The 121,896-nt window shown below is 49.3% G+C and overlaps 3 protein-coding genes across 4 annotated transcripts; 1 reads left to right on the forward strand and 2 right to left on the reverse strand.

Moving 5' to 3' along the window:
* Window positions 1-2,660: 2,660 nt before the first annotated feature.
* On the forward strand, window positions 2,661-30,466 carry LOC133349764 (CD63 antigen-like). Of its 2 annotated transcripts, none has more exons than XM_061563483.1 (8): window positions 2,661-2,816; window positions 6,640-6,752; window positions 25,409-25,597; window positions 25,822-25,896; window positions 26,282-26,377; window positions 27,657-27,818; window positions 27,932-28,015; window positions 28,419-30,466. In XM_061563483.1, the coding sequence occupies exons 2-8, from the start codon at window positions 6,687-6,689 to the stop codon at window positions 28,482-28,484; spliced, it is 738 nt and encodes a 245-aa protein (XP_061419467.1). In that variant the 5' UTR covers window positions 2,661-2,816; window positions 6,640-6,686; the 3' UTR covers window positions 28,485-30,466. The 2 variants fall into 2 exon arrangements, with proteins under 2 accessions (XP_061419467.1, XP_061419468.1); XM_061563484.1 differs by lacking the exon at window positions 2,661-2,816 and adding an exon at window positions 2,888-3,038.
* Window positions 30,467-31,365: 899 nt separating this feature from the next.
* LOC133349763 (uncharacterized) lies at window positions 31,366-45,418 on the reverse strand. Its single transcript, XM_061563481.1, has 12 exons — window positions 44,471-45,418; window positions 43,912-43,967; window positions 42,759-42,834; window positions 41,853-41,925; window positions 40,694-40,858; window positions 38,285-38,442; window positions 37,199-37,494; window positions 36,529-36,930; window positions 35,954-36,021; window positions 34,584-34,811; window positions 33,162-33,294; window positions 31,366-32,578 (listed from the first exon to the last, which is right to left on the reverse strand). The coding sequence occupies exons 1-12, from the start codon at window positions 44,507-44,509 to the stop codon at window positions 31,642-31,644; spliced, it is 2,631 nt and encodes an 876-aa protein (XP_061419465.1). The 5' UTR covers window positions 44,510-45,418; the 3' UTR covers window positions 31,366-31,641.
* Window positions 45,419-49,329: 3,911 nt separating this feature from the next.
* On the reverse strand, window positions 49,330-120,555 carry LOC133349765 (dynein axonemal heavy chain 7-like). Its single transcript, XM_061563485.1, is given in 71 exon segments — window positions 49,330-50,358; window positions 50,895-50,998; window positions 51,423-51,600; window positions 51,763-51,915; window positions 52,016-52,246; window positions 53,958-54,095; window positions 54,902-55,087; window positions 55,567-55,728; window positions 56,221-56,421; window positions 57,677-57,838; window positions 59,081-59,257; window positions 60,089-60,181; window positions 62,399-62,593; window positions 63,334-63,460; window positions 64,001-64,336; window positions 64,980-65,113; window positions 65,714-65,904; window positions 67,355-67,509; window positions 67,666-67,829; window positions 69,278-69,463; window positions 70,172-70,242; window positions 70,245-70,351; window positions 71,424-71,596; window positions 71,598-71,771; window positions 72,817-73,147; window positions 73,437-73,666; window positions 74,416-75,288; window positions 76,002-76,178; window positions 76,180-76,222; window positions 77,438-77,564; window positions 77,828-77,996; window positions 78,682-78,837; window positions 78,941-79,138; window positions 79,719-79,940; window positions 80,291-80,422; window positions 80,967-81,008; window positions 81,010-81,144; window positions 82,545-82,727; window positions 83,933-84,082; window positions 85,977-86,225; window positions 87,734-87,790; window positions 87,792-87,833; window positions 89,117-89,329; window positions 90,385-90,486; window positions 90,488-90,513; window positions 91,217-91,319; window positions 92,771-92,939; window positions 94,089-94,198; window positions 95,849-96,061; window positions 97,167-97,307; window positions 97,867-98,065; window positions 99,606-99,799; window positions 100,394-100,580; window positions 101,434-102,119; window positions 102,508-102,654; window positions 103,526-103,750; window positions 103,947-104,025; window positions 104,740-104,867; window positions 105,692-105,964; window positions 107,279-107,452; window positions 107,723-107,906; window positions 110,601-110,720; window positions 111,761-111,819; window positions 111,821-111,887; window positions 112,835-112,907; window positions 114,261-114,450; window positions 115,053-115,137; window positions 115,938-116,118; window positions 117,396-117,474; window positions 118,606-118,662; window positions 120,367-120,555. Coding segments are annotated over 71 exon segments (11,991 nt in total). The 5' UTR covers window positions 120,373-120,555; the 3' UTR covers window positions 49,330-50,151.
* Between the last annotated feature and the right edge of the window lie 1,341 nt (window positions 120,556-121,896).

A 121,896-nucleotide genomic window follows, 5' to 3' on the forward strand; every position in this document is an offset into this window, starting at 1 on the left:
TATGTGCGTCTTTGTGTGTGTCTTTGTGTGTCTTTGTGTGTGTTTGTGCCCGTCTGTGTGTGTCTTTGTGTGTGTCTTTGTGTGTGCTTTGTGCCCCGTGTGTGTGTGTGTGTCTTTGTGTGTCTTTGTCTTTGTGCCCCGTGTGTGTCTCTGTGTGTATCTTTGTCTTTGTGCCCGGTGTGTGTGTGTGTCTTTGTGTGTGTCGTTGTGTGTGTGTGTTTATGTGCGTCTTTGTGTGTCTTTGTGTGTGTTTGTGCCCGTGTGTGTGTCTTTGTGTGTGTCTTTGTGGGTGCCTTTGTGCCCCGTGTGTGTGTGTCTTTGTTCGTGTCGTTGTGTGTATTTATGTGTGTCTTTGTGTGTGTGTGTTTATGTGCGTATTTGTGTGTGTCTTTGTGCCCGTGTGTGTGTGTCTTTGTCTTTGTGCCCCGTGTGTGTGTGTGTCTTTGTGTGTTTTTGTGCCCGTGTGTGTGTCGTTGTCTTTGTGCCCCGTGTGTGTGTGTATTTGTGTGTCTTTGTGTGTGTTTTTGTGCCCGTGTGTGTGTGTCGTTGTCTTTGTGCCCCGTGTGTGTGTGTATTTGTGTGTCTTTGTGTGTGTTTTTGTGCCCGTGTGTGTGTGTCGTTGTCTTTGTGCCCCGTGTGTGTGTGTGTCTTTGTCTTTGTGCCCCGTGTGTGTGTGTCTTTGTGTGTGTGTTGGTGCCCGTGTGTGTGTGTCTTTGTCTTTGTGCCCCGTGTCTGTGTGTGTATGTGTGTGTGTCTGTGTGTGTGTCTTTGTGCCCCGTGTGTGTGTGTGTATTTGTGTGTGTCTTTGTGCCCCGTGTGTGTGTCTTTGTGTGTGTGTCTTTGTGCCCCGTGTGTGTGTGTCTTTGTGTGTCTTTGTGCCCGTGTGTGTGTGTCTTTGTGTGTGTCTTTGTGTGTGTGTCTGTGTGTGTCTTTGTGCCCCGTGCGTGTGTGCAATTGTGTTGACTCATTGCCTCACTTCCGACTGTAAGCTCACACCATGACTCAAGGTTCGTGAAAATAAAAGTTTTATTTTCCATGAGTTTATTTTATGTTTTATTTACAATGCAGTATTTTTTACAGTGTTACATGGAAATGTACAACATTTCTTCTTGATTATGAGTTCAACAATACTTTCATTGTCGTTGAACCGGAACACATTTCATAACACTGACCTATGGACATTTCAATACGGTGCATTACTGTGTTTCGACTTACGAACAAATTGTATTCGTAATCCGAGGACTGCCCGAATACGGAGTAACCAGGTCCCCATATAAAGTTAGTCATTTATTGCCCAATGATTTTTTTTGCCCGTGCCGTAATAAAAACAAAAAAAAAATAAATGTGCTATGGCTGAGGAAGGGTCATTGGCCGAAACGTCACCTTTATATACTTTAAAGACAAAGCAAAGATCCCCCGTATAGCCTGTCGGGGGCAAGTGATGTTAGCGAGCATCGTTGAAGGCCGCCTTTGTCTCCCCAGTGGCGATGCTTCTCATTTATGGCTAAGTCGACCTCGCGCAGGGAACAAGTCCGGTTCAGATATTCGCCACCGATGTTGACCGTGAGCTGCGAATCGAACTCGGGTCTTCACCACGCGGCGCGTGTGCCAGGCTAGGTGCACACGCGCACACACACAGTTCCCGAGAGCAATCGATTAGTGGGCGTGTTCAATAATCGATAGTAATCGGTTAGGCGACGTTTCAGGCAATAGCCATTTTTAACTGCACACGTGTGAGCCTCTACGTGGGCCTGTCATCGCATTCGTCAATAACAACACCTTGTGTGGCCTTAGAAGAAATATAACAGACGACGTTTCGGCCAATGGCCTTTCCTCATAGAAATCGATTAGGCGATTCTTAGCCCCACCTCCGTTCGCCCCTCCCCTTAGCCCCTTTCCCCTCCTCCCTCGCCCTTTAGCTCCCCCCCCCCTCCTCTTCGTCCCCCCTCCCCTCAACCCTCCTCTCCTTTAACACCCCTCCCCTTAACCCCCCTTAACTCCCCCTTCCCTTAAACCCCCACCTTCCGTTAACCCCCCTTAACTCTCCATCCCCTTACCCCCCTCCCCTTAACCCCCCTCCCCTTAACCCCCTCCCCTTAACCCCCCCTCCCCTTAACTCCCCTCCCCTTACCCCCCTCCCCTTAACCCCCCTCCCTTAACCCCTCCCCTTAACCCCCCTCCCCTTAACTCCCCTCCCCTTAACGCCCCTCCCCTTAACCCCCCTCCCCTTAACCCCCTCCCCTTAACCCCCCTCCCCTTAACCCCCTCCCCTTAACCCCCCTCCCCTTAACGCCCCTCCCCTTAACCCCCCTCCCCTTAACGCCCCTCCCCTTAACCCCCCTCCCCTAAACCCCCTCCCCTTACCCCCCTCCCTTTACCCCCCTCCCCTTAACCCCCTCCCCTTAACCCCCTCCCCTTAACCCCCCTCCCCTTAACCCCCCTCCCCTTACCCCTCCTCCCCTTAACGCCCCTCCCCTTGTCCCCCCTCCCCTTACCTCCCCTCCCCTTACCCCCCCTCCCTTTAACCCCCCCTCCCCTTACCTCCCCTCCCCTTGCCCCCCCCCTCTCCTTACCCCCCTCCTCCCCTTACACCCCCTCCCCTTGCCCCCCCTCCCCTTAACCCCCCTCCCCTTAACGCCCCTCCCCTTAACGCCCCTCCCCTTACCCCCCCCCCCACCCCCCGCGAGGGTGGGGCTGCTCACGTGACCGGCACGAGTCATTCGAAGCTTCAAGTCGAGAATTCGGAGCGAGGTTCCAGCGGCTGGGCAGCAAGGCGACTTGCAGATCACCACCATCACCTCCACCTCGACCTCGAGGTATTAAACTCTTACACCTTCTAAAGTACCACCAGCCACTCCACACACACACCACTTACTGCTTCTGCCTCGCAGAGACTCCTTCTCCTCACACACACACCGATAGCTTATAAACTAATAACTTAACTAATAACTTAACGTTCATCTACTTCACAAATTACTGCGCGCGCGACGTCGCCACCTTTCCTGAGTTCCTGACAGCAGCAGCGGGGAACGCGATAGGTACGGTGGTGGTGGTGATGTGGTGGTGGTGATGTGGTGGTGGTGTGGTGGTGGTGATGTGGTGGTGGTGTGGTGGTGGTGTGGTGGTGGTGATGTGGTGGTGGTGTGGTGGTGGTGATGTGGTGGTGGTGATGTGGTGGTGATGTGGTGGTGGTGATGTGGTGGTGGTTGTGGTGGTGGTGATTGTGGTGGTGGTGTGGTGGTGATGTGGTGGTGGTGATGTGGTGGTGGTGTGGTGGTGGTGATGTGGTGGTGGTGTGGTGGTGGTGATGTGGTGGTGGTGTGGTGGTGGTGGTGGTGGTGGTGGTGTGGTGGTGGTGATGTGGTGGTGGTGGTGTGGTGGTGGTGGTGTGATGGTGTGGTGGTGGTGATGTGGTGGTGGTGATGTGGTGGTGGTGGTGTGATGGTGTGGTGGTGGTGATGTGGTGGTGGTGGTGTGGTGGTGGTGGTGGTGGTGGTGTGATGGTGTGGTGGTGGTGATGTGGTGGTGGTGGTGTGATGGTGTGGTGGTGGTGATGTGGTGTGGTGGTGGTGATGTGGTGGTGGTGGTGGTGTGGTGGTGGTGATGTGGTGGTGGTGGTGTGGTGGTTGTGGTGGTGGTTATGATTATGATGGTGGTGATTACTATGATGATGATTATGATGATGGTGGTGATTATGATGATGGTGATGATTACTATGATGATGATGGCTGATGATGGTGGTGATTACGATGATGATGATGGTGATTACTATGATGATGGTGATGATTATGATGGTGGTGGTGATGATGATGGTGATTGTAGGGTGAGCGGCAGTGTAGCGCGGTGCGCTACGAACCCGGAGTCCCAAGTTCGATTCCCTCTTCACGGGCCAACTAATGTCAGTGACGAATATCTGAACTGAACTGGTCCTCCCGTAGGTCGACTCAGCCTCAATTGAGTGCCTGTTGCAGTGTGTAAATAGTGCCAATAGGGAGACAAAGGCAGCCGGGGATGATGCTGACCACCCACCCCCACGTGTACCGCCCCAGGCCTCCGTAGGTGCTCGCTACTTGTTGAATACTGAGAGAGATTCTCTATTGAGTCTCTAATTGAGTCTCTAATTGACGCTGAGTGGGAGTTGAGATGATGAGTGGGGAGAGGAGGGTGCGGGACACGGGCAGGGAGAGAGACACGGGTGGGTCATGGACAGGGGGGACACGGAAACAGAAGGGTTATATGCTTTGGGTCTTTAGTAGATGGGTTCAAAAAGAAATTTAAAAAAAACTACGTTTCGATTGCAACACAAGAGGTCGTCATCTGATTATCACCTGACAACGCCCGCTTGTGTTGCGATCGAAACGTCGTAGTTTTATTTCTGTAACCTATCTACGTGACTTTACCGAAAGACCCAAGGAATATGAGTAATTCCTGCAGCCACGAAAGCTTTAAGTCAACAGAAGGGTTCTAGATAACCAAGGTGACAGACACAGACACTGGGATTGAGCAACACAGGAAGGGGAGCCGGAGGGGAGGGAGGAGAGGTGGGGAGAGACACGGAGACGGACAAATGCAATGAGGGACAGGCAGATAGGGATACGGAGGAAGACGCACACGGAGTGGTACGCAGTGGGAGACACGAGGGGCACACAGACGTCGAGATCTGACTGATGGGAGACAAGGAGTTGCATAGAGAGACACACACACGGATAAGAGGAGGCAGACAAGAGAGTGAGGCAGGGAAACGGACTGAAACGGAGAGCCACGTGGCGTTAGATATGGACGGACACGGAAAGAAATATACAATAATGGGAGACAGACAATACGGGGATAAACAGACGCACAGAAAGAGGGGGTGAGACGAGAGGGAGACAGCCAAACCGATATGAGGCGAGGGACAGAGACACACACGGGAAACAGGCCAGAGAGACGCAAATGGAAGGAACGCATGATATATGTAAGAGAACCACAGGGACGGACACAGAGAGAGACACAGGACACACAGAGAGAGACACAGACACACAGAGAGAGACACAGGACACACAGAGAGAGACACAGACACAGAGAGAGACACAGAGAGAGAGACACAGACACAGAGAGAGACACAGACACAGAGAGAGACACAAAGACACACAGAGAGAGACACAGAGACACACAGAGAGAGACACAGACACACAGAGAGAGACACGGGACACAGAGAGACACAGACACACACAGAGAGACAGGATACACAGAGAGAGACACAGACACAGAGAGAGACACAGAGAGAGAGACACACAGAGAGACACAGACACAGAGAGAGAGACACAAAGACACAGAGAGAGACACAGACACAGAGAGAAAGACACGGGACACACAGAGAGAGACACAGACACGCAGAGAGAGACACGGGACACACAGAGAGAGACACAGAGAGAGACACAGGACACACAGATACGGGGACGTACACAGAGAGACGCGGCTAAAGTTGGGAGGAAAGTGGGGGGGGGGGGTCCGTGTGTGTGTGGCACTGCCCAGGAAAGCGTCACACCGCATGACACGGTGGAGGAGGTGGGGGGGGGTCACAGCAGAAGTCCCACCACCCCCTGCCACTGTTATGACCGCTGAGCACGAACGCATGGTTCCCATCCACACCCCGAACTTCGCACACTAACTTATCGCTACTGCCTCATTTGTTATTACTGGAGCAGTCGGCACAGAGGCTAGTGTGGCGGTGGCCAGGGAGCGCAGTGGTACCCGAGTTACATTCCCGGCCACGGCTAACGTCAGGTGAAGCCTAAAGATAAGGGGAGGCCTTCACCCCAGTAGTGGATTGAGAAGGGGCTGTGAATTACGTTGTAGTCACTCGAATTGTATCGTAGCATTCGTTGACAGTAATTATTCTACACGCGTGCTGCGTGTGTCGGATTTGGTCAAATGTGGGGAGCGATAATGTAGTGGTTAGCACTGCACTAGGAATCCGGCGACCCAAGTTTGAGTCTTGCTCATGCCCAATAACATTGGCAAATATTTGAATCGGTCCAGGGACTCCCCTGGGTCGACTCGGCCTTAAATGAGTACCTGGTGCGGTGTGTAAAACATCAGCACTGAGGAGACAAAGGCGGGCGGGTGTAGTGCTGGCCACCCACCCCCTTGTGCACCGTGCCAGCCTTCACAGGTGCTCGCTAACGGCAATTGCACCAACAGGATGTTATTGGTTATACGTGGGAGCTTCGTCTCGTTTGGTCCGGTATACTGAAGTGATATGTGTTCCTTTACATTCTTTGCCAGGGGTTGTCACGTTAAATTATTTATAACTTTTAAAACAACCGATTAAAAGTATTAATCTTTGCAAAACATTGATATTTGCCCGGTCTAGCAGTCCTCACTAGAGCCGTGTTGCTGTTTTAACGTGTAAACCGCAGGCCCGCCACTCCGGTTCTGCGGAATTAAATGAATCAGTGAGTTCTGTTTCTGCTACGTTGACAGTGGTAGTACACGAACACAGCCAACCACACCAACAGCTCCACACACTCCTTGTCATTAACTCCTCTGCCCTCAGAGGCAACCAAAATGTGTAATAGGCGATGTTTTGGGCCGTGGGCCTTCTTCATGCTCTCACAGTCCGTGTGGGGGTCTACCCCGTTGTGACCCCCTGATCAGCTGAACCCGCTTCGACCTCTGACCGAGCCACCACCACAGACATCAAGATGGCCGTGGAAGGAGTCAGCAAATGCGTGAAATATCTCCTGTTCGTGTTCAACCTTCTCTTCTTCGTGAGTCCTCACCGCTGCTCACCCTCGCCTCACCACGATGGCGCTCATCACTCCGCATTGTACAACACTCCAGTGACACTCATCACTTCTCGCTTACCTCGCCACACCAACGACACTCACCACACACATGCTCACCACTTGGCACCATGCCTGCCTAATGTACTCCTCACTTTTCCTTACCTTTCCACACCAACACTCACCACACTGACACCACACACGCTTACCTCTCGGTGTCATACCTGGCCAACTTACTCCTCACCACCACACCGACACGCATTCCTCACCACGCAGACACGCAATGCTCTTCACTCACTGCCATCCGCCACTTCTCCACACCCAGCACTCGCGCCTCCAGGATTTTGGTAATGGTTATTGTTTCGGTTATCTTCCTGGCTGTGGTGAGTGCAAGATCATGCACCTCAGCTGTGAGGGGTTGCGTGTACCCGGGTGATCGAGTGTGGGTGAGTGTACCCTTGGTGACTGTAACCAGGTGAATAAGAGTGAAGGATTGAACATGGGTGAATGCGTACGCAGGCGAGTGTGAGGTGGTGAGTTTGTGTACGCGAGAATGGCTTCAGGCGAGCGTGATTATGCGTATGGGTGAGTTTACACACCACGTGGTGTTGGGGGGGGTGATGGGGGGAGTGAGCGCTACTCGAGGCCTCGGTGCTGGAATCTCTGGTGACTCACCGCCGCCCCCCCTTTCTCTCTCTCAATGCCCGGCATCACGCGGCGGTGAGCGCGTGACACGGCCTTCCGCCGTTTGTGTTGGTACAGCAGATGTCGTAAGAGTTACGACCCCGACTGATGCGCCCACTGCTCATTTCCCTCGAGATTAAAACAGTCAGGGGACCGCGCGGGGTTAGAGGTCAGAGACGCTGAGGTGGCGCTGCTGAGATTTCCTGGGTTTCAAACTGGGTTGCGGCCACCGCCTGTGATCACGCCGGGCTCTCAAGTGTGGCGAGCTGATGACCTGTCGACTCACTTGAAGCCATAGACACACATAGAGACCTGTAGATTCGCATACAAACACATAGACTAAAGATCTGAGACTCGCATAGGAACCTGTATACTCACATAGAGGCCCATAGGCTTACATAGCCTGGGTTTCTGATTCAACAGTGCTCTAAAGTGTCACGAGTTTATGATCTCAGCTCAGTCACCAATAATTTACTTATTGCGCCATAGACATGAAGACCTGCAGGCTCATAAAGAGACGCGCCTCTTCAATCTCTTTAGCAAGGTGAGTGGTGGGAAAGTGCTCCAATGTGTGGATCAGAGCACATCGAAGAGAAATACCGGGAGCTGTTGCCCTGTCAAGTCCGGGCCTTCAAGGACCACTCTTCCAGTCTCAACCAAACCACCCTTGTTGCACAATCCCCGTGCCCTTTAAAGATTTCTCCTATGTCAGGCTTGAGGTTTTCTCCGTGATCTCCGACCTCCGTCTTGGTAACCTTGCCCTCCTCCATCTTGCACACGTGTCCCACCCATCACCTCCTCCTGTTTTATTGTACCATGCTGTAAACTACAAGCATTCCTCCGGCCAGGTGCTTTGTTCAGAACCTCCCAACTTTGTAAGAAGCCTGTCCACCGACCAAACGGTCAACGGTTCCAATGTTTGATGTTGTGACGACACGTCTCGTGTGACGACACCCTCCTGAAGTCGTGTTAACGTTCGAAAGACACCAGTCCAGCCGGGGCGGTGAGGCTCAGCTACCAGGGTTGCAGGGTTGGAGTGGGGGTGGGCGCTGGGAGATCTGAGAGGAGGAACTTGGGAAGGGTTTATCAGCTTCAGCAGAAGCATCATCACAATCACCATCAGCAGCAGCATCGACACAATCATCAACACCAGCAGCAGCATCAACACCAGCAGCAGCATCAGCACAATCATCATCACCACTCATCGCCAAAACAGCACGGATTTCATCATTGCGAGCACTGAGTCATGAACAGGAGTGTGGGAGCAAGGTTTCCCGGGAGCAGAGCGCGCGCCTGTGTGTCGGAGTCGAGAGTTGCGCAAGTGAACCGCTAACCTTGAGAAAACAGACCAAGACTACATTTGTGAGTAGATTGATGACCCTGATTCCTGGTGACATTTACGGAAACTGGGGTGAGGGGGGCGGGCTGGGGGGAATAGTAAGCAGTCGGGCTGTGAATCATCGCTTTCCCGGTACCCGTGACGCATGTGTGGAAAGGCTGAGGAGGAGGAGGCGCATGTGGCTGGGAGTCGCCTACAAGTGGTGGTGTAGTGGTTAGGGGAGCCGGTGCAGTGATTAGCGCGCTGCGCTATGAGCCCGGCGACCCGAGTTCGATTTCCGCTCGCAGTCAGCAACATCGGCGATGAACATTTGAACTGGTCATGGTCTTCCCATCAGTCAACTCAATTTCAAATGAGTTTTGTACCTGCTTGCGATGTGTGGTCAACATCAGTTTCCGGCCACACGACCTCCTCGTGTGCCGTGCAGTGTGAGTCTATCCCCCATGCCCACCAGTGCAAGGCCCCTGCCCGCCAGCGTTGAGCGTCGCCCTGCATTGTTGTGTCAGGTGATCGCCACTTGTTGGGTCCGGTGGCTGTCTTGTGTGGACACTGCACAGGGTCCAGGTAGCCTTGTTGCTGGTTAGTCTCCGTTAGGAATCGTGTAAACAAAACTGTGCAAGCACACGACGCGTGTAGAAGAAATACAAAAATAACTCGCAGCCCTTTGTATATAAACTGCTGGGTTGAAGGCCTCACCAGGGGGTAGGAGGTGGGGGGTGGGGGGTGTTTGGCCGGGAATTTCACTCGAGTTGCTGGGTCCGTATCGCGGTTTCGGTAGCCACGCCGCTCAAACCCCGCGGTCACGCTTCGCCTGTACCCCTCGGAGTAGGGGACGTTGAAGACAAGACCGTAGCTACGAGATGCGTAATTTTGAAGGTTATAATAGTGCAGGATAAATATGGCTGGCATGCACAATAAGTCCACTGAAGTGCGCCGTGCCGGCTTGCGTAGGTGCAGCACTTGCCGCCACAGTCTGTGAGGGGGGATCTTTGTAAGTCTGCCCCCCACGCTCGCCATCGCCAGCACAAGGCTTCTTTCTGCCTGTTCAGCGTTGCCACACGCGTGTGTTCTAACGCCCACGTGTTCTCTAACGCCCGCGTGTTCTAATGCCCGCAGCGGAGTGTTACATTTAAATAGAAGTCGCTTAAAACATATATCTTGTTACTGTCACCCCCCCCAACAAACTTAAGACCACAGACCTTGGGTCCTTGGTGTTGTTGGTGCGGTGTGCGGCGAGTTCTATAGGCGTGAGCTGGGGGTGGATTTTGTCGACTTGTACCCCGCAGATCCACGTCTTGGCATTGGCTTGCGTTGGTGGGGCAACCAGACTTTGTGCGTCACATGCGCGGAGGTCACAGCCGTCACATGGCGTCGTGTGACATTGTAACGTTTGCGCAAGTGAATGCTCATATGTATCTCGTCTCCAGCTATCTCATCTCTGTGTCTTATTGATCTGTCACCTCACCAATCATTTCTGGTTGATATCTTATCTCACTCGGCCTGTTGCACCTCGTAATCTCTCCCGTGGGCCTTGTCTCTGAGCTGGCCACCCCGATGGGCCATTCTTCCCAGGCCACAGTTGGTCCCTGGGCCCCCAGTTGAAACATTGCCAGCAGTCTTGCGGTGACGACACGGACGTGCGGTTTGCGTCAACTCGGGTTCACGAAGGCACAACCGCGTTCCACAGCCTAAGCCGTTGCCAACCGATCGCCTCGCCTGGCAGTCTGTTCAGCGCAGATTAGCATCACTTTTTGCTCGTCAAAATGTTTTTCCTATTTGGCCAAACATGCCAATATAGAATAAAAATAACAACAGGCTTGACTCTGTTCCAGCAATAACATTGCTGTTAATATGTTCACACACCAAATAGACACCTCTTCCAAGGCATCCAGTACGCATTAACAACGCATGCTTTTGGTAAAAACATGCACACAAACATGTTTTGATAATATTGTATGAATTGTCTTTGAAACCGATTGGTCTACACCAGAGACGGCCTCCTTACTGACCTTGTCTCACCAGTGTTAGACCAAAAGGCGAACAGCACAAAGGCAATGCAAAACACCTTAACACCTGGCTTGAAAGGGTAAAACCTATTTTTTTTTCATTTTGATACTGGCAAAAAAGGATCATGTAGCTATGCCAGTTTAGGATCACAGAGCTTGGGCAGTTTGATGGTAGCGTCCGTCCTGGCTGCCTTCCCACGTGTCTGTGGTGTCCCCGCTGTGTGCGTTACAGATTTGACAGCGGCGTGTGTTGAATTGCGATTTGCGTGAACGACAACAACTCTATTTGTAAAAGAAAATGGAAACATTAACATTACACGTCAACAAAGGGCAAGATTGTGCCTGTCCTGTTGGGGCATCAGGGGGAAGGGAGTTTTAGGATATATGTGCCTTACTCTGGCTCTCTGTGAGCCTTGGAGTAATAGCATTGAAACGCCAAACACTATAAATCAGCCATAAAACATGCTTTGATGATAATGTATGAATTGTCTTTGAAGCTGATTGGCCTCCTTAATGAGCACGTCTCAACAGTGTTAGACCAGAAATGTCAAAAGGCGAACAGCTTCAAAGCAATGCAAATACAAAAGCATGAGCAGATCAGCCTTAGTCTGACTCCGTGAGCCCCGAAAGTTAATACTTAGGCCAGAACAACCATAAATGTGCCTTATTCTGGCTCTCTGTGCGTCACTTTACTATCCGTGTAGTTATGCAAGAAGCTACAAGTCCAGTTTCAGATCACTTTTATTCCAGTGTCTCAATCCACTGTTGAATGAAGGCCTCCCCGCATGCCATGTCGCTCCACGGTTTTTGACCATACTTGAGCATGTTGATCAATTGTGAGTTGGTGAAGGGGGAAGGGTGGGGGTGAGCGTGGGGGGGGCATAGGGAAGAACCGTGCCTGGAATAACTCCGACAATGAGCGACCGGGAATTGAACTCAATCACCAGGCTCACAAGGTAGCACGCTAACCACTGTCCACCTGCACTGTATATGATGTTTATGTACACTGGGCGGTGGCTTGTACCGTGCCTCGCACTTTACCCCGCCAGGCTAATTATTCTGACGCAAGGAGTTGGGGGGGGGGCAATGGCGAAGGAAATGGGGAAACTCCTGGCTAGCATCGCTCTGCTCGCTCGCGGCGTAGTAGTATTTGTTGTGCGGCGTGCGGACTCGGTCGCTCGCGTGAGCCACGAGGATGGGAGCCAAGGTCGGTGTGGCTCTTGGCAGTGGTGTCAGGGGCTGACACCAGGACTAGGCTCGCCACCGTTTCCACCGTAGACCAACCCCCCCGGACGTGTTCCTCAGTCGGCACTGGGTCTGTTATATTATCAGAGCTGTGCTGCAGTCCTCTGTAATAGTGTTCAACGTGACAACAACACTGGTATAAACTGAGTCTCGCTACAAATAATTTCCTGCTGCCACCCTAACACAGACGATGCCGGTTCCCGGACTGTACCGGGTCACAGCGGGGCAGCGGACAGGTGGCGACCCGAGGGGTGGTCACTGGGGTCTCAATGTGAGGGACGGATAGAGGATCGTGCTGCAGTGTCAGAGCGGCCAATACACAGTAAGAATGTGGAGGGTAGCGGTGGACGAGGAGGTTGTGTATTTAGGAAGTAGGACGAGGGGGAGAGTTGTCGAGGGACGTCGCGTCTACAGAGAGCGGGTTGTGTTTATGGGCAAAACTGAGTAGATTTGAAACGTCACGATCATGGACGGGTCCATGCTGGGCCCTTGTAATGGCTTGCCATGTTATGGCGCTAAAGCAGTTCAGGTTTCTTACTCGTGCGAGAACTCGGGAGACTTGGATGAGTTTCAACTGCTAGAGTGACCTGGAGGGCGATGATTGCTGCTGTGCGTGTAATCCCAATTTGTGGTGTAATTTTTTTAATTTGGCAAATTTAAACTTTGACGCCGGCGCACAACGGATTACACTTGTGAATGACAAGACGCGTCGTTATTTTAAGCAGGGTCGGAATTTAGTTTTTGTCAGGAACTCGTTATGCGTGTGGAGCATCGTGGGACAGACTTGCATAGAAACCCACAGACTCTGATCAAGATCCATAGACTCGCTGCGTTGTGATGAAACCAGGTTCTCAAGTGTAGAGGGCCGATGGTCTCAGCCCAGTCACCAACAACTGCATGGCAAAACTATCGTCGCATTGTATTCGTTTTATACACTTAAACTCGCGGCCTGTGCGTCCTTTGGCAGCCAGCCAAACTTTTCTTTAGAATATAGTATGATAGCATATCCCGTGCGCTTGCTTTGATACCAGAGGTCGCAACCGGGTACCCGATACCCGTACCCTACCCGATACCCATACCCGGCCGGGTACGGGTATCCATTTGCGAGCTTGGTGCGGCCGGGTACGAGTACAGGTAGACCGTGAGTCACTGGTGAGTAACCGTTTGTCACTCATTTCCCTACGTCTTGTCTCTTCTCACAATTCAAGTTCCTAGAATCCGGCCGGGTAGGGTACGGGTACGGGTCCGGGTACCCGTTTGCGACCCTGGTGCGGCCGGGTACGGGTACGGGTAAGGAATCAAACCCCGTTTGCGACCTCTGTTTGATACACGGGACGCGGGTGACGTCACCACGCAGATGTGCGCGGTGACGCTACCTGCCCGCGCATCAGGATGCCAGCTAAGGGCTGCCAGAAATCCAGCCAGCAAAACCTTATTTTTCTAATACAAGAAATGTGTGGGCTGCTGACGTGGAATGGATGTTCTTGGCAGGGCATTAACGGGTGTGGCCCCCAGCGGATAAAGAGGGCCCACCTGAAGTGACCTCAGAAGAATTTCTGTGATGTCATCTTCTGCCCGGCATGCATTGACACGTGGGGGAAGGGGGGGGCGGTGGCGGGCACTGCCTTGCCGTATTGTTCCAAATTGGGAATTTTCTTAGTCTCGTGACTCAGTGCGTGTAGCACACTTGGTGTTTAATTAGGGAACCACATACACACGTGTGGATATGTATCATACAGTCCGTTTAAGTGATCTGCTGCTCAAATGAGCGTTGAGGCATTGGCGCTAATCTCCTGTTGACAGCCCTGCAGAGCCAGTGGTGGAAATTCCACATTCATCTGGTGAGAGGCGAGTCTATCCATGACTACAACCACAGTGGAATTTCTCCACAAAGTGGTGTACCTTTTATCGACCCCAGAGGGATGATGGGCTGAGCCAAACTACCACCACCAGGATATGAAATCGCAACCTTCCGAGTGCGAGCCACTCGCTCCGCCGCTGGGCTGCGTAGAAACGATTTGCACAAAAATATATATAAAAATAACCTTTAGGTCACACCGCGGAAAGTTTCTTGCACCCAAACCCACTCCTCCCCCATCCTTCGCCCTCGCCCCTCCCCCGGCCCGGAATGAAATGTCGACAAACCTGACATGCGGTCAACACCAACGGCGGTCATCGCACCGTCTCTGCTATGCACGGAGACGGCATGGAGATGGCACGGAGACGATGCGTCAGCGCTTGATGGCGGTGGTGACAGCGCTTGAGTGGAAACAGAGGGAAGGGCGAGAGGGGAGAACAACAAAACCAAATCGCCCCCCTAGTGCTCTCAAATTCCCTTGTGCCTACAGATGAGAGGGGAGGAGGGCGGGGGGGGGATGGGTGGGTCGGTGGGAAGTTGAGTTTTAATGGAAACGGTGAAACGTGTGGACGGCCAGGTGACGTCTCCACCGTGGCCCCGGTGAACGCCAAATGGCGCACCGTCCCTGCACACTTCCTGCAGCACCAAACTCCCCAGCGTAGCCGTCGGCGACCCTCGCAAAGTTGCCTGCACTGCGACTTTTCGGCAAGGAAGGGGGAGACGTCCGGGTGGGGGGGGAGTGGGAGCCGGCGTGGGAGCCGGCGGGGCTTGTAGGCGTGGGTTTTTGCTCAGCCCAGCGATGGAGCATTGGTGCTCATTTCCCGAGTGAGTGGGAGCCGTGGTCTTGTGACCACCGGTGTGGTGGGTGGGTGTTGTTGTTGTGGTGGTGACGACCTGCGGTGTGGTGCTGGTGGTTGCACAGTGTATGGTGGACGAGACGAAGCAGGTCCAGTGTGAAAGGGAGGAGGAGTTGACCAGCGATTGGTGGCGGGGGTGGCTGCCTCTATGGTGTGGGGGTGCTCCCATACTCGGGGTCTTGTATCGCTGTGAGGGTCCCACCCGACCTGGGGGTCCCGCCCTGCTCGCCCGCCCTCGTGTTCTTTTGCGTCTCCCCGTGGTGTCACAATGAGGCTGGTGGAGACGTGATCGTCAAAGCAAGTTTTTACTCTGTTGGTATTTGATGAGCAAAGCCTGTTTGGGGGTTATTGCACATGCCCATGTACGCACACACACACACGTGTTACCTCGCGCACAAAGACAAGATCCCCCCCATAGCCTGAAACAGACTTTGGGGCAAGTGCTCTTAGAGAGCACCTATGAAGGCTGGCACGGTAACACGAAGGGGTGGGTGTGCCAAGCACCACGCCCGACCGCCTTTATCTCTCCAATGACTATGTTTACACACTCCCTGAAGTACTAATTTAACGCTGAGTCGACCTAGGGGCCAGCTCGGAGAGCTGTCACGGTCGTCGGCTGTGAGCGAGAATTGAATTTAGGTTTCCGGGTTTCGTCGCGTAGCGAATTAACCGCTACTCTACCTTTGTCCACGGACACACGTACTTATAAACGCAAACATACAAAAAAAATATACATAACCGCATACTGTACACGTGAACGCACATACACAACCCTCTGCCCCCCTGCCTCTCATGCACACACTCTCTTTGTAAGCCGTACGACTTTGTTTATTTTTCCCTTGCGGAAGCTGTGGCCGAGCTTGTTGGTTTAGGAAGTTGCACACAGCCCTGTACCTGGGCACAGTCCCCGCACAGTCCCCGCACAGTCCCCGCACAGTCCCCGCACAGTCCCTGCACAGTCCCCGCATAGTCCCCGCACAGTCCCCGCACAGGTGCGCGGGATTGGGAGGTGTTGGGTACACGAGATGAGCGACTCGCATCTCGTCCCCTCTCAGCATGTCATTGATGGATGATGGTGACGGTGGGTGCTGATTGTGTTGGTGATTATTTTTTTGAATGCGATGATCGCCATGGTGACTGAGATGATGGTGATGACTGTCATCTGATATGTTATGTATGTATTTTGAACTTCTTTCACACCATACATGGCCAACCGTGTTAATCGGAGGTGCAGGGAAGGACAATAAACTAAACGCAAAAAGCAGTTCTGAAGAAATTAGTTTTCAATCTCGGTTTAAAAGTGCATAGCTCCAGTGGCTTCCTCATATCGGAAGGAAGAGCGATCCAGGCAGCCGCAGAAGTGCATCTGAAATTGCACGATGCGGTAACCGTCTTTGTTCCATGGCTAGCCAAAAGCCGCTGCGAGGATGATCGGAGTTCACGTGATGGTTTATGCTTCTTGACAAGATCGGCAAGTTATTGTGGTTCACTTGTGGCAAGCACCTTGTGTGTCATGTATTCGTTCGGTAACCGGAAGCCAATACAGCTCGGATGAGCATTGGACGGTCATGATGATGTGCGATGATGATGATGATGGTGACTGTGATCTTACGTCACGATGATGTACGGTGATTATGATGAGGATGACTGCGATGACCCCAGTGGTGTGTGATGACGACTGCAGCGATGATTGCGATGCTGATTTTAGGGATGAGTCGGCACGGGTGTGGTGTCGACCGCGATGATCGCCGTGGCAACTGTGTGGCTGCGACCCGATATCATCACAAGGTTGGATGTGAGACCCTCCTTCCCCGGTCACGATCCTGCCAGCTGAACCGTCAGTCAGCTGACTCAGATTCGGCCTTTAGTCAGGCGGGGGACACAATCTCAATCAGCTGACTTGGCCTTAATGGGGTGACCTGCCTTACGCGCCCGCAGAGCGGGGCTACGTGCCACCCCAGCCCAGAGATTTGGTGAATGGTTACGAATCCAGATTGGGATTTTGATTCGAGAATCGGTTGTTGCCAGTCGTCTCGTTTGCATTTTTTCTAGTTTATTCTCATTTTGTGCGGTTCTGTTCGCTCCCATTAGCCCTCCCTCCCACTCGCACGTGCGCGTGCAAGCGATCATTTGCATGCAGTTTGGTTGCACAAAAGACAAAGACGAAGATGTCCCATGAAGCCTTAACAGACTTTTAGGGCAAGTACTGTTAGCGAGCACCTATGAAGGTTGGCACGGTGGGTGGCCAGCACCACGCCGAGCCGCCTTTGTCTCTCCCGTGGAAATGTATACACACCGCACCAGGTACTCATTTGAGGCTCAGTCGACCAAGGGGATGCCCAGGGCCGTTTCAAATAATCGTTACTCGTGTTGGCCATGAGTGAGAATCGAACTCGGGTTGGCGGGTTCATAGCACAGCGCGCTAACCCGCTGCACAAACACTCCCTGCTGGTATCCGGACACGCACATGTGCACACATGCATGTGCACACGCACGGGGGTGCGGGATGGTGCAGCGGGCGCAGTACGGCGGTGTATCTGGATGCGCAAAGTTCGCTACGGGGCAGAAGTGATGTGTGTCGCGCGCGAGCGACTCCATTTCACGCATCGCAAGATGTTGAACATGAAAAATCAGGGGACAGTAGTCGACAAATCCCACTGCCTCCCTCGCACGGCTCCGCTCGGGAATTTCCTCCCCCCCCCACCCCGTCGTATCAACCCCTCCGCCAAGCGCATACAGTACAATAAATAACCTCGCTCAAATCAAGAACTGCGTTAAACTTTTACCCGTTACAACTTTGATAGTGCTGGTTGCTGCTGGCCACTTACTGCCTTTTGGCAATTTAGGGGACCTGTGCTCGGCAACCGTGTTACAAAAACCAGCACATGCGGAGAAGGGGGCAGCCTAGGTCATGTTTTTTGTGAACTAACTCTAATTTAAGTAACAAGTTTGGACTGAGCTGCGCTCCGTGTTTTTATTACAACCCAAGCAGCAGCGTGTGACCGAGTGCAATGTGGTGGGCTTTAGAATGAATGGCCAAAGTCCAGGGGGTGATTGTATGCCTTGCTCAAGCGAGCCGTGACCCAACGGATCATAATCACAGGGCCTCGTTACCTGTTTTGCTTTGCACAATGCCCAGTTTTTTTCGGGGTTAGGTCGTGTAAATATAAATGTGTCGTTAAACCAGTCACCAGCCCACACAGCCGCTTAGCAAGGTTTGTCACGTAAACAGAACATGCCAATTCGTTACGAGTTCAATGCTGTCGGTTTTCTCTCTCAATACACAGGTGTTCTGTGCTAGTAACGTTGTGTTTACTTGACAAACCTCACTAATTGGCTGTGTCAGATGGTGGCGGGTTTTACGACCGAACCCCAAAACAAACCTTATGGATTTATCTTTTATTTATATTTACTCGAGAAAGGGCAATGAGTAATTATTTGTAGTATCATTCATATAGGGCCCAATTGAACAAACATCTTGAAATTCTTCTCGAAGAAGGTAAGATGGCAGTAGATCCGCATGCCGACAAAAGGCTGCGGATTGAGAACGCCACCGCTGCCGGAGGGTCACGTACGGCAGGCGCCAGCTCTCGCTGCGAAGCTCGGAGGAGGAACCCGCCAATCTGGTTGTGGCGGTGGCGCGGTGGTGGCCTGCACACGACCGCCGCAGTCTCACAAAGAGCCAGGGGCACACTTGCGTTCCCGTCCGGGGTGTGACGGCGCACCCGTCGACGCGTTCCCGCCCAGCTGCGCGCAGTGACCCCCCCCCCCCCCCACATTGTTATTCCGCTCGTTTAACCCAGAAAACCTCACCGAGTCTCAAGGCTCGTTTTCAGGAGGGTCCTACCAACTTTTTTGCAGTATGGGGGCGATGCTGCTGCTGCGTGTGATCCACATTGAAGAATTAGCGGTGTAATTTTTCAGCATTGGGATGTTTGGCCAACAGCAGTTACACTGTGTGTTTGCTTAGCTATGGCAGGAAACTGGAGAACTCGGAGAAGACCCAAGCGGAACAGAGGGAGAACATACACACTCCACCACGGCGCTTCTGCCAGGCTAGGTGCATACTGACACACACTTGCACTGCAGAACAGGGGGATAACATACAAAGTCTACACAGAAAGGTGCAAGAGTTGGCAATTGAACTCAGGTACTCTTTGCTGTGAGGCACTATTGTTATCGCTGCCACAATGCAGTCCTCGCATGGTGAGTGGGGTTGACGCATCACAAACCGACAAGGCGTGCGACGATTTCCCCTTGGGCAAAAAATATAGAAATTCATATTTCGCGATTCAATTAATTCCATCTCGTTTGTATTGTTTGCGTGTTCCGTCACGTTCCGTCTCGTTCCCTCAGCCTGAAGGCGACATCGGCGAAGCTAACAATTTGCACCCCTCGTCTGATAATTAATTGATTCTCAAGCGCGAGGCGTTGGCGCGGCCCTTGGCTGCGAGGGGGAGGGGCGCCGACGCCGTGGCCCAGCATGCGAGGGCCGCGCGGCCCGGCGATTGCCGCTGGTCATGGACCTTCGTGTCCGGGCAGCTTAAACCCTAGCGAGATGGCGAAGTGGGGAGCACACGTGGGGCATCTGCCAGTCACCTCAATTTCTCTTCGACATATTGTTACCTAAAAGTGCACTTAGCCTGGTACAAGCGCTGCGGTGACGTCACCTTCACCTAGTGGCGAATGGCGGGTGTTGTCGGAGTGGTGGTGCAGTGGGTTTCACAGTTTGCTAACCTCCGTGACCCTATTTCGATTCCCAGCCACGGATAACATCAGTGTGTAATCTGTGCGTTTGTGAGTGGGTAACGATAGTGTCACGGTTTGCACACTGCGCTCTGAATCCGGCGACCCGAGTTCGATCTCAATTGCTGACCAACACCAGTGACGATTATTTGAATCAGTCCTGGCCCTTCCCTCTACATACTTGTGGGGCAAGTTCTGTTAGCGAGCACCTGTGAAGGTCGGCACGACACAAGAGGGAGTTGGTGGCCAGCACCACACCCAGCCGTCTTTGTCTCCCTAGTGGCGATGGTTACACACAGCACCAGGTTCTCATTTGAGGCTGAATTGACACACGTTAACACACACTATCATGTGTACAGACATGTACACATACAGGAACCCACTTCCCCACCAGTTCTGTGCTGATGAATGGGTTCTGCTTTTGGCTGCACTGAACGATGTCACAATATCCCTCAATTGTGGAACCCAACTCGCTTGCGGTGGCTTGGCCAATTCAAATAGCCATTTTGAACACGCGCCCAGACACAGTGGCGCATGTCCGCAATCATCTGGGCCTCTGGAAGCGAGGGTTGGTGGATCACACGTAAGATTTGTGCGGTGCCACTGGTTTACCTGTGTGGCCAAGTGGTTTGGTTTTGTTGTTATAGCGTTCTAGTGTGCTGTAGCATATGTTATGGGTTGCCACACATTTGTGTTATAGGCTTCACAACGAAACCAGTGGTGCCACACATTCACACGCGCTTTCCTTCATGTTCCAGTTGGAATGGTGTGGGTAAAGTGGCTTCATTCCGAATGTCAAACAAAGATCAAACTTACAACCAACTTTGGCCAATAAGTTGCCTACGAGTAGGCTTTCCTGAATAAATGAATGTTATTTAAAATGTAATGTAGCCCTTGGCGATTTGGTGATGTGCTGGGACACATGTGCAGTATGGAGGTGGATGGAGGAGTGAGCAATGTGGCAGGGAAGCGTCGTTGACGTAGTCGGGGGGGAGGAGGAAGGAGAAAGTTGCAATGGCTGGGACGCGGCGCAGGTTGGAGCAGGAGGCCAGGTCACCGACGGGCATTGGAGTGGCACCCAGAGGTCATGTGACCAATGGGAAGGAAGCTCTGAAGCCACATGTCGGTGGTGGCGGTGATGAAACTGTAAGAACGGTCCTGGAAGGCCGTGTGGACAATGACAAGAGTAAGCCCTTGAGCCAGATGGTGGCGGCGGCGGCGATGATAATGTAACGAGTGAGGTCGGGAGATAACTTCCTTCACAACCGTTTTGGGAATCTGGCAGAAGGAAGGGAGTGATGGCCAACTGTCGCTCCGTGAAGTGCTTTGATACGACAATGTTCCATGCAACGACCGTTGGCTGGGTTTGAACTACGCGTGGAATTGTGGCAGTGCCGGTACATGACCAACGTCGAGAAATTTACCCCGGTCTCCCCTGCTTCTCCTCCCCCTCCCGCACACTGTGATGTCGAAGAGGGTTTTGTGCTGAGGTATGAATGGGCATAAAAAGAGCGTGCAAGAGGCATTCAGGTCACCAGAAAAACGCCAACCAACTGCTCTTGTCAAGCGAAATGACATTTCCTTCCATTGTGATTCTGCTTGCACTGAATTGTTTGTGTGTGTTGGCGGGTGTGGTGCTGGCCACCCACCCCGTCGTCGGCCGTGCCGTCCTTCATAGGTGCTCTCTAACAACACCTGCCCCTCCATTCTGTGAAGGCTACGCGGGGGGATCTTTGTGTGTGTTGGGGAACAGTAGTGTCGTGGTTAGCGCGCTGCGCTACAAACCTGCAGACCCGAGTTCAATTCCCGCTCGTGGGAAACACCAGTGACAATTATCTGAACCGGTCCTGGGCCTCCCCTAGTTGTATTCAGCCTCAAATGAGTACCTGGTACAATGCATAAATAACGCCACAAGGGAGACAAGGCGGCCAGGCGTGGTGCTGGCCACCCACACCATGTGCTGTGTTGGCCTTAATAGGTGCTCGCAAACAGCACTTCCCCCAACAGTCTCAGGCTACAAGGGATCTTTATCTTTGTGCCGTGTATGTGGCATTTTGGGCCCAGGCTTTTGAAGCCCCCGATTACACCGGCATTTCTCAACGTTTATTTTTTGCACGTTCACATACACACGGCCCTCGTTATCAAGCCGTGGCTGGATGAATGCCGGTGGCCCGCTCCCATGTGCCTCCGCCACTGCGCGGTGCGCGCACCCGGGAGTTCCACGCGTCACTGTCAGGCACGCGTGCCAGCACGCGTTGACCGCAAATGCACGCTAGCTTGTCATCGCCCAAACAATGACGGCACCCACCCCATGGGCGTTCTGCCCCTCGTTTTAGCAAATGCAGTGCTGGATCGGCGAGGGGGGGCCCCCCGCCCTCGCACCGTTGGGCGATTCGTGAGGACTGCGTCAAGCGTAGGAATCTGCGAGCACGCGGATTGACGGGGCGAGGTCTCGCTAACTGGGCCTTCGCCATTCTGCCGCCAACGGCGATTCTGCGCGTCCGGGTAGTAACCGCTGACTGCCACTGAGTTTGCGGTTCTTACTGAAGTCAGCGGTTCTCAAAGCCTTACAGACGGGCACAGGCTGCGGCATGGATCCCGTGCAGGAACATTTGCCTTACTAACACAAATAAGACACGAAACATTGAGCTACGATACATTCGTATCAAATGTTGGTAAAAATGATCAATATGCCTGGCATCTTATCCGGATGAGAACATGCTCCTAAACCTTTACCTGGTGTCAGGAAAGTTAAACAGGTCTAATCTCAAACACAAGACAAAGCTCCCCCATATAGCACCTATGAATGCCACAACAGCACACGAGGGGGTGGGTGGCCAGCACAACGCCCGGTGGCCTTTGTCTTCCGAGTGGCAATGTTTACACGCTGTATCAGGTACTCCTTTAAGGCTGAGTACACCTAGGGGAGGCTCAACCGGTTCAGATAATCATCACTGCTGTTGGCCATGAGCGGGAATTGAACTAGGGTCGCCGGGTTGGTGGCGCAGCGCACTAATAACTGCACCACCACTTTCCACACACAACCACCGCCATTCGCCACTATGTGGCGGTGACGTCACCACGACGCTTGTGCCAGGCTATGTGCACCTTGAGGCCACGTGAAGCGCACACACACACGCGAGGTTATAAACGTTTTTAGTGTTCGTCGCATGACAATCGCAGCTATATTTTGATTATCAGAGCTGGAATTTTGCCAAATTAAGTGCAGAACCAAATTGAATATAATTGGGTTTTTTTTGGAAGTCAATGGTTTAGATCATCATAAACCTGGTCTAAGTCTATGGGGGCTCAATGCGAGTCGACAGGTATCTGTGTAAGCCTGTGGCTCTCTGTGAGTCGACAGGTCCATACGTACGTCTGGTTCCATAAGTAAGTTATTGGTGACCGGGCTAAGACCATCAACTCTCTACACTTGAGAAGAAAGTTTAATCAGAAACCCAGTCTACGTAAGTACGTGGCTCTCTCTCTTGTAGTCTACAGGTCTCTATATACGTCTCTGGGGGTCTCTTTGTGAGTCTACGAGTCTATGAGTCTCTCTGTGAGTAAACTCAACAATTTTTATTGGTGACAGCTGAGACCACCATCAACTCGCTCGACCTCGGATCCCGGTTGAATTGCAGGCGTTGTCTGAATCCCGGATAGGAGCCAAAGCTCTCAGCACCGTTGCCAGCTCAGCGTTTCTCCCGTGTAGGCCACACTTTGTACGTGACCACTACTACGATTATTTTTACTCTTACTGCGGCTGTAGCGTATAGTTGCTGACTCTTGTCCGAGGTCGGGTGTTTGTTGGTCATGCGGTTGTGGCTGTTTTATTTGGTCAGCGTTGCACTTTGCAGATAATCTGCCCGACACACGGAACACCTCTTGCCGTACGTCCTCCTGCAGTCAACCACACTCTCTTACATGGCAAGCCGAGGTGGACGCCTCGTGCGGGCTGCACATCCCAATCCCCACGTGATCCAGCAATCCTCTGGTCGCTGCGTTTGTACGAGTGAACTACTAATACTCCAGAACCAATTCTTGTTCCTCCGTTTTTACGTGGACATTTTGTACTGGACCGTCTCTGCCTGAAGCCATGTTGCAGGCGTGGGTGGGTTGATTCTAGGAACTTGAATTGTGAGAAGAGACAAGACGTTGGGAAATGAGTGACAAACAGTTACTCACCAGTGACTCACGGTCTACCCGTACCCGTACCCGGCCACACCAGGGTCGCAAACGGGTACCCGTACCCGGCTGGGTACGGGTAGCCGGGTATCGGGTAGGGTACGGGTATCGGGTACCCGGTTGCGACCTCTGCTTTGTTGTGACCTGTAAACATATCTATACGCTTGCACACCCAGGAAACTCTCCCCAAGTCTCAAGACTTTTTTTGCAGGAGGGTCCTGCCAAGTTTTTGCGGTAGGGGGCGACAGTTGCCGCTGAACCGTTTTCCAGTCGAGTAACTTGCAGGGTCATGTTTCTAACATTTTAGTTTATAACATTTGTTAATAGCCTCTGCCAAATTTGGACCGTAATGCTGGCACGTGACGGCAATGCTCTTCTTCGGAAGACGCCGCCGGATCTGTGCCGCCCGCTGTAAGGGAACCCAGACCGTGCGCAGTGCTCTGTACAGGTAACACGCGCTGCGTTTATTAATCGGGTGGCCTGCCGGATTGCAACTGCAACGAGCGGTGAAGGCACTGCTGCAGGACCGTGCCACCCTCATAGAGGATGCGCGTGCAGCGTACTGGGTAGCGTAGCGAATCGCGTAGCATAGCGGGTTACGAATCGGGTTTTGAATTGGGTAGCGGTTTAATATAGGTATGTTGAACTTGTTTCGCACCGTACGTAGCCAACCGTGGGAATGATGCACGGAGGCGCCGGTCACTACCCATTGGGCTCTCACGACGTGCGTGTTGAGTTGTGAGCGTTTGTTTTACGTGATATGCAAAGTGTATGCAAGTTCTATGCTAATATTGCTTCCAGGCCAATCGAACAAACGAGCAGAAAACCTCCCAGAGAGGTGAATCGAGACGGACGATGGAAAGGAAACGGACGAAAGGAGACGGATCGGACTTGAGAAACTATACAAACAAGAGGGCGCAAACAAGACTAAATGTCATTGATTCTGGAATCACAGAATATTTGTCCATTTTCTGTGGGGGGGTTGGGGGGGGGGTTGTGCTGGGTGTGGTGGAGAGTTGCTACCCATGGTTGTCAAGTGATGAGTGGCCAATGTTTACCGTGCACAGCTGCCCGGGGGCTCACGGTGGCTCCTGCGTCAGCCACTCTACCCCCGACTCACCCCCACCCCCCACTCACCCCCTCCACACGAACATCCCCCTAGCGAAGCGCCAATCATGTCAACCTTCATAGGTCGGGCAGGGGGGGGGGTTAGGGCAAAGGTCTCCCGTATAGCCTTAACAGACTGTTGGGGAAAGTGCTGTGAGCAAGCACCTATGAAGGCTGGAATGGCACACAAAGGAGATGGGTGGCCAACACTACGCCCGACCGCCTTTGTCTCCCCAGTGGCAATGTTTATATACCGGCAACTCGGGTCACTGGGTTCAGAGAGTAACGCGCTAACCGCTGTGCCACTGCTCCCCACTGACCCCGCCAATGTTGAAGTGCTCATGTTGTTGTTGGAGGGTGTGTTGATGGGTAGCTACTGTGTGTCGGTAGGTACGTGTGTGTGTGTGGGTACGTGTGTTGGTATTTGTGGGTAGGTGCTTGCCTTTAACAGTCTGTTAAAGGCCATACGGGGGATCTTTGTCTTCGTAAGTATTGCGTACCGCGTGTATTTTATCAGTTTGTTACGTTGTCCACTGCGGTGGCCTCTCGTACGTTCCCACCCGGCCAGCCACACGTACACATCCAGCTGACAGGTGACCGTGTGTGGCGCGCAGGTGTCCGGCTTGGGCCTCGTGATCGTGGGGGCGCTGGCGCAGGCCAATGTGGGGGCCTTCGGGAAGCTGTCGGACAACGCCACCACAGGGGCCCCCGTCCTCCTCATCGTCGTCGGCTCCATCATCCTCGTCGTCGCCTTCTTCGGCTGCTTCGGCTCCATCAAGGAGAACCGCTGCATGCTGGGAACGGTGCGTCGCAGGGCATTCTGCCGTGCAGGGCAGGGTGCTCCATGCAGGGTGCTCCACGCAGGGTGCACCATGCAGGATGCTCCCTGCAGGATACTCTGTGCTTAGTGCTCTGTGCAGCGTAAGAATGGACTTGAATCGCCACTAAACCAGTAAGTCATCGCACTGCAAGTGAGGAACTGGTCTTGACATCCCCCCCCCCCCACTGCTCTCCCTGCGTGCCACAGTTCACGGCGCTGCTGGTGATCATCTTGCTCGTGGAGATCGCTGCCGGCATCGCCGCCTTTGTCTTCAAGGACAAGGTGAGGGGATGGGACGTTAGTTGAGTTCGCTTTGATTGTGTTCAACCCAGATGAGAACCCAAGCGAGACCAGGGTAGAGTCTCATCTGCCATAGTGGCCTTGGGGGCGTGCGCGTGATCCCAACCCGAGTGATTTTGTGGCATCATTTTTCGAAGTTTGAAAATTTGGACGGCGAGAGGCCGGCAGCACGCAAGGGCCCGCTCTTGCGAATAATGTCGCAAGCGAAGCGGGAGAGCGCATGGTGTTAACTCGGTTTTTCGCATGCACACGCGCTGCGGTAATGACCGTGGTCCGCCCGCCAGATTCTCGAACCGCGAACCTCTACAGTGAGCAGCAAACGCGCCGATGCCGTGTCATCACCGCTCGCCCCGTCCTCTCTCCGCAGATCAACGGCTACTTCTCCAAGGACCTCAAGGACCTGTACAACAAATACCCCAGCAGTGCCAGCGATGCCAAGGTCATCGACGACATGCAGCAGAAGGCAAGTGGGCCACGGCCACTCTCGCTACGATCGCCCCCCTCGGGGCCCACACGGCGCCGGGCTCTGTGGGTCCTTGGCAGCCTGGATTTGGACCCCCCCACCACCCCCCTCCCCTCCACCGATCACGGTCACCCCCACTCCATCCCACTTTCAGGGCCAATGTTTTACTTATTTACTTACCATGTTCTACTTTTTCATCCACGAGAGCCACATGGAGGCACGAGGTTCTTTTTCATGACCCTGCCTGCTGCATTGGGTTTTTATTTGTAAGATGTGTTCAGCCGATTAACGATGATGAGTTGCGTTTTTTATTCAAGTGGAAAGAGGAAACCCGAGCACCTGGAGGAGAAAAGCCACGCCTTGTGCGAGAGGGCAGCAACGGCTTTATCCCCGTACAGATGGAAACAGATGGAGATTAGTCCACACTTTGCTTTACCGCCTTTTCCTGGGCGAGCCAGGGTACGGCTCTTCAACGCCCACCCACGGGAAGGGAGTTTCGCAACACCTTGTGCGGTGGTTCACCGACCCTCGCTGCTGCCTCCACAGTGCTGGGTTACAGGCAGCCACGCGCAGCGTAGCCAGCACGAGTGAGTCGAGAGACGCAGCCTCCACACAGGGAGGCCTTAATCCAGCTGTCGACTTACACAGCGCTACACGTTGTCGTCGTTGCTGTGATTCTCATCGCCTTGGCGATTATCCTGGATGGCGCACGGTGAGGCGTGTTTGATGGAGATGTCCTCTATCACGCCGGGAGTGGCGTCCCAGGGACGCTCTGCATCTCCCAGTGGCAGCTGTCCCTGTGCGGTACAAGGTTACTCGGCACCGCATGTGCGAGCGGGCGTTAATTATAAGCACATTTATTTGACCAGCACCAGTTTAATGTCACGAAGCCAAAGCCTGTCGTGATGCCCGAGTGTAGAGCATTGTCAGTAGAGGCGATGATAGCTGCTGATGCTGCTGCTGCCGCTGCTGCTGCTGCATAATCCTATTTGAGTGATTCGCGGTGTACTTAATCGAATTTGGCAAAGTTGGACCGTGAGGCTGGCACACAACAGCAGACTCGTTTTGAATGATGTCACGGGATCTTTACCATCCGCTGTCAAGCATACGGTCACATGGTGTTTTAAGGTTAATACCACAACCGTGGGTAATAACCAGGGAGACCTCTCAGGTTCGAACCGCGAATCCGCGCAAAGGGCGGCGGTGGCGCTGCCGCCGCTTGGCCCAGATTTGGCGCCAATTGAGAGGCGACGGTGTGTTCCTGTGTCCGCGCGTGCAGCTCAAATGCTGCGGCGCTTCAAACTACACGGAGTGGCTGAATTACAACGTCTGGAATCAAGATCCGGTTAACCATGGCAACACTCCGGACTCCTGCTGCGTAAACGTAACAACTGGCTGTGGCAAGGGCGAGGCAGCCAAACCGGATAAAATCTACACAGACGTAAGTAGACACGGGGTGGCGTGAGGAGACACGGGGTGGAGTGAGGAAACTGGGTGCTGTTGTGGAGACACGGGGTGCGGTGACGAGACATGGAGTGCGGTTGTCTTCCCCAGGCCTGTGTGCCGAAGCTCGAGACTGAGCTGAAGAAAAGCCTCGTGTGGATCGGAGCCGTCGTTCTTGGCATCGGTCTGGCCCAGGTAAGAGGGCCACCCCACACACGCTGACCCCCCCACACGCTGACCCCCACACGCTGTCCTCTATGCGGTAGTCAGTCAGGAGGCTCTAAGGTAGAAATTAACACTTTTTTTGTTTTACTTTTAGCTAGAGGCTAAAATTCAGACTAATGGTTGCACAGAAATGCAGAAAAAACAGTGAGGCTCATGGGTAGTGGGCGGGGGAAGTGAGGTGGCAGGGGCGGGGCCATAGCACCCACCCCAAAACTCCCTGCATCACATTTCGTGACCGAAGGGTGAATTTCTACACATTACAAGAGACGAGGGGCAGTCTTGAGTCACCGTGACGACCTGGCGACTCACCGTGGCCACATCCACCCCCGCCTCACTGGCCGTGTTTGTGTGCACTGCCATTCTTGCGTTGCAGATAATCGGTGTCATCTTGGCCTGCTGCCTCATGAAGGGGATCAAGGACACGTACGAGACCTTCTAGCCCACACGCCGCCACGGCCCCCGACGCCTGTCGCCCACCCCCCTACCCTCCCCCTGTCCTCATGTCCGAAACACGATACCAAATCCCACACTATCAACCTCCTTCACTATTAGTCCCTCTGGAGTTTGCCACCCTCCTACCCTGCTTCCCCTGAGAGAGCAGTGCAAGCGTTGCACTCCGCTCTGCGTTTGAGTCGTCTGTGAACACCCCCCCCCCCCTGCAGGGCCAGCGTTACTTATCCCATGGGTCCCCCGTGGCCACAGCTCAATTCGGTTCTGCCAGAGGTGGCACATCTTGCTTGTTGCGATCGCTGCGTTGTTGTTTGCTTCTGCTGCTGTGTACGGCTTCGTGAATAGCAACTTAATACCGCTCACTGTGAATGTCCAATAATAATAGCGACGGATTGTGCGTTAACTTGCTTGTCAAACAGCGTGAGTGCATACTGTGCTTTATTGACGGTGTAGAGATGTTGGCACAGCTCAAGGGTTGCTATCTCAAGGTGCGACCGTGGCCGCGGGTTGAGGGAGCAGGGAGGAGACATCACGGGGATATCAGACGGAGGCGGGGAGGATTGTGAGAGAGCTGGCAGGGGTTTTGTGAGAGCGACCGGGCCATGGCCTCGCACTGTAAACACCAGCAGTGAGAAGCGAGCGAGATGTTCCATCGGTGTCATCGGGATTGGAGATTCGGATCAGGCTCGGCTGTGCATTTTATGGCTTGGACCAATTTGGTTCGGGTTGGGTAGGGCCCCCCCCCCCCCCGATTCGCTGATGCCATCATAGAAACGGCTCTAGAGTTCGTGTCTCATTGGCTAGTACGCTTTCTCCCTGATCCCCCTAACCCCGCCCCTAACAGATTGCACTTACCCCTCCTGTTGCCAGGTGTGGCCGTACACAATTGCTTTTCGCTGCACGCATATTCACAGCCCCTCCATAGTGATGGCCAACCATGGCCCTCTCCTGGCCACGGCAGATCTAAACCCACAAACTCTACAGCTCCCTCCCCATCTTCCTTCCAGCTGCTTCCCCACCTCTCTACCCCCTTATACGACTTAACAAAACATTCCAGCCTGTATAAGTAGACAAAATAACATAACCTCTTGGTTTAGTAATATTTTCTCGTATAATTTAAATGTAATTGTACTTTCTATGCTTGCGTAGACTCTAGTGTCATTGCTTAAAACTATAGTAAGAGCTATATCTGTAAAGTCCCACGGGAAAATCCACATCTTGATGACAGTGGTGGCACGTGGCGATCTCTACGAAGGTCGAACGTCTGCCAACGTGCGCATTGGATCTCGCATCTTCGTGTCGCGCGTGCCACTGTCCGAGACGGTGAGAGCGAGAGGAATAAATCTGCGGACCCATTGAGATCTGTTATTCAACAACTTAACCCTCAAAGATTTATACTAGCAGAGCAGTACTGCACCGACTACCCAAAGATGGTCATGCACGTGGGCCACCCATTTTTCAGTAGCCATGTGGACTCGCGGTGGCGATTGTCACCGAGCATCGCCGCGGTTTGACAGACTCCCAACAAAGTCGTGAGTTCACATCCCGTTTGCGGGGGTCGACTCAGCCACACAGACCACCCCCACCTGTGTGCATAACCCCCATCACTCCCCTAAAATAAAACCGACTTTCAGAGTCGAGATTCGATTCCGGAATTCCCTTCTGCCACTGGTTGGGCCTGCATATCGACTGAATCGTAGCTGCAGTGTTTATGCGAATCCAACCTGGTGTCATGCAGTTGTTCGGTGCGTGACGCGAGCGGAAGATTGGGACTCCGTTGAGAGGCACTCGCTCTTACGACCTTAAGAGTGCCGCTGCTGTCGAGCTAACGCAGGCACCCGCCTCCACGCGGTGCCGAAGCCCGAGGTGTGCGGAGCACGGCGGTGCAAACTCAAACCTGGCCGGCCGTCTCCAGTGTGCATCCCTCCGTTTGATAAATCAATAATAAAGGCATGGTCTATTCGGGGTTGACAGCCGTCCGAGCCTCCTTGTGTACGAGTCTGTGGAGCCTTCCCCCAGGAACTTCGGTCTCCTCCCATACAAAACAAACTGAAGGAGCTGAAATGACCTCAAGGATGCATCAAGCCTGGCATATGCGCTACAGTGACACTGACGCTTCGTGGAAAATGCCAACTGAAGGAATCCATGTCACCTAAAGGTTTTTGGTGGGCTGGGGAAAAATGCCAAACGAGGCCCACTCAGCCCTCTGCCCCACCTAAACTGCCCCCAACCCTTCTCAACCTCTGTACAGCAAAGTGTTGTGGGTTTAGTTGCACAAGCCACAGAGAGTAGTGTTTGTATGGTATGTGCCATGTGGTGATGTTTTGCAGTATAATAGCAATGCTTTACATGGCGAGTGCCGTCAAATTTGTAAAGCGTGCAGATTTTCAAAGTCAACAGTTAACCAAGCTTTGATCCTATATTTGGATGTGTGGTCCAAGTAGTTTTGTAGGTGCAGCTATGTAAATAAAGCAGGTACCCAGAAGGTGCTTTGCCTTCAACTCTCCAGAAAGAGTATCGAGGAGATTGCAGAGCTTGGTCCAGCTCTTGCTGGGAAATCTCCATGAATCTGTCACCTGCTATACAGGCGTACGTGGGTTAGATCCTGGACCCTGGTGATGCCTGTTGTATATTTGGAGCCCTACGTGTTTGCTCTCTCCCCATGGTGGTCATGTGGTTTTGTCCTCTGTTTAGAAACATCCATTTACATTGTTTGGCAGCAACTATAAATGATGCCCACATGCGATGGATCAGATGATGTCGAGTTCTGGACTGGTGGCAATATTGCTTCTAAGGCAGTCCCGATGCACAATGGTGGTGCGTGCGAGTGATTTTTGTACCATAGCCCTCGAGATTTGTCTGGGGCGTGCACTGTGTGCCCCAACGTGATTCAAGTTACCGAGTCAGATGCAGGTTAAGGAAATAGTTTTAGTATTTTTTTAGACAATAAAAACGCCAAGTCTGGTAATGATCATTTCACTTTTGATCAAGGTGCCAATATAAATTTTGATCAAACTTGGCGTTTATTTAAAAACAAACCCAACATTCATTACCAATATACAAAATGTGTACATTAATTACATCTACACACTGCATTGAGCACTCGCGCACAAACCCCGTTCCCTTTCAGGGGGACCGGTGTTCACTCACGGCCGGAGGCGCGACGTGAGTGCATGCTGGAGCCGCGCTATGCTGGCATCAAGCGAGGCCAGGCCGTGGCGGAACGCGTGGTCGTCGCGCGACGTGAATGTCGACGTCGACGCTAGCGACCCAGAGCCCACCGATGAGAAGCTCCAGTCAGGCAGAGGCCGCAGTGGCAGCAGCACTGGAGGGGGGCGGCACGCATCACTCCCCGCGTCGCTCCCCACGTCGACCTCCTCGCCCCCCGCCTCAGCCCAGCGTTTCGCCGACCCTCCCGGGGGGCCCCAGCCGCCACCGCCCGCCTTCGCTAGGGGGGACGCGATCTCCGAGCCGGGGTAGCTTCCCGCGGCCGAGGGCCACTTGGCTGCCGGGGGAGCAGGAAGCAAGGGAGGAGGGTAGGGCGGGGGCTCGCTGCCCATGGGCCGGGCGGGTGCGGGGTCGAGGTAGTCTGTGTCGTCGTGGGTGGTGGACAGCGGCGTGCTCGAGCGGTCCAGATGCGTGGCGACGACGCCCGAGGCCGCAGCGCCCGCGGCTGCGGCGGTCGTGACGGAGGTTGATGAGCTAGCGGCCGCTCTCAGAGCTTCTCCCGAGGGCTGATCGAGTGTAATCTGACCCCCGTGACCCTGGCCCCGGTCACCGTAACCCCTACTGGTCTCCACCGTGACACCTTGACCCGTGCCATCGTTACCCCCAGCACCGTGAGCTGCACTGCCCATGACGTCCCAGTGGCCCTGACCCCCCCCACCACCACCGCCGTGACTTGCGCCACCCATGCCCCTCTCCCAGTGCCGTGCAGAGCCGGGAGCCCGGTGCTGGAGCGGGCCCTGCGGTGCGGGTGTGGGGCGGGCGAGGGGCGGTGCCACGCTGGGGGGCGAGCAGGAGCCCGGCCGCACGTCACTGCTCAGCTCCGACAGCAGCCGCGTCATGCTGCCCTGCAGGGTCCTGCTCCGCAAACAAAGACAAAGATCCCCCATTGAGCTTTACCAGACTGTTGGGGCAAGTGCTGTAATGATGGTCAGCATGGCACACAAGGGGGTCGGTGTCGCCAGGACCACGCCTGACCACCTTTGTCTCCCCTGTGGCGATGTTTGTACACTGCACCAGGTACTCGTTTGACGCAGAGTTAACCTAGGGGACCGGTCAGATAATCGTCACTGATGTTAGCTGTGAGCATGAATCAATCTCAGGTCGCCTGGTTCAAAGCGCAGCATGCTAACCACTGCGCCACCACTCCCCACAGGCAGATGCACACATCGGAGTGTGTGTATCTGTATGTGGATGCGTGCCTGTCCATGTATCCACGTGCGGTCCATGTGTGTGCTGCGTCCCTGCATGTTTGTGAATGTCCCGTGTGTGGCCGTATGTCCATACACGTGTGTTCTTGTGTCCTTGTGCATGTCTTTATGGACCTATCTCTGTATCTGTGTACGTGCGTTTCCTTATTTCCCTGCGAGAACGTCACTGTGTGTGTCGCTGTGCGCATGCGAGTAGTGGACGTGTGTCCCGTGGGTCTGCATGTGCGTACGCTGAGAGTTGGCGCAACGAGTGCAGCTCCTGCTCCCTCTGCACCAGCGCCGCGCGGAGCCCCTCGGCCTCATCACGCGACGCCTGCAGCTGCTCCCGCACGGAGCGCAGGCAGCACAGCGCCTCGTCCACCTCTACCGGGAGGCAGTGGGGGGGGAAGGGAGAGAGCACACGGGGGGGTCACGGGGAGACGTGGGGGGGGACACACGGGGAGACACGGGAAGATGTGGGAAGACACGGACAGGGACACAGGGGTGATGCAAGGGAGACATGGAGAGACACGACCCAGGGCACGGGGCCTGCGTGTGCAGCTGCCACACAGGGTGGCACTCAGCTATGCTGTCGCCAAACACCCGAACGGCGGGGCCTGAGATTCGCCACTCGCGACAGTGGCCCTAACGATGACAATCACTGCTTTTGATTGAGCGCCTTTTTGTGCTGGGGCGTCTTAAGAGCAGCTGTCCGAGTACGCCACAAGGTGACTCCACACCTGGCCTGCAAACAGGTATCAGTCTGCCGATAGGGGGCAATGGTCGCTGCTGTGTGTGTGATCTCAATGGCGTCATTTACGGTCTCATTTTAGAATTTGGCAAGAAGAATTTAGCCCATGACGCCGGCAACAAAATTGCCTATTCTTGCGAATGACGTCAGGATATCTTTAACTTATGATCAACACACCTACAGTGATAAGCAGGGTGGGCCAGCCAAATTCCAACCGCGAACCTCTGCAACAAGCGTGGGACACGCCATCGCTGGGCTGCATTACCGTGTCGTTAAACGTGGCCAAAATCGCGCAGTGGATAAAATAAGGCACGTGGCCCTCCAGGCCACGGGCCCGGGAGGAGATCGATAGCAAAGCCCTCGCGTGGTCTCAATCAGCGTGACCTGAACACCAATTCAGTGCTCGCACAGCGGCGAGACACCTCTGCGCGTTCCACATGTGGATAGCGCGATTCTGCTTTCCTTAAATGACTATTTGCAGCTACGTTTACTACGCGAGGAGAGCCGATCGTGTTACGGTCGCGTCGTAAACATTCACGACAGCATGGGTGGCAGTGCAGTGGTGACACTCGTGCCTCGCCGCAAGAAGTTGCTGAGTTCCATTGCCAACTTGGGCACCATTCTGCGTGGCGTTTGTATGTTCTCCCTCTGTTCTGAATGGGTTTCCTCTGGGTACTCCGGTTTACTTCCACAGCTAAACCCACATGCAGTGTAACCGGTATCGTCCAAAACATCCCCAATGCTGCCAAAATTCCCCGCAAATCACTCAATTGGGATCACACAATCAGAAGCAACATTGGCCACTATTGCGAGAAACAGGACCCTCCTGAAGAAGAGCGAGGCTTCCCTGGACGAACAAGCGGAGTCACGACCACTAGGGACGAGCCGCTCGTGTAGTGGGATTCACGCCAACACGACGCACCCTCACGCACGCGCGCTGCCTCCTCTTCCCAGTGCGCCGTCCCCAGGCTCTCGGGTCCTCTCGCCTCCGTGCCCCCCACGCCCTCCCTGCCGTCGGGTCCCGGCCCCCCCCATATTCGGCCGAGCTGGCGGGAGAGCTGGTCGTGGCGCCCCCGCTCGGCCTGCGTCTCCGCGCGACTCCGGCTCAGCTGCTCCTGCAGCGCCGCGTTCGCAGCGCGCAGGTGCGCCACTGAAGAGACACGCGAGGGAGACGCGTGGGACGCGAGGGAGACACGCGAGACGCGAGGGAGACACGCGAGACGCGAGGGAGACACGTGAGACGCGAGGGAGACACGTGAGACGCGAGGGAGACACGTGAGACGCGAGGGAGACACGTGAGACGCGAGGGAGACACGTGAGACGCGAGGGAGACACGTGAGACGCGAGGGAGACACGTGAGACGCGAGGGAGACACGTGAGACACAAAGGAGACATGTGGGACGCGAGTAGGACACGTGGGACGCGAGGGAGACACGCGGGAGATGAGGGAGATACGAGAGAGATGAGAGACACAATATGAGGTAGCACAATGGAAGGGACATGAGAGATACAGCTTGAGATGTGAGGACGGAGGCACGACACGCATCTCACCCCACGTATTGCCAGTCGTGCGACTGGCAGCGCAATGTCATGAGATGCAGAGGCGTTCATTTAGAACTCTTGTGGTGAGCTGCGACTTGTGAGGTCACTCATTCTCAGCACTAGCGGCACACCGTCTCACACTCTCCGTAAAGAGCATTTGTTCGCAAGCCGGTGGCAGTGGTGGCTACTATGCTGTGCCATGCACTTGTAGTCCATCGTTATGGAGGCAACAGCAAGGGTTGGTGGATCACACAGACGTTGTGAAACTCCCTTGCCGCGGATGGCACCGAGCAATTTGTTGAAATGATCCAATATTAAAACGACAAGCTAAATTTAACGTGATAGTTTCTGTACAGTCATTGGTGACGGCGCGAAGACCGACAGCTCAGTAGACCCGAGAAGCTGGTGATGATCTCAGCCCGGTCACCACTGGGTGCACAAAAACAACCACTTAATTTAGCCGAATTACAGTGTTGGTTTGAGACTGTTCTGTGACAGACATTATTCCGAGTAACAGGGCAGGTAGGAAAGACCTGCTCCTAATGTGTGGATCAGAAGCCACTTGAAGCAGGGATCTCAGAGGTGGCTCTGCGATATCCGTGGGCCGTGCTCTAACAGTGAGGGGTTGCGCTGCTCTGCAAAAGACCCGTGTGGTTACACCGTCCGTGACGTCGCACCGCCGCCGAACGCACGATTGCGTCAAGCCGGGTGATTTCGCGCCGTGTTTGTAGGGCAGGGGGCACCACTTACACTCGGCGTTCGAGCCAGGGTCCGGCCGCTCCCTCTCCCTCAGTTGCTGCGACAGCGTCTGCACGCGCCTACGCACGACACACGCAGTGTACGGAGCGTGCTACGTGGTTTCAAGAGACACGGCACAAATTCTACACCAGCTGCGCACATGGAATCGCGTCGTCACGAGAACGTAGGCAGACGCGCACTTAGAACTCCGACGTCGCACGGCCTCGACCATGACACCCGGGTGTACGGCCCGCGTAGACTCGGCAATCGGGTCTCTCCCTGTACACGGGAGGGGCCACAACTCTCAGATGCCCTGCCAAGGGTGTTTGCTGCAAGCTCACCCTTTGGAGCCCGAACGTGCAGAGCGAGCAACGACCCAAACGTAACACAATGGTTGTGCAGTCATTGGAGACCGAGCTGAGAGGATCTGTGGTGAGCGGTATAGCGTGGTGGTAAGTGGTGGATAGTGTGACGCGGTGGTGAGCGATGGTGAGCTGTGGGTACTGGCGAAGTGCTGTGGTGAGCGGTGGTGAGCGGGGGTGAGCGGTGGCGAATGGTGGCGGCGAGCGGCGGTGAACGGTAGATACCGGTGGAGCACCGAGTTCTCGCTTCGCATGAGCGCCAGGGTGCGTGACGGTGACCCCGGCGACCCCGTGGGCTGCGGGAGCATTGCCTCCGCCTGCTGGTCGGGCTCCGGCAGGGCTGTCGCCAGCAGCACCACGCTGTGCTCCAGCTCTGCCAGCAGGTGCACGCACGCGCGCACGTCCTGCCGCGCAAGCAGCTCGCGCAGCTGCGCCAGGCCACGCGTCACCGCTCCCGCTCTCCTCGCCGCCTCCCCGTGCCCCCCACCAGCCTGCGTGCCCCCCGCCACCGCCTGGTCCGAGCCCACGTCATCGCGGTCGTTGTCCAGGCCATCCCGCTCGGCTCTCCCGTCGGCGCCAAGCGCCGTCACGGGGCCACGGTGGCCCCACGCCGCTTGCTCCAGGAACCTGCGTGGAGGAGACGGAGCGGAAGCGTATGGGGTCACGGGGCACTCAATGAGCATCACGGGATGGAACAACGTGTACTCACACACTCTGTAGAGCAGGGGGAGAATATACCAACTCTACATAGGAGTTGGAAGGCTAAAGCCTACGTGTTAAACTCCACACAGGAAGGGGCCCGAGTTGGGAATCAAACTTAGGCCCTTATTGCCGTTAGGCACAAGTGTCACCACTGTGCCGTCACCCGACGTGGTTGCCTTGGCAGTGGCCTCACCTGTCCTGGGGCACGTCCTCTTCCCCACTGGCGTCCGTCGTCATTCGGGCCTCCCACTCGGGCTGCAAGGCCATGAAGCGCGCATGGGCCCCGTCAGCCCGCGCCAAGTCAGCCCAGCGGCCCCCGGCCCAGGGCGCGCCACCCTCGGACGTCGGCGGGAGGAGAGAAGGGGCCATGCAGCGCGGTGCCGTGGCCGGCGTCGTCACGGCAACTGGAGAGGTCGCCGCGGTCACCGTGGCGGTCGCCGTGGAGACGGGGACGTAGGCGGAGTACGCGCGCTCGCTGCTCGCGATCGCCTGCTCGCACGGGGAGCAGAGGCGGTGCGCAAAACCGCGGCTTTTTGTTGCCATTTCTAAATCAGTGGCAGAGCACAGAACCCAAGGCCCAAAAGGCCAAGTGGCCAGCAACCAACAACACTACTGAAGGTGCAATAGAACCCCAGATCTCCTTTGCAAAATAAGCTTATCTCACGAAGCTCTGGGATCAAGGCAATATATGCGATTATTCCTGGCCTCGTATGTCATGTGGCATCTTCACCTGGCCTGGGCTTAATTTAAATCAACTCGCCCTATTATTTTTTAATCACAGTTCTTGAGCAGAGACACAATGCCCCAAACGTCCAAGTGTCCAGCAACAAACTACACTATGAACGTGTTATAGGTAAAAGTGTAATACGTTTCTTGAAATGAGCGAGGTTATTATTGCTAACAACTTGTAGAAAAGAGATAACAGATGGAGCTGTGCGAGGGAAGAGACTGTAAGTCTGGTGCTCAGGAGGTGGGGGCCGATGGTGGGCGCATGCGTGTGTGCGTATCCATTTGTGCTTGCCTGAGTACGTGCATGTCCAAGCGTGTAACCACGTATGAGTGTATCTGTCCATGTGAGGACATCAATGTGCATTAGCCTGTGTGCATGTACGTTCGTGTGTGCGTGCGCCTGTGTGCGGGGGAAAGGGGGTGCGCGGTGGGAAGTTAAATTCCCGCTCATGGCCAACATGAGTGGGGAATATTTAAATCAGTCCTGGTCTTCTCCTAAGTCGATTACGGCCTTAAATGACTAACTGGCGTAGCGTGCAAACATGCTCACTCGGGGACTGCTGTTGTACGAGTGCCCTGGCGTGGCAAGCGGCGTTGTGGGCTTGGTGGCGGGTGGCGGGGCGGGTGGCGGGGCACGTGGCGGCGAGGCGAGCGTGGGCGTGGAGGAGGCGAGACGTCCATTAAACGCCGTGCTCCCACCAGCCGCCACTGAGAAGCGAAGCGGGCACAAACCACGCGGTGGCGTTAACGGCGTATACATATTTACTTGCAGTTGGTTACATGCCTAGACCTGACATGCAGCTGCATTTACATTCTATAATTTGAATTTGTAACATGCGCAGTTTCTGTTCTATCTCGAGGAGAAAATTATTGAAAGGCGCGGGAAAGCTAACCCACTTGTTGTACTGCCATCACACCATGGGAATAAGCCAGGAGATGGAGACCTTGACGCCCACGGGTTAGGGAGGGAGCTTCACAAATTGAGTGATCCACCATCCCTCTCTGCCTCCAGTGCTCAATTACAGGCTTGCACCGCGAGCCGTGATCTATCCACTGCTAGCTCAAGGCCTACCCAAGCCGTCACAATCCCTCAGTCCTACAAGGCAACGTTCCCTCGAGTGCGCTCCCTCCCTCAGCTGCCTCTCCATCACGAATCTCGTCATTCTGCAACCACCCCTTCTAAACCAAATGTTTTCATTTTCCTTGAATTATGAAGTTTCCTTTGCACTTGGACGATGGTTGCTTCATAAATACATGAATATTTCATTGATCTGAATGTCACAGGGTTAATGAACAGTCCCAAATCTGGTACAAACAAGCAATATATGTGTGGGCATATAAAAAATATAATTTTGCACGATTTTCCAATATTATAATCATTGTCCACTTCGTAGCTGGAGAATCAATCAGGTCGAATTGGTTCTGCATACAGAAACAGCAAATCATAGTCTCCACAGGTGCAAATGATTGAATCTCACAGGTGATGGGTCAAATCAACCAATGGGCTGGAAGCAGTGATTAGCCCAAGTCTGCCCAGTTAGGAGGATGCACTGCGAGAGAGGTTGCAGCAACTGGAGCACGACAGCACGATGGACCAGGAGGACATCAGGTGGTCAGCCAGGGACAAGAACTATAAAAGATGAGGGTGTCTATGGGTAGAAGGAGAGTCGAATAGGGTTACCCCTCTGTGTTCAGGGAGTCTGGTGGGGGGAGCCAACTGAGGAGCAGAGGTGAGCGAGTACGGGAGTGGTTGGGCGTGGCCCAGAGTCCCCAAGTGCCTGCTTTGTATCTAATGTTGAACTTCTTTCACGTGTAATCTCGGAATTCTGTTCCCACCATTGCACCGCAATCATGGTAAATACCCGAAGACGTCTTGGTTTAAAATTTGATACACAAATGGGGGGCAAGGGTCCCGAGGACCCCCACATGGGCCCTGGGGTCTCGCACCCGAGCCTCCTGTGAGACTGTATCAAGCTTTTTTATTTAATAATAATTTGGGGAATTTTATCTAGCTTGGATCACAATGGGTAGGAGCCTAGAGTGTGTGGGTCTACGTGAGTATATGGCCTCTGTGTGTTTCTATGCGAGCCTCTGTATAAGTCTATGGGCATAACTGTTAGCCCCTGGGTCCGTCAGTATGTGGGTCCTCTGCAATTCTATGGGTCTGTCAGTCTATTGGTCCTCTGTAATTCTCTGGGTCTCTTTTAGTCTATGGTCCTCTGCAATTCTCTGGGTCTCATGGCAGTCCATGGGTCCTCTAATTGTGGGTCTCAATAGCAGAGTATGGTCTCCAAATGTAAATCATGGAACTTACAGCCCTTTATCAATCTACCGCTGAATGTAAGAGACATTACCCATGTAGTGTTGGTCACGGGGTGTTTGACCAATGGTTCACCATGGCTGATCCGTGCAGGATATATTGGCTTATTACAGCAGACTCCTATTATTGAAGGATATTTCCTCGCCTGTTTAAAAGTACCACCATGGCGCAGTGTTATTGCGGCCACAGCCCTTGATACCACCACCACCGCACCTCACCGCGACCAACGCGTTCTACCCCCTCCACCAGATAGCGCAGCTTCTACACAGTTGACATAGCGCCCTCGAATATCTCCCCTGACACCATGCCACCACCTGCTCTAAGACTTCCCCCTTGGTGGCTGGGACTCATGGAGACCATTATCTCGGTAACTGGCCCTCATGCGGGCTCCATACATGCCCGACCTAGCGGAACCTTTTCTGCCCAAGCATATCTACAACACTCCTACTTGTGCTGGTGTCAAACAACCCAGAACAGCCTGGGTGTGCCTATCAATGCAACCATCTTCCTTTAACATAACACAGTTACGTCATGACACGCAACACATGACGGCGAAGCGCAAGTACATATCCAATCCTTCTCTGCCCCCCCCCCTTCACGGTTCTATGAATAATTATTAGCCCATCGGCGAGCACTTACAAGTCTCTTTCTTGATGGCGGGGGCGCTCGTCCTCCGGGGCTCCGCATGGGCCTTGCCGACTCCGTCCGCTCGCGTCCTTGACAGCGACCTCTTAGCCCGGGGCCTTGAGGGGCCACCGGCAGAGGACTTGGCGGGGCGATGCTGGGACATGGCCCCCTGTGGTCCTGCATCATCACGCAGCAGGGAGGAACAATGTTATAGTTAGACACCAAGAAAAAAAAACGGCTCTAACACCACTATTTAGGTTTTCGCCATCGTGCTGTAACATTACACTCCGGTGTTTTCAGGATGTACCGCGAGTTGTTTGGAACTATTTCTGGCTTAACGCACATAGAATAGGCCGCATGTTGGGCTAGGAGTATAACTACAAACGAGAGCTAAAGTTTCCCTTGAACGCTCCCTGGTTAGGGGTTTTTGTGGAGCTGTTAATTGGCTATGGTGGTGTTATAAATGGAGGACGGTGAAACTGGAAGTCCGTGTGTGTTTGTGTCACCGTGCATGAGTGTTCCGCGCTGCGTGCCGGAAGCATCTGCCAGCAAGTGGAGCGAAGCATCAAACGTGCTCAGAGAAAGTAAATTAATGTATTGACTTTTAGGAGTACTGCAGCAGCGCTCTTATGACAGCACGGGAGTGACTGTCATATTAAATTAATATCCACTAAAGCGATGTTACTTCAGCGAGACGCCAAAGTCACTTTAAATGGGTTGGTAAGGAGGATAACGGAGCTCTGGTTCATCTTATTCAGCATCTGGCCATGTTAGATGTTACACCCACATGGCCAAAAGTTGTTTATACATTACTACCAAATCAACAGACCCTAATCTCACCTAGATGTCCGCCCGGTTAAGATGTACCTTCCTGGGCTTAGTTGCTAGGCCGCAGCGGGTACAAGGAGAGAAGGTGCAGGCAGGAGAGCGTGGCAATAGAGGAGATGGAGCGAGATGTTTGGCCTACACTAGCTGCCTTGTGTGTTTGCCGGTGATATGATGAAGATGATTAGGAGCGTGCTTTGTGATTTTGGCCTAGACGGGAATTTCTGAAGGGAAAAGGTCAGCAATGAAAGCCAGGATGCCCTGGTCAGAGTGCTCTCAGGAGTAAGCATGAAGGTTGGTGACCAGAGTGACGGGGCGCTCCGGTAACGGTTAACGCAGTACTCACGTGAGGGCTCTGTGAGCAGGAAGTCCTGGAGCAGAGCAGCGCAGCGATCCAAGCCACGGTGAATCACAGCCACCTGCCGGAGGAGACGCACAATTACAGTACAAGTTTCATTATTAAACATTTACCACATTCAATTGAGGGCGACCCAAGTAAAGGAAAAGGTTAAGCTGGTGTCATTAACAGAAAGAGGTGGAAAACTCTCATTGGGCCCTGTCGTCCATAAAGAGAAGACGGGAGGGAACAAAACACAACATTTTGCAAATTTATCAAGCATCGAGACTTGGACCACCGTTCTGAACTCCCCCGCATTACGGCTCAACTTTGGAGTTCTCCTTCCCATATTTTTTTGCCAACCTCTCATAATAAGAGTAACCTTGCTCAATTCAGGAAACCTGTTACACTTATCTGCTACAACTTTTAAAGTGATGTTTTATTGCTCGGCAACAAAAAAGACAACACAGATAGGCATAAGGGCGGCAGTGGCCACAAGGCAAGAAAATTGTGTAATTTTCATAAATGGCAAGCAGTGGATTCTCACACGCACGATTCAACAATCAATTGGAACTCTTTTTAACTCAGCGGGACCACATGTAACGCACTCTCTCGTCGTCAAAGAACGGAGCGTGTCTGAGAGGGACGTCCACTTAGGAGATTGAGTGATGAGCGTTGAATTGTTGCATTGTAGGATCGTGAAGGATGGTGGTGGCTTGGGGGCCTTCATCCAGCAGGGGATTGATGGTGGCAGGTGATGATGATGAGCACTCATGAGGGCCATTGGGACAGCCAATAAAAATAGGTGGACCAATTAAATTGAAAGATCCATTTGGGCAAATTAGGGTTCATCCACGAGTCACAGCACGCCCAGCGCTTGGGGTCGGTTGGACAACGATTATAAATCTATCGCACCTGGTCCTCGGACTCGGTGGAGTAGAGCGAGTATCCCGAGTCTGGCGACACGGCCCTCCTGCCCAGGCTGCTCGACCTGCACACACAAGGTCAGGGGATCTCAATAACAATCTCAACTTGTAGTAAAGCGCCGCCACTGCCACACATCAGAATATTTATCTATACTGGAGGAATCCGATGAGCTATAAAACATTTTTTCACAGATGACAGTGGGCACTTGCTCCAGAGCCGCGAGGAGGAACCACTAACGAGCAGGAAGGTACCAGCCACACGGTGAGGAGCTATTACCAAATGTTGGCATTGCTCTGCACTCCTATTTTATGTTAAGGTGTTTTCAGCCTATTAATGAGTCTCTATATGTGTGGGAAGAAGCCGAAACGCCCGAAAAGATGGACATTAGTCGACATTTTGCTGTACCACCACCATGTGAACAAGGGTGTGGCAACTTGACACCCACAGGAATAATCATAATTCAGACTTATACATGTACAGCACCCTTCAAGAGTGGAGTATTCGCTCCCTCTCATGGGCTCTATATGTGAGGAGGAACCGCAGACAAGCGGGCAGGAACAACCACGCGATGATCCAGCGTCAACAACTGGTCAAGCTCTCCGGTTCTTTCTATATAAAGATGCTATGGTCCACTTTAATGTTAATACACGTTGGAGGAAACCGGCGAACCCAGAGACAACCCAATTGTGCAAGGGGACAACACTCGATCCCATGTAGAGGAAACGGGTGGAGTCCACGTTTTTGCTGTACCGCATTCTCCTGGCAAGCCAAGCTATGGCTCCTCCTTGACGCCCACCCACGGGAAAGGAGCTTCACATCATCTGTGGTCCACCAACCTTCGCTGCTGCATGTGATCCAGTGCTGGATTACAGGCACCAGCCTTGTAGGACAGTCTCTGAGCTGCAGTCAACCAATGATTATGCCGATTAGATGTACTATCTGATATGGCTGATATTCACAATTGCACCCAATAAAAAACCCACGTCTACAGCTACCACCACCCCGACTTAACGCGTAGCAGGTTTTCACAGCTAAAATTTACGATTAATAATTTTTTTTGGGGGGTTAGGCCACTAAGTGATGTGGCCAAATCTGTGTAGTGGCCGAGTGACGGGTCTGCATGGCTGAGCCGCTTATCCACCTCCGCTTGCCGCCCTTGTGCTTGGGGGGTCCGCTGAGCCTGCCAGACGACACCATCTACACATGGGACGACGACAAAATATCGCATCAACAGATTGTTTGTATCGTCAACAAGTAGCGTCTAATGAAGGCCGGCAAAGGCACACGATGGGGTGGGTGGGTGGCCAGCACCACGCCCGGCCACCTTTTAACTCCACATTGGCAATGATTACACATTTCACCAGGCACCCATTCATCGCTGCTGCTGTATTTGCTACTGCTTATCACTATGCTGATTACACTACTGCTAATGTTGATGATACTACCACTACTGCTAATGGTATTACCGCTGATACTACTAACGTTGCTGCTGTTACCTCTGCAAATGCTGATGCTCCTGATGATACGACTGTTTATGATGCCGATACTACTGTTAATGCTGCTTCTTTACGACATTTCTAATGCACCTGCTGATGGTACTAATGCTGCTGATGATGCTAATGCTGCCTTTGACGATGATAATGATAAAAACCGGTGCTAGTGCTGCTAATGATAATGATGGTGGTGCAAACTCCTCTCACCTGGCCAAGTGGCCTGTGTCCCCCTGCGGCCCTCGGCATCGCGGGGCGAGATGAGGCCCGGGCAGACGAGAAAGGGGGCACGGGGGGCCACACGGGAGAGGAGGCAGAGACAGACGAGAAGGGGGGCACGGGGGGCCACACGGGAGAGGAGGCAGAGACAGACGAGAAGGGGGGCACGGGGGGCCACACGGGAGAGGAGGCAGAGACAGACGAGAAGGGGGTAGACAGAGCGAGAGAGAGCAGAGGGGAGAGGACAAGGCGTGTAGGGAATCTGAGGGTGTACAGATGACTATGGAGCAGGGTTGTATATAGACAGGACGTATTTGATAGTATTGTACAGAGTAGGGAGGGTGTACACTAGGGGTGTATTGACTAGTGGCGAGTATAGAAGCAGTTGTGTATAGAGTGATGTATAGTTGTGTGCATAGAGTATGAGTGGTGTGTATAGTTGTGTATGTGTATAGTTGTGTATGTGTATAGAGTATGAGTTGTGTGTATAGAGTATGAGTGGTGTGTATAGTTGTGTATGTGTATAGAGTATGAGTTGTGTGTATAGAGTATGAGTGGTGTGTATAGTTGCGTTAAAAAAAGTATAAACGAGTTGTATGGCGTATACTAGGAGTGCAACTTTGGTATAATAATAGACAGCAGCGTAGAGTCTGTTACGGGTTGGAGGGAGCAGGATCGGTGGTGTAGCTGCTGCTGCAGCTGCAGCAGTAGCAGCTACAGTGGCGCACGGAGCCGGACACTTTCTCCCTGCGTCTCTCTTCCTCTAACCCCCCTCCTCCTTCTCAGTCGATCGGCATCTGTCACTCGCCGCCAAGAAGACACGATCCCCATTAACGCGCCTCGCTCCGTCTCCTCCTCAGGAGCTTCAACTCGTCGACGCGGCCGCAGCGACAGCTCCACTCGAATGAACCGCCAGCTGAGCCGCACCACCGCCTACTAACAAAAACCCTACACCCCCCCATACTTATAACCTCCCATCATGACGTCACCGAAAAGTAGTTCGTCTCTGATTGTGGAGTTTTTTTTCGTGTAAAGGAACGCGCGGTTAAGTTTTTTTGTTTTTATTGAACGCGGTTTTGTTTTTGTATTTTCGAATGAGCGGCGTTTGTGTCCTACCGGGGTGGAAAGTGGTGGCAGGAGGGGGAGGAAGGAGGGGGGCGGCCGTGTTGTTTGCAGGCGCATTGATATTAATCTGCTAGGTCACGTGATTTGGGGGGGGGGCGTCTCCCGCCAAAAGCGAGCGCGGCTCGCGCCAGGGGGTGGGGTGGAGGGGAGGGGTCGCGTGGTGACGTCATCTCCCGCCAATCCCCGCCCCCCCGCGCGCGCCTCGTGGCGTCCGTTGCCGTGGCAACCCCTTGGCAAGTGCCATGTGGGTTTCACAGCTGATGATGGTTACTTGTGTTGCAATTGAAACGTCGTGAGAATTTTGTTTTATTTTTATTATTTTATTATTGTATTATTTTCCATCTACGTGACTTTACTGAAAGAACCAAGAATATGAATCCCTGCAGTCACGAAAGCTTTAAATCGAAATTTAGTGCCCTACCTGGTTAGAGACAACTTCAAACCTCATTGGTCAACCACGTGCCCCTTTTAGACCCCAACGTTTATCCTACAAAGTCCCATCACAAAAGGGTGAAAAGCAAACAAATAGACAAAAAACATTTGTTTTTTGCCCGCATTGAAATGGCTGTTACGCCGTATGGACCTGAAAACTCAATGTCCCTGTACAAGAATAAGGGGTAAACGGTATGGGTTGACAGGGATGCACTCCACTACTCTACCTGTCAACCCCTGATCAGTGCCTAACTTATTAAAGAACAAAGACAAAGCTCCCCCGTGTAGCCTACACAGGCTGTTGGAGGCAAGAGCGTTTACCGAGCACGGTGCACTGGACCACTTCACCATTACATCGTCACCATGGCCGGGAATTGAACTCATGTGGCCGTCTGCTACAGCTGCTGAACACAGACACGAACGCCAGAGCTCTGGGTTACATTGTCCGCTCGTTCGAGGGGGGGTCCCTGACTCTCTGCTCACAATCATCTGGGACATTGGTCACGGTGGTGGGCAGGCACGGGCAAAGCTGCGTGGACGGGGGCCGGAGCCCCCACCATGGGGGTGCGACACGTCCCGAGATCTGGAGGTCGCCAGGGTCAGCAGAAGGTCGAGGAACGCGACTGATGCAGCAGAGAAGGAAGAGACGGAGCTGCATCGGCTCTGAACAGGCGCGACCCCCCCCCCCCCCAGACGAGACTCCCCCCCCCAGATGCGACCCCCCCCCCCAGACGCGACCCCCCCCCCCAGACGCGACCCCCCCCCAGATGCGACCCCCCCCCCAGACGCGACCCCCCCCCAGACGCGACCCCCCCCCCCCAGATGCAACCCCCTCCCCCCCTAGACTCGACCCCCCCCCCCAGACGCGACCCCCCCCCCCTCAACCAGAGGCGACCCCCCACGTGCCGCCAAGAGGCACGGTGAGCAGCCCCCCCCCCTCTCTGCTGCTGCGGGACCCCCCCCCCCCCCCCCAGTGACTGCAACCTGCACATTATTCACATTGACACGGGATGTCATGTTCGTACCGTGATCCATTTCGTTTTAATAATAGGCGCACCTGGGGTGGTCGCGCATGGGGTACCCAAGAAGAAACTATTTGCTGTTGTTGTTGTTGTGATTTAAGCTGTGGCCCTTTCTCCTCCCTCCCCTCGCCCATCCGCTCCTTCGCTATCACTCATTCCTCAACACGTGCACAACCCCCGCCATCTAAATTATTCTTGTCACCGTTTTGTAAACTATGTCAAGCGCAACGAGTGAAGGCGCTCTATATAAAATACGATTAAAGTTAGATGTAGAGAGGGGGGGGTCTATTTAAAAAAATGTGTACATTTGGGGCCTCCTCCACCCGGCACACCACATGCCCTCCCCCTGAACACAACGATGTCTGGACATCACTGCGTGACGGCTGTGTGAAAATACGTTTCAAAGTCGATTTTGGCCAAAAAACAATGGCCCAATGTTTTTGCACCTTACTCTCAACAAAAAGTTAATTGCTGCAATGTTTTTAGTTTAGGGGTGCTACAGATTATAAAAGGAAATTGGGAAATTCCACGTAAAAATTTGGACCCAAAAAGATAAATCTACGGACAAACCTACGTCGTTTTTGGCCAAAAATTGGCCCAATGTTTTGCACATTATTTTTCAATTAAAAGTTAATTGCTGCACTATCTTTACTGTCTTTACTCTTAGGATCCTACATATGAATACAAGTTGTAAAATTGCACGTAATTTTTTTCGCTCGGAAAAAATTCGTGGTGATGAGTGATGTGCAATCCATGCCTTGTAATAAAAACAATCATGACAAGTATTTATATCATAATTATTGATTGGACACAACTGTTTCAACCATTACAATGCACTCCATATTGGGAGGATGAAGAGGTTGGAATCCGTGAAAGCAATAATTTGCTGATCAATGCCTGGGAGCGATTCTTGAGTTTCTCCGTGGTCGTTTTTGTTGTTGTTGTCGTTGCGCAGGACACGCGGATGACTTTGATTCTCGGCAATGGGAATTGGCCACATCGAGTGCACAATAAAATGTGAGTGGATTGTTTGTGATGTGCGGTAATTGGCTGAGAGCATCAACTCCGTCCAGTCGTCCTTGAGCTGCTTTCCCTTACGGCCTTACCTCACCAGTGTTAGACCAGCGAACATCAAAAGGCGAACAGCACGAAGGTAATGCAAATATCAAAGCGTGAATAGCTCGTGTTGAGCAGTTATATGTGTGTTAATTCTGTTTTATCCTAAAGCGTTATCAGTTTCAAAGCAAATGCAGATATTATAATGTATATGCTCTGATAATTATCAGAGCATGTTTGTTTGTAAGTTCATCACAAATACGTGTGGTTAATGCAGACTTGATTCCCTGAAAAGGGTATCTATTTGGTATTTGAACATCTTAACATGTCCTATTGCCAGATAAGGATACACCCTACTCTTATTTTTCATCCTCTGATGCTTTCGGCGTCTTGAGAGCAAGCATCGGAAATCGGTGCGCCCGGTGTCACGTCGTCCAAACGTCCTGCAGGTGGCGCTGTTGCCTTTTACAGGAGAGGGGGCACTTTCCCACAGACGCTCCGAGAGTCGTGAATGGAAAATTAAAGACAAGCCACCTCGGATTAGCACGGCTGGCCACATACGGTGCGAAAAAAGTTCAACTTACACACATGGGAGTGCGATTGTGGCCATGTAACCAAAACTATGGGCCATTCAGTAAGCCACTGCATTCCGCGCTCCTCAAAAGCAAAGCCACACAAGCTCTCGTAGCCAGCAGACCTCAACATTGCCATTTGTCTTATAAACACATTGCCATACACAAGGATAGAATAGAGATTAGGTCACGGTCGCTGACATCAGTAATTATGTAATATTAGCGATGGCGAACTACTCTCTGGGGCCTCGGAGGTCAGAATGTTGAGTCAGCAGCGCTGAAATCCTGGGGTTGAATCCAAGCAGTCCCCTCCAGCCACGACGAAAGGGCTTCAGGAGAAAGTTCGTGTTGTTTTTCTATTCCTTCGTTCAAGGAGCACAGACTATAGTGGATTACAATATTGTCCGTACTTTGGAGCTCCCTGTGATTACAGTGCAGTGAGTTGATGGTCCGAGCCGGGATGGTAATAATTTCACAAAAAAGGATCACAGGAAATGTGGTTTTACATTCATTTGCCTAAATAAAAATTTCTGACGATTCAAAGTACCCCCTTGCCATGCCACAAAGTCTTCGTGGGGCGCATGAGAGATTTAAGTTGTCATTGTGGTGTATTTTGCTGTGGAATGAAACACGGATCTGGTTTGGTCAAAATATTTAATTAATATTTGTTCGCACACATTAACAAAAATCAGAAATACGGCATTACAATGGGAAATTAAAGAACATGTCAACAAGGGTACTATTGTGTATGTGTATTTGGTGAACAATGCTGACAGCTGTAAGATCTAGACTCCAGGGCATGGCACTTTGACGTGGACGCTGCGGACATGTGCACACAAACTCTCCTCTGCCTCGGGTACATTTCAAACCCTGTGTGGGACAATGAAGTTCTGCTGGAACTAATTGTGTTATTGTGTGTGTAAGAGCTTAGGATGTGTACACGTGTGCAGTGTTCGTGTTGAATGCGTATGCGTGTGTAATTCTGGTTGGAGATATGTACCCGAAGCCTCCTGTGGGTTCTGCCATTTGGGTGATGCCATGAAATCCTCTCTGCACAATGTAGGAGTGTTTCTAGTTTGTATCCCTTCATGCAAAGCTGTACATGGTGTGTGCCATAACACCACAAGTACCAGCAATGTTATCATCACAATCACCTCGTCTGGCTGCATAGTGGGATGTGGGTGTTTCCGCGTGCACGCATGTAAACGTGTTGGCATACGATTAAGAATGTCACATGCACAGTGTGCGTGTGTTACATGCACAGTGTGTGTGTGTGTCACATGCAGTGCGAGTGTGTCACATGCATAGTGTGTGTGTATCACATGCACAGTGTGCGTGTGTTACATGCACAGTGTGTGTGTATCACATGCAGTGCGAGTGTGTCACATGCACAGTGTGCGTGTGTCACATGCACAGTGTGCGTGTGTCACATGCGCAGTGTGTATGTGCGCGTAGGGGTGAGGCCCTAATTACTGAGCTGGCACAGGAGCGCTACTCCGCGGCTGATCCAGTGGGACTCCGGCAGGTCACTGGACAAGGCCATTGCAATGACAAAGTTTGTGGAGTGCCCGGTGGTGGACAGGGTGCCTCTCCGCTCGCTCGTTTTATAAACTGGAGCCAGGTAAGACGGCTTATCGGGAATGTCCACCTTTTTGCAAGGTCTCAGCCACATCTGTGGAAAAGAAAAACAGGCAAGCCAAATGAATAATGCATGTTAAATTGCTCAAATACTTGAATTGTTTAAGTACCATGTATGCCTATTCAGGAGATATAGACGCGAAACATCAAGAAAGTAACGCCATGGAATGGATCACCAAACTCAACGGACAGCTGTAATAGTGTGTCTGTTTCTTTTTGATTGCTGTACGACAGTACCATATGTAACTGAGCATATGATGTATTGCAACTGCTCTTAAAATGCTAAATTCTGTTCAATTTAATCCTTTGTGACTGTATTTACTATACTGCAACGGTTAATAGGAAGAGATATTTTAGCACACATTCTAAACACAATGATTACATAGCACTCATATAGGAGATGGATTTTAAGTGTTTATATGGTGTGTCGAGTTGGAGAACCATTTGTAGTAACGTGATCAATGTACGCAGTGAAGAGACGTTTTACAGATACCGTCTTCATTATGGCGTCAGTTTGAGCATGGGCGAGTATTGGGTTGCTGTAAGAATAATTCAGTCGCCATGACTTACCACTGGCATGGAGTCATAGAGAACCTTTGGGAATGATTCTGCAAGCTTCTTTGTTCTACGGTCCCATCTGGCTCCATCTAGGAAGAGGCCTCGGATGTACACACCTGCAATTAAAGCAGTGCATGTATTGTATTTGTATATAACAGTACAAGGCAATTAAATCAAGATGTAACTCAAGTCAAAGTGAATTAATGTGCAAATACCCATCTCCTGTTAACAGCCCTGAGCCAATAGTGGAAATTCCATATTCCTATGATGGGGGGAGGTCTACCCATAGGACAACGGACTGTTAATTTGCCCACAAAGTGGTTATTGTTTTATCGACCCCAGAGGGATGATCTTTTTTTTTTACAATGGAAGGCATCTGGATAACTCAGGGGGACACCCATGCAGAACGGGGGGAGTGAGAACAAACAAACTTTATTTAGAAAGGTGCCCGAGTCAGGAATTGAACCCCAGCTCTACTTCGTGTGAGGCACAAGCATTGCCACTGCGCCAGCCTGCAAGGGGTGTGTGCTGGAGACGCACCGTCGTCAGGGGCTTGTTTGTACGTCTTGTCATCCATAACCTCAAATTCGAAGCCGAGAAGATCGATGGGGATGGTGTATTTGCGGGAAAAGTTCTGCTGAGCTCCTGTCAAGAACGCTTGTGTGAAGAAAAAACCGGACACCCAGAAGATGTGGGGTGTGCCATTGTCGTACCAGTCCTGGAGCAGAGAGACAAACCCTTGTGTCAACACTCTGCAGCACAACTTACTTGTAAGCCACAGTCCAAAAGCAAATATAATAGGCTGGTCAAATTAATTTAAAATGCTTTAGTTGTAATACATTTTATTGTGTTGAAATTGTAACAGAATAAACTGAGGTACCTGAAGGAATTTCAATCTTGCCAGGAAGTCATTGATGTAACTGCCAAGTGGCTTAAGACTCGGGTAGGATTTCTTCATCCACAGGCTAGGAATCTTCCCTTTGAGAATGCTGCTCACAACCTCCTCCAACTCTGAAGACATTACCACCAGGCCCTAATCCAATACACAGGGACACTTGCGTGAGTAACACATGGGACCCATGCCGCATTATTCATGACACTACTCGGACTGGTGGTGTTTTCTGTTGGAGTACCTTGAGTGCCTTCTGGATATTGACGCAGGACGTGGCAATGGTGCCCAGCAGAGCGTTGAAGCGGCCCATCTCCTGCACCAGCACAGTGTTCATGCTCTGGCTGTAGGTGGTGGGGAATTTACGCATCGATGCCTCGATGTCAAAGCTGCTGGGCAATTTGCCGAGAATGTCGTCGGTGACTTCGTACACCGCCGTATCCGAAGACTTGCCAACCCCACTGGACGTCCGTGACTGGGAAAGGCCAGAAATGAAATCATCACCGTCACCTTTCGGTGCGTCACGTACACGTTCAGTTCATGAAGTTGCCCAAACAATCCAAAACAGGACCACAAAGATTATGGAATTGATAGCGCCGGTTCCGGCTGCCTTCCTGCTCGTCTAGTTTCCTGTGCCTCGACAGCGGTTTGAGATGCAGAATATTAATTACAAAACACACTATTTGCTAAGGGGCCGTTCATAAATGATGTCACACGATGTTGGACGATTTTTGACCCCTTCGTCACACGGCCCCCCCTCAAATATGACGTCACAAAGCTCTGCCCCCCCCCCAAAAAATATATAAAACATACTTCAAATCGCTTTAAACTATTGTCATTGTAGTGCGTATGTAATGTGGCACTGCACTCTGATGTTGTAGGAGAAAACATTTATTAAAAAGTATATTTAATTAAGTAGAACGTGTTGTCTATATTTATTCAAAGTTGCACATTTTGATGTGACGTCACATTTTTAAACCCCCCCCCCCCCCTCGTCACACATCGTCACAAATGTCTGACCCCCCCCCCCCCCCAGGTGCATGACGTCATTTATGGACAGCCCCTAAGCTGGATTATATGAAAAATGCTACCATACCAATTTCATGTTTTGACAGTCGTAACATTGTTTGTATATTGGTTTCACACAAATGTCTTCGGTGACTTTATACGCGAGGGCAAATATGCTTCTGAATTATGGTGAAAATTAGAAGTGGAATTGTTATCAATAAGAGCCATGAGAAATCAGGGAATGGTTCTGTTTAGCTTTGGACCCGCATGTTCACTTGCATGATGCTTAGTTTAGTTCACAAATATAGTGCATTTGCAAGTAATGTACATCTTTAAATGCTAAAAAAAATGGCACCTAACTGTATCTGGATTCTATCCGAAATGTTTGCTTCGACGGTGTGTCCATAAACCACAGTTTGTCAAGTAAATCTGAAAAATTGGGCTGTGATACAAAATTGTGGATAATCCAAATTCAGTGGATATTCGGGATCTGTAACTATGATGTCAAAGGACGCAACATTGTTTCCGCCTCACTTCTCTGATTATCCTGCCAAAAATGTTGTCACATGACATTGGATGACATCATCACTTTCGTTCGCAGAGTAACTGCTTTTATCTGCTTAGTTTGTTGTCCTTCCCCCCCCCACCTCCGATTAGCACGGTTGGCTATGTACGGTGCAAACGAAGTTAAATATACATACAACAAATGTAATTATTACGTGAATATTATCCAACATTCAAAAATGAGATGTGAAATTCAATCTTGATTTGAAGCTTTCGTGACTGCAGGTGGGAAAGCATGGTCTGCTGCTGAGGCAGACTGTTTAAACAGTCTGCCTCAGCAGCAGAAACCATGCTTTCCCACCTGATGACGGACACTTGTGTTGCGCCCGAAATGTCGTGATTTATTTTATTTAATACCTACGTGACTTTATCGAAAGAACCAAAGAGTAGAGATATGAAATTGTCCTTAAAACTCTGAAAACCGAAATGTTACAATCCAAAACTCGTAATTTAAGCATTAGGATGACACTTGATATTTATTTTCACTTGTCCTAAAATGCACTCTGATGATTGCATTGTATTGAGTGTTCGAAGATTTGGGAGTTCATGACATTGTAGCAGGTTTTGTGGTGAAATCCAGCGATTGTGAAATGGCCGTTGGGCACTGACCATACCTGGGTGAGGAGGATGCAGTCAAACAGCTGCTGTGTCTCCGCCTGGTCCTTGGTTATATCGGCATTGGCGTTCATGCTAAACACCTCTGGGTCAGAGTTGATCGGGAGGGATTTGGCGTACTCCAGGTAGCTGTCGTACTGGAAAACACAGTCAGCATTTATATACTTTTTACTCGTTTATTTGTAAACACAACATTGGAACTCTTGCCAAATTAAGTGCAGAACCAAGTTTAATGTGATGGTGTTTGTGTGCAGTCGTTGGTGACGGGGTTGACACCATGTGCTCGCTACACTCGAGCAACAGGAATAATCACGGACAGCTCGTGCATGTGGACCACAGCGGTTACCCAACTCCAATCAGAGGTCTCTCCTGAGACAGCAATGGGCCTGGAGGAAATACTGCTGGTGGCACCCTTGAGGGCCCTGGCAGATACTTTTGTTTACACAGTTTCTGAGCACAGTAGGCCCAAAGGCCCAACACAGCAAGCGGCCAGCAACAAAGAGCGCTGTCATAGTTGTGATAAGTAAGAGTTATTAACACGTTTACAGAATTGATCAATGGTTGGATGTGTGTATGTTGAACTTCTTTCGCAACGCACGTAGAAAATCGTGCTAATCAGAAGTGATAAACGAAACGATGGTAGGAATTGTAAAGTCGAGCAGCACGAGGGAAGAAGCGTAAAGATAAGTGTTGCGTGCTGCAGCAAGGTGGTTTAGTGAGTGGATGAGTGGGTGTGTGAGTGAATGGGTGAGTGACGGAATGAGTGAGTCAGTGAGTGTGTTGTTACGTGCTGCAGCATGTTTGTTGAACACAGCATGCAGGAATGAGACGCGACAGTCGATGCCTGGTGGACCGAGTCCTCAACACGCATGGAGGAATCAAGGAGTGAAGTTCACGGGAACAGCAGTCATGCGAGTAGAGATAGAAGGTTAGCGGTTCTCACGTCGCCATCCGGGGGAGCGTAGTAGTGGCCACTGCTGTCAAACTTGTACTGCTCATTCGCAACGATGTCCTCGCAGTAGAACTTGCTGAGGATGGTGCGCAGTGTGCGGCGGTCCCACTCATCCGTCACACGGCCTCCGTAGTTGCACTCGCCCGTCATGTACCGCAGAGCTTCAAACGGCGTATCCTGCACGTGACAACAGACATTTTCATTGTTGTCGTTGTTGTTCTTCGTGGCTCTAGCAGGATGCTAAATGCAATGAGCAAGAGTTCGACTGCATTTCCTCAATGGTTCTTTCTCAACAAGTAAACTAGGTTTACCGTTTTCCTGTGGCGTTACTTTACGAGCCATAATCGGTGAGGCTGCTCAGAGGCTCCTGGAGGCCCAGGACAGAATGTCACGTAGGGCCTCCTTATTCATTCGTGACAAAAAACGGGCCTGGAAGTGGGACCCTCTTTTTGTTGGGTGAAACCTGGGACAATTGCCCCTTTTCCCCGCCCCTCTGGGTGGCCCTGATAATCGGCACTACAATCATAGAGTCGAGGTCAAGGTCAGCATATCCTTCCTCAAATGAGCTTAGAGTGGTTCTCATCACAATTCGTATGCCTAGTCCCCAGGCACTCACATGGTAATATATGTCAAGTCATGTTGCAGTTGTGTGTCACCTCGTATTGGCACAGGAAGATGTGGAGTTGCTGCACACTGATGCGCAAGTCTGTTTCGTTAAATTCGTAAGGATTGTTCCAGCCCAGAGGTCCAAATTTTCTCCTTTCTTGCGCCAATGCGTGGAAGAATGTAAGGCCAAACAGCAGTTTCTTGAATTCTCCCTGCACACAGACACCAGATATCACTTTGCAGACATCGTCACCAGACGCCATGCAGAGCAAACAACATCATGCATGCTCTTTGGTTCTTTCGGTAAAGTCACGTTGGGTGAGACCTGGGTAAAGTCACGTAGATAGAACAAATAAATAGTTATAACTAGTTAATAACTAGTTATTTTTTCTCTCTACGTGACTTTAACTAACTAGTTAATAACTAGTTATTTTTTCTATCTAGGTGACTTTACCGAAATAACCAGAGTATGAATTCTTGCAGTCACGAAAGCTTCAAATCAAGATTGAACATCATGCATGGTTTGAGAGGCCATGCTAGCGTGAATGTGCTGTTAAACATTTTTTTATTACATATATATAAAGACCAGCAGAAAACATATTTGTGATGTTTTCAGGCTTGGTTATTTAACAATCTTTGTAAATATTAAATGTGGCAAGGCTATGATCTGGGCGTGTGGAACAAGCAGTGCTGGTCATCGTTACTGGTTTGGTGCAGCTGTTGAAGAAGTCTGGGTCAGAGATGGGGTCCATGAGGTAGGAGCGGGTGATGTTCGAGCGGAGTCCCTTTGGTGCCTCATTTGTCATCTTGACTCCGTTTTGTAGTACGGCCACAGGGAAGGTAGCTGATGGGTAGCTTGTCAGCCACAAGCGGAAGTCTGGATGCGTCGTTTCTGGATTCAGCTCCTAAAAACAAAATCGCAGCTCACATCGCAGAGCACTCTTGTCTCTTCACTATGAAATGTTTTTCCTGCAAGATGATAAGAGTTTTGTACATTTGGTATTTGTGCCATTCTTATAGCACAAGGCTATCACGAAGGTACTGTGTTGCACGTACTGTTGTCTGCAGTAGATATACAGCAGGGGTGACATTCATAGTCTTGGTTCTTTCAGGAAATAGAAAATAAAAATAAATTAAAAATAAAAGCAAAAAAGCCACGACGTTTCGATCGCAACACAAGCGGTCTTCATCAGGCGGAGAGAAAGAGGACCGCTTGCGTTGCGATCGAAACGTCGTGGGCTTTTTGCTTTCATTTTTTATTTATTTTTCATTTTTATTTAATTTAATTTTTATTTTCTATCTATGTGACTTTACCGAAAGAACCAAAAATATGAATTCCTGCAGTCACGAAAGTTTTAAGTCAGGGGTGACATTGTTATGTAGTTTCCATCTTCTTGGTTCTTTCAGTAAAGTCACGTAGAAGGGAAGTAATAAAATAATAAAAATAAAACATAATAAAATAATTCTCAGTGAGAAATAAAACATAATAAAATAATTCTCAGTGAGAATTATTTTATTATGTTTTATTTTTTATTATTTTATTACTTCCCTTCTACGTGACTTTACCGAAAAAACCAAGAAGATGAATCCCTGCAGTCACGAAAGCTTTAAATCGAAATGTAGTTTCCAATTAACTAATTTGTGGTATCATATTTCAAATTCGGCAATTTTAGACCATGACGCCGACACACCGTATGAGACCAGGCTCTAAGGAAAGCTGTCTCTGGTGTGGACGAATCAGTTTCCAGGACAATGCATATATTATCAGAGTGTGTTTTTTGTTTGCATTCTGACCGCAGGTATTGTGGTTAATGTAAACATGAGTCCTTGTAAAAAGGTTTCAGTTTTGTTGCTGGAAAAAAGGGGAAAACCTATTATTATATTTTGGTACTGGCAAAGGAGGCCTCATGATGTAGAAAGTCTATGTGTTAAACCCATTGGCATTTTTTACAGTGAGGGTGAAGTTTAAGGTGAGGATTTCCTGAACAGTAACACAAAAGCTACTCCCACGAAACCACCACATCATCGTGACTAGATGTCCACCTGGACAGCGCATTATTGTACAACGGTGTCAGCCACAATCCAGCAGCAGGTGACACAGGAGCGGGTGGGCGGGCGCTTAGCTACGCAGCGTGAGTGAGCAGTGTTGATTGTCGATACCTCGCAGATGCTGTCCAGTGTGGTCATCCAGGAGGTGGCCAGATGACAGTTCTGCAGCACCACCCAGGAGCCGTCCCTTACCGCTTGCTCCAGCATGCGTTTGGCAATCGGGCCCTGGCCTTGACCCAGGGACAGGGAGCTCATCTTGGAACCACCAAACCCCTGTGGGCACAGAGTAGCAGCTACACGTCACCACCATCACTCGCATGTTCCACACAGAACCGATTTTCGTGCTCCCTCAGGGCTTTGTGCCAAGACGTATTTGTATTTGTCATGGGTTATAACTAGTGTCTGCATGCCAGTGGATAAGAGTAACTGATTTTGACAGCAACAGCATATAACATTACAGTAGCCGTGCATAATTTAACGAGCAGCCTACAGGTCCTTCGGATATTACTATCCGCCCACCCGCAAAACCTTTGTGGAATAAATATACAATTTGTGAGGATGACGGTGCAGGATCTACGCCCAGGGTGGAGATTGGGTGGGTAAGAGGTGTGACGTCAGCGAAATGCACGTATCGACGCTGTGGGATGTAGGTGATGCCATCGCGCATATGTGCACTTGCGTGCCAGCCAGGCACACAGGAATCCAGGCAGGAAGCCAGCAACATTTTTCTAATATATAGTAAGTCCTCGTTTAACGCGGTAGATGAGTTCCTGAAAACTGCTGCGTTCAGCAAAAAAAAATTCCCCATAAATAATGAAATAATAAAGTTTGCCGCGCGGTAAGATGGCAGGACAAATAACTGATGCTATTCCGCCGCTTGACTATATCATTCCGCGTACTACATCACACACTGCTCAGCCTTGCAGCTCAAGAAGGTAGTTCATTGTCGACAGCTCAGAAATCGCGTTATAATGGGCAACTTCCGCGTTATAATGGCGTGTTCAGCGTTGTGCGCAAAGTGTTCCGTAGCGGAAGAACCGCGTCATAGTGTGAACACGTGTTAAGCGAGGACTTACCATGGTATGATATGATTTAATATCGATTTGTGTTTATGCACTGCTTTCGATTTCTCGTGTAAAGTGGTTGTCATGGTTCGTTCCAGCAGACCACCCTGGTCAATACTGCAGGTTGGACTAACCACCAATATACACGCCATCTGCTCACAGTGGACGTTAAAGATCCCGGGACATCATTCGAAAGCGTAGGCCACTGTGTCGCAGAGTTACGGGCCATATTTGCCAAACCCAAAAAGTGTATCCATAAATTACTCAACCGGGAAAAACCACAAAGCAACTTCTCCCCCTCCTGCGAAGCTACTGCAGACTACATGTCTGCGAAACAAATGGCGCCATCCTTCGCGACAGCCTTGCCGCACATGGGAATGGCGCCGATGCCATTTGCGCCCGTGATCGGATTTTATTTCCCGACGACACGGTTCGTTCCCACGCTGGGCACCTGGTCGTCGGCGAACTTGAGCAGAGCCGCCATGGGATCGGCGCCGGGCGACAGCACAAAGAGGAGCGGTGCGCAGCAGTGGCTGTCGGCGAATGCCTTGGCCAGGTCGAATGGAGGAGGCTCAATAAACTCGCGGCCCAAGTTCGACGTCACGAACTCCTGGACCATGGGGATCACCTTGTGGAGGCAGGGGAGCAAGGGGTACGATTATGGACGATCGGTGTATTAGAAAAAAACAGGGGTGGGGGGGGGGTGAGATTTGCGTTACCGGTAATAGCGTGAAAAAAAAGAGTGGTCACTCGTTCGTTTAGAAATATGTGTACCGACGAACTTAAAATGTTCGCCACTGTGGCGTAAGGATTCGCGCACTGGATCTGCAACCTGGAGGTCGCCACTTCGACTGAAATCTCCCGGCGTGGCAGCTGAAACAAGGGGGGGGGGTTGCTTAAAATCCCCCCTCCCCCATGCCCCCCTTGCCTCTGTCCATGCAGGAGTGTAGATGGCTACATCACAGCTGATCAAGCAGGTCACGTGTGGTGGGGTAGACTGTGGGTACGCCCACCTCTTCCAACACGTCCCGGTCAGTGTGGCAGAGTAGACCAAAATATTCTCGACAGCTCCCTCTCATGGAGGTCCTTCCACCAGCAGTGGACACGTGCGAGCAATTGCAGAGCTGCACCTTTACTTTGTAACTGAGAATCGAGGGCAATGACCCACGTGGTGACTTGGGCCTGGGGCTGGTGCGTAAAGACGGACTGCCACTGACCAATTGTCCGCACATAACGTGCGGTTTCAAGGGTGACGCCACTGGGATCGATCACCCGCTCCCAAGTTTTGGAATTGGTAGCCGACTCTGCAAACGATTACTGGCTTGCCCACTGTCACTGAACAAGCCCGATTCACTGTGGTAAGAGCCACAAGTGCTGCTCTCTGTGAAAACGAGATGACGCCCACGACGGACACAACTGCGACAACACGTCACGGGAACCCATGCGCCCCGACGGTCACCTTGTCTGGCCGCAGACAGCGGATGACCAGCATGCGCTGGAAGTGGCCCAGCTTGCCCTGCCAGTCCCCAGGGAACATGGCGTGGTGAGGCTCCTGCACACTCGCCACAACATATTTTCATCCCCGATACACGTACACAGACTCTGTGTGAGACTTAATGAGCCCGGGCGGCGCTGGCACGCTGTACGTGGCTGCCTGCGATCCAGCGCTGTGTGGAGGCAGCAGCAAGGGTTGGTGGATCACCGCACAGATATTGTGAAAATCCCTTCCTGTGGGCGTCGAGGAGGTGCCAGACCCTAGCTCGCCAGGAGAAGGCAGTATTGCAAGTGGACTAATCACCATCTGTTTCTATCTGTACGGGGATAGTTTTTTGTCATCTTGCATGCGTGGGTTTTCTCCAAGTGCTCTGGTTTCCTCATTGATTGGAGAGTCCCAATACAGGACTCTTCTGAAATAGTCATGTGACTCACTATGGTTTTCCTGGATAAATACATCGTTGGATTAAAGTAGATTGATTTTGCTGTAATAAATCATAAAATATGAAATTAAGGTAAGGCCCACCGAGCTAAACAGCTCTTTTTGAAGGGTGACCTACCCATAACAACCGCAATGGTGGTGCTTAACAAGGGATGACGAGGGATCATTAAACAGTTGCTAAGCGCATGTCCAAAGGCCAAAAGGGTCAAGCGGCGAGCAACAAACAGCACGTTCAAGGCTGCATTAGGCAAGAGTTTACACGTTTCTTGAAATTAGCAAGGTTATTGTGAGAGCTTGGGGGGGGGGGGGGGAAGAAAAGAGAAGGGAATGCCAAAACGGAGCCGTGTGAGTGAAGTGGAATGAGGAGCACTGTGACCTGCAATCTCCCCTTTAAATCTCACACTTCACCCCTCCTCCTTCAACTTCACTGGCTGTCCGTTCACTACACCGCTGGCTCTTCATATAGTTGACGCTCATCTTTGAATCTCTTCATGGTCTTGCCCCACCTCATCACCTCGCCTCTCTTATCTCATTCCACGTCCCCTCCTCTCGACCACTTCGTTCCCAATCTTCTCTCTCCCTCTCTGTCTCTCCCTGTCCCTCCTTCTCCCCTGTGTCCAATCCCGTTTTCGGTCCTTCTCCCTCCCTGCATCCCTCCACTGGAATCAACTTGCCCTGTGCATTAGCCAATGCTTCCTCCTTAACCTCCTTCTGTCCCTCTCTTAAAGCTCCACCTCTTCCCTATTGCCCATTCTCTGCCTCTTCCCTCCCCTCGCCCCTCCACTCCTTGCCGTCCCTTCCCTACCCTTTCGTGATCCCATGTGCCCTCTATCGGTGTCATTCATTCACCAATGCTCGTACGCCCATGTCAACTACATCATCCCTTTCTGTCATCGTTTGCAAGCTATGTAATCAAGCACCTTGAGTGAAACCGCTCTATAAATCTAATTTAGATTCGATTAAATTAAGAGTGAACACAGCGTGAATCAGAGACGAAACAGTCAATCTGGTATGGACCAGTCCTCAACATGGAGGGGAAGACTCAACAAGTGAAGTTCACACCTTTCACACCTCCCAATTAGTACAGTTGGCTAAACACGGTGTGAAAGAAGGTCAACATACCCACACACAATGGTAACTATGGCAGTAGCAGTAGAAGAGTGATAAGGAGGTGACTGCCCACACTGGTGAGCAAGTGACTGGAGTGAATTAGTGAGCGATCCACCATCGTTATTGCTGTTCAGCCATATAAGCTAAAACGAGGTTTAACCAAGTCTCTCTATTAGTTGTGAAAATTCTACAAATTTATAACATGTAAACACATTGCCTTGAGGCATCCAGAAATATTAAGACAGTCCAATCAATATATTTACAAGAGTTTGCGTCAATAATATGCATCAATATTAGTTCAAACTACTTAAGTTATGATATGATAGATGCAAACCAAGTATTATTTTTCTTGAGTGCAATATAAATTGCATTATTGCGATCTATGCAACCTAAATAGTAAACATATAAAGATCTTCGGGGAAAAAACCCCCATCAAACGTGCGATGAGCAGCATGCACCAGTGACGGTGCACGTTCGTAGACACCGTTTTGTGTGACAGTGAGCTCACGAATGAAACCAGATGTTCCATCTCAAGGGATGATCTCGGTGAAATACTTCAATGAAGACTATCCATGACAAAACAAATGGTGAATTACTCACGAGTAGATCAATTTTAAAGGTTACTTATACTTCGACAATGACTTACAGCCTTAATCATACGTTTGCATGTACACCCCACATCTCCAGTGTGTAGAGACAGGGGGGGTCTGTGTGTTCACCCACAGGTTTGTCGTACACGTCCTTCCAGCCGTCCTTGAGGCGCATGAATTCCTTGCGGATGCCCTGGAAGGAGGGCAGAGCGTCGAGTCGGCAGATCTCGTCCCACGCTTTGGTAGGCAGCCAGGCGCACGGACTGGAGAATGGGTTGTCCAGGCCAATTCCTCCAGTGAGAAGGAACCTCCACTCCTCTTCATCAATCTGTAGAGCGCACCCACAATCAGCATACGTGGGCTCCTCGTCATCCAGGTATTATAGAATTAAATACATAGGAGGTGACATTCCAGGCGATGGCCCTTCTTCAGAGCACACAGAGGGGCCACAGATGGAGTGAATGAATGTTGGAGACTGCACTGTTACGCCGTATACTCTGAGGGGCCGTGATAGAAAGTAACTTTTCAGAATGTTTCTAGATGAACAGTCTTGAATTGGTATATGAACAGTTACCCTTGAGTAGTGATTAATTAAGAGATGAACCCTTCAAAAATTTAAGACGTATCACGCATAAACTTATGTGAATTAAAAGTTAAATAGTTAAAGTTCCCGGCACATTGAATGCTGAATTGGAATTCTCGGGGAATATCTGTTCCGCCCCCCCTCTCCAAAGTTTATCGGCGAATTGTACCGGGCTCGCATTTCGTCGCAACAGAAACATAAAAATAAATAATTATATGGCATGTGAATATCGTTTAAGTCTTCGCTGTCCCTTTTTACTGAACAATCAAATGTGCGATGGCAGTATTATCAGCAAACTCAGTATCAGTAAATAATGTATTTAATTCATTTGTAAGGGTAAACGTCATCAGCAAATGCACTTATACAATTCACTGACACAATGCACCAGCTAGACGTGAACGAGGAGCAAGGAGCTGCAGATCATGGACAACACGGCGGTGGTAACAGCGTCGTCCTCTTTACAATCACCTCGCGGCAGCACTCACCAGATGTTCGTGTCTCAGCAGGTTGATGGTGAGGCTCAGAGAAAACAGCAACTTATCCTTTTCAAACAAAGAGCGGCAAACGTTTGTGTACAAGGAGTAGGTGAAGTGGTCCTTCAGTGTCTGGAGCCTGTACAGGAGAAATATTGCACGTACATGAATATTGCAGTATGTACTAACTCATTCAAATTAGGCCACATTGGTAGCACATACGTGTATGTGTAAACCTATACACACACACATATGTGTGTGTGTATAGGTTGAGACTGGAGGCAAATTTGAGTGCATCCCAGAGTTCAAGTTTCTTCTGTTTAACTAGCAGAGGACTCAATAGACCAGGGCAGTTTCATTTGCAAGAGTGACCCGGGGCATTAGTCTGCATGTAGGCGGCAATGATTGCCATGATTGGAGTAATTTGCGGGAACATTTTCGAATTTGGCAGATTTGGATCATAACGTCGCCACACAATGGCCTACTCTTGCGAATTACGTCATGGGATCTTTAACGTCCACTGTGCAGCAGACAGCGCCTCGTACTATTACAGTTATCACACCCACTACCAATGTGACTGCTGGATCCGAACTGTGAACCTCAGCGCACTACCGCTTGGTCGCATCACCACCCATGCAGGGAGACCGTCCCACAATGCAGCAGCAGCAGCATTACTGACCGTGTGTCAAGATTGTCAGACTTCTCCGAGTTGTGGATGGACATGGTGAAGAGGGTGATGAACCACCCGAGCGAGTACTGGTACATAGGCTCGATGCTGGCCAGGTCGGCGATGGAGAAGAAGAGGATGGAGGAATGCAGCGCGACGGGGCGGTAGCCAAGTCGTGCGGCATCGATCTGTCGCTCCGTCTCCTCAGCTTTGGACTGCTTCTCGGAAGTCTCGTTGGCTAAAACCTTGGAGGAAGACAGCACCTTGATGGCTGTTTCATCCTCCAAGATGTTCCCCTCTGATGTCGACAGAACCTCCAGAATCTTGTCTTCTATTTCCTTCAGTTGCCTAACAACGAATGGCATTTGTCAGGGCAGTGCTTTACACTTTACATCATACTCTACAACACGGGCTGAATACATTCAATATTCCTGTTGCAGTGTGGCCTGAGAGTCAATGGTGTTTCTTAACAGGCCCTGCTAGAGATATCCTTCACGTGGTGATGAAACACATTCCTTTAGTTTCTCAATGCTGTAAATTCACTGAAGTGACAACTAACTTCTAAATAATTTACTTTACTTCGTGCACTTGTTGGGGAGCAGCCAGAGGCCATCAACTCTTTTCCACTTGAAACGTCAGTGATTTCACAGTTATATAGATATAACTCCTCACTAAACTATGTCACTGAAAGAAGAGAAGATGGTCTCATGAAGAGTGACAATAACTTATTTTTTTCATTGGTGAGAATATTTAGGACCTGGCCTGGGTTATCCAAAAATAGCTTTGAGGGAAACTTCTCCTTAGATTGAAATATAAATAAATGTAAATTAGAGGACATTTTAACTTAACTTGATGAACGCCACTCGGTCGACCATTTCACATGAAATTCTTGAATAAGTAGTGAAAATTAAAAAGGAAGTGAAGACATTTTAAAGTTATTTTCAATTATAGATTTTAGTTTTCAAGTGATATCTTACACATTATCACAGACCTCTTATTTTCTGCACTTTGAAGAATAAGAGATTGCTTTTCCTCTTCCAAATCCGGGCGTTCCTTCGCGACGACGATGCCCAGGAGTTGGTCTTGCATGCCCTCGGGGGTGATCATGAAGTTCAGCAGAGTCACCTGTGGGAGGGAACATCAGAGTCCGTGATTGGCACGTGACAACAGAAAACCCAGGTAGGCCATCTGACACATAATGGCCTTCGCTGATTATCAACCAACCCACCTCGTCTGAGCACATTGTTTGAAACGTGGACCCAATTACAGAATCACTTGTGCCAGCTTGAAATATTCACGACAACCTGCCTACAATCCATTCAGGGTACAACCAGACTAGACTGTATGAACAACTACAGACCATTGAAAGATCTGGACGTAGTGCCATTAGTGAGCTCCTCCCGCAAGTGAGGTTGCTTTGGTTATGTCATAAAACCCTCCTGCCCAAGCTGGTTATATTTGGCCAGACTGGTGTGATACAAAAGGACCTACAGGTTAATGTATTTGTCAAAGGCTGGTATCAGCGGTGTAAATAATTGGTCTCCAAGGAAAAAGCATATTTAGCAAACTCCTGTGCAATTATACAATTAATATTTGCTAGTTCATAGTTTTTAGGCATTCATTTTCAATGACGTGTTATATGGCACGAAAACGAAAAGCAGATTTGCACTCCATTTTTCTGCTTTTCCGGTACATGTTGAGTCACGTGAGTAGCCGACGCAGCACCTTGACAGAGGTCTCCGGCGTGTAGTGGGGGTTGCGTAGCTTCGTCGTGATGTAGAAGCGGAAGTCTTGCGAGTACTCGATGGTGGAGTCTCCAAGACGCATGCACAGCGTTCCGCCCTGCCGGAAGGTTTGCCTCAAGAGCAACGGCTCCAGTATCGGATCCAGCTCCTCACCCACGCCCTCCAACAGCACTGCACAAAGACGAAGATCCCCCATACAGCCTCAAGAAATTGTTTGGGCTAGTGCTGTTCGCGAGTAGCACCTGTGAAAGCCGGCACGGCACACGGGGGTGGGTGGCCAGCACCACCTCCGACCACCTTTGTCTCCCTAGTGATGACATTTACACATTGCACTGGGTACCCATTTGAGGCTGAATCGACCTAGGGGAGGCTCAGGACCAATTCAGATAATCGCCACTTATGTTGGCCGTACTGCACACACTCACACACGCATTCACGCCTTCACACAAAAGACAGAGATCCCCCGTATATCCTTAACAGACTATCAGGGCATATGCTGTTAGCGAGCACCTATAAAGGCAGGCACCGCACACGAGGAGATGGGTGGTGAACACCACGCCCGGCCGCCTTTGTCTCTCCAGTGGCGATGTTTACACACCACACCAGGCACTCATTTGAGGCTGAGTCGACCTCGGGGAGGCCCAAGACCGGTTCAGATAATCGTCACTGGTATTGGCCGTGAGCGGGAATCGAACCCGGGTCGCCAGGTTCGTAGCGCAGCCCGCTAACCACTACACTACCACATTCACACACACATACTTGGCGCTCGAGCTGTCTCAAGTGTATTAGGAGCAGCATGACTTCCCTGCCCACTGTTTCCATTGAGAGTGCGACTCTTGCGATTTTCCCAGTGGCCTTATTCACGAGTCTCCTCCACAGAGGTTGGTGCTGACACCGCAGAGAGCCAACTCTGCTCTGAGTTCATGGGGATCTGTTACACCGTAAAGCGAAGGCGTTAACTGTGCCAGAGAATGCTTACACCTTAGAGCCACACACACCGGGCTGCTGCTAAGCAGCTGAAATAACAATAATGTTTTATTTGTATACAGTATTCTTCATGCTCATCGCATGTCTATGCGCTGTATAATTCGTAGCACCCCCAGATTTCGCACGGAGGCACGGGGAAACACAGACAAGTTGGAAGGCAGACAAAACTGGTGCCAACAATTGCCCCAGATCAGTGAGCCCATATTGGGATGTTTGGCCAACTCCATTCATGAATGTTTATTTATGAAATGATGCCTTCAATATGCCAGACCAACATAAACAATGGAAAATTGTCCCCAAAGTGTGTCAGGTGGAAATAATAGATTTATGTATTTACCCAGAAAAGCCACATTGAGTCCAAAGACACACATTCAGAAGGGTCCTGCATACATTGCGATGTTTGGCCAACGCTAATAACTTTGTGTGCTTCTAGCTCCGAGAGGAGGAAATTAGAGAACTCGGAGGACACCCATGCAGAACAGGGGGAGAGAAAACAAACTCTGCACAGGAAACCCCTGAGAGTCAGGAATCGAATCCTGGTGCTTCTTGCTGTGGAGGGGCTGTGAGCGTGAACTCTGCATGACCACTGTGCTGCCCTGCCACCTCCTACCAGCAGTGAACGCGCAGGTCTTACCGGGAGTTCCAAACTGAATGCAGTTTTCCAGCGTGCGTACGAAGTCCGCGTCACTCAGCTTGATCACGTGCAAGCTGTTCGCCTTCTCCATGTTCTTCACCCACTTGTTGGCCTGACCCTGAGGGTCGATCATTAGAGGCCATCGACGTGCGTTGCTGCGCACATCAAACGCACACGCACGACCCTCCATCAGTGCGCACGCCGCAATCGGCTTCGAACCAAACCGTGCGCCGTGAAAGCTCGAGAGAACAAACGCTCAACGTGCGGCCCAATCCAGAACGTCACACTCGGGAGTTTCAAATGTCCCTCACCTGATGATGATGCCATTGTCGAGAGAGAAGCTGTCAGAGGGAAGGCCGGCAATGGTCCACGCTCGGGTCTTCACCGGGTCCCCCAGCGTCTTCGACAGCGTGAAGTCAACCGAGTACGGGATCTTTTTCAGCCGGCACAGGTCCACCCACTCCGCCACCTGGCTCTACGCGCGTCACGACGCCACCTCGCTCAGCACTCCGCGCCTCGAGCCACCGATCCTGCAAACCGCCCAGGCGGCTGCTCGGCGGTTGAGCTTGCTTGCTCGCAATTGGAAAGTTACGACTTCAAATCACGGTTTGGAATTAACTCAGCCCATCGTACCTCCGGGGTCTCAATAAAACTGAGTATCAATTTGTGGGGAAGTCAGCAGCGGTTGTCCTATTTATAAACACGCCCAAGCCACATAGCATATAAGTGTAGAGGTGTAATTGCGCATGGCTACGGATGTTGGGGTGTGATTATGCATGGCCACGGATGGCCAACAAACACAAGGGGCGGGGTTACGGCCGTACACAAGGGTGGCGCTCGCACCGACGTCCGCATGTGCATCCCCCACGGGCCCCCCCTCGGGGGCGAGTCCTATAAAAGGCGATGAGCTCGAGGGCTCGAGGTCGGGGCTCAGCTTTAACCAGAGAAGAAGGAAGACCTGCTAGAATAGGCCCCAGAGCTCCCCTGGCTCGCTGTCCTTATAAGGGCCGACCAGGGCAAGCCGGTGGCGTGGCCCCGAGAGCCCAGACTAAGCTGGTCTGGTGACTCAGGGTGCCGGGATCCCAGCTTAACCAGGCTGGGACAGATAGCCTCCCCTAGCCCCGTAGTGGAGGAATTGGCATAGGTTAGAGGGGTTAGCTGTCGTGCAATCCCTGTAGCCAAGTGACCTGTAATTACTGTGTTGGTGTAATAAACAAGTGTGCCTCCGATCCTGTCGTCAAGCCTCCCATATACTTACTACATAAGTATAACCACACCTCAACACTATATATAAAGAGTAGGCATGCGTATGTTATAGACAACAAGATGCAGATAGAGAAAAAAATTTAGTTCTTGAACAGGGGCAGGCAGGTTGTCAACAGCATGGATGGCTGGGGGGAAGGCAGTTCCAGACCATAGGGACAGCAGAGAATAATGAGCATAAAGGTTGACTGGGAGCTTCAACTGGAAGCCTTGGTTGCTGGAGCAGAGATTGCGTGAAGGAGGGTAGAGTGAGCAAATATGGGAGAGGTAGGCAGGGTGGGGTCCATGGAGGATCGATTATGGTTGACAAAGGAATTTGAAACTTGAATCAGATTTTGTAGAGACACAGCACGAGCAACCAGAAAAGACAAACCCCAACTGGTAGGAACCTCACACGCGTGAGTGATCTACAGGCACTGTGGTTTCCTACCACTCATATAAACACTCACTTATGAGTTGGCCAAAAGTGCCAAAATAGGACACAGAACTTGGGCAATTGTTGGTAGTGCCAATTCTGGCTGCATTCCCATTCATCTGTGGTTCCATGCAAAAATTGTGCGCGGCGTTACAAATTAAAAAAATTTCATAAACGACGCTCTGGATACAAAGCATGATGATTATTGGCTAAAAATCATTTCCTAAGCTACTGTTATCACAGACCTGTCGGAAGCTGGAGATGAAGGCTCCGAGGTAGGCCACAATACCAGATGAGACGAGCGTGTCCCCGGTGAGGTCGTTGTACCGGATTCCCAGAAGTCGAGCAGCCTCCATCCAGCGAGACCTCTCCCCGCCAAGGCCGCCAATCAGCTGCTCCGCACGATCCAGCTTCTTGGTGCACATGTCAACCTGCACGTGCATAACCCAGAAAGGCACCCAGTATGACGCGGAGATCTCGGTCAACACCGCACGTGTTGACCGTTGTCTATCAAATATGCAAGCCTACTGTTCTTTATAGAGTGCTGAGATGTGGTTATATTTATATGCTATGTGGCAGGGGCGAGTCTATAAATAGCACCAGAGGTGTGGACTCGAGTCATGTGACTTGGACTCGAGTCAGACTCGAGTCATGAATTTGATGACTTCAGACTCGACTTGGACTTGCATAACAATGACTTTGTCCCACCTCTGAGGTGTGGACTCGAGTCATGTGACTTGGACTCGAGTCAGACTCGAGTCATGAATTTGATGACTTCAGACTCGACTTGGACTTGCATAACAATGACTTTGTCCCACCTCTGAATAGCACACGTCCAGTTGTTTTAAAACCACTGAGATGCATTTCCTATGATCCGTCACAGACCCGAGTCAGTGGGGGAAATCCCATTCTCGTGGCGGGGGTGAGCAAGTCTGTAGAACAACTAGTGTTGACTTTCCCACAAAGCGGTACTCGTGTCATCGACCCCCTAATTCGCAACCTTGAAACTGTGAGCTGCTCGCTCTTCCACTGAGCCACTCGCTCGTCTACTTGTTATTACTCCGACTAGAACACACACGGCTACGGTGGGTGAGGTTGTTTTGTAAATTCAGCGCTGCGCCTGTTGTGGCCCAAGGCACCTGATTCTCCAAGTCGGCCTTCTTCTGTTTGTTGGCCTCGAGTGTCTGCTGCAGTGCAGCCAGCTTGTCTGCACCTCGCGCAGGGCCTCCTGCTTCTTGCGCAGGCTGCCCATGGCCACCGCCAGCTCTGCCTCCGCGTGGTTCAACTTCACTTTTTTTGGCGCTACTACTTTCGCTACCCTGTTCATGTGCACGTTGAAGAAAAGAACAAAAAATATTCAAATGTTTCCCCCTCATTATATTGCGAACGTACTATCATCGTAACGTCACGAGACAACGGTATTTCCTATTCAGAATGCTCGCAACAAGCAGTGCATCAGCCTGTGTCGAAGTACGGTCCCACGTTTTATACGTCAGGCAGAAAAACATGTTCCTCGCATTCCTATCATCTAAACATATTTTTATTCTCAGAGCCGGAATTCTGGAATCTGAATTGAGTGGATAAGCACCACATATGCAATGCGATGGGGGTTTTATCAGTCTTTAATCATTTCGCTGGCTGGGCTGAGACAACTCAGCTCACTACCCTTAAGAACCCAGTTTAATAATGAGCGACTGAAACCCAGATTTGAACACAGGATCTCAGCAGCGCTGGCTCTGTGCTCTAACATTTCAATATCCCCAAGAGCACCCAGCCACCTCCCATATAACAATAATGACCGTTAATGGAGTTTCAGTGTCCAGCCACACAGACATGAATGTCCATTTTCATTGCTGCTGACGACGTAGGCTCAACCGTTCGCATTGCAATGAGTGCACTCCAAGGTACACCAACTGCAATGAGAGCGCTCACTGTAACGAGCGTACCTTTAGAATTCACAATCAACACAAATCTAAACACGAGCAGAACTCTCACGCTGTGTACCAGATCTGCACATTGTACGTACTTTGGGATTATGTTCTCACAGAAGTGGCACAACAAATAATTGCCTATCTCATGAGATCAATCGTTAGCTTCATTGTGACAATAAATAAACAGACAATATGCATCTTTCACATATCCTGTCCTTCCACATGATAAATAAAAGTGTTTTTTACACATCCCATGAGCCAGACAGCCTTCTGGAAATCCATAATTTGAGCATCGTTGGTTCAGCACAAGCACACTCTGGATCAGTTTCGACATTCAGTGTCTCACCAGAAATCGGCCGTGGTTGAACCAATGCTGGTGAACTGTCAGACCAGAGCCCTCTCTTTTCGATATATCTAACCAGGCGCGCGTATAAGAACCGTGGTACCAGGAGACACGCACTTGTCGTAGGATTCCATGGCGATGACCCATTTGCAGAGCCCCTCGGCAGCGGTGGATGCATTGCGGATCTTGTCCGGGTCAAACTCCAGGTTGGTGATGTACTTGGCGCGGATGGTCTTCATGATGGCGACAGGGATGTTGTCCTTGTCGAAATCGTGCAGTGACTGCAGAAAACTTCATGTCCCCCAGCAGCCTCTTGGCCGGCCCCCATAAGTCCTCCACCATCCTGCCAGAGCCGGAGGGGTCGGGCACGCGGTCCGGCTTGACGCCCTTCAGGATGCTGATGGCCTCCATGACCAGCTTCACGCCGGCCGGGGGGCTCTTCATGGTCTTCACCACCGTGATGTCCTGAGCAGGCGAGACAGCAGGGCTCAATGAGCCACGGAGCAGCAAGGTGTGAACGGCGACGCGCGCGCACGTGTTCCGTACTGGGACATAATCAAAATAATTAATGTACGTTTGTCAGGCACAATTCATCCTTAGATCACAATGTAAGCATGGTGTTCCTGTCCAGATATATGCGGCTTTTGCTCTGTAGCACGGTTATAAGTAAACTCGTTTGAATGATTGTGGACGGAAGCCACTTATTTTAATGACCAAGATCACAAAGGAAGCCGTGAGGGCGGGACATACTCAAGCAGATAAACCGTGGAGAAGAGCAATTTATTTGATAACGTTTGAATGTCATCATTCATTTAATTGAGTTTGAATGCAATGTATCAAAAAAGCCAAAGTGATTTCGTGATGAAATTAGCATTGAGGAGGCGTTCATCTACTGCTCCTAAGTCAGTTGTGGAAATTACACATTCCTATGGCAGGGGCGAGTCTGTATAGGACAACTGTTGAATTACCTACCTTGTGGTACCTAATTTATCGACCTCGGAGGGATGATGGGCTGAATGAATGAACCCAGCTCGCTCTACTGCTGAGCCACCCAGACAGGATTTTGATTCAACCGTAACATAGATTAAACATTTTTTTTGTTTACTCCTCTAATCTAATTTAGATTGATAGAGCACCTTTACTCATGGCACTTGATGATATAGCTTACAAAATGATGACAGCATGCAATAGTTGACAGCGGCGTACAAATAAATGAGTGACAGTGATAGAGTGGTACTTAGGGATCACGAAAGGGAAGGGGAGGGGACTGGAGGGGCGAGGGGAGAGAAGACGAAGGGAATGGGCAAGAGATAATAGGTGAGCTCTAGGAGAGGGGCAGTGTTGAGTCTATGGGCAGGGTTAGTCTATGGGCAGTGTTGAGTCTATGGGCAATGTTGAGTCCTATAGGCAGTGCTGCTAATGTACTGGGGAAGTTTTTTTCCGGTGGAAAAGGGCAGGACACGGGATTGGGCACAGAGAGAATGGCCACTCGGCGCATCTACAAGCGTACCTGCTGCGTGAGCGTGTCCAGGGCCGCGAGAGCTGACCGCAGGATGGGCAAGGCCTCGGCCAGGTCGGCGTCGCACTCATCCTTGATGACCTTGGACGCCATGGCCTGTTCGTTGGCGACGGCCTCGTCGGCCTTGACGATGCGCTCGGTGCGCGACACCTCCTCGGACTCGCGCTCGATCACCGCCATCGTGTTCTCCACCTGGATGCCCGCTTCGAGCAGCTGCGGCTGCAGCGCGGCGAGCTCGGCCTGCATCCCGGCGACCTGCGACGTGGCCGATTCCAGCTTCTCCAGCCCCACCTCGTAGCGGCGCTTCATGCGCATCACCTCCCTGCGGACGCGAGGCGAGCGGGCGGTGAACGTTCGGCGGCGGGGCCCGGCACGCGGAGCTTAAGAGAAGCGTCCCGACGGCCACTCGGGCAACACAAGGGTGACGCTCTCTTATCCCAGAATCATAACGAATCAAACTACCGTCCATCCCGAGAGTGAGAGACGAAAAGCGTGCTCTCTATTCATTCCAAAAGTCAAGTCAAATTTATTTCCTGCTGAAATGAACATTGAGGCAGTGCTCATTTGCTGCTTCCAGCCCTGAGGCAGTGGTGGAAAATACAGTAACTCACAATCGCTTTTTCTCCAGGAGGTCTTTGAAGGTGGAGATGAGCTCCAGGTACGACGTCGGGGTAACGTAATTGTAGCGCTGCTGCTCGGCCTGGAACTTCTGCGACAGGGCGATGGTTGACGTGTGAAAAAGTTTGCACATGTCGATGCAGCTGGCCAGCGTCTCCGCGCTCACCTCCACATCCTCCAGGTAGCGTGTCGCCACTGCCTGCAGCGCGTCTTCTGGCCAGCTCTACGCACGTCAATCAATCACGAGTGACACAGAGGCGCTTTAACACGGAATGATCTCCAGACACACCAGCCTCAACTTGTATAAATGATTAATGAAAACACGCTCGCACAATAACTCGCGACTGTTACGGCTAGAGTTTAGGTAGTTTGCACCTCCTGTTTAGGGCCCTAAGCCAGTGGTGTAAATGTTATATTATTCATTTGACATGAGTATCTCTATTCACCAGACAACTCTGTTGACTTCCCCACAAAGTGGTGCTCATTATATTGACCCTGGAGGGAGGGATGATGGGCTGAGTCAACCCCCAACTAGGATTTAAACTCACAACCTTCCGTTTGATAAATTGTTCGAACTTTGGAAAGACAATTGTTGTTGCCTAACCACCTAAACATCAATTTACAGATGATGCAAAGTGCCCATCAGACATCATCTTTAAGCATGATCATATCCACTGCTGGATGAAGGCCTCCCCAATACTGCCGCCACTTCTCACGTAGCGCCTGTGCGCGAACCGAGTTCATCGCTCCATCTCCCTGGTGGAGGTCCTCTTGGACGCTATGCATTCCTCAGCTACCATGCCAACGGAGTGGCACCCAAACAATGGAATGTGTTCAAGAGAACATCAAGACACGCAGTGGGTTTTTGTTCAACTGGTAAAATTAGAAATAGGTCTGCGGACAATACCGGGATCACTCATTGCGTTATTGCGGCATGGCTCTCAAGGATGTGAACGTGTGGCTGAAGTTCACCTGGAACCAGTCGATGGTGCAGCAGTTGACGAGCGAAGGAAACTTCCTCAGGCGGTTGCGGAAGGCGTCGCCGATTGGACTCATGGCCAGCACCACGTGCAGCTGGTCTCGGCAGCGGTCCACAAACATGTTGAGCAGAGCCAGGGGGCTCCCGTCCGTCTGCTTGTCTTTATCCCGCTGCCGGTCGATCTGGCGCATCTTCTCGCAGATCTCCTGCTTTTCATCCAGCGCAAACAGGTTTGGAATCTCTCCGGAATTCAGCAGGTTGTTAATATCCTCCAGGAACGACTCCTGCTTGATCTGCGTGTCCGTGAACAGGAAGACGCCGTTCTGCTCTCCGTCTGTGGATCGGCGCAGAATGCGCTTGAGGTCCTCGCGCCACTCGTTAGTGGCGTAGCCCTTGCTGATCTCCACCTGGAAGAGCTCGCAGTCCGCCATGTGCGCCGCGAGGCGCGTCAGCGACTGCCGCCCGCTGCCCCCGACGCCCACCAGGAGGGCGTGGCTCCGGGGCTGCTTCAATATGCGCGATATCCGGCACACGTGCTCGATAGCGAAGCGGAAGAGCACCAGGTTCATCGGCTTCTTGCTGAGGTTGTTAAACTCCTCCAGGTGCCCTTCCACCACCAGGCGAAGCCGCTCCACGTCGGACACTTCGACGTACCTCTTGGCGTCGTCTTTGCTGTCGCTGAAGTCGCAGAACATTAGGCTGCGCAGGTCGTCGTCTTCGACCTGCCCATCGCCGTTTGAGTCCAGGTGCTGGAACAGCTGGGTGAAGTCCTCCTTCATGTACGTATGGATGGTTTTCCGAATGAAGGCCACTAGCCACGCCCTGTCTGCATCGTCCACCAGGCGGTCGTAAAACACACGCAGCACCTACTCCGCCAAACACGAGTGGAGACACATACGAGAAGGTGAGGAGGAGGCATCTTCTGACCATCTGTTATTTTTCTCCACAGTGATGCAAATTATAATTTTGTGTTGTGTACTATATCAGCTCTTAAGTGCCACCAGTCTGAACTTAACTCTTAAATCGAAGCACACTTGCACAACATTGTCAACTGTTAGAGCTAGAGAACATTCTATATGAAGCGGTGGTGTAAGCCATGTAATTAATTGTATAATTCTGTATGTGTTTAACTGGATGTGATATTCATTGTATAAATGCATACTATATACGTCTCTGATTTAACATGTTGTCTTGACGCCTTTCAAAGTCATCTCCTGTTTACAGCCCTGGACCAGTGGTGGAAATACAACATTCCTATGGCGGGGGGTGAGTCTACCCAAAGGACAACCACTGTTGACTTCGCCACAAGTGGCTCTCCCATAGGGAATTAGAATTGGGCCAAATCATGGCCTACGCAATTTATAGAATAGCTTGAGCCTTCGGTACTCGGGCCCCAGAATATGAACTCGAATCCTTCCAGTGACTCACTCTACCGCTGAGCCACCTGGCCAGACACGCATCCTGGGAAACCTCACAAATGAGATGTTCCAGGTATTTGCCAGGTGAAATAATTAACAACAAAATTAGACCAAATTAAACTTCAGTGCCCGAGAGAAGAAGTTCTCGTTGCTGTGGGCACCTCATGCACCCAGAGGCGCTTGATGGACGCTGCCACCGGACAGGTCTCGGGCAGCGAGAGGCACACGCCCTGAATGACGCGCGAGAAGTCTCGCAGGTTGAACAGGTAGTGTGACTTGGCTGGAGTGGGCAGCAGATTTTGCGTCGCGGCCTTGTACACCTCCATGGTGCTCTGAACCGAGCTGCTCCGTCAGAACTGAAAAGTCCGAGGGAAATGCAAACCTGAAACGGTCGACACAGATGATGTGAGACAACGCACACAATAATCACTCGTGTCGCTATGGAGAATTTAAGTAGCAAAATAAATCGGCAGTCAATATGCATCCTTCCCATATTACGTCTCTCCACATAAAAAATATTAAGCATTTAATTGAATGCTTGCCATCAGCCACATGGCCTTCTGGGATTGATTTTTTTTCAGCAGCATTGTTTAAATACATGGGAAATCTGAACCAGGGCACTGAGTACAGAAAATACATGTAATGCCTGTCAGGCAGCGATTCGCGTAGACTCCAAAAGTGAGTAGTTCAAAACACAGACTATCGGTGGGCTTCCTAGTGAGATCACAAAGATGGATGTACGTCAGTGGTTGCTAGGGATTACGTCAACACTCCCACTGCACCAGCCAATCGGCTGCCAGGAAGACAACCCTGAAGCAAGATAGCCACGACAACGGCAATGCTCCATTCGTTCAGCCAGGACGTAGCTGAGGTCAGCTGCATATTAATGTGATTAATATTTCTTAAAGTTATGTGTGTGATTTTCCATGCATATATTTGTGTGCGTGTGTGAGAGTACATGTTTGTAACTGTTCCGAGCATGAGAATGTCTTTATATACTTGTGTGGGTGAGACAGTAAGTTTTTTGTGTGCATTTATTGTGTACTGTGCCGGCCTTAATAGGTGCTTTGCTAACAGTCTGTTAAAAAGGTTATATGGGGAATCGTTGTCTATTTGTGACAGCGCGTGTCTGTGGGAGGAGTAATTGTATGTGATTGTGCATGCTTGTGTTTGGTTGTGTGTGTGTGTGTCTCATGTCAGCGATGCTAAGGTTGAACACAATCAATCGTATATCCATATCCATATTTTACAAGACAACAAATGCTATGCAATTTGCCAGAAAATCAGCCGCAAAAGAACATATGCTGTAAATGCCATATATTGTAAATGAGCCGATAATACACGGAACACATGCTCAAGCAAGGTGAGCCATAGCTTCACATTGGCAATGCCTAGTGGAAGCTGCAGTTGGAAGTGTTTACCCAGCAGTGGACACCACATGTTTATTGCTGATATACTGTATCTGCAGAGACTCTTCTGCACAAAAAAAGAGAAAGACATTGATAAATAAAGCCTAAAAACTCGACAATGATCGTGACAATGTGAAATTCTGAATCTTTTACTTCTGGGTAGAAGGGAAATTCTGTAAAACACACACCTGGCTGTAAAATGCCAACACATTATGCGGGAGAAAATAGTAAACATGGATTTATCATCGAACTCGTTGATGGTCACGGTGTTGAAGTGTCGGAGGAAGCGCGCCGTCACTGCGTTGCGTCCTCCTCCTGCAAAACAAAGCATCCCGGCGTCACGGAGCGAAGGAATCGCGTCCAAGTTGCATGAGTCGCGATACATAGTAGCAAAGTAAATGTTGCTTGTGGTGGGGTAAAGTGTCGGTATCAACACGTCTGGTCAACGTGGAGTAGACAAAATGCCCTCGAGCGTTCGCTCTGGTGGAAACCCTGCCGCCAGCAGTGGCGTAAGCGAGCGATGGCGCAGGGCCCCAGCTTAACCTCTACGGGTCGCTGGAAACACTACGAAGACGAACCTGGTGGTCCCATTGCCCCGAGGATTTGGACGTTTTCCAGTTTGATCATGGAGCAGTCCTTGAGGTCGTACCAGTTGGAGTGGTCCAACCACTGGCGCAGGAGCTCAACAGGTGGCTGTGCTCCATATTCCTCTCTTGCTGGCATGTTCACATCATCCACAAACAACACCTGCACGCAGGTGACATCACTGTGCTCACAATCAAGGCCTCACGTTCTGCAGATCAGTGGTTATACCAGTGGTTAATTTTCACAAAATGCCACAGTTTTAACTGCTGATGGTGACCATAGAATGGAACTTGGTTTGGTCTTGAGATCAGAAGGAGATGCCACAGCTGGGCAATCAGCAGAAATAGCATGGCTACATCACTTCGGTGCCTCAAAAGAGAGACTCTAAGGAGAGAAATCACCGAAGCCAGCGGTTCCCATGGTTTCTGGATCCGCGGGCCACTCTGACACCTCGCTGACACATTCGTGGACAGCCATAAAAACCACTAACTTTTTATAGACTCAAATTAATGAGATGGCTGATGCTACGAGTTGTAGAATGGGCAATAAACATTTGTGGTGTTTTGGGAATGAGACCGTAACATCTGCAAGTTCTGCAACCACTTCCCACGGCCTTGCGGAGCATCAAAGCTGAAGGACCTGTGGTCGAATTCAAACTCTGTAATCTGCGTCATACACAAAATTACGCACTCAAACTGATTCTGCAGACAGCAAGATGTAGCAGTATATGACATAGAAAGGACATGCGTTACAAGGAGACTGCAGTCAGTGTGTGAGGCATGAGTCATCTGAAAGAGGGCGATCCTGTTTCTGGCTCACAGAGTGAAGATGCCATGGGCACCCTCACCATTCGCTTGCCCTGTGCCGGGCCATAGACTCCTTTGCGGCGCCGGTCCAGTTTTCCCATGATTATGTTCTGCGTCTGGGCGGCGGTTGTCTGAGCTGAGAAGTTGATAGTCAAGGGCTTGTACGTGTCCTTGTCCAAATGCTTGAGCAGGAAATTCTAAATGGATAGAATGCACATGCGTGGGTTTAAGCTTTGAATAATTACAACCAGTAACTTTGACTGACAGTAACTGGTGGCATTTGACGTGCGCTGCACGTACGGTTATGTAGACACTTTTCCCGGTACCGGTCGGACCGACGAAGAGGACCGGCTTCTGGTGTGTCACCAGCATCTCCATGAGCGCAGTGAAGCGGATGGTGTCGAGGGTGGGCACGATGATGTCGTTGAAGTTCATGTCTCGTGGGATCGGTGGAGCTAAGCTCATGGCTTCTGTCCACAATTCCCACCGTCCCTTGCCCTGGAGATGCACCATCGACAACACAGCAGCGTCATCATCCTCTCACACTGCTGCCACAGTGTGAATCTCTCACAAAACCCAGATAATGGAGTCGAATCAGGTTAAACAATTCATGTTTTTTTGCTTGCCATGATTTAAATTTTATTGATGGTTGTACTTTATTTTATGTTTATGCTTTCATCATTTTGTGAGCCAGGTCACTGTTGTAAATGAGACTATCCTGTTCACTTGCGTTCTCACCTGGTACGACAAAATAAATGTAATGAAGCAAGTGCCATAAACTTGTGTGTACGCAGATATTAGGCATGAACACTCACTGCTAGATGAAATTACAAAGTAAAAATACCGATGTTTGTAAGCCATCTACTAGAAAATTGCACATCAACGTCTACCATCCTGGAGAAGGCTCACATCTCACGGCCTCGGTGTATGAGACTATGTAATGCCGCATTTTTAATAAGAGGTTTAAAATCGTTAAGTTACAAGCATTCCAAAGCCAAAAAAACTAACTTTACAATCTTTAAAAAGCAAGCCACATGCATTTTACAATGGTACAGAACGGCCTGAGGTGCTCGCGCACCTCCTTGATGAAGCGGTACTCGTAGACAGAGCCAGCTGCGGGGAACGGGACGCTGAAGGGCTCTGCCGGTGGCTCCACATTCTCTAAGAGGTGGAAGCGCTTGCTGGTGTCAGCGCTCAGCGGTCCCGACATAAGCTCGCGCAGAAGCTGGTCAAACAGCACCTGTCCGTGCGTGGAGCAGCTCGCCCCCACGGACCACACGAGGGAGAACAGGAAGATGCCCTGCAGTGTGGAGATGAGGGGAATACACACACGGGGGATTATAGGCGACGTTCAGAAGTTTAGAAGTTTAATTCCTCGTGTAAAGCCCATTGAGCTAAGAAGCTCTTTTTCGATGTCGGCCGGCAATGGTAACAACAGGTCAGACAAATAAGAGCAGATCTACGCACGTTTTCACAAACGCACAGGATGCCAAGGGCGCAGGAGATCACACAGCCGCGTACACAAGATACCAGATGAGAGATGATGACAGATGAGAGAAAGAGAGGCGCTCAGACGTGCTGCGTCAGCGGGCCGTTTGTGGCAGAGAAAATTACGCCATGATGTGCAGGGTCCACGTTCTCACGGTATACCTCAATCCAAGCAGAGACATCTCGGTCATCCATGGCCTTTATCTTGGTCTCATCATGAAAGTCATCCATCTGACAGTCCATGAGATTCATAAGCGAACAAACCAGGTTTGTATCTGACGTTGGGGAGAGCTCCTGCAGAAAACAGAGTTCAGAACAAACAATTCCATGAAACTTACCTGGTGCATTTACAGAATCCACAGAACTAGTTCATGATTTAAGCAGTTTAAAGTACATTTACTGAAATATAAAATAAAGTAAAGGCGATTTCTTGCTCAAAAGATCGAGGCAGTGCTCATCTCTTGTTTACAGCCTTGATCTAGTGGTCAAAATCCCACATTCCTACGGCAGGGGTGAGTTTATCTGTAAAACAACTACTGTTGATTTCCCCACAGAGAGTTACTGATTTTAGAAACTCCGAAGGGAGGGATGATGAGCTGAGTCTATCCCCCACTGGTATTTGAAATCGCAACCTTACAATTGTGAGCCATTTGCTCTAGCCCTGAGCCTCCTGGCCAGATAAGTTGTGTAATCACGAACTATGTGCTACCTTTTACCTCTTCAATCATGTTCTACAAACGAAGTTTCAAAGATATACCTTACCAATTGTATATCAAACGTAGCAACGTAATCATCGTGTTACCATACGTACAAGTGCGGTTGATGGGAACGCACGAACCTTTGTGGATTTCCGCACAAACTGTAAGCAGCAGGGGACCAAGGCGCTCGAAGAGGGCGCAGATGAGGGCCTTGTGTGGGGCGCTCAGCGGTGGCGGCCTGGCATTCAGCCAGGAGGTGAGCAGAGGCCTCCAGCCCAGGATGTGGGGCTCCATGTAAATCATGCCACAGCGGGACACCTGCCACCCAACAGACACGGCGTCAGCCTCGAGCGGCGGGGTGGCGCGGCGGCAAACACTCGTTCCTCAGTATATTTCGATTTAAAGCTTTCGTGACTGCAGGGATTCATCTTCTTGGTTCTTTCGGTAAAGTCACGTAGAATTGAAATAATAATAAAAATAAAACATAATAAAATAATTCTCACGACGTTTCGGCCACAACGCAAGTAGCCGTCTTCAGGTGGAGAACAGGTCTGTCGAGGAGAGTTTATCCATAGAACAGACTCTGTCTCCTCGACAGACCTGTTCTCCACCTGAGGATGGCTACTTGCGTTGTGGCCGAAACGTCGTGAGAATAATTTTATTATGTTTTATTTTTATTATTTTATTATTTCAATTCTACATGACTTTACCGAAAGAACCAAGAAGATGACTCGTTCCTCAGAGCGAGAAGACCTTGATTTCAATTCCCGACTCGAGTGACTTTCTGTGTGGAGTTTGTATATTATCCCCGTGTTCTGCGTGGGTTTCCTTAGGGTTCTACAGTCTCTCTCCATAACTATCAACATACAGTACAATGTCCTTGATGTTGGCCAAACATCCTCATGTAGCAGGATGCTTCTGTAAATTAGTCTTTGGGTTCAGTGTGCATTTCCTGGTTAAATAAGTAATAAATAACATTATTATTATTATTTATTTGAAGCTTTCGTGACTGCAGGAATCCATACTCTTTGGTTCTTTCGGTAAAGTCACGTAGGTATAAAATAAAATAAATCACGACGTTTCGGGCGCAACATAAGCATCCGTCATCAGGTGGGAAAGCATGGTCTGCTGCTGAGGCAGACTGTTTTGAAAGGTTTGAAATGGGTGTAGCCCAAGGGTCATAAAGAAGTGGCCGGGGCTCGTGATGTTAACGTGAGAAATTATCATGTAAGATAGGAGGAGAGCGGCCTCCTGAACCTTTTAAAACAGTCTGCCTCAGCAGCAGGCCATGCTTTCCCACCTGATGACGGACGCTTGTGTTGCGCCCGAAACGTCGTGATTTATTTTATTTTATACCTACGTGACTTTACCGAAAGAACCAAGGAGTATTATTATTATGTCTGCTTTGCACACGTGCGGGACCGTTCCTTTATTGCTTATATTGACCTGGCATACAAAGGGATAATTGCAGCTGCTCAACAGCGTTGTATAGAAGCAGCCTGACGTGTGGCATGACAGCGTAGGCACTCGCAGGCACATTCCATGTCTTCTCTTTGTTATTACTTTTAGTGCATAAGAGGTTTTCTTTTGGGTTAGATCGCTTAAATGCATGTGTCGTTAAAACCCGCCACTGCCAGAGAATCAGCAGATAATCCGAGGCATTCGCAGTGACTCTTCAACGCATGAACAGTGAGCGCCGGGCCCAATCGTGTACTCACGGTCGCGGGCGACGCTACTTCGAGGTCCATCGGTTCAAATATGAGGTTGGTGGTTGATGCCAGCTGGATGATCTCTCCGCTCATGAGACACAGCTTCTTGTTGTCATCCAGCACCGTGTTCATGTTCTCAATCCACACGGCGTCGACGGGTCCATCGAACACCAGCCACTTTCTATCTGGGCTCTTAGCACATGGCCGACATCAAAACAGAGTTATGATTTACTTGATTGAACTTTAAATGAGATTGACTCCCCCCCCCCTCTTTCCCCCTTCCTTCCCCAAAGAAAAGGGATCTGTCGCACGTACCACATAACGCTACGGTCCTACACGTCCGTGTTGGTTGTCTGTCCGAGCCACCTATCCCGCTATGCACCACTCACCTGTTGCGGAAGTTGTACACCCCCCCTCCACCGTTGTTGGATCAGTAAAAGTAATTTATTTTAAAAAACAGAGTTATGATTATGCACGTCGATGATAATATTCTGCACAAGTACGGCTATAAGGTTAATATTAGTTGAATAACTTTTTTTTGTGAAAATGTATCAAAAGGATGGTGCACGTGTGCCCGGCAATATTGTTATTTCGCTCGTCAAGGTGCCCAACCATGGTTGACGGCCCATGCAATCCTGGCGCAGCGAATTGTTCCTCAAGCTCTGTAAGGCACTTTGTCTTTACCGTTGTTGTTGTTGTTGTTTACCCAGGAGGGTCCTGCTGATGTTTTTCACAGTAGGCGGGAGATGTTGCCTTGCGGTTCATGTGATCAATATTTGTTTTGCGATTAGGCCACGTCGTGGTGGTAGCTTGATGCCAACATTCACGTCATTAACCATCCACCACCCGACCAGGCGGTCACGTTTACAAAGATATTATTTAGATGTTCTAAAGTATTGATCAAACTGTGACCAATAAAGTTCCTCACAAGTGGCTTAAGACTTTTCACGACTAAATTTAATGTTGCTATGTGTTTCCTAATTAAGTAATTTGTGAGTATTTGGTAAAAATGTGGCAGTGACGCTGGCACACAATAGCCTACTCTTCTTCAGACGACATCAGGGAATCTTTAACGTCCACTGGGAAGCAGACGGTGCCGAGTAGTTTACGTTTAATACACCCGCAGTATTGACCAGGGCGGCCTGCCTGATTCAAACCGTGAACCTCTGCCACGAGCAGCGAACGTGCTACAACTGGCCCATGTCACCATGTTGACCAAGGTATACTGGGACACATCATTATGTGGACCCTGATATATTGGGCCACATCACTATGTGGACCCTGGTACACTGGGCCATGTCACCATGTCACCACATTGACGTTGGTATACTGCGGAGTGCGCCTGCACGATTGCCGAAAGTCTGTATTTGCGTGAGTGCGTTGATTCCAAGCCATACGGTCGATGTGGCGAAGGCTCGGTAGCTGACGGCCAAGACACCATCGGACCACTCGTGGGAGATGGGGTCAAACTGCCCGTACAGCTGCCCCATGGTGATCGCCTTTGGGTTGAGAACTGTGATCTGCACTTTGTTCTCTGTCATCAATGCCTGTAAACGACACCACATTTAGGAAACACATTCCACCAACACAGTTAAAATGTATCTCTCCATCATGGGACCTCCTTTGCCAGTACCAAAATATAAGAATAGGTTTTCCCCTTTTTTCTGGCAACAAAACAGGTGTTAAGATGATAAAACACCAAACTGAAACCTTTTACAAGGAATCAAGTCTGCATTAACCACAATACTTGTGGTCAGAATGCAACAACAACAAAAAGTACTCTGATAATATATGCATTGCCTTTGAAACTGATTGGTCCACACCAGAGACAGCTTTCTTTTGAGCCTAAAAGGCTCGTCCTCTGGTCTAACACCGTTTGAGACTAGGCTCAAAAGAAAGCTGTCTCTGGTGTGGACCAATCAGTTTCAAAGGCAATGCATTTTTTATCAGAGTAAGTTTTTTGCATTCTGACCACAAGTATTGTGGTTAATGCAGACATGATTCCTTGTAAAAGGTTTCAGTTTGGTGTTTTAACATCTTAACACCTGCTTTGTTGCCAGAAAAAAGGGGAAAACCTATTCTCATGTATCTCTCCACTCTTGCATTTATTATCATGCTGTAACATTTGTGCTGCATATGCAGTCACTTCACAAAATATATTCCTTATGTATATATTCCACCTGGATAATCCCTTGAGATCAAAGTTTCGCTTGCAAGGTTGCCAATTGACACACACACACTTCACAGGTGCTTAATGATGTGTACATAAACATTAAAAATGTCTAGTTTATGCAGTTTGTGCCTTTATACAATATCATGCTCAGTCAAATACAGATATACATATGGGAAATATTAATTTACGAACAGCGCCAGTTCATGTAGAATGTAGTCTGCCTTTCGATTTAAAGCTTTCGTGACTGCAGGGATTCATCTTCTTGGTTCTTTCGGTAAAGTCACGTAGAAGGGAAATAATAAAATAATAAAAATAAAACATTATAAAATCAAATAATTCTCACGACATTTCGACCACAACACAAGCAGCCGTCCTCAGGTGAAGAACAGGTCTGTCGGAAAGACACAGGTCTGTCGGAAAGACAGACCTGTTCTTCACCTGAGGACGGCTGCTTGCGTTGTGGCCGAAACGTCGTGAGAATTATTTTATTTTATAATGTTTTATTTTTATTATTTTATTATTTCCCTTCTACGTGACTTTACCGAAAGAACCAAGAATATGTAGTCTGGCTGTTGTGAGAGTGAAATGGAATGAGGATTGAAGTAATAAACAGCGATTTACAATGTGGCAACGTTTTGCTGTGCCATAAAACTGAAGAAGTGAATTCCTCAAGATCAGAAGAAGTTGCAGAAATGTATTTCCCGAGTAAGGCCCTTTGAGTTAAGAAGATCTTTTTCTCAAGGGCGATTTGACCGGCAGACAAGATCAAAGAACTCACCTTTTCAAAGATATATCCCAAGGATCTCACCTTTAACCGGTAGGAACCTCCTGGCTACACCAGCCCACAGGGGATTATTGTGTCTGTCGTGCAGGGAGGGGCTGGGTGAGGAGGGAGGGGCTGGGAGGGGAGGGTGGGGAGGGGCTGGGTGGGGCTGGGTGGGGAGGGGAGGGTGGGGCGGGGCTGGGTGGGGAGGGGAGGGGAGGGTGGAGAGGGGCTGGGTGGGGAGGAGCTGGGTGGGGAGGGTGGGGCTGGGTGGGGGGTGGGAGGGAGGGGTGGGGCTGGGTTGGGAGGGGCTGGTCACCCCGTGGTGCCCTTATAAAACTCAACGTTTAACCTACTCACGCCGGCTTGTGCCCGCCCTCACAGTGGGGCATATTTGCGGAATACACCACGCCGCCGTTGACCCTGGCCATTGACCGAGCAACCCAACGTTCCTACCAGCTCCCTCCGCAGGAATGTGTTCACAGATATCTCCCAAGGATCTCACCTTTTCACAGATATCTCCCAAGGCCGCAGCCAGAACACGGTAAGCGCATGTTTTTCCTCCAAATGGCTCGCCGACAATCATGAAGCCGTGACGGACGATCATCATCTCGTAAATTTGCAAGATTTTCTCGGCAAAAAACTCCGTCATCTGCAAGTTCATCTTCTCACAGTTTTCCTTGATGGCTTCCAGCAAGACCACATAGTCTGGCTTCGGTAGCTTGACACCAGGAAATAGATCAGATGTAATGCCCTGTTGGAAATACGTATAAAAAATAGATATTAACATACATAGCTCATCCCGAGCTATTAATACTTTGATATTTGCTTTATCTTTGTGATGTTCGCCTTTTGGTGTTCTCTGGTCTAACACTGGTGAGACAAGGCCATAGAGGAGGCTGTCTCTGGTGTAGGCCAATCAGTTTGAAGGACAATTCATACATTATTATCAAAGCATGTTTGTATGCATGTATGTTTTACCACAAGCATGCATCGTTAATACAGACTTGATGCCATGCAGTAGGTGTCTTTGGTGATTGAACAATTTAACACCTGTATTCTTGCCAAAAAGGCTATAAGCCTATTCTTTGTTTCATCATTTTGATACCAGCAAAAAGGGTCACAAAGATATTAACAGTTAAACAGGCATCTCATAATCACCACCTCATCAAATGAGGTCTGCACGATTGATGGCCCCTTTACTCACTCGTTATTTTTAATCGTGCGTGGAATGTTTTTTTAATCTCTTAACTGATATTCTTAAATACTTGTTACTTTCAATGTTGTGTGTATGTGTAGTGAAATACGCGGTGCGCACTGTTAACCGAGATCTACCGAGGGCAAACAGGCGCGCGTGTGCAACGTTCTGCTTGCACCAACAAACCGCCACCTAATTAAGGGGCTAAGCGGGTGCAAACCGGGCCGGCCAGCCGCGCACGCTGACACCGGAGGTAATTGTTGATTAATAGGCTGACAGGCACCAGCCTGTCTCGCCTTAAAGAGACACACGAGAGCTCTCGGATAATTGGCAGGAGGATATAAGGACGTGTGTGTGAGCGGAAGCGGGATCAGTTGTTGCTGGGGACAAGAGAGAAGACATGCTTGCCGCTCAAGACGTCAACGGACATCAACCCTCACGAGTCGCCGGGCGGGTGATGGTTGATGCCTCCCCGCCTGGGACAGACGAGTGAGCGGAGCTGCTGTGTGCAGGTTAAGTGAAGTGTAACGTAGATAAGAGTGGGGAACAGGTTAACAAGAAGTGACTGTATAGATAGTGATAGGAGTGCCTACAACTGGTGCAAAAATAGGTGAATAGAGTGTAAGCAGGTGACTTGTTACGACGTGTCAGTCCAAGTTATTTTTGAAGACACTACATATGTATGTTGAACTTCTTTCAGCACTATACGTAGCCAACCGTGCTAATCAGAGGAGCAGGGGACATTCGGTTAGGAAACACTTAGTCTGTGCTCTCCAGTTGCCCAGGTGAAAAGTGGGCTACGCTTTGCCCAATCCTGGCCAGCTGGCTCAAAAAAATTAACAAACTAAACTAATTCACTCCAGTTACTCACTCACGTCACCTCCTTATCTACAACTCTGATAGTGCTGGTCACTTGATGTTCTGGGCTTTGGGCTTGTGCTCGGCAACTGTATTAAACAATATATGTATTTGCATAGTAACCATAAATCCTCACCAGCAATCAAAGTATGTATTCACAACTGGAGTGTGTAGTCAACATTGTCCTTAATTGTGGATTCACAAACCTCAAATAGAGGGAGATCGTGGGCCAGAAACTTGGGTAGGTTGACGTCAACGATAGAAGCGCAGCATCAGGATGTCCTCGTTTTCACTCGGATACTTCAGCTGCAGAACAACAAGACTCAGAGTTCACTCGACACATGACTTCTATTTTGATTTAAAGCTTTCGTGACTGCAGGGATTCATATTCTTGGTTCTTTTGGTAAAGTCACGTAGAAGGGAAACAATAACATTTCTTGCTGTGGATTTCACAGCAAGAAAATTTTCTTGCTGTGGATTTCACACCTGATGATGATTGCTTGTGTTGCAGTCGAAATGTCGTGAGAATGTTAATGTTTTATATTTTTATTATTTTATTGTTTCTCTTCTACGTGACTTTACCGAAAGAAACAATAATATACATGACTTCTATTACACGGATATATTCCCGATATATGTTTACACCATTGTGCCTAAACAAGACGGTTGAATTCAGAGCGTACTACGTGCTATGACATGGCTCACAAACATGGTCATTCATGCAAAATACAAGAGAATTGCGCAAAGAAGGAATTACACTGAGATACATTGAGAGGAACTCGTGCAGGAGAGAACGTGCACAGGTTATTGACATCACCCACACTCAAGAAAAGTGGGCTTGGGCAGGACATGGCGTGGCTAGAGGGGACCATGGACGTAGGTCAAGAAAACCACAGAATGGAATGCATCAGAAAGGATGTGCTCCGAGGAGACAGAGCGATTAAATCAGCTCTTGTATATGTGCTGGATTGATTGTTGGAACGCAAGATCATGAGAAGTCACAGTGGCTTAGGGAAGGCGTTCATCCAGCAGTGGATTAATCAAGGCTGATGATGATGATGTTTAAACCAGGTGCATGGAACAATGATCAAAGCACATGGCTCACAATTTGAAGGTTCAGAGGTCAAATCCCAGCCAGGAGTTAGCTCAGACCGTCATCCCTCTGGGGTAGTCAACAGTAGCGGAAATACGGTTTGTGTGTGTACAGTATATACATACAGACGTGTTCACTAGCTCAGTGCTGTGAATAGGAGATTAACAGTGCCCACAACAATACATTACTTTCGTTTGTTAAATATAATTTAACCTGCAGCAGAGCATTTGACTCACTGCATGTAAGTTGTCTCTCCATAGGACAACTGCGATTGATTTTTCCCACAAAGTGGTTTCACTTGATTCACTCCAGAGGCGGGGGATAATAGGCCAAATCAACCCCCAACCAGGAGTTTGAACTCGCGACCTTCCAATTGAGAGCCGCCCACTCTGTCGCCGAGCCACTCAGGCCGAATCACACCACAGCACACAGCGTGCTCCGCTTGCACGACCTGCCCACGTGACGCACGCTCAGCGGAGGCCGGGGTGCGCATTACCTTGAGGTTCCCAGCGGCAGTGAGCACCGACTTGACTGCGCGCATGCCGTAGTCGTAGTGGTGCTGCGACGACAGCTGCTCTGAGCAGAGGCGGTAGGTGGCGACGATCTTCACCGACAGCGGCCGCGCGCTCACGAAGCCGAAGGAGTAGAGCATGATCTCCGCGATCATGGCGTAGTCTGGCACCATCATGGCCACGGTGCGGAACAGCGCCTGCAAAACGGCGACGTCGAGTTTAGTTGGACGGCCGAGAGACCGGCCCTGCTTGACCGTCGCTTCACGAAGCCTGCGAGGTCAAGTTGGAGCACCTCCACAGAAACGCCGTTGTCCACAGGGTCGTGTGGAGGTACAAACTCAGCAGTTGATTGCTTGCGCTCACATCACTGCTGCGTAACCACCACTTACACAGCAGTTGTCAGCGCATAGTCAGTCGGTTTTCACTGCCACCAGAATCAGAATCTTTATCCTAGAAGAATTCATCAGGAGGTGTAATGAACGAACCCATTGCGACGACGCATGAAACAAACACCTTTTGCAAAGCCGGCCTGCGTTACAGCAAGACAACTGAAGAATATTGTACACTATATTTTAAAAACATTTAAACGTAACAAACCTCGACTAACTTTATCAATTATTTTCATGAAAATTTGATTAATGTTAAGAATGTAAATTGCACTTAATTTATGTTTAGGATTGTATAAATCCTGGAAAAGAAAGTGACAAGGTTAGACGTTTAAATTTACGAAATAAATTCATCCTTGTCCAGAAACACGTTTAGACACACACAACATATTGTATGATCATAATTTGTAACAGGTACTTTGAGATCACTTAGATTGGGATGGTTGAATGAAATTGCATTGCGAAATAACTACTGAGAGATAGAAAATAAATAAGTAGACAATTTGCCTCCTTCACGTATCTGCCCCTCCCCATGAAAAATAATAAGAATTTTTTTGCTTATCCCATCAGCCACAGAGCCTTCTGGGAGTGCATAATTTCAGTAGCATTGGTTCCACACAAGCGCACTCTGGACCAGTTTCAACGTTCAGTGTCTCATCAGCAGTTAGGCTTTTCTTGAACCAATGTTGAAACCGAACCCAGAAGGCCGTGTGACTGATGGGATGTTAAAAAATACTATAGGTTTCTCTTTAACATAGAAACGAAAACACGAAGGAAGCGTTGTTGTCTGCTTATCCATTTCATTGCATAGATCCTCCACAACGACGCGACCGAATACGCAGTGTCCTGACAGATCGATGTATCACCTTCAGATTGTCAGGCAGCTCAGAGCGGCCAGCGTAGCCCGGGTTCATGGTGATGAAGACGGCGCAGGTGGGGTTCAGCTTCAACTCTGTCCCCTCAAACACCTAGCGTGTCCGACCCCGTGTTGATGCCTGCCGTCATCGCATGCAGCCCTCGTTACCTCTCGGTCCGATGAAGTCATGCATTCATATATAGGACCCATGCCTCTCATAGAGAGGGTTCCTTGCCTATAAACATCTGGCAGTTTTAGCAGCATTAGTTAAAGCGATCCTGATTCTGGTGATCAGACACTGAATCTAGACTTAAAGCTTTCGTGACTGCAGGAATCCATACTCTTTGGTTCTTTCGGTAAAGTCACGTAGGTATAAAACAAAATAAATCACGACGTTTCGATTGCAACACAAGCAATCATCATCAGGTGGGAAACCCACATGCAAAAATGTTTTGTTGTGCGTGAGGTCATCTGACATTGGCATGTTCCATAACCTCAAAAAAGCTGATCTTGAACCTGCACCATTACCACAGAGTCAATCCTTCAGTAAAAAATCGTTGATGCTGTACAGGTCTCAGATTTGTTTCATTGTCCAAGTGTTTCAAGTGACGTGATGGACAACACAGCAACGTTCATGACAGTCAGGCTCTGCTGTGGCAGTCTCTCAAGTCAAGCACTGGCTGTGTGAGTCTCTCTAGTCAGGCTCTGGTGTGTCAGCACCTCTCTGGATGGTCAGGATCTACTTTGTGAGTCTCTAGTGAGGCTCTGATGCGTCAACACCTCTCTGGACAGTCAGGATCTGCTGTGTGAGTCTCTCTAGTCAGGCTCTGGCGTGTCAGCACCTCTCTGGATGGTCAGGATCTGCTGAGCCACCACGGACAGCACCTCGAGGTCGATGCGGTTGAACTCGTCGAAGCAGGCCCACGCGCCGCACGACAACAATCCCTACAAACCCCACCCCACCAGGCAGATTACATTCTAAGTCAATTAAAAGTTGTGATAACAATAACAATGCTTTCATTAAATTAACTTTTGTACATTCATACACAGCATCATACGTGCAAACTGCACCTACGATTAGCACGGTTGGCTACATACGGTGCGAAAGAAGTTCAAAATGCATACAGTACTTGCAAATGCTGTGGAATTTGTAATGTGCGCAGCGTTCCCACAGAAGGGTGGGGGAACCACAGACGAGCAGAAAGGCAGCCAGAACTGGTGCTTACATTTTCCCAAGCTCTGTGATCCTATATTGTTTGGCCAACCCCATTAACGTTTACAATCGTGGCTGAAAACTGGAGCAATTCTATGACATCCACATATGTGAGGGGGGGGGTTGTATTCAATCCACGTCCAGATGGAACACAGATGTAAACTAACCCACTTGCTGTAATGCTATACCCTAGAAAGCCATGAGATGTGACCTCGTTGCAACAAAAAAAATTGTGTGTTAAAGAGTTAATGCTCTTGCTAGAAAACAAGACCTTTTACAGGAGATCATCGATTATCCGGCAGCTTCAGGCGGAAGGGGCCGCCGGATTTTCAAAAACGCCGGATAATTATCACTAATCATTATTTAATATAGCTTATTTTGGCACATTATTGCATAACATTATGTTTTCGGTGTTGTGCATGTGTTTTTTTGTGTGTTTTAAATGTTTATTATATGAACTTGGCATAAATAATCATACAAATAGACAAAAATAAATATCCGACTGTAAAAAGTCATTGTATTTGCTGTACCGTACTTACCACTCTAATCTCGAAGACTCTGCATGGGGTGATGTACGTACTACGCTCTTGTTTCAACAACCATGTGTTTGATGATCGCCTGGACTGGTTACAACCTTTGGAGCAGTTTTTGCCTGTTTCGCCGGATCGGCCCAGGACCGCCGGATAACGTTGGAAGCTGGATAATCGCGTGCCGGATAATCGATGATCAACTGTATATCACAACGTGAAATGCGTAACGGTGTCTAATGCTCCTATACTTCCCATGCTGCATGCACAGCTCGATGGCTGTAAAGGTGTGAGAGACATTTAGCAGGGAGCGTATGGCATTCTTCACAATCAATCCCTTTACAGGCTTTCGTACAGATAATCATTATATATATGCATAAACTGTATGAGTCATAGATTTTAAATGCTTGTATACGTGTCACTTGTTAAATTGCGAGATGTACATCAGTCGAGACCCTGACCATCATCACTAATGAGATGTTCCATCACAAGGGATTCTACAGGTGAAGTATTTAAGTAAAAGTATACAGTTATAATTGTATTTGAGGTATACTATGCTATACATCTGTGGAACAGAGCTTTATAGCTCATCGGATTCCTCTGTTATGAATATTCTCATTCTGATAAAAGAGCCCCTTGCGGCAGCCTCCACAGACCTTGAAGAACTTTCCCAGGGCGATGTAATCAAGTCCATCGGAGCAGTTGAAGACTACGCACTGCTTGGCCACAGCCTTGGCGAGGTCCTTGGTTGTCTCCGTTTTTCCCGTCCCAGCTGGGCCCTCTGGGGCACCTCCGAGGTGGAGGTTGAGAGCTCCAAACAGAGTTCTACATCGTCATCATCATCAACAACAACAACAACAACGTGAGGCCCAAATCAGAACCTGGTCAAACACCATCATCACTATCACCATCATCATCATCATCATCACAGGACAAAACACCTTTTCCACTGCAGACACAACCTGAGCACATTTCTAAGTCAGCCCAAGTCCCTCAAAGATGCGCAGTAGACTGTAATATAGCTGAACACAATACCATTCCGATCTTGATATAAATCAATTCCTGACGTCTAAATGCAGATGCCAATTCTTAGGACAGGTGGCAACCCTCACAACATGAGCCCCGTGGAAGTAGTGTACTGAGTAATAATAAAACAGATAATCATTTGCATTGCATTGTTAATCTACTGCTGGATGAAGGATCTTCTCATGCCATGTCAGTCACGGGGATTGTTTGACCATACTTCATCTTGGATCGGTTCTGGTATCACACATCACTAATGTGATGCTGAGCTGAGCTGGACATCATGTAACCAGGTTCATAGTACAGTGCAGTGTGCTAACTGCTGTGCCACCCTCCCCCCCCTTGGTTAAGTATTCGACTTAAAGCAAGCGTGTTATGTTAAAAGAGATTAACGGTCATTAATATGTGCTTTTAACAGGTCATGTTAGTATGCTATTAATAGCCGGACCTTAACTAAGCAACTTGAAAATAAGTTGTTGCTAATTGAGCACAGGCGCCTGAAACGGATGCTGGGAATTCAACGGCGAGACAGAAGAGACGTAATGCGGAAGTCTGTAAGAGAACAAGGTAGGTTAGTGTTGCAGATGTCATATGGCGAAAAACGGTTGCGCTGGATGAGACACGTGTGAAGGACTGGGCAAGGGCCGATTGCCGACTTTGGCATTGGAACAGTCTCCATGATTCTGACGACCAAGGAGAAGGGAAGACCTAAGACCAAATTGTGCGAGACTGTCAGGACAGATCTTGTAGGTTACTGCGTATCTACTGGGCAGTAGCTGCGGGATCCAGCAGAGGGTAGAAGCCATTGGGCAATGAGGTGTGGTGGTGGTATCCACGGCTTTGGCCAGGATGACATCTTGCTCTTGAACAATACTACATGTTGAAAATGTTTGGCTAACATCAGACGAGGCCCTGTGTGAGAGTGAAGGGGGCTGCTAAGTTCACGATCACCTGTAGCAGCGGTCAGTGAGGGGCGTGATGACCAGGCGAGGCGTGTTCCCCAGGTACTCGTAGCCGTAGGGCAAGCCAGAATTGATCATGCGCGTCTGCAAGTGTCCCTCCTGCCGACATGCCGACACAACACCATCGCCAATTGCAGGTCGCGAACAACATTCCTCCCATGACAAATTCGCTCATTGCGAATGCGGTGCGTTACGCAACGGAGAACATTTCGACACAATTCCATGGATCCCATTTGTGCTGGCGCACTAGGCCACGAGAACTGGCCCTCCGTGAGTGTTCTACTGGAAAGGATTAATCAGGGGGATGTGGGCGCGGGGGTGAGCCAAGATCGGGGTCTGAGTTGTCTTTAATATCACTCAACCCAAAAGGATATCCCACTTTACCTGTCGGGGCATCGTGTCGGCACAACATGTACCACATCGCCAGAATTAACGCAACCCAACGGAATCTCACACACACACACACCCCCTTCACTCACGCCAATTGATGTGTTCATCCTTCGCCACAAGTCAGAGCTCTTACGACTCACGTGCTCGCTGATGCTCAGTACTTCGCATTCTCCCAATGACACTTCATACAGCACACGCACGACCAACAATGCAATGTACTCTGTACTGCGTACTGTGACGTACTGCGTACTGTGTGTCACAGTGCACTGTGAGACACTCTTGTGCAGCACGCAAAGGCAGGTCCCCGGAAGTCTCTGGGTTCACCCTTCTGCTCTCACACACTCTCGCCTTCACCCTTTTCACCTCTGCTATGGTTGCTTTTTCATTGCTTTCATGGCTTTATTTTGGTGATTTCGAAAAGTGTATTGGTTTAGCCATGTTTGTTTGTTGTAGTACAGAGTTAGACTGATGGCCTTAATCTAAGCTGTCTTGTGGTTGTTGTTGTTTGACTTGCATCCCACTGAGATTTTTGCACACAGCGTTGGTGTACGGTGTTTTTTCTGCAATATTTTTGCTGTCTTTTCTTGAATTTTCTGTTTGCACTTAGTCACATATTCACTTTAAGATGTTTTTTGTTCATGTTTTTGTTTTTTGTTTGTTGCGGTTGCACCCGATTCAAGAGCTGAATGGCTCACAGGGCTATACCTAATAAATGAACTTGAACTTGAACTTGCTGCTCAACAGGCTCCCTCACCAAGCTCCATTCTTAGGGACAGGTCATTGCCAGAGCGCCAACGCCTCACTCCTGGTCATTGCGTCTCCTGGCTTCCTGATGTCCTTCTGGAACGCTGCTGGTACGCTGCACTGCTGTGCTGCAGGTACGCTGCGCTGCCGAGGTCCAGATGCTGCCACCTTTCTCGTCCATTGTTCCCCCTCAACTGACCTGAGTTGGTCCTTTTATACTTCCCATCCAGTTACACTACCACCCCATTCGCCACTGAGTGGCCAAGAGTTATGTCAATAACTCACTCCATAACTGGTCCTTCCACCTCTCTCGACACAAGTTTATATATTCCAGGCTAAGCGCAGCCACATGCCTGATAATCAGCATTAGATGACACATTGCCAGTACCGCTGCTCCCAATCACAGGTGTAGATATTGTATATATCAGATGCGGGATGGTATTCACTAACCCCATAACGCCGTACGACATGGCATGTTTGTACGAGCGAGCCTGCCCGCAGGGGTGATGGACAATTAACACGCGACCCAGAGGTCGCCGGTTCTATTCCTTCTCCCTGTGCGGTGGTTTAAACAACAGGGCAGGTTTCTGGAGCTCGCCGCAGTGGGGCCCGTACCTCCCAGTAGTAGCGCAGCTGGCTCAGCCACTGGAAGTCGCTGTCGTGAGTGATGCCGCCCTTGAGCAGCGCGACGAGTACGTCGCGTGCGTGGACGTCCAGCACAACGAGGGCGCCCAGCGTCACGCGGCTCTGCTGGGAGAGCTGCCCGCGCACCAGGCCCACCACCTCGTCGATCTGCCCGTTGCACTGGGCCAGGTACTGCTCCAGCACCTGCCTCGTCCATGCGGTGCATGGCGTCGTATCGCGAGAGAGAGAGAGGAAACCGTTGCAAAAAACCGAAGGCTTCAAAACGACGCAAAATCTCAAAATGTGTAAGGGTTGCCGAGCGGCAAACCTTAGTCAAAAATAAATTAATATACACACACCGAATCTAACGGCTCCTTGTGAGTTCCAACAGCGTGCTCAATTGTCAATGGTGAGGAAATACCACAGGGGGAGCTGACATAGGAGGCACAAATCTGATTTGAAGGTGGAGAACATTCAAATCGGACTGGTTGTCAGGAAAAAACTAAATGGAAATGAGAGGTCGTTTGAGAGACCATTATAGGAGAAATGTATGGGATCGGTGGAGAGTCATGGAAAGTTCTATAAATTATGAGGAAGAGAATAAAAAGTGCGAAAGAAGGGGGTTCGGGGGGCGCCTGAACGAGTGACTAATTAATTAATTAATGATTCCTCCACACATATTGAGGACTCGGTCTACCAACCATGGACTGTTCTGTCTCAACCACCGCGCCCCTAGGCCACAAAGCGTTCTGCTCTTCTCTGCTTCTTCCCTCACACTGATCCACTTTGGAATTCCCTCCCATTGTCTCTTTTCCAAAGATTTTATAACCGTGGTCAAATTGTATAAAACTCCACGTGTGCCCGTCATGTTAATCGGGGTCGAGCAACGTTTCCCACGTTTTCAGAAGAGTGTCGAGACAGTCGCGGTGTGGACAGCAAAGAAGGGTGCGCATTGCTGCTTGTTGTTGTTGTGAGTGCTCCGGAGTTGATTTATGAGCTTCACCGTTGCAGACCATCCTGAGTATTATCGCCTTTGACGACACAGGTTGGTAAGGTCCCAAGTAGGAAATAGATAACAAATTCAGGAAGTGTATTAATCTATTACAGCTTTAATCGTGCTCTCTAACGCAACTATAATAGTGCTGTCATTTGCCGGCCGCTTGGTGGCTTTGGCCTTTGGGCCCTGTGTGCTCAGGAACTGTGCAAAAAAAAAACACAACAGCTGACGGATGGCGATGATAGAGATGCAACTCACAGTTTACACTGAAATAATAGTGATTGCGCCGCACGCTACAAGTTTCCGTCGCACCTGCCGCCCGCCCCTGATGGCTTCGTGCACCTCGGAAGTCCAGAACGCCTGGGAGACGCACAGCACCGTCTGCCCAGGCCACGCACGCACCCACTCGGCACGTGGGGTACTGGGGTACGCCTTCATCGCTTCGCCAATCACCTGCACAACATCGACTCAGCTCAATCGCTGCATTCGCTCACGGGGTTACAGTTGGACGGTTATACGGAAAGGAATCAAGGACAATAACCCATTTGTTAGCGATAGCAGATACTCCTTTCTTTGTTTACCTCGTGTAGAGGCAACTGTCCAGCTAATAGATCTTCTTCAGAGCTAGGGACTACTACGAGAAGTTTTAATTAGGTCCTCCGCTCTCATTCACAAAAATAAACGGTTGTTAAAACAGCGTTGGCTAACAGGGACACAGGAGGAATGAAGTCGGCTCAGCGGCATGGATAGCAGCTTGTGAATTCAAATCCTGTTTGAGGGTTGACTAAGCGCATCATCCCCTTTGGGTCACTAAAATTAATACCCTGCCATAGGAATAAGGAATTTCCACCACTGGCTCAAGGCTGTAGACAAAAGATGAGCACCGCCTCAACGCTCATTTGAGCAAAAAATCACCTGGAGATGTTGGTTGCCAAGTAATTAATCCCCCCTGTTTAGCATAATACGTGACAAGTCTTGAGCAAAGGTCACTTGATATAAGGGCATTTCTCACGTTGTGCACAGAGCGGATCATGACGGCCTCGAGCTCCAGAAGCCACTTCTCCACCTGTCCCCGTGCTTTGGAGGTGGAGATGGTTTCAATGAGCTGCACCACCTCTCCCTCACTGCTCTTCAAGTGAGTAATGTCCAGGGTCTCGGTGAACACCACTCGGGAGATGCCTTCAAAGCACTTCTTCAGATGTGGCTGGACTCTGCATCACACGGGACGAGGTTGCGAATAAGTGTCTTCCTCACAGAGACGGATTCTGCCATGTGTATTTCAAGTGCACACCTAGCACGCACTATTGTATTTGTTTCCTGTCAAGATGTATATTACAGATGTTTAAGATGCATTCAGGACATTTAAGCCAAATGTACACGATCCACAACACAAGTCCGCACACACTGTCAACACATGGATATTCACACATTTACACTTATCACCCGCACTTCACATGAGCAGGAGATATTACACTTCTCTTCATGCTATGCTTTGTCTCCAGCCTGCTGAGGGATATAATTGTTTATGCATGAAAACCTGCTTGTGTGGAATTATAGAAACATTCAAGATCATTTTGTTTAACTACCAGGTGAGAACTCAAGAGACCAGGAGAGAGTCTCATTGGCAAAGAGTGACCTTGGCCACAAAATGAAAAAAGCAAAACAACTCAAATAAAGTACAGCAATGAAGAGAATAATCAATGCCACATCAATTCGTGTGTATCGCACTGACTACTTGAGACAGCAACTGAAAACAACAATCAAAGTTTAAATATGTGAGGCGCATTTATTCCATAAATCCAAATGTACCACCGTGTATGGAAAGCAGGAAATAAAAAGAACCAGGGCAAACAGCCAGAACTAAACCGTAAAGGCAAATTCAAAGAGGTGAGTTTTGAAGACAGATTTAAATAACAACTCCAGTGACTCTGATTTCATGACTTCCAAAGGCAAAGCGTTACTTCCACAGTCTGGGAGCAGCGCTGGCTCAATCTCAGAGTCCTTAGAAGCTGATCCCAAGATGTCAGGGACATTGTTGGAAAGTCAACGTGGAACAGTTCCTACACATACTGTGGATCCATTAAGAGCCTAGTAGGTTAGCAGCAGGATTATATTGTCCACTCGAAACTTGACTCGTAGCCAGTGCAGACACAAAGGAGCAGTATTGATGTAATGTGTTGCAGTAATTGGGAGAACCCAAAACGTAGAGCAGGACTCTCTTAAGTCAATAGGTGACTAAGCTGGAAGAAAACGAAGTTACTAGCCACCCTACGTACAAGTTCCACAAAGAACAGAGACCGTCCGAACTGAACACTAGGATTTCTGACCTCCCATGTTGGGCAGACATCATGACCATCTATCAATAAACGTGGCGAAACCGATTTCATATAACTGCAGAGTGGGAGCCAGTGAATATGGCCTCAGTTTTGTGGGAATGTAGTAAAACAACATTTAGCTGTAACCAAGATTTTAGTAATATTAATGACGTGGACAGTGCGGAAGGTACCATTGCAGAATCTGGGCCTAACTGGATGTAAATGCACATCTTATCGGCATGACAGTGATACTTAGAAAGCCCCAAATATTGTAGCGGAGTGCCCAAAGGTGCCATGTAGGCATTGAATAGTGAGGGACCGAGAACAGATCATTGCAGGATACAGCACTGCACTGGTCTGATTGGAGGTTTAAAAATCATCCAATGTGACATAATGCATACGTTTCTCGAAATAAATAAAAGTGAAACCATCTCACCGGGTTGGATCTTTAGTCTCAGAAAGGATTTCCAGAAGCTCGTCATTCGAGAGAAAGAAGAACCTGGGGAAAAAGAGGCGCTTTTTCTCAAGGTAGTCGTTGAGTCCCTTGAGAATGAGCTCAAGAAGCTCGGTGGACTTCTTGAGCCTCTCCAGCATCTTGTCAATGGACACCACTGCCAGCACGTGCGTGTCCTGAGGGTAGACAGCTCCAGGTGACACCTCCACACAGGGACCGTCTCAACGCAGGGTGCCATGCAGCGCAATGCCAATGCATGCCTAGACAACTTCCTGGACATGCATTGGCCCTATGGATGGGATGTGTTGTAATATAAATACTGGATGTTTCATATATTCTCGCATTATCTTTCAAAGCAAAGTAAGGGATTTCCTAATCACATGAGCATTGAGACAGTGCTCATCTGTTTATAGCCCTGAGCTGGTTGTGGATATTCCGGATTCCTATGGTGGGGGCTGGTCTTTCCAAAGGACAACCACTGTTAACTTCCCCACAAAGCGATAGGCATTTAATAACCCTCGGGGGGATGATGGGCTGAGTCAACGCCTGAGCAGGATTGAACTCACAAGACTTTCCGATTGGGAGCCGCTCGCTCTGCCGCTGAGATTCCTGGGAAAGGTACCGATTCTAAGTGCAAACTACTAATCGAATTAAATCATTACTCAACAAAATATTTTATATTGAGTACTGCTAAAAAAAATCTGCAATACTTTCTTTCACATCCTTTTCCTCCTATCCCGGCATGAATCCAGAACGTGCGTTTCACAAACCGTCAACGTCTGCTTGATGAGGTCCCTCCAGGTTTTGTCCACGGTGGTGAACCTGCGGCCCTCCTCAGGCATCTGGGCCATGATGTCGGGCGAGCTGAAGATGGGCTCCAGGTACAGCCAAGTGGCCTGTACCTTCAGCCACTCATCCAGGATCTCCTGCAGTAGCAGCAGCTTCCTCTCCCACTCCCTGCACACAACACCTCCCATCAGCCTCAGCCACCAGGCTACAACACAGGTCCCTTCTTACTCAATCCAGCGGCAATACAGCTTGCTGGGAGTACATGACCTTAGCAACCTGACGCTGCTGGTGAGGTAATTGGATGTCGAAACCAGTCCAGATTTCCTTATGTTGACCTACAACTGCTGAGGATACATGCTCCCAAAAAGCCGTCTGACCGTTAAGATGTATTAAAAAAATCTACTTTTATTTTTAATACAGGACAGCTATGATGAGGTGTCAGTTTAACACGTAGGCTGTCACGACCAATATCATCAATAACACAGGTTTTTTTGGGTTAAATCGCGTAAATATATAAATGTGTCGTTAAACCCGCCACCACCTGACACAGCCAATTAGTAAGGTTTGTCACGTAAACAGAACATGTACGACGTTTCGCCAGTACTTACAACTAGCTTCATCAGATGCCGGATGAAGCTAGTTGTTATTACTGGTGAAACGTCGTACTCAGATTGTAAATGTTGTGGCTTGGCTCTCCAACACACCGGTGTGCTGTACTAGTGACGAATTGCCATGTTCTGTTTACGTGACAAGCCTTGCTAATTGGCTGTGTCAGCGTGGTGGTGGGTTTAATGACACATTTATATATTTACGCAATCAAACCAAAAAGCCTGTATTATGGATGATGAGGTGTGTTGCCACCTATTCATTGATTTATATATTTATGTTCATGCCATACGTAAAATGTCTTTGTTTCGAATTAGCATATCATTATGGAAACATCAGCGCCAGAATCAAGCAACAAGGAATCAATAACGCAGGCTGTCATTGTTCTTCAGGCTGCTGAAAGTGGAGGACTTACTTCATGTCACTTTCAAATGGTTTGATGAATGGAGAACCCCTCATGGTTTGCGTCTTGACGATGTGGTCATCTAAGAGCATCTGGATGTCGTCCACAGCGGAGAGGATGCTCGTTCCAGAGTCGCGGTAGACGATGAGTGTGAACTGCATCTCGTCCCACTCTCGCACCATCTTCTCCAGCGCCTTCTCCAGCGAGTACTCCTTGCTAGCCGTGTCGCTGATGTCATTGAACTTGGAGAGGAATGACTCCAGGTTCATCTCCAGGAATTTCTCCAGGCAAACCCGCTCCTGCGTGAGCAGCGGAAAGCCCACGACCTCCGACAGTGCATCCCAGTGGCGGCCACGTAGGCCCGGATTACACAGAACCTGCGCCATGGGCAGGTGTTCGCGGAACGCTTCGACATTTCCCTTGAGCTGCTGTTGAATGAGCAGAGCCTGAGGCGAAGCCTGCAGACTCTTCTCCAGTTTGTAGAGGCCACGCCAGTAGTTGCCCACATCCTGCTCCACCACGTCGGGGTTAACATCAGTCAGCGGGCCCTCCATCCAGGCCTTGTGCTTGGACGTGAACTCCACGGCCATCTCATACAGCCTCAGGTACGGCATCAGCACATCTTGGATTTTCTTCTTTTGCGGGTACTGAGATGTTGGCCATGCAAACGCCTCCTCCTCTGCATTGAAGTTTTCAATCTAGTAGAAATGAATAGGAGTGTCATTACACCACAGCCAAGAGTGTGTTTGTGTATATTAAAATACACAGGGTAACTTTGCTTAGTGTTTAAGATTTACACAGGCAAAGTCAAGTCAAAGAAATGTCCTGCTCAAGTGAGCACTGAGATGGTGCTCAGTTGCTATTCGCAACCCTGAGGCAACGGTGAATCTATCCATAGGGCAACCACTGGTGACTTCCTGACTGAATGGTATTCATTTTATTCACCCTGGAGTAATGCTGGACTGAGTCATCTCTCAGCCAGCATTTGAACTTTGCCTCCTTCCAAAGGAGAGACCGTTCATTCTACTGCTGAGCTATCTGGCCAGGTTAATGTTTATAAAGGTCAGTTTACATTTCCATCATTACCATTTCTGTAGCAGCCTCCAGTTTTGTGTGCAGCACCTGCGCCTTCTTCAAATATTTATTGACATCCGCGAGGTCACCCAGAGTACTAAATTCTTCAGCCTGTTTGGCGTATGCTTCCAAATCTTCCTCAAATCTTCTACGTCGAAACTATGTGAGGAGCAAGGTCAGAATTATGAACATGGCACATCACGATGTCATCATTAACATCAGCAATGATCAAGCCACTGCTGAATGCAAGCCTCTCCAAGCCATTGCCACTTCGCATGGTCTCACAACAGATTCATCCATAGAGCTTGTGGATGTAGCCGATCCCACCACTCCATCTCCGCAGTTTTTGAACACAGATCCACAGGCCCAAAACATCAAGCGGCCAGCATAAAACATAACTGTCAAAGTTGTAAGAGTTAACATGTCTCTTGAATCGAGCAGGGTTATGCGAGCTTAAAAAACAGACCATGTGAATAATTCCAACGTGTTGCAGTGCAAGGACAGAAGCAAAAAGATCAGTATTGTGACCCGCAGTGTGGTGAGTGAGTGAGTGGGTGTGTACATCTTCTTCTTTCTTCTTCTCGTGATGTTGTGACCTACAGTGTGGGGAGTGAGCGCTTGAGTTATTGGGCGAGTGAGTGGGTGAGTGAGTTGGTGAGTATGTCTCCTTCTTTCTTCTTTTTCTTCTTGTGATGTTGTGACCCGCAGTGTGGCGGCTGAACAGTGTGGATGCGACACGAGAGTCATGTAGACCCATTCCTCAATGTGGTCAGATGAATCAATGTGTGAAGTTCACGAGAACAGTAACCATGGTATTAGTAGCAATAGAAGAGTAATCAGGTGACCGACCACCGGTAACTGAGTGACAGGAGCAAATCAGTGAGTGGTCCACCGTCAATCACCCGGACTGCTTTACGTTCAATTCTAAGTACACCGAGGTAGGGACTGCGTGCACCACCACGGATATGACAGCATAATTGTGGTTTAGAACAGCCACATACATATATGTATGGTAGCTCATCACACTCACCTTGAGACTTTCCTGGTACTGTTCAGTCTTTTCGATCAATATGCGCCGGTGCTCTGTAAATATGCCCGGCATGCGGCCGCACCACTGAAATGCGGTGTTGTTGTGCCGCATTTCTGATGGGGAGAGGGTGGCGTGGTCCAAGAGGAACAGCAGATGATCCTTGGCCTCATTCAGTTTTACCTGCAGCTGGGACATCTCCTGGACCTCCACCTTCTGGATGTACTCCTGGTCACCGCAAACAAAGCGCACGTCCCCTTAAAGGAAAGCGTAACCCTGACCATTTAACAGTTTTATTAAAATGATTTTTAAATCTCTTTATTATGCATCACTTGAAAGTAATACCACATGTTTAAACTTAGTATCTTGTCATAGCCGGGTATTACATGGCAGAGACCACCAGTCTGTCTCGAAACCCACTCACTTTAAGCTCCATGAGTGCCTTTGTGTTTATGGGGGTGGACAAGGCCTTTTCAGCAATCGATTCAAATTCCTCACACAATCTGTAAACAACAACGAGTGAAAAACCCACGTGTGGATGAGACAGCATGAGCATTACTGCTTTTGTGGAGAATATTCGTCACAATATGAATCAATGGACAATTTGCCACCTCCATGTACCTGTCCCTCCACATACAACACAAGTGTGTGTTTTACCCATCCCAGCAGCCAGAAGGCCACTTACCATCTGTTGAATTTACACATCCCATGTGCTGATGAGAAACTGAATATCAAAACCGGTTCACAGTTTGCTTGTATTGAGTCAACGCTGCTGAAATTATGCACACAGAAGGCCGTGTGGCTGATGGGATGTATGAAACATTTTGTATGTGGAGTGACAAATATATGAAATAGATTTTATTTCCTATTCAAATTAGAAATACAATAATATTATTGTTTCTCAAGTATTTGATCGGCGTTACAGAGATTAGATGGCATGGGGGTCATTTTTTTATAAAAATTATAATATACAGCTCCTTGTAAATCTACTGCGAGATGAAAACCTCCCCATGCCATGTTGGTCAGAGGGCTTGTTTGACCATACTTCACCACACTAGTCAGTTCAGGTTGGTGAATGGGGGAGGCCCAGGGCAGCGTACATAACAATTCAATTTAAACGTTCAGCTATAAATGCACGCGTGGTGTTTACGCAGACACATGAGTGATTAACTTCATCAAGCTTTATCAATTGCACTATGTATGGTTGTGGTGCCTGCCTCTGGATGAATTTCTGATGCTCCTGACTCATTCGTCCCAGCAAACGACTGCCAAGGTTTTCCGCTCGCTTGGCTAAAGCGGCGACGAGCTCGTCACAGTGCAGCTCAAACATTCCCAGGCGCACCACCTGTCACAGGCAATCGGGGTACATAGCAAGCGTTTTACACAATGTCCTTGAATGGCCACTGCCGTTCATTCGTGTTTGCCATGTGGGAGGAAACCAAAGATACCCAGAGAAGACATCTCCACACATTTGAAGGGGTTAACGTTCAAAGTTCTGCACAGAAAGATTCAATCCACCGACATGCTCAACCCATTGAATCTATTTGTAGATTGCACCATTGCTGTGCTGCGTTTCCTGGACGCATTGCAGCCCCGTGCCTATAATACGTCGTATGCTCTGCTGGTCTTCCATTCAATTGCTGGCCAGGCCAAAACCCTGCTCGGCCAACGAGAGGGGGTACACGTTCAGAGTGCTCATACGCCAATGCATGTTCACTAACACAGGGCACCAGTAAGCTGTCGGTACAGTCAGCAAACCTGTAAATGTTAAACTGTGGCCATGTCCACAGAGTGTGAGTACAAAATGCAGGTAGTTATGTATTCGGTCATTTAAGTAGGAAATCAATTTGACTTTGACATCACTTTAAGCATAGTTATATAAAACACAGGTATCCTTTAAAACTAAGTGTGTCCAATACTCTCCTGCCTGCATCTCTACAAACATCTGCATTGGACTCTAAGCCATAGATAGGCAACCCAGACGAATCAGTGGGCCACATGAGCGGTCCTTCTTCACCTCAGTGGGCCACAAGCTTGTCATCGTGCTTGTGCACTCATCATGACCCCACGCATCGGCTCAATGAACTGTCTTTGTGGGCCATCACGAGGGGCTCCACTGACCGCAGGTTTCCCACTGCTGCTCTAAACGGTCGTGGTTGGGACACCCACCAGCTGCGAGGAGTAGAGGATGGAGTGGGAGAGCTCGCGGTAGTGAGAAACGAGCTGCTCGTGCTCGGAGAAGGTGTGCTCCTCGCTCAAGAATCGCTCCACGTCGCGCTCCGCCTGCCCGCCGACCAGGCCCTCAAATGGCTCGTAGTGGCGCAGGTGCTCCCTGGGCAGCAGGCTCTGCTGTTCAATCTCGGCGCGTACGTGGCTCTGCAGCTCTTCCAGGACTTCCCGCAGCACCACGGGCTGCAGGTGAGTATGAGCCTTGTCCATGGGCTAGTGTGCGTGTGGGAGACACATGCGGGCACGTTCAGCACATCGGTACATGGAGCGACTGAAACCCATAGCGCAATTAATATATCATTGTAATTTCTGTTGTATTCCGGCGATGTCACCTATTATAAAGAGCTTCTTATCTCAACGGGCTTAACTCGGGAATAAACGTCTGCTTCTGATGATAAGTGAGAATGTGCAATTAGCAGTTTCTGTTCCTTCATGTGTGGTCCTATATTGTAATGTTTGGCTAACTCCAAAAATGTGTCACTGTCGTGAGAAGCAGTGAAGGGCATGGCCAACATGAGCGTGCATTGAGAGGGCTCAAATAGTGGGCATCCAGGATCTGAAGAATCCAGGAGGTAGTCAAGGAGAAGCACAAGAAAGTGGTGGAGGGCAGGCCCTGGCTGTGAGAGAGAGCGTGAAAGGGGCGCTCTGGGAAGCGTGGGAAACTACGGAGTGTGCGAGGGAGCGCTTGTTGGCTGAGAGAGAGCCTTGGTAGAACGGACGTTCACACGAGCTGCTGACAGGGTGAAAACAAGAATCGGCTTTACCCTTTCCGGAAAGAATACAGGAGGTGTTAAGATGTTCAAACACCAAATAGACACCTATCACAAGGCACCAAGTCTGCATGAACGATGCGTGCTTGTGTTAAAACATACAAACAAACATGTTTCGATCATAATGTATGGATTGCATTTGAAACTAATTGGCCTATGCGAGAGACAGCCTCCTCTATGGCCTTGTCTCCACAGTGGTAGAACGCCAAAAGACGAACAGCACAAAGGCAATGCAAACATAAAAGCATTAATGGCTCGAGTCGAGCAGTCATGCAGGGTTATGTTTGAGTTCTAGTGGATGTGGATACAGTGGTTCAGTGAGTTGCTGTTTATTGATAAAGATTGCGACCGTCAATATGTGAGTCAATAAAAGGAAGACATCGACGTGTGTGTGTGTGCGTGCGTGTGTGTGTGTGTGCGTGCGTGTGTGTGTGTGCGTGTGTGTGTGTGTGCTCGAAACTTGTATTACACTGGATTGCGGTCGCCAGAAAGAGTGCCTGGGGATTACAAGTACGTCCACATGGACTCCTGAGGCGCGGCGGATTGTGAGCACAGCACTCCGCAAGAGGTGCATTCATTTTGAAGAGTTTGATTTCAGGTTTGGATTTTTGTACTTTGGTCACCACTTTTAACCTGTGTTGCCTCTTGCTATTCTTTTGGGTGAAAGCGTCGTTGAAGATGCGATTGCATTTGGACGCGATACAAATAATAACAGTGTTGCGATTGGGTTGTGATTGTGTTGCAATCCGGTTCTCACCCAATCTGAGTAGAGTTTCGTTTCCACCCTGGGAACTGTAGCGAGGGTCTTCATCATGACATCGAACACATTCAGCAGAACGACTTGGAAGTCCTTGAAGTCTGGTTCAAACTTGATGGTATCCTTGAACAATATCAGCCTGAGTACAAACCCTGGGTGCTTGACGGTGCCTGTCTGCGGGAGGTAAGAACATCACACGAGAGCTTGTGAATGTAAAATGCATGCAGATATGACTTCCTGCACCAGAAAGAATGATGGGATGCGTTCATGAAACCAGTATGTAATCCCAGCTTTGTATTACATCTTAAAGAGCACGAGTTATAAGTTACTGTTCACGCAAGTGTTTAATTGAGTACAAGAAACAGCACAAACACGTGTGAAGGATAATTGAGGTGCGAGTATGAAACGTGGGAGTAAAAGTATGATTCTTGATCACATGCTTACCTGGGTAGAGCAGATGAGATCAGTATAGTCATAGATAGAATTGAGAGCTAGCTTCTGTAATAAAGATGTCATCAGCGCGGCAGCACAGTTAAAATACGATGCCAGTCTGGTGACGTTTGTCAATTTAGGAACAAGTTTCTTCTTGTTGCTCTGGTAGTAGATGGTCTGTATTTCTGAAAGCCACCTGTCAAAATAAATCAAAGGGTACATTGTTGGAAGAACGAGTCGACTCGACGTGTACACAGTGTCCAGCAGGGTGGTACATCGCTCAGAGCACACGGGGAAAAGTCAATCAGCGGTCACCAAACAGGAACATTTCCCATCCAGACCATGGGTCACCTGGAATGATGTTTCTCAGCGACATTTTATTAAGCAAGCAAATGTTGGGCTTGTTTCAACTTTCTGAGTCTCATCAGCAGGATGTGGCCTGTTGAAGAAAAGCCACCGAGATGCTTGGCAACTATCACCCATGAAAACTGAGGCTGTTCAGCGCATACAGCAGAATTGTATGAACTTGTTATATACTGTGTTTGTTGGAGTGTGGGCAATGAATATTAAATAAGTAAACACTGGTGACAATGATTTTTTTGTGTGTGTGACAAGCAGACCACTGTCATTTTACCCAGAATTAACCAAAATAGTGCATCTTGATATTATCAAATCGTTCACAAGCAGAAGCCCGGCAGTTTAAATGCTAGTCATGCTTGACTGAGTCAATAATATAAACACCGCATTGTCGGAAGACATCACTGGTTGTCCTGTGGACATATTAACTGCCAAAGGAATGTGGAATATCCATGACTGTAAACAGATGAGTACTGCCATGCTTCATACAGCAACTTCAAAAAAATGTTTCCACACCATGTATTAGGCTTTCTTATTTGATGAACCCATAGAGAGCATATGTTGGCTATTTTAAAAACAGTGCTTCTAAAGACAAAAGAGTACGCGTAGTATGAAGAGAACACATCTGTCTAACAGTAGATAAAAGAAGCTTGCATATAGCATATGTTCGCATATTTTGTTGAACTACCAGGTGAGAATTCAAGAGACCACAAGGGCCTCATTTGCAAGTGACGTGGGTCAACAAAATCACAAGGGCAATAATGTAAATAAAGTACAAAATTAAGCAAAGTAGCAATCTGAGCAAAAACAACCAAATATAAATGAGCCAGAAAACAATATAATTTCAGAGGATATCAAAACGGTGCACAAACACAAATCCACATAAAATTAAATACATTTTCCTAAAACTAAGATTTGGCACATTCAAATTACTTTGAAAAACCTTTCGTCGTCAAATTTCAATTAAGTTACAGAAACAAAATATGTTACGGTTATTATTGCCCTCATATGTAACAATATAAGGGTACATGTCAAACACTGGGAGGAGTGGGAAACAGAGAAGGACCTGGTTGGCAAAAAATATTAAAACTCATAAATTGTGATGGGAGAGCAACTTGCGCTACAGCTGTGTTGTGGTTTTTATTGAGGGTAAGGCCTCTTCTCTTTTTCACATGTGTTCTGCTTGTTTGGAAATGCCTTGGAAGTTGCTGTGCAACGTCCCCCGCACCTCAGATTAGCATGGTCGGCTACGTACAGTGTGAAAAAAGTTCAACATACATACATACACTAGCTTTACTACCCGGCTTCGCCCGGGTACTTGGATTCACCACGCCTGGCCGCCTTTGTCTCCCCAGTGAGGATGTTCACACACGACACCAGTTACTCGTTTGAGGCTGAGTCGACCTAGGGGAGGCCCAGGTCCGAACGTTGTTTATGAATAATGTTTGCGAAAGCGTACGTGTTACAAATTGACTAACTTTACTTCATAACCAGGCTACAGTGTACATGATAGACTGGCAGTACACCCACCCAGCTGAATAAGCAGGCTACAGTCTACATTATAGACGGCCAGTACGCTCAACCAACTTAATGACTATTTGTACAAAGAACATTTAAAGAATCGATTATAATAACCAGGCTACAGTCTACATTATAGACTGCCAGTACACCCACTCAGCTTCATAAGCAGGCTAGAGTGTACATGATAGAGTGGCAGTACGCTCACCGAGCTTAATAAGCAGGCTACAATCAACATTATAGACTGCCAGTACACTCAGGCAATTTAATAAGCAGGCTACAGTCTACATTATAGACTGGCAGTACACTCACCCAGCTTAATGACTATTTGTACAGTCACCATTAAAAGAATAGATTCTTGGTGCGTTTGGTTTAAAAGTAATATTAATTGCACACATTGTGTTGGGGGGGGAGTGAAGAGTACGTGAAACTTTGATGAATTTACCTCAGAGTCGCGTGGTGGGTGTCGAGGCCTAGTAGCGTGCAGAGCCTCCGGCCTCGCCTAAATTGCCCACCCGGCAGAGGCAGGGTACGGGTGCCGTTCCCCCCCCCCCCCCCCGCGCTACAATAATACTGTCTAATCGCTATTATTTTATTATCTACGGAGCCTATAATAGTAATTGAACACATTGGGGTGGGAGGGGAGTGAAGAGGACGTGAAACTGTGATGAATTTACGTGAGAGTCGCGTGTTAATGCGTGCGCCTATTTTTAAGGGGAATTAGAAATGGCGTCCACCCCGCGCCGAAGGCGTCGCTACCCGTTGGCAGGGGCAACCGCCGTCCAATGAAAGCGGCGAAGGCGTGGCTACCCGTTGCCAGGGGCAACCGCCGTCCAATGAAACTGCAGCCCGCGGCGAAGGCGTCGCTACCCGTTGCCAGGGGCAACCGCCGTTTCAATGAAAGTGCGTATGGTCCGGCGACACAGACACACAGACAGACAGATAGACAGACAGATTCACGATTTTATATATATAGATACATTCCACCATAGTGTGCATTGTGGGTGCCACATACTTGCTAAGAAGGGTCTCCTTGGCCAGGTCTACGTGCCTCATGACCACTTTCTGGAAGGATGACAGCTCCAGAGCAGCTGTGCCACCACGTATCTCCTCTACATTCACAAGACGTAGGTCACTGGAAAACAAATGCATTTACACATCTCTTTAAGCCCTTTGGTCAACCTGCTACAATAATCATTACCACTCTTTGGTTTTTTCGGTAAAGACACGTAGAAAGAAAATTAATGAAATCATAGCAGTCGTCATCACGTAGAACTAAATTTGAGAGAGAGACAAAACATAGACACACACAGGCAGACACACAAGCAGAGAGAGACAACACAGAGACACACAGAGAGAGAAAGACACGCAACATAGACACACAGAGACCCAATGCCTCTGTGTCGTTGCCTTGACTAGAGAGAGAGGGGGGGGGGGCAGAGAGAGAGGTGGTGAGTCTGCTGGAGTAGAGAAATTAGCATGTCAATGAGAAGGCTGTGTGGAAATCCACACCGAAGCGGCCCGGGGGAGAGAAAGAGCGAATGGACCTATGAGAGCCTAGTAAATTTAGAGAGAGAAATAGGCATAGGCAGTTTGAGAAAACAAACTTTGCAAATTTACCACACTTGCTGGGTCTTTCTCTCCCCCTACCGCCGCGGGGTGGATTTCCACACAGCTCTCTCATTGACATGCTAATTTCTCTGCTCCAGCGGACCCACCTCTCTCTCTGCCCCCCCTCTCTCTCTCTATTTAAGGCCATGGTACAGAGGCATTGGGTCTCTGTGTGTCTATGTTGTGTGTCTCTCTCTGTGTCTCTGTGCTGTCTCTCTCTCTGCTTGTGTGTCTGTCTGTGTGTCTCTGTGTCTGTGTTTTGTCTCTCTCTCAAATTTAGTTCTACCTGATGACGACTGCTTGTGTTGCAATCCTAACGTCGTATTCTATTATTACATTTATTTTCTTTCTACGTGACTTTATCGAAAGAACCAAAGAGTAATTCCTGCAGTCACGAAAACTTCAAATCAAATAATCATTACTATTTAGCATCCAGTCACAATTACGACGAGCCCTTCATTGTTCAATAAATACACATATTTAGGCTCATGCAGAAAATAGCCCCATATCGCGATCTTCGAGCTGCTGTTCTTTATGTAAGTAGACAGGGGTCAAGGTCCCTACCAATATGTGTTGTGCCAGAGCTGCAACACAGCCAGCATTGCAGGGTTGATGGAGTGCAAGCTCCTCCTGCAGCCGACGCCGAGTTGCAAAGAATCTCTCTCTCCATGGCTTTGGCAGCACAGCCAGCCTGCAGACACAGTGGGACACACGCCACTTGGGTGGACACCTGTCTGGGTGTGGGTTTGACCCGGACAGTCCAGAATTTGCCATACGTGCTGGCACGGATTTCACGTTGAACCTCATTATCAAATACTGCAGAGTTTTGACAGATCTGGCTACACTTGGAATTTTCTTCGGGTTTGGATTGTGGAAAAAGTAGCAACCCTACTGGTGACACGAACCCAGCTAAAGGATAGCCATCCCAGCACAGAGCACTATGGCCTAACAGCCTACATCAGTGGCTCTCTACCGTTCTGGGAGTGCGGCCGACCAATCTTGGCCACCCGTTCCCGCACCCACCCTGCCCTGCTGCAGCACCACAAACACAACAGAAGTTACTTCAGCCATAACGCAAAGAGACTGAAAGTCCACGTCTCTAGTTGTGTACCAGTGAGTTTTGTGTTTCTTGCTGTGTATTAATGTGTGTTGTGTTCGTGAGGCATTTGTCTCATGTTGTGTGTCCGTTTGTTTTGTCATCACATCATAACAAATTTCTCCTGCACGGTATTCATGCCGCAGCCTGTTGAGGCCACTGGGCCTACAAGATGCACGAGGGACACCTGAGACGCGCCCTTAAATAAGCAGAGCCATCCCTAGGGTACGGCGAATCGGGGTGACCGCCCCGGGCCCCGCGCTTTGGGGGGGCCCTGCACTTCAACATCACGGTGTCAGATGTTAAAGTTCTGGTTTAGTTTAAAGGTGTCGGGGGGGGGGGGAAGCCCACACAGTGTGTGAGTTGCCCCCGGCCCCACACCCCTTTGTAAATGAGCTTCAGTTACAATGCCTCCACCGGATCACATTCGTAAGGTTTATCTCGCGAACTTCATGCCACAGTTCTACCATTCATATTAATCCAATTATAATTCTATTTGACGGCTGTGACCTCGGAGTATTTGGAGATTCCCATGAACTCACTCTTCTCTGTGTGGAGGGAGGTCTTCCGTCTTCTTCAAATCCTTGTTCTTGGGATCTTGCAACACAAAGTCAACTGGAAAAGTATATTAAAACAATGAACAGGATTGCTATACTTTGACATGTGAAAATACGTAAAGTATGTGTATGTGTATATTGGGGGAGGCAGTGGCGCAGTGGTTAGCGCGTTGCTCTACAAGCCCGTTGACCCGAGTTCGATTCCCACTCACAACCAATACCAGTGGCGAATATTTGAACTGGTCCTGGGCTACCCCTAGGTTGACTCAGCTTTAAATGAGTACCTGGTCCGGTGCATAAATATTGCCACTAGGGAGACAAAGGCGGCCAGGCATGGTGCTGGCCACCCATCCCCTCGCATGCTGTGGCAGCCTTCATAGGTGCTCTATAACAGCAATTTCCCGAAAAGTCTGTTAAGGCTATACGGGGGATCTTCGTCTTCATATATATGCAGTCCTGGGTCTAATATGTGAATTGTATCAATTGTCTGATGAAAACTAGCCTTACAGGTGGTTGGGGTACCCAGGTCGGCAAGACACATGCGCAGGTTGCTATGCTCAGCCAACTTTGTCTCGTGCTATGCCCAGCCAACTTTGTCTCGTTTAATGTTGGGTTAACCGAGAGAAGGTCTAGGAGAAGTTCTGGTGAAATGTACCACTGACGTTAGCCATGGCTGGTCTCAAAACATATTGGTTTTTATAAAGGATCCAAGCGCAACTGCATCTGAAAACACTGTATAAAACTGTTGCACGTGTATCACAGGGAAGGGAGATTTATATAGACTAATATACACGTTGTTTGTGTGTGTTTTAAATAGGAAAGACAGTCATAAATAGAGGAAAAGAGGAAGAACTTAGACTGGAACAGAGGCAGGGAATTTGACTGCACAGATGGTTCGAAGGGGCTTGCAGACTGCTGAGCATCGGAAAAGAAAGAGCGATCTCCCACTCAGCTAAGATCAATTGAAAATTTGGCAGAGGGCCTTGGGTCCTGGTGTGAAGATCAAATGAAGGAGAGTAGAGTGAAATCAGAGCGGAGAGGTGGATAGGTGCAAGTTTGTGGAGGATCTTGCAGAAAGGTCGCTGAGTTCGAAGTGCAGTGGGTGGACAACTTTAGAGCCAACCACACTCACCCCGTGGTGCCACCGCTTCGCTCACAACTCGCTCACACTCCCACTCGCAAGCACTCACACTTGCGCGCACTCACATTCGCGCGCACTCACACACACACTTGCAATCACACTCTACGCGCGAGTGTGAGCGCATGTCTCACACTCACACTCCCATGCACTCGCACTCAAGCATGCACTCACACACACACTTGCAATCACACTCTACGCGTGAGTGTGAGCGCATGCACTCGCACTCAAGCATGCACTCACACACGCACTGCCAGCGGGGTGCCGGCGTACCTATGGCCTTCTTGACGCTGACGAGGTAGTCGTCCCTCATCTCTTGAGAGAGACCATGGATTGTGGCGAAGTGGGATGGATGGGAGCGCAGGGTCTCAGGCACCAATGCCAGGACGTGCTGCAGCCACTCCTCCTCCATGGACGCGACATTCTCCGTGTGGATGCCGTGCTGGATGTAGTAGTGATAGCGCTACGCCAGCAGACAGCGCAGGAGGGCACGTGTGCACACAGCGAGCATCACTTGGCATGTCTCCTTCACCACCCGTTTGACAGCACGTGTAATCAGTGTCGTTTCCACAGATTGATGACAAATAAATTAGATTTCTGTATCAAAACACTGAGATAGAACTTTCTTGTGACTGCGGTATGGTTACTCAGAATAAAAACGAATGCCTTAAATAAAATATATATTAAAATACAATTTCATGTTTTAATATGAAAACATTAAGTTGAACAATTACCGCTCTGTTTAAAAACCAACAGAGCTGCTCGGATTTCAGCGCTGACAGATCAGTGTTTGTTTGCACGTTTGATCAGAAACGTAATAGTTTTTGTTTCGTACAAATTATTATTATGATACTGCATTAGGGAAATGATGAAAAGTGAGATTCATTTGAAGGAGGCTGTCTATACAAATGGTGACATTGAAACCTCTCTTCAGAAGTAGCCATCGCAACAGGACTTCTGCTGAGCAGCTGCCCCGTAGTCAGATCCAAGCGATACAGCGGGGAGTTATTCAAACAATCATCAAAAGCAATGTTCTGTTTGAAAAGAACAGGCAACATCTTTCACCATCGCATCTCTCTCTGCAGAACGAGGTGAGGGAGACGGAGAAGTGTCCTGGCCCAGCTGCCCGGGTAGAACGTCGTCTTGATTTCTGGAATCCCAATCACACGACATATTGACAACCACAAGGAACATTGACCCTGGTGGATGCGTTCCACAAGTTCTCGTGATTTGCTTTTCAGATGAGCATTGAGGCGGTGCTCATCTCTTGTTTACAGCCCTGAGCCAGGAGTGGAAATCCATATTCTGACAGCTGACTTCACCACAAAAAGATACATATTTTATTGAGCCCATAGGGATGATGGGCTGAGTCAACCCCACTCAAGATTTGAACTCTTAACTTTCTTATTAACAGCTGCTCACCATACCGCTGAGCCACTCGGCCAACTTTGGCTCGCAACGTAACATAGCGCTGGCTACTTAAACCACAGTAGTTGAGGCAAGAGAGGCAGTAGCAGGCAATACGGTAGCAGCCTCTGGACAGGTGAGTATGCACATGACCTGTAGTCCCGCACTGTGGCACTGAGGGCTGGTGGATCACTCATATTTGCAAAACTTCCCCTACCTATGGGCATCAAGGTCACCATCTCCTTGGCTTGAAAGGGTAAGGCAGTATAGCAAGTCGATTAATTTTCTTTCATCTGCACTTGTGGTTTTTCTCCGGGTACGTCTATTTCCTCCCACATGTGTAAACACTCATTAAAGGAGCTAGCCAAACGTAGGACGGCAGAGCTTTGGCAATGGTTGGCACCGAATATGGCTGCCTTTCCGTTTGTTTGTGGTTTCCGGCCTGTCGGTGCGAAAACCGTTCACGTTACAAATTCTACAGTGTTTTGAGATGTAAATTGCGTGTGTTGTGCACAAATAAGGGGTCACCGTCATTATAATTACGTGAGAATTTTGACGAGGGTGGTGCGGAAGCGTTCTCGTTTGTCACGTGACTGGGAAGAGATGAAGCGCAGCTTTTCCTGTTTGCCTTGGCGTATGCGTCTCCTGCTGCTGCCAGATGCCGACGAGAGGGCCCAGTCCTGACTCTCGCGGAAAGTTCCAAGCCTCCCCGAGTCTGTGTGCTCTGCAGTGTTTCACAAACTTTAAATTACCTCTTGCTTAGTGCGAAGACATATTGACCTTAGATGATGTGGCTCTCAGGTTATACAACCCAACAAAGTACAAATATCAGACACCACGACCGTCTTCTGGGAGTAAATATTTTCAAGAACACTCTTAACATTCAGTCTCTCGTCAGCAAAACGAGGCTTGCTTAAAACAAAGCTTGTGAACTGCCAGCCGCTTTATAGCAAACACTCTCTCTGTGAACAAGGTTTACATTAAACTAGAAAGAAAAACATAGGGTAACTGTTTTTTCTTTAATTATTAGCAACGACACCATGGCTGGGAATTTAACTCAGGTCACCGGGTTCACAGAGCAGTGCCATAACCACTGTACCACCACTCCCCACATTTTCATACGTTACTTTAATATCTGCTGTTTATATTCTTTGGGTCTATCAGTAAAGTCACGTAGATAGAACAATAAAATAATAAAATGAAAATAAAGTTAATAAAAAAGAATACAAATATCACGACGTTTCGATCGCAACACAAGCAATCGTCATCAGGAAACCTTAAAAATAACCTGCTTCAGCAGCTTTCTCCCTCTTTTTTTTCCTGATGACGATTGCTTGTATTGCGATCGAAATGTCGTGATATTTTTATTATTTTGTATTCACTTTCTTTTCATTATTTTATTGTTCTATCTACGTGACTTTACAGAAAAGACCCAAAGAATATGAATTCCTGCAGTCACGAAAGCTTTAAGTGAAGATCTGCCGTTTACGTAAATACTGTACTACCGTGTTAAACCATATATCAGTTGAGAAATGTTCATGGAAAACCTTTGTATGCACAGCCTGAACATTTTTACTCAAACATCTGGTAAAAGTGCACATCATTCTTATCACCAACATCGTAATTGATCATGATCACCATCACAATTCACACCACCACCACCTCCAGCCTCACTCTGACCAGAATCATAATTATTCTCCCCAATCACACACCAAGCTCACAGCTCCTGCCGCTCTATCGCTGTTTGAAACAAACGCATCAGTGCACTGGCACATTTTACAACTTAAAAAATTACCTTGAAAATATATCGAATGGATAGAAAATAAACCATCAAACAAGCATATGTATTTTTATAATGTGAAGTAAATGTCCTTCCAAATGAATCCCAGAGGAGTTGAACATTCGTGATTTTAGTGGCAATTGCTAATAAAGGAGCAGTCGAGAGTAAAAACGGAATCACAGACAGCAGCAGCTGGCCCTTACGCAGACGTCCATTCTTACCGCACACAGCAGCAGCTGCAGCATCGTCGGGCAGCTGAAAGGACGGAGCCGAATCTTGCCACACAGGCTTCGTGCGTACCTGACCAGCACACACACAGGTGCAATACCACATGCACATGTGTAATACACACACACACACAGGTGCAATACCATATGCACATGTGTAATACACACACACAGGTGCAATACACATACACAGGTGTAATACACACACACACACAGGTGCAATACCACATGCACATGTGTAATACACACACACACACAGGTGCAATACCACATGCACATGTGTAATACACACACACAGGTGCAATACACATACACAGGTGTAATACACACACACACACAGGTGCAATACCATATGCACATGTGTAATACGCACACACACAGGTGCAATACACATACACAGGTGTAATACGCACACACACACAGGTGCAATACACACACACACACAAGTGCAATACACATACACAGGTGTAATACACACACACACAGGTGCAATACCACATGCACATGTGTAATACACACACACACACAGGTGCAATACACATACACAGGTGTAATACACACACACAGGTGCAATACCACATGCACATGTGTAATACACACACACAGGTATAATACACACACATGTGTAATACACACACACACAGGTGCAATATACACACACACACAGGTGCAATACGCACACACATGTGTAATACACACACACAGGTGCAATATACACACACACACAGGTGCAATACCACATGCACAGATACAATCCAAAACAAAGATAAAGCTCCCCCGTACAGCCTTTAATAGACTGTTCGGGCAAGTGCTGTTAGCGAGTAACTATGAAGGCTGGAATGGCACACGAGGAGGTGGGTAACCGGCACTTCACCGCCTTAGCCTCCCAAGTGGCGATGTTTACACACTGTACTAGTTACTAATTTGAGGCTGAGTCGGCCTAGGGGAAACCCAGGACCGGTTCAGATAATAATTGCCACTGGTGTTGGCTGTGAGCGGGGATCGAACTCGGGTTGCCGGGTTCGTAGCGCAGCGCGCTAACCGCTACACATCCACAGATACCACATAGATATCACACACACGTGCAACAAAACAGGTGCAATGTGTACTATACGTATGGGTACCATACACCACCCCCTGACCACCACACATATGCGACTGATAAGTAACACTTGACCTGTTCAAAGAGAGGTAATTGGGCTACCTGTGGCAGCTGGGGAAGGAGTTTGACGGCCGTGTTGTCCATTCGGTCCTCAAGAGTCTGCGGGATCAACAACGCAGCACATCGCGTAGAACGATTAGCGGTGCAAGGCCCCTTGTGGGATACGCCGCAGGCTGGCGTGGTGGTGCCTCCATATCCCCGTGTGACAGGGACACACCAATGCCGTGCACCCAGAGGCACGGGCAGACTGACTTTAACACTCGTTGTGGCCGAAATGTCGTGAGAATAATTTTATTATGTTTTATTTTTACTATTTTATAACTTCCCTTCTACGTGACTTTACCGAAAGAACCAAGAAGATGAATCCCTGTAGTCACGAAAGCTTTAAATCGAAACTCAAACTGGCTTTAACACTATATCTGCACAATGACACCCTGCCATATTTGCACTGTGTTGCCCTATTTGCATTTTTGTAATTGTATCTTGCATATTATAGCTATTTTATATTTTATTTAGTAAAAAATTTACATACTTTAGCTCCTTAGTATTAGTTAGACCTTTAGTATAGTTAGACTTGTACACCACTTATTTAAGATTCCTATATGTTGAATGTATGCACCTTCCTGCCAAAGTAAATGCCTTGTCTGTGCGAACTTTCACGGCGAATAAAACCCTTTCTGAGTCTGAAAAAAAACCCTCTCTGAGAGAAGCTGCCCACCGTGATGGGACTTGAGGCATGGTTCACTCTTGTGGTTGAGATAAACCCACGGACACATCACGAGCCACATCTCCCAAAGGTTGGGTCGGTGGTAAACGCGAGCGGATCACGATCGAAAAGTTGCAAATTCAAATCCTGGCCGGGGATTGTCTCAGCCCATCATGCCTCCGAGGTGGATACAATAAATACAACTTTGTGTGGAAGTCAAACAGTTGGCTGCCCTATGAATAGACTTACCCCTGTCATAGGAATGTGGAATTTTACCCCTGTCATAGGAATTTGGCCGGGGATTGTCTCAGCCCATCATGCCTCCGAGGTGAATACAATAAATACAACTTTGTGTGGAAGTCAAACAGTTGGTTGCACTATGAATAGACTTACCCCTGTCATAGGAATGTGGAATTTTACCCCTGTCATAGGAATTTGGCCAGGGATTGTCTCAGCCCATCATGCCTCCGAGGTGGATACAATAAATACAACTTTGTGTGGAAGTCAAACAGTTGGTTGCACTATGAATAGACTTACCCCTGTCATGGGAATGTGGAATTTTCAACCACTGGCTCAGAGCCACAACCAGGAAATGAGCGCACGTCCCTTGACTAATTTGAGCAGAAATCACTTTGACTTTGAATCACTGAGACACAGCGAGGCAATCACCCCTCACCGAGACACACAACTCAAATCACCGTGACACACACCACCACTCATCGAGACACACAACTCAAATCGCCGTGACACACACCAGCACTCACCGAGACACACAACTCAAATCACCGTGACACACACCACCACTCATCGAGACGCAGCTAATCGCCCATCGCAAACCACTTCGCTCATCGCCGTGACTCGCTAAATCGCCTTAAAACCGGCGAATGGTTGCCACGGCTACACCACAACAAACCCAAATTATCTTTTATTTCGTGGTGCCCGGCGTGATTTGGTAAAAACGCGACCACGCAAACCGCAGCAGGCAAGCCAGCAAACAAGCGGAGCTCCACTGAGAGAGGAGTGAGAGAGTGAGAGAGAGAGCAGAGAGAGCAGAGAGAGCGAGGTGGTAACAAAGTCATTAAAGTGGCACCACCGACCTGCATGGCCGCGATGGCCCCGCAGCGTCTGAGGGTCGTGGTGGGTGGGGGTCCACCCCCCTGAGCCTCAACAACGCCTCGCGTTGCCAGGGCCAACGAGCAACCAATCAGCGGCGTCGCTCCGGTCCCGCGTGGTCACCCCCCCCCGCGTCCCTCACTCGGTTGCTGGTAGCAACGCATCGAGGCCTCGCCTCTGGTCTGGCCTGAGTCAGAATTCAAGTTCAAGTTCATTTATTAGGTGTAGCCTAATAAATGAAAAAAACTAAAACATGAACAAAAAACATATTAAAGTGAAAATGTGACTAAGTGCAAACAGAAATCCAAGAAAAGACAGCAAAACATTGCAGAAAAAACACCGTACACCAACGCTGTGTGCAAAAATCCCAGTGGGATGCAAGTCAAACAACAACAACAACAACCACAAGACAACTTAGATTAAGGCCATCAGTCTAACTCTGTACTACAACAAACAACAACAACCACAAGACAACTTAGATTAAGGCCATCAGTCTAACTCTGTACTACAACAAACAAACATGGCTAAACCAATATACTTTTCGAAATCACCAAAATAAAGCCATGAAAGCAATGAAACAGTGATCATAGGAACTGTGCAGGGCAATAAGGGGGTTTTTGGCCAAAAGCCACGGTCATTACTCGAATAATTATAAATTATGACGATATTAAGGGTATATCTATTTGGTGTTTGAACATCTTGACACCTGTTTTATGGCCATAAAGGGTAAAAGCTATTCTTATTTTTCATCAAAGTACCAAATGTCAAGACAATAGTACTATAACAATAGCACCAAATGTCAAGACAATAGTACTATAACAATAGCACCAAATGTCATGACAATAGTGATATAACAATAGCACCAAATGTCATGGCAACAGTACTATAACAACAGCACCAAATGTCAAGACAATAGTTATATAACAATAGCACCAAATGTCATGACAATAGAACGATAACAATAGCACAAAATGTCAAGACAATAGTACTATAACAATAGCACCAAATGTTATGACAATAGTGATATAACAATAGCACCAAATGTCATGACAATAGTTCTATAACAATAGCACTACATGTCATGACAATAGAACTATAACAATAGCACCAAATGTTATGGCAATAGAACTATAACAATAGCACCAAATGTTATGACAATAGAACTATAACAATAGCACCAAATGTTATGACAATATAACTATACCAATAGCACCAAATGTCATGACAATAGTTCTATAACAAAAGCACCAAATGTCATGGCAACAGTACTGTAACAATAGCACCAAATATCAATACAATAGTGCTATAACAATAGCACCAAATGTCATGATAATAGTGATGACAATAGTGCACTAAATGTCATCTGAACACAAAGTGATTCACCTATTTACAAAGTGATTCACATTCAACGTGTCTGATTTGTCGATTCATAGTGCTCAGATTTCGCACTCAATTTGGATCAATAACATTTATATATATGGAGCTGCCTCAAAGGTTCGTGAACTACCAAAGTT

The sequence above is a fragment of the Lethenteron reissneri genome, chromosome 31, assembly GCF_015708825.2.
Source record: "Lethenteron reissneri isolate LAM-NWPU_2019-01 chromosome 31, ASM1570882v1, whole genome shotgun sequence".
Classification (NCBI taxonomy): Eukaryota; Metazoa; Chordata; class Hyperoartia; order Petromyzontiformes; family Petromyzontidae; genus Lethenteron; species Lethenteron reissneri.

Coding starts and splice junctions, on each gene's coding strand:
- LOC133349764 (XM_061563483.1), top strand. CDS start 6,687: ATGGCCGTGGAAGGAGTCAGCAAATGCGTGAAATATCTCCTGTTCGTG. Junction 25,897..26,281: donor CCTTTGTCTTCAAGGACAAG/GTGAGGGGATGG, acceptor CTCTCTCCGCAG/ATCAACGGCTACTTCTCCAA. Junction 27,819..27,931: donor CGGATAAAATCTACACAGAC/GTAAGTAGACAC, acceptor TGTCTTCCCCAG/GCCTGTGTGCCGAAGCTCGA.
- LOC133349763 (XM_061563481.1), bottom strand. CDS start 44,509: ATGCCGAGGGCCGCAGGGGGACACAGGCCACTTGGCCAG. Junction 34,812..35,953: donor CCCTGGCTCGAACGCCGAGT/GTAAGTGGTGCC, acceptor GTGTCTCTTCAG/TGGCGCACCTGCGCGCTGCG. Junction 32,579..33,161: donor TCGTTGCGCCAACTCTCAGC/GTACGCACATGC, acceptor TTTGCGGAGCAG/GACCCTGCAGGGCAGCATGA.